Genomic DNA, 144,179 nt, shown 5'->3' with positions numbered 1-144,179 from the left:
TTCCGGAGGAGGGGAAAGCAAAGCAGGGAATTCATGGCTTTCTCCCCAGGATTCTCTAGTCTTGCAAAATTAATTAAATGTTTTTAATTTTATTTTTTTCTTATTCTATTTTTTGAATTTTTTTCTTTCCTATTTTAATGTTTTTTAACTATTTTATCTTATCAATACCTTTTTTTAAATCTTTTTAAATTTTCATTGTTATAGTCATTTTTTATCTTTTCATTGTATTTAACCTTAGTTTTTGTACACATACAGGTCTTTTTTTCTTTAAAATTTTGGGATACAATTTCTTCTAATAGATCAAGATATACCCTAAATCTAGCGCATGGTTTTGTTCTAGTCTCCAGCCTGATCACATTCTTTCCTTTTTTTTTCTTTTCTTTTTTTCAACCAACTTCTTATCAGTTCCTTTTTTAGAATCTTTTTAAATTTCCATCTTTACAGTCATATCCCAACCCTTCATCGTGTTTACTCATATATATATATATATATATATATATATATACACACATTTTTCTTTCTTTAAAATTTTGGGAGATAGTTTCTTCTAACAGACCAAAATACACCCAAAATCAAGTATGTGGCTCTATTCTATTCACCCCTCTTATATATATATTTTTTCCTATTTCTTTTTTTCCCCCCTTTCTTCTCCCCCCAGTTTCAGGTCTCTTCTCATTTGGTTAAAGTATATTTTTCTGGGGTCATTGCTACTCTTTTAGTATTTTGTTCTCTCATTCATCTACTCTTACCTGGATAAAATGACAAGGCAGAAAACTCACCACAAAAAAAAAGAACAAGAGGCAGTACCAAAGGCTAGGGACCTAATCAATACAGACATTGGTAATATGTCAGATCCAGAGTTCAGAATGATGATTCTCAAGGTGCTAGCTGGGCTTGAAAAAGGCATAGAAGATATTAGAGAGACACTGTCTGGAGAAATAAAAGAACTAAAATCTAACCAAGTTGAAATCAAAAAAGCTATTAATGAGGTGCAATCAACAATGGAGGCTCTTACTGCGAGGATAAATGAAGCAGAAGAGAGAATTAGTGACATAGAAGACCAAATGATGGAGAATAAAGAAGCTGAGCAAAAGACAAACAACTACTGGACCACGAGGAGAGAATTCGAGAGATAAGTGATACCGTAAGATGAAACAATATTAGAATAATTGAGATTCCAGAAAAAGAAAAGAAAGGGGGGCAGAAGGTATATTGGAGCAAATTATAGTGGAGAATTTCCCTAATTTGGCAAAGGGAACAACCATCAAAATCCTGGAGGCACAGAGAACCCCCCTCAACATCGATAAAAATAGGTCCACAGACATGCACACAAGACAGGAAGACATACATTCACATGAAGGTGAAATGGTCATTCACACACCATGGAGAGAGGCCCCCCAGGAACCAGCCTGGCCCACACCTTGATCTTGGACTTCAGTCTGCAGAGCCTCGAGATGATAAACCACCTAGTCCACGACAGACTTTTATGGCAACCCTAGCAAACTACACACTGGCACATAGTAGGTCCTCAATAAGATTTGAAGATTAAATAAATAACAGTAGACACTTGGAAAACCCCCAAATGAACAGAAGCTTGCAGACTTCTTATGTCATCCTTTCTCCTTCCTCCAGGAAGAAGTCAGAGCTGACCCGTGTTCTTAAGCAAGGTGCACCCAAAGGCCAAGCATCTTCCTGGTAGGCAGGCCCTCAAACACCAGCTTATCTCCTGATGACCATTCCTTTGGAGGGAAGCCCCATGTGTTCTTTCTGATAGGCACAGATTAGAGAGAAAAGAAACCTGTAACTAGATTTCTCGGGCATGCACAATTTCTGCCCAGAGAGAAGTAGCAGATGGGGCAGAAGGTCATGACAACAACACAGAAATAGACAAAACCCTGATCTGCTATTGCCGGCAGGTGGCTGGACTTCTGTCTGCCCACAGCCTGCAAGAAAGCCCTCTGTGCTTGCCGCCAGAGCACAGCGCTGCTTGGATAACTGGGAGTCCCTGCCTGGAGGCAGGCCTGAGAAATAGAGTGAGCCAGAAACTGTGTGAGCCTTGCCCTTGACAGAGCATCAAGGGCGTTCCAAACCCCTCCACCAGTTTCTACGATCTTGTTCTCATTGTGATTAAAGGAAGCCAACGTATGATTCAGTACATCCTAGGTACAGCCAAGGTCCACCCTGTAATCCGTGACTTTACATTGCGGGAGTCTGCAGACACAGTGCGGCGTCCTGTGACACACATCAAGGGGTCTGGCGACATTGAGGAAGATATAAATGTCTGTTCAAAGGAGATGGGATCCCAGCTGTATCTCCGAGTCGGCAGAGGGGAAGCTCTGGGAGACCCAGCCGTCCACAGAACCCCCCAACCCCAGCCCCGTTCATTCACTGTCCTTGCAATAACCGTCTTTCTTATATAAAGATACACTCACGTTCCTCCAGTGCTGCAAATGTTCCCATGGCCTCCACTGGCTACAGAGCAGAACCCCGACACCTGAGACTCCACATGTCCAGTCTGGTCTCCCCACGCCCCCTTGTCTGAGCTGCTCCCAGTGTCACCTCCCCTTGCACGGTCTCTGTGACCTTGCCTCTTCCCACAGGCCATCTGGGAGAGTCCTACGTCCTTAAAAATCCCTAAAGTTTCAAGTCAATGTGACCCGCCCCCCCAAGAGATGCTTCCATGCTTAAGGTTTTCCTCCCGCTCCCCTATCTTCAGACCCCGCACCCCTTGCCCCAGAGGCCAGGTGGCCATCACCTGACCACAGGTCTGTCTCCCTCGTAAAATCTGCAGGTGCTTTGTCAGGATGGCTCCTGGGGAGCCAACTCTGAGAAGGTGATTAGCACACACAGCTTTCTTGGGATTCACTCGTGGGGATGGCAGGGAGGGAAGGGGGCATTAAGCCAGGGGAGAAGTTGGGGGGGTGCAGCCTGAACAGAGACCTCAGCCAACCCTGGGCAGGGACAAGTCAAGTCAGGGGGAGAAACGGGGACCAGGAAGTAAGCGTGGCCTTGGGGGTTTCTCCGCGGCACAGACCTTCCTGCGGGGCCTTCAGCCAAGAGCTGCCCGTCGCAGTGAGTCCTTCACTACTGGGGGGTGTAGGTGGCACAGCCCTGAGCGCCCCTGAGTGCACGTTCCGATGTCCACCTGTTACCAGCCACGAGAGCATTAAAAATGGCCTCTCACACAGACGAGTTCATTTCCTTGAATTAAATACCCTGCAAGTAAGGGATCTCCTCATCTCTCAGTATCTTTTGGAAAACAGCACGTTCCTCTGCCGCGCTGGGTGCCCCGTGGCTGGCGACGAGCTCTGCAGACCTCTTACCTCCAAATGCCCAGTGCAAGGAACAGCAGGGTTTCCTCGGCCGCCCGCCGCCCCCGGCTCTGGAGCCTGCTGGGCAGGGAAGAACATTCCAATTTCTCCAGATCGCCAGGGGTAAGACGGTGCCAGCCTCGGGCAAAAATCAAGCCGTTCTGCATCTATTTCCAAAGCCACTTCTCTGTGCCTAGGACGCGTGCATGACGGACAAGTGCCAAGAACACATCCGCCAACTTTGCTGGTTTCCTATTGCAAACCGGATGCAGGCTGTATGTTCTCTGAGACAGCCTCACTGCGATCTGCTGGTCAAGCTCGGCCTCCTGCGAAGGTGACACGATGGAGATGTGAGTCAGGAGGACATCCTCAGTCGTCAGTCCCTGCTGAGCATAAACATGCAGACACTGAGCTTGCAAATCTGTAAAGGGCTCTGCGGGGTAAGCAGCGGATGCACGGGGCTGCTGACAGACAGAGGGGACCCTGGCCACTGTCAGTAGTCAACACTCCATCTATCCGCTGTTCCACCTGCCACACTTGGTGTCCAGCACCGTGTGCTTGTCATGGGGCCCAAGAGCAGCCTCCTCGGATCCCCCAGCCCAGCCTCTCCAGCTCTGTTCTCGTGGGACGCAGGGGAGTGCGTGTGCACAGGTGAGCCCAGGGCCGTACAGAGAGAAGAGAAATGCAGCCGAGAGGGCACACAACCGCAAGGAGCCACAGTCCTAGCCTTGCCAGGCAACCCTGCACCCAGCAGACTCTTCTCCAGGGCTCGGAAAAGCCAGGCTGCCCCAAGAGGCTCCCAGGTGTCCCATCTGCCACCTGCCCCACCTGCCGCCTCTCCCTTGGGGAACCTCGGCGAGGGGAGGTTCTGGTGGCCCAGCAGAGACCTCCACCACCACAACCTCCACCACCACACGTCCAGAAGTGTGACCGGTCACTGCTGCAGCCCCCCTCCCCCCGCACACACACACACCAGACTTCCCCGGGCATCACCTCTCCATCCCCACCCCAACACTCTCCAACAACCAGAAGGCGTTGGGGAAAATATTTTTAAAACCATTACCACCCACTAAGCCCTACAAAGCACAGGAGACTTTCATGGAACCCTTGTGACAGCAAACCAACACGGCAAATTCTCAGAGTTCAAGGTGTTGTCAATAAAGCAGACAGTGCCTTAGGTGACGTTTCCAGGTGACGTTTCCAGGTGTTCCATTCGGTCGGCTTGCTCACTCACCAACACCTTGTGGGAGCCGTGCTCGCCTCAACGCTTTCTTCATTGGCACCGAGTCTTCACGCCAGAGTCGGCCGTGAGCCCTGATCACACTTGCTCCTCATCACTGGGCACCGTCCCCGTGCGCACGAACTGAGCTGGTTTCTTCCTTCTCTGCTGTCGAGGGAGGGTCATGGCCACAGCCGGAGGGCAGCCCTCGCTTCGCCCCTCATCTGCTAGGAGGCTGACGGGCTGGGTTGTCTGTCAGGTGTGCGCGAGAAGCTGGGGTCTCAGAGGGAGCGCCAGGACCTCCAGGCCTCCTGGGCTCAGGACCCACTGCCCAGGCATACCCCACCGGCTGAGGCCCCAGGTCCAGGAGCAGCAGACAGGAGCAGGGGCCCTGGCCCCCCCCAGAGAGCGTCTTACGGGCACATTCACTCTGAAGGGAAACAGTTTGCTCTGCCACCTTGCATCCCGTTGGTTCCTTACCGCTGCACGCAGTGACTTTAAAGGTAACTTGAGACTGCGACTCAGAGCAGACCCTGGCGGGCGGTGGGTGCCCTGCCCTTCAGAGGCACCTGCTGGGCTCCTCCGAGCGGGCCAAGCAGGCAGGCGGCGGTGTGGGGCGCCCTCTGGCGTCCTCCTCTGGGATAAGCAGCTGCAAATTGCTTCAAGAGCCAGATGCACCGCAATGGATCACTGACCACCCACGGACCCCGCACCGCAACAGGTGCCGCTTGCCTCCGGAACCCGAACCTAAGGAGTGAGCGAACAAAGGGAGGAACCAGCGCCAAGCTGGCCAACCCAGCATTGGCCCATCCCAGCCCCTTCACACCCCTGCGGCCTTTTCCTCTCCTTGAAACCCTGACAGTTCCATCCCCATCTCTCCTGATTGGGAGACCAAGACACTGAGGGTCCAAGAGGTGGAAAAACACAATGAGGTTCATACAGTTAATAAATGGGACCCAGGATTAACACTCGCCTCCAGATCCTCAGGTCCGGGCTTATAAACACGATTATGAATTAACAGATGGAGGTGAGCACAGGGCAGGGTTCAGGGTTGAACCAAGAGGAGAGTCAGTGGTTTGGAGAACCCTTGCAGGATGCTCACTAGTAAAAGGAAAGGAACACGCCACCTCGTAAGCACCACACAAGGATTAGAGGATGGCATGTACAAGGAAGGCATTCCGTTCAGCGGAGTGACTGTTCAAATGTCTGTCTTCCATACAATGTATGTCTTCCGTACAAATGGCTAGCAGACACGTGAAAAAATGCCCATCATCATTAGCCATCAGGGAGATTCAAATGAAAACCACATTGAGATACCACCTTACAGCAGTTAGAATGGCCAAAATTAACAAGACAGTAAACAACAAGTATTGGAGAGGATGTGGAGAAAGGGGAACCCTCTTACACTGCTGGTGGGAATGCAAGTTGGTGCAGCCACTTTGGAAAACAGTGTGGAGATTCCTTAAGAAATTAAATATAGAGCTTCCCTATGACCCTGCCATTGCACTACTGGGTATTTACCCCAAAGATCCAGATGTAGTGAAAAGAAGGGCCATCTGTACCCCAATGTTCATAGCAGCAATGGTCACGGTCGCCAAACTGTGGAAAGAACCAAGATGCCCTTCAACAGACGAATGGATAAGGAAGATGTGGTCCATATACACTATGGAGTATGATGCCTCCATCAGAAAGGATGAGTACCCAACTTCTGTATCAATGTGGACGGGGCTGGAGGAGATTATGCTGAGTGAAATAAGTCAAGCAGAGAGAGTCAATGATCATACGGTTTCACTTATTTGTGGAGCAAAAGGAATAACATGAAGGACATGGGGAGATGGAGAGGAGAAGTGAGTTCGAGGGAATCGGAGGGGGAGACAAAGCATGAGAGACTGTAGAATCTGAGAAACAAACAGAGGGTTTTGGAGGGGAGGGGAGTGGGGGATGGGTGAGCCTGGTGGTGGGTACTAAGGAGGGCACGGATTGCATGGAGCCCTAGGTGTGGTGCACAAACAGTGAATCTTGGAGCACTGCATCAAAAACTAATGATGTATTTTATGTGACTAACATAACACAATTAAAAAAATGTCCTGCTTTCACTTGCGAAATAGGTGGTTTTATTGTGAAATTATAAGTCACAGATTAACCTACCCAATCAATAAGTCACACAATTCCACAACCCCTTAGACACACCATACACATCTCCTCCAAGAAAAGACCCAAACCACTAGCAAATATTATTTGCAATATTAGCCAGATTTAGCAAATAAAAACACAGAGCATCCAGGTAATTGAATTTCAGATAAACAAGGCATCTCTTTTTTAGCATAAGTATGTCTCATGTCATGTTTGGAAAGTACCATCGATATTGCATGGGACACACTTATGCTAAAAAAATTCTGTATTATTTATCAGAAATGTCCACTTAATTGGACGTCCTGTATTTTATCCAGTAGCCCTACTGGAAAGCCGGTAGGGGCCGTCTTCAGGGCCCACAGAGCAGGTGTGGTGTGCAGGGTAAGTGAGGGAGAGAGATGGGGGTCCCAGAAGGTGGGAGCGGTGCAGAGAGGTAAAAGGAAACATCAAGGAACACAAGCCTTGGGGCCAGCCCAGCTCACAAGTGAGACAGCTACTAAATGAGGCTAAAAATGAGGTCATGTGTTATGCCCAGAAAATTAGTACTACGGTGTCCCTTCTCAGCAATAGTCTTTATATCTACTGTATATTCAGTGGAAGCAGGAAAAAATGACTTTCTATTAATAAATATTTCATACCTCTTCGTATTTAAAATAAGACATTCATTTAGTGCTCCGAATGCAATATAATGCTTCACCCTATGTGGAATTGGTGGTAATGAACCTTTTATGCATCTACTTCTGCATAAATGGGGCTAAAAATGTACCCTTTGTTCATCATGTTGGACATGGGGAAATAGGTGCTGTGTTTCTGGGTCATTCAAATATTGTCTAATATGTGTTACATACAGATCAGTGCCTCAGGCAGCTTCCTGGCAAACCCCTCCCTTAGTCCAGATGTGAGCAGCATCTCGCTCCCGAGAGGTCCACTGTGTCTTTGTTGGGCAAGACGTTGAAGAGCACAAATGCGGCGGACGGCGGGCGCTGGTTTCCAGGGTGTTCACTGACTTGTCTCCGCCCAGTTTCCTTTCCATCACCATCCCTGACTTAAAAATAATCGAGTTTCCAACTTTCACGCATGGAAGAATTATGAGCCTCTCCCCCACTCACCCACAAAATCATCCAAACACCAACGAGAGGCCAGCCTTCCCACCAATCTTGGAGATGAGGGCCAGAATTTTCTTGGAATAGGGAAAAATAACACAACAGAAACAAGAAAAAAAAATTTATCATTAGGGCTTTTCAGGCACAAAAAATAAAAGTGACATTGTTTATTAAGTACCAGCCAGCAACTACCTAGTTCACACCTCAGTTTCCAAGTCTAAACACAGGGCATGACAACGGTAATTCACAGAGTTTGGGGGAGAATCAGAGGAACTGATTCACGGAAAGCATTTAGAACCACGCCTGGTATTGTACTCACGTAAGCTGCCCAGGGTCCTTACCAACAGTTCACACCTGCCAGAGGGGGTCCGAGGGAGGATATCTGTTGGAAGGTTTAGCGGAGTTTTGGTCTCCCCCTCTCTTGCAAGCTGATGAGGCAAAGGCCAAGAACCCTCCACCTCCAAGATCGCCGGTCAGTTGAGGGAGAAACATCACAGGACATTTTCACAATGTGGCCGAGTCTTTGAAATGACGCAGACCCCCGGCCGTTGTGGCCAAAGTCAGTGTCCTGCCATCTTGGTTTGGTCCAGCAGGTGCTGACCTTCGTGAAGATTCAAACACGAGCGCTGTACTTGTTGGCTGGGGCTGTTAACAAACTCAAACTGAGCCGCTTAGAGACAGAAATTCACCATCTCCCTGTTCCAGTGAATGGAAGTCCAAGATCCAGGTGTGGACGGGGCTTCTGAGGGCTGCTGGCAGGGAGGGATGTAGGGGGAAGGGGCGGCTAATCCACAGCATTCCCGGGGGTGTGGAAGTGTCACCCACCTCCATCCTTGGGGGGGTGGTCCCCTGTAGTGCGTGTCCTGCACCAGCTCTCTTCTTATAAGGACACAGTCATGCTGGAACGGGGCCCACCTTGCTCCACGACCTCCCCTTAACTAGCTATCTGCTAATTACGATGACCACTGTCACCAGCTTTTACAAAGTAGAGCACGGACCGTGGCAAACCTCAAGCCATTTAAAGCAGCGGGGAGTCAGGCACAAGCTCACAGAGGGGTCGGTCAGGCTAAATCCTCCGGTGGGAGAAGCCTGGGCACAGAGAGACATCACGGTCAGGAGGAGACATCCTGCAGCTGAGGTAGGATTTGCACAGAAGGGGAAGGCGTAGGGACGCCTGGGTGGCTCAGTTGGTTGAGCGGCTGCCTTTGGCTCGGGTCATGGTCCTGGTGTCCCGGGATCGAGTCCCACATCGGGCTCCATGCTCGGTGGGGAGCCTGCTTCTCCCTCTGCTTCTGCCTGCCACTCTGCCTGTGCTCGCTCTCTCTCTCTCTCTCTCTAACAAACAAATAAAAATAAATTAAAAAAAAAAAAAAAAGAAGGGGAAGGCATCGAAGGACTTTAGGAAGCTAGAGGCCACGGTCAGTTACCAAGGTTTAAATGGCATGCTTCAACAGACTGAGATGAAGAGGGAAATTTTTATAAGTCTGGACTTTAGGGACAAAAAAAACCATAGTGGCTAACAGCCCACAATCCCAAACAGTCCTGATCGATGAAGGACAGTGCATCCAAGGACCACTGCTCACGTCGTCCAGCTCCCAGAACTGCCCCCGTCTCCAGGCTCCTGAGTCCTTTGCTGCTTGTACAAGCTGGTGGCAGCCCCGGCGATCACCAGCCACCACCTAAGAGGCCTGTGCGTCCAGGAGCATCCGGTCGGTGCAGAATCCCTGTCCCCTGGTGCCCCGTCAACACCAGCCACAGGGTGGGAAGGGGGGCAGGGGGAGGGCCGCAGGGGACAGGGGTCCCGCGTGGACGCGAGTCTGCTGATTGACGTTTGCCTGGGACGGAGCGTGAATTCCCTTAGCGGCCTCTGGTAATAAGCTTTTCTTGCAAGGTCTTCATTACTTCCTAACTGTCGGGATTTATTTGCTTCATTTTTCTTGTTAGGAAACATTTAAAAAAATTAATCTCCAATCTTGGGCTGCTGTTAATTTAAAAGCTCCTCCTCATTTGCTAATGGCGTCATTTGTCATTTCAATCATCCCCCAGAACCGCCACAGCCCCCCACATGCACCACGTCCCACTGACACAAAGTCCTTCCTCTGCCGCCTCCCCTTTCTGGTTAAAGACTCGACTTTCCGTCCACCCAGTGACTGCTGTGTCTGTTGTATGTAGGGGACTGGACGGGGTTGCTCAGTGAACAGCAGCTTCCAAAACTGATGGAGTGGGTGGTCCCAAGCTCACGGTGCCCATGACCCACTCCCACCGCCCCTTCGGCGATGCCACCCAGCCCCCCTCATCGCAGCTCACCGACTGCGGTAAGCAGCGGAGGTCCCGGGAACTAGTAAAGCCATCGCCGCCTCGGCCCCTTCCCCAGCCCTGCCCACAGTGAGCTCCCAGCCAGGCGCGTGCCAAGAAATGCTCCGTACTTCAGCATCAGAAACCCACCGATGGGGGCGCCTGGGTGGCTCAGTGGGTTAAGCCTCTGCCTTCAGCTCAGGTCATGATCTCAGGGTCACCGGATCGAGCCCCGCGTCGGGCTCTCTGCTCAGCAGGGAGCCTGCTTCCCTTCCTCTCTCTCTGCCTGCCTCTCTGCCTACTTGTGATCTCTCTCTCTCTCTCTCTCTGTCAAATAAATAAATAAAAGAAACCCACCGATGTTACTGAAAAATCAATTAGAAGGTACTCATATGAGAACAATCATTGGTTTTATTACCCCACAGCCTCAAAGAGAATCCCCTAATGCCAGGACAGCAAATAGATTTCCTCTCTATTGCCGACTCTGAACAGCTGTGCCCATCATGGACTCTTCCAGAAGATCCTGAGGTTGCATTTGGGATGGGAAGGAAAGAGCACGGCGGCAGTTACCAGAACCCCTGGCTAGAGAGAGGAGGCTGGTAGTTCAGGTGTGTCCGGGCACCGCAGAGAGCAGATCGACTAGGACACAGACATGGATGTGATGTTATTTTAAGAAGTTGGCTCACACAGTTGTAGGACTTGGAAAGCGTGAAACGGGGAGGGTTGGCTGGCAGTCTGGAAACCCAGGTAAAAGTCAGTGTTGGAGTCCTGAATCGCAGGACGCAGGCTGGAAGCTGAGGCAGGAGCTGCTACAGCAGTCTTGAAGCAGGTTTCTTCTCGAGGAACCCTCAGTCTTTGCCCTTAATTAAAGCCACCAGCTGATTAGATGTGGCCCACCCACATTATGGAGGGTAATATCCTTCACTTAGATCGTATGGATCTATACAGAGAACTGGCCGGAGGGGAGAGGGGGTGGGAGAGGGGGAGGTACAGGCTCCCAGTTACAGAACAAAGGAGTCATGGCCATGCGTCGAACGTGCTCTCCAGTGCTCACTTCGGCAGCACATATACGAACGTGCTCTCCACACAGGACCACTCCCCAACGCGACATTTTAAAGCTCACGCTTGACCACAGAATTTAGGAGCCTTGAGGAACTTTGTGATGCGACCATAAAGCTCCCTGGGCGCCCAAAAAGCATATAGTGAGCATCTGGTTTGCTCCCCTGCTTCCCGTGGGGTTCCCACACCATCTCTGAAGACCTAGAGTCTCCCTCCCAGCGCCGGAGAGAGGGAAGGAAGAGAGGGGGTTAAAGAAAAAGTGGAGTTAATATCCAATATGTGCTAATAGTTTAACAAGCTGAAATACATTGATTTTACATTAAAAGCCAGGAGTCAGACTAAATAGGTCTTCTCTTGCTTATGGCCTGGACTCGTGGTAACGTATGGATGCAGTAAGACTTAATGGGTTTTGTTGGGACTGCATGGGAAAAAAATAGCAGAGCCCAGTTGCTACCACTAATGAGAATTTCAGAAAGCGCCATTGCGGAAACAGATGACCCACTTCCTCAGTCATTTTCCAATCTTCTCGATCCAGTGGATGCTCCAGGCCTGCCCAGATCCTCCCCAGAGCACCCCTCCCCGAGGCCCACCCAATGAGTCACCCCAGCAGGTAGCCAAAGGCTCTCAGCCCTGGCTGATGGACATGGGGCAGCTGGTCCCTGAGCATCTGCCTTAAGTCTCTAACTCCAGGGGCACCTGCGTGGCTCAGTGGGGTAAGTGTCTGCCTTCGGCTCAGGTCATGATCCCAGGGACCTGGGATGGAGCCCCACGTCAGGCTCCCTGCTCAGCATGGAGTCTGCTTCTCCCTCTGCTGCTCCCCCTGCTGTGCTCTCTTTCTCTCAAATAAATGATGTCTCTTCCCCCACAGAAGCCTCCCCAGCCACAGAGCCCGCATAACCACATGCCGTGCTGACCCCTGGAGCCCCTGACCCGTGTTATCACTTGGGACGTGGCTTGAACGTCTTGCCTTAGAACTGCAGATGTTTAGAATGGTGGCCACAGGTCCCATTCTTAAAGAGTGACACTCCTGTACACAGACATCAGCCAAATGTGAGCACCATCATACCAACAGTGACTCTGCAGAAGACACGCAGTATCCTCACTGATTCTCCAGCGTCCCTGCAAGGTAAGCCACCATGTCCTCTTGTGGTCAAGTAGGAGACCAAGTACCAGGCCTTCGGGTACACGGATCGCAAATGTCCACAGGAGGCTCATCCTTTGGCTTCAACCTACAGAATCCAAACTCTCTTCCACATGACGCCGTGAGGGTCTGACTCCCATCCAAGTCCGAGTGGGCAGGGGAAGGGTCAGCATGAAACTCCCCATGTGGCAGAACCCCAAGGGACCAGAAGGGGGCCACGCATGCCCCTGGCTTCCTCCACCCCTGTTCCGTCCCCCCCCCCAGCCTCCTGGAGGAAGGACATTCGTCATTTCTCACTTCAGTCTTCAGTCTCAAGCTAATCGCTTCAACAGCTCATTTGCATTTTGGGTGAGTTTCTAATTGTAAAATTTACAACTTTGGTCTGTTCAACATTCATTCAGGAGGAGGTAGTGTGGACACCTTAAACGTGCCCACGATTGCACGGCAATTAGACTCAATGAAGCTGGGGGAAAAATAAACAAAAAAATAACTAGTCACCTTGGTGGGTTCCACGGTGTGAGGGGTCAGAATGGTGGGGCACCTCCTTGGGCTCCTCCTTGCCCCCTAGCCCTCTCCTAGTGTCCAGGGCCCCACACATTCCTCCATCACTCTTCCCCAGGCCAGAGAGGAACTCAGCCCCAAAGACACCACCAGCACCCTCAGCCCCTCTGCTCCTCTGGTCAACCACCTTGGAGTCTGGCCCAAGGAAGCACCCTGCCCCATCCCTCCCCACCCTGTCCCATCCCTCTTCACCCCACCCCCCTACCCTGCCCTATTCCTCCCCACCCTGTCCTGTCCCTCTTCACCCTGCCCCCTATCCCTCCCCACTCTGCCCCAGTTCAGCTCTCTTCCCTTCAGCTCCTGTGAGAACTTCTCAACCATTAAATCAGCAGCCTCTCCGAGTTTAACCAGGGATCCTGCTTTGCTAGAATTATCAAAGCATATGAGATTCGGGCTCTCTCTTCCTTCTTCCTCCGCTCTACTCTTCTAGGCCTGTTTCGCAAACTTGGTTGTGCATGCAAAGCACCAAGGACCCTGTTAAACTCAGAGTCTGATTTGGTGGGTCTGGGGCAGCACCTGGGAGGCCACAAGGCTCACCAATTCCTGGGAGACGTTGATGCCTCCAGTCCAAGGAGCGCCCTGTGTGTGGCAAGGACCCAGTCTTCTCTGGACAATCATGTGGAGAGCCAAGTCTTTTAGTCCAGGCCCCACATCCAAGAGTTTTTGGAAAATTGGATCTTTCAATTTCTTTTCCTTCTCATTTTTCAAGATCCCTCCCGGTGCTGCTGGAACCAGCAGAGAATTTAAAAGCTGGAGTGTGTAGAGGAATGATATTCCCCTACTTAGTGCACAGCCGGGTCAGTCCGAACAGGTGCCGTCCACCGGCACTGGCGGGTGCGGGGTGCGGGGGGGAACACCAGCCCCCAGCGTGGACGTGCACAGTAGTGGGCTGACCGGCGTCCTCCAAGAAGCTAGGTTTAAGTCCCAACCGCTGGTCCCTAAGAATGGGACGTCATTTGGAAACAGGGTCTTTGCTGATGAAATTCAGATGGAAGTTAAGGCGAGGTCACCCTGCAGTAGGGTAAGCCCCTCACCCAGAATGACAGGTGTCTGTATAAGAGCAGAGACATGTGAGGACAGACACACAGAGGGAAGACGGCAGGACTGCAGGGATGCAGCCGCCAGCCCAGGGACCCCAAAGAGCATCAGCCTGCACAAGAAGCTGGCAGAGGGCACGTGGCCTGGCCAACACCTGATTTCAGAACTCCAGCCTCCAGAGCTGGGAGAGGACCCACTCCTGCTGATCAAAGCGCCCCCAGCGTGGGTGTTATACGCAACTGATGAATCACTGACCTCCACCTCTGAAACTAATGATGTACTATATGTTAATTGATTTTAAATTAAGGGAAAAAAGAGATCTTGGGGACCATCCTAGAATTGTGCCTACTGCAGAAGGGATAAAAATCTTCAATAAATGTTCAGGGGGAAAAAAAAAAAAGAACAAGAAAAGAAACTATGAGGTTAAAATGAAGGATTCCTTTCGGTATTTCTATGGTCTCATTCCTACTCCCAGTGGGCTGTGTTCACAGGGAGTTCAACGCCAGCCCTGAGCACCATCCAGGTAAGGGCTGGGTTTCCTTAAGATCAAAGAAAAGAGCCCTGGAAACCATCAGTGCACCTGGAGGCTGGCCAGACGGACTCCTCGGGAATGGAGTGAATGTCAGCGCCCCTGAGACCACAGGGCAAGGCGGCCTGGAAGCCCACAGGCCAGGAAGAAGGCTCAGCACCGTTGTCCCTGGAGTCCTCAGCCCACCCTTTTTACAAAGAAATCTATAAAAATTGATCCTTCAACTCAGCTGTGGCCAGAGACCGCTCATTACTGCCCAACACCCACTCCCCTATTCCTTAATAATAAACCACTGATTCTTAGTGAGGCCCATGGCCCTCCAGCTAAATAACTGTTTACCACCACCCCCTGCAGTCGGCTGTTGCCATGTGATCAAGTTCTAGAAAGTGCGGGATGGTGTTTCCATGAGGTATCCTGAAAAGGGAGAAGCCATGCTCTTTCCATCACTTCCCTCACCAGCTGGCGGGAATGCAGGTGTGTCGGCTGGAGCTCCAGCCACCACTTTGGGCTAGGAGAACGGGAGCCTCAATCTAGGGCTGGAAGGTCAGAACATTGCAGGGAGCATGGGTCCCTGAGGTCTTCAGGGAAAGCTTGATGGTAGCCATGGTTAGCTACAGGAAAAAAACAAAAACGAAAAACCAAAAAAAAAAAAAAGTATTAAAACTACCAACAATGCAGTTTTCTGTCACACACAGTCAAAAATAGGTAGATTCTTTCATTTGCAAATAAAATTCCACTCTTACATCAGCCCAATAAATATGTGGAGGGAAAAAAATTTAGGTCGATTAACTAACCTCCCCTATCCCTGGAAAGCTTGTTTATAAATAATTAGATTCATGAAATGGGCATAGTTTCTGACTTGCCTGATAGGAATCATTACTTACCCTCGAGGAGAGGTGACAGAGCTTCTAGAATAAGAATCACTTAAATTACTTCTTGTTGTTTTTTTTCCTGCTCTTACCCTTGGATTTGTCTTATGCTTCAATCCAACAGTAAACGTGAGCCTCTGTCTTCAGCTGCCCTGGGTTCTCTCTGGTCCTGGTTCACAGTCACTCGGTAACATTTTGATTTCTAAAATTGTTCAAAGGATTTGATCCTACAGAACCTACAACTTGATATTGGAACGAGCATTTATCTGTGTGTCCCTCCTGATGAAGGGGACGGCTGGACCAGCTACTTCCTCCCCGACGATCTTTCTTTCTTCCAGTTCTCTTGTCCCTGCACAAAGGATCCTGACGGTCCCTGCGTTCAGCCCGTCCCCATGTGCTTTTCGCCACTGCAGAGACACAAGTCAGACGCACCTACCCAGGACATTAGGCAACATATTCAGCACTAGACTGGGGACAGATGAAGGTTAAAAAAAGAAAAAGAGGAAGGGTGTGAGGAGGCCCAAAGCAAGCTGGGTATTTCCATCGCCTTCCTCAAAGGCAGGCGAATGAGCCACTTACCTGGAGACACCACCCACCGAGGACACCCCCGACCCAGCAAGGCAACCCCGACCCAGCAGGCAGCGGGGGGGAAGCTTCTTCCTGACACACTTCATAACCCAGGGTGACCCTGGAGCCTGGATAATCAATTTATACTTGACCTAAAGGAAAATGAAATTGAGTGGAGAAACTGAGTGGGTCCATCACTGGGCGTGGCTTTGTGCCGGATGCTGTCTCTGTCCCAGGGTTCCAAGCCATCAGCTGGTCCACAAGCTGCACGGTCTGCCGTCCCCATCAATCTCCACCCTGGCTAAGAATTGTGATTCTAACAGACTCTGAACTAGAGAACACACTGGTGGTGACCAGAGGGGAGGTGGGCAGGGGGACGGGGTGGGGGGGAGACACGGGATGGGGTCTAAGAGGGCACGTGCTGTGAGAGCACTGGGTGTTGTATGGACATGTTGACTCACTGTATTGTACGCCTGATTCCAATAATACTGCCTGTTAACTAACTGGAATAAAGATAAAAACTAAAAAAAAAAAAAAAAGTTTGTGATTCTAGGGGCACCTGGGTGGCTCAGTGGTTAAAGCCTCTGCCTTCAGCTCTGGTCATGATCCCAGGATCCTGGGATGGAGTCTCGCATCGGGCTCCCTGCTCAGGGAGAAGCCTGTTTCTCCCTCGGCCTCTTTCCCTCCCCATCTCCCTCTGTGTGCTTGTGTGCACGTGCTCTCTCTCTCTTTCTCTCTCTCTCTCAGATAAATAAATAAATGTTTAAAAAATAAATGAAGATTATGATTCTAGAGCACAGGAACTATGCACTCTATACCTCTCCAGAAGCCACGGGAATTTGTCCATCGTGGACAAACACTAAATATGTTTTAATAAATGAATGATTCCAGAAAGAACAACCCTGCAGGATATTTATCATTTTTACTGGACAACGAAGAAAGTTGTAACGTGCCACCGGGCGAACTGTGACAGAAGCCAGATCACAGCTTCGCGCTGACCTTAAGCCTCACATGTGTGTGCCCAGGTCTGAGCCCAGCCAGGGACAAAATGAAAGGCAGGAGGTGTGTGGAAGTCAAGAGGCCCCTACTTACCAGTCGTGTTTACCTGCAGGAGCTGCTCACAGGGGCGGCAGCTTTATTTAGTTTAAAAATCAAACTAAGCCCCCAGTCTCCACCGTGACCAATGTCCAGAGCACGACTGGCCCCTTGCCCTTGGCAGGGCAGCTCAGGAGCCCATCCCAGCAGAGGGTGCCAGTGTCTGCACGCCTGTGCCACAGGGCTCCTCCCTCGGGCCTCCCCCACTGGCCCCCTCCTGCGTGGCCCAGCAGACCAGGGGACCAGCACACCCAACTCCCACACACCCCGGGGACCAGCGCCCACCTGCCCCCCACACCCCACACTGCCCTGGCCCCAGGCTCACCGACTGGTGCTCAGGGACTCACCCACCTCATTCCAGAAATGCATGAAATCAGACACCCTGAGGGACAAACTTTACAAGCAGGGAAGGGGTGCTGCGGGGTGAGGGGGGAGGTGGGGGGGGGGCAGGAGCAATGCATAAATGCTTCATCCTTCCCGGCCCAGGGGGCAATTCTGAGACAGGGCAAACAGATTCGTGGAATTCGGACCTCACAGTCTAGTCACTAGTGTCTGCGGGGCTTGGGAGGGCGGGGGATCCCCAGGACCACCCTCCATGCTGACAAGTCCCTGGAAGGACTCCCAGCGCGCACTGAAACCTGTCACGTTCAGGGCTATGGTTCAGGACAGTGAACAGAAGCAGCTCAACGTCAGACAAGGGACGAGGCTCCAGGCGGGCCGAGGGCGTTCCAAGCTGCCCCCTCCCAGGGCTGTGGACGGCGGCTACCTCCCCCCCACCCCCGGCCTCCCCATATGGTGACGCACACAGAGTTCTGCCGACCAGGGAAGCTCACCCAAGCCCCGGGGCCCCAGGTCCTCCGGCGCAGGGACGTGGCCACGACCCTCCATCAGGCACCGACCTTCAGTGTGCAGCCACTCTGGAGGTCAAGCTGACACCGTGTGGCCCAGGCCCCAGGCGAACAAAGACGTTCCGCCAGGCAGGACGCTGCAGCGGCCCAGAGATCAGGGCAGAGGCGGGACCCCTCTCCGGGCCGGCAGCGACAGGTAACCGACGCGGGACGGTGGTGCGCGGGGTGGGGCGCGGCGGGACGCGGCCCTGAACGCGCGGTCCCGGAGCGGTGCCCGGAGCACGAGGGAAGGCACGAGGCTCGCAGACAGCCCCACGGCTGCTCTCAACTACTCTTGAAGCGTAAAGCATGATGGATCCACCTAAGAAATTAAAACGTGGTTTTCGGCGTCTAATTGTTTCTCTTCCCCTCTGCTTTGCCAGAAGACTCGGGAGCCCCCGAACACCGCGGCGCAGACACCCCGCGCGTCCTCCCAGGAGCCGCTAGTCCCGTGCCCGCTCCTCCGAGGGGACGCAGCGCTCCAGCAACGGGCGTCGTGAGAACTCGGGGAAATCAGTCCGGGCTGGAAGCAGGAGCCCCCAGGGCGGGTCGGGGGAGTGGATCTGCCTCTCCCTGTTGGCCCTAAGTCGGAGATGGGGGGAAGGCTCGTGGCCACAGAACTCCAGCCCACGACGCGCAGCCATCAGCCCCCGATGGCCGGGTGCGACCAGCAACGGCCGGCTGCCCGGCGTCCCCCACCTCCGACTTGGGGCCAACGGCGAGAGCCAAATCCACTCCCGACTGGCCCCAGAGGGTCCTGCTTCCAGTCAGCCGCCCCGGGCATTCCCGCGCCCACGGCCCCCGCAGGGCACGGCTGACCCCCCCCACCTCCCGCCCTGCGGCTGCCCCGCCCGCGCCTGCGTCCCCGCTGAGCGCGCACGACTTACAATGTCACAATAATTTGCAAATTATTTCTCCCGATCTAGAAGGAGAGCAGTTTTCATTTTAAATCTTCCTCTGCATTTCCGCTGCATTCTCCAGAAGAGACGCCGTCGTGACATTAAAAGGCCGGAGGGCAGGGGCCACGAATCTGAGTTCGAGCGGAAAGCCAGAGAGCTAGAACAAGAGGCAGTACCAAAGGCTAGGGACCTAATCAATACAGACATTGGTAATATGTCAGATCCAGAGTTCAGAATGATGATTCTCAAGGTGCTAGCTGGGCTTGAAAAAGGCATAGAAGATATTAGAGAGACACTGTCTGGAGAAATAAAAGAACTAAAATCTAACCAAGTTGAAATCAAAAAAGCTATTAATGAGGTGCAATCAACAATGGAGGCTCTTACTGCGAGGATAAATGAAGCAGAAGAGAGAATTAGTGACATAGAAGACCAAATGATGGAGAATAAAGAAGCTGAGCAAAAGACAAACAACTACTGGACCACGAGGAGAGAATTCGAGAGATAAGTGATACCGTAAGATGAAACAATATTAGAATAATTGAGATTCCAGAAAAAGAAAAGAAAGGGGGGCAGAAGGTATATTGGAGCAAATTATAGTGGAGAATTTCCCTAATTTGGCAAAGGGAACAACCATCAAAATCCTGGAGGCACAGAGAACCCCCCTCAACATCGATAAAAATAGGTCCACAGACATGCACACAAGACAGGAAGACATACATTCACATGAAGGTGAAATGGTCATTCACACACCATGGAGAGAGGCCCCCCAGGAACCAGCCTGGCCCACACCTTGATCTTGGACTTCAGTCTGCAGAGCCTCGAGATGATAAACCACCTAGTCCACGACAGACTTTTATGGCAACCCTAGCAAACTACACACTGGCACATAGTAGGTCCTCAATAAGATTTGAAGATTAAATAAATAACAGTAGACACTTGGAAAACCCCCAAATGAACAGAAGCTTGCAGACTTCTTATGTCATCCTTTCTCCTTCCTCCAGGAAGAAGTCAGAGCTGACCCGTGTTCTTAAGCAAGGTGCACCCAAAGGCCAAGCATCTTCCTGGTAGGCAGGCCCTCAAACACCAGCTTATCTCCTGATGACCATTCCTTTGGAGGGAAGCCCCATGTGTTCTTTCTGATAGGCACAGATTAGAGAGAAAAGAAACCTGTAACTAGATTTCTCGGGCATGCACAATTTCTGCCCAGAGAGAAGTAGCAGATGGGGCAGAAGGTCATGACAACAACACAGAAATAGACAAAACCCTGATCTGCTATTGCCGGCAGGTGGCTGGACTTCTGTCTGCCCACAGCCTGCAAGAAAGCCCTCTGTGCTTGCCGCCAGAGCACAGCGCTGCTTGGATAACTGGGAGTCCCTGCCTGGAGGCAGGCCTGAGAAATAGAGTGAGCCAGAAACTGTGTGAGCCTTGCCCTTGACAGAGCATCAAGGGCGTTCCAAACCCCTCCACCAGTTTCTACGATCTTGTTCTCATTGTGATTAAAGGAAGCCAACGTATGATTCAGTACATCCTAGGTACAGCCAAGGTCCACCCTGTAATCCGTGACTTTACATTGCGGGAGTCTGCAGACACAGTGCGGCGTCCTGTGACACACATCAAGGGGTCTGGCGACATTGAGGAAGATATAAATGTCTGTTCAAAGGAGATGGGATCCCAGCTGTATCTCCGAGTCGGCAGAGGGGAAGCTCTGGGAGACCCAGCCGTCCACAGAACCCCCCAACCCCAGCCCCGTTCATTCACTGTCCTTGCAATAACCGTCTTTCTTATATAAAGATACACTCACGTTCCTCCAGTGCTGCAAATGTTCCCATGGCCTCCACTGGCTACAGAGCAGAACCCCGACACCTGAGACTCCACATGTCCAGTCTGGTCTCCCCACGCCCCCTTGTCTGAGCTGCTCCCAGTGTCACCTCCCCTTGCACGGTCTCTGTGACCTTGCCTCTTCCCACAGGCCATCTGGGAGAGTCCTACGTCCTTAAAAATCCCTAAAGTTTCAAGTCAATGTGACCCGCCCCCCCAAGAGATGCTTCCATGCTTAAGGTTTTCCTCCCGCTCCCCTATCTTCAGACCCCGCACCCCTTGCCCCAGAGGCCAGGTGGCCATCACCTGACCACAGGTCTGTCTCCCTCGTAAAATCTGCAGGTGCTTTGTCAGGATGGCTCCTGGGGAGCCAACTCTGAGAAGGTGATTAGCACACACAGCTTTCTTGGGATTCACTCGTGGGGATGGCAGGGAGGGAAGGGGGCATTAAGCCAGGGGAGAAGTTGGGGGGGTGCAGCCTGAACAGAGACCTCAGCCAACCCTGGGCAGGGACAAGTCAAGTCAGGGGGAGAAACGGGGACCAGGAAGTAAGCGTGGCCTTGGGGGTTTCTCCGCGGCACAGACCTTCCTGCGGGGCCTTCAGCCAAGAGCTGCCCGTCGCAGTGAGTCCTTCACTACTGGGGGGTGTAGGTGGCACAGCCCTGAGCGCCCCTGAGTGCACGTTCCGATGTCCACCTGTTACCAGCCACGAGAGCATTAAAAATGGCCTCTCACACAGACGAGTTCATTTCCTTGAATTAAATACCCTGCAAGTAAGGGATCTCCTCATCTCTCAGTATCTTTTGGAAAACAGCACGTTCCTCTGCCGCGCTGGGTGCCCCGTGGCTGGCGACGAGCTCTGCAGACCTCTTACCTCCAAATGCCCAGTGCAAGGAACAGCAGGGTTTCCTCGGCCGCCCGCCGCCCCCGGCTCTGGAGCCTGCTGGGCAGGGAAGAACATTCCAATTTCTCCAGATCGCCAGGGGTAAGACGGTGCCAGCCTCGGGCAAAAATCAAGCCGTTCTGCATCTATTTCCAAAGCCACTTCTCTGTGCCTAGGACGCGTGCATGACGGACAAGTGCCAAGAACACATCCGCCAACTTTGCTGGTTTCCTATTGCAAACCGGATGCAGGCTGTATGTTCTCTGAGACAGCCTCACTGCGATCTGCTGGTCAAGCTCGGCCTCCTGCGAAGGTGACACGATGGAGATGTGAGTCAGGAGGACATCCTCAGTCGTCAGTCCCTGCTGAGCATAAACATGCAGACACTGAGCTTGCAAATCTGTAAAGGGCTCTGCGGGGTAAGCAGCGGATGCACGGGGCTGCTGACAGACAGAGGGGACCCTGGCCACTGTCAGTAGTCAACACTCCATCTATCCGCTGTTCCACCTGCCACACTTGGTGTCCAGCACCGTGTGCTTGTCATGGGGCCCAAGAGCAGCCTCCTCGGATCCCCCAGCCCAGCCTCTCCAGCTCTGTTCTCGTGGGACGCAGGGGAGTGCGTGTGCACAGGTGAGCCCAGGGCCGTACAGAGAGAAGAGAAATGCAGCCGAGAGGGCACACAACCGCAAGGAGCCACAGTCCTAGCCTTGCCAGGCAACCCTGCACCCAGCAGACTCTTCTCCAGGGCTCGGAAAAGCCAGGCTGCCCCAAGAGGCTCCCAGGTGTCCCATCTGCCACCTGCCCCACCTGCCGCCTCTCCCTTGGGGAACCTCGGCGAGGGGAGGTTCTGGTGGCCCAGCAGAGACCTCCACCACCACAACCTCCACCACCACACGTCCAGAAGTGTGACCGGTCACTGCTGCAGCCCCCCTCCCCCCGCACACACACACACCAGACTTCCCCGGGCATCACCTCTCCATCCCCACCCCAACACTCTCCAACAACCAGAAGGCGTTGGGGAAAATATTTTTAAAACCATTACCACCCACTAAGCCCTACAAAGCACAGGAGACTTTCATGGAACCCTTGTGACAGCAAACCAACACGGCAAATTCTCAGAGTTCAAGGTGTTGTCAATAAAGCAGACAGTGCCTTAGGTGACGTTTCCAGGTGACGTTTCCAGGTGTTCCATTCGGTCGGCTTGCTCACTCACCAACACCTTGTGGGAGCCGTGCTCGCCTCAACGCTTTCTTCATTGGCACCGAGTCTTCACGCCAGAGTCGGCCGTGAGCCCTGATCACACTTGCTCCTCATCACTGGGCACCGTCCCCGTGCGCACGAACTGAGCTGGTTTCTTCCTTCTCTGCTGTCGAGGGAGGGTCATGGCCACAGCCGGAGGGCAGCCCTCGCTTCGCCCCTCATCTGCTAGGAGGCTGACGGGCTGGGTTGTCTGTCAGGTGTGCGCGAGAAGCTGGGGTCTCAGAGGGAGCGCCAGGACCTCCAGGCCTCCTGGGCTCAGGACCCACTGCCCAGGCATACCCCACCGGCTGAGGCCCCAGGTCCAGGAGCAGCAGACAGGAGCAGGGGCCCTGGCCCCCCCCCAGAGAGCGTCTTACGGGCACATTCACTCTGAAGGGAAACAGTTTGCTCTGCCACCTTGCATCCCGTTGGTTCCTTACCGCTGCACGCAGTGACTTTAAAGGTAACTTGAGACTGCGACTCAGAGCAGACCCTGGCGGGCGGTGGGTGCCCTGCCCTTCAGAGGCACCTGCTGGGCTCCTCCGAGCGGGCCAAGCAGGCAGGCGGCGGTGTGGGGCGCCCTCTGGCGTCCTCCTCTGGGATAAGCAGCTGCAAATTGCTTCAAGAGCCAGATGCACCGCAATGGATCACTGACCACCCACGGACCCCGCACCGCAACAGGTGCCGCTTGCCTCCGGAACCCGAACCTAAGGAGTGAGCGAACAAAGGGAGGAACCAGCGCCAAGCTGGCCAACCCAGCATTGGCCCATCCCAGCCCCTTCACACCCCTGCGGCCTTTTCCTCTCCTTGAAACCCTGACAGTTCCATCCCCATCTCTCCTGATTGGGAGACCAAGACACTGAGGGTCCAAGAGGTGGAAAAACACAATGAGGTTCATACAGTTAATAAATGGGACCCAGGATTAACACTCGCCTCCAGATCCTCAGGTCCGGGCTTATAAACACGATTATGAATTAACAGATGGAGGTGAGCACAGGGCAGGGTTCAGGGTTGAACCAAGAGGAGAGTCAGTGGTTTGGAGAACCCTTGCAGGATGCTCACTAGTAAAAGGAAAGGAACACGCCACCTCGTAAGCACCACACAAGGATTAGAGGATGGCATGTACAAGGAAGGCATTCCGTTCAGCGGAGTGACTGTTCAAATGTCTGTCTTCCATACAATGTATGTCTTCCGTACAAATGGCTAGCAGACACGTGAAAAAATGCCCATCATCATTAGCCATCAGGGAGATTCAAATGAAAACCACATTGAGATACCACCTTACAGCAGTTAGAATGGCCAAAATTAACAAGACAGTAAACAACAAGTATTGGAGAGGATGTGGAGAAAGGGGAACCCTCTTACACTGCTGGTGGGAATGCAAGTTGGTGCAGCCACTTTGGAAAACAGTGTGGAGATTCCTTAAGAAATTAAATATAGAGCTTCCCTATGACCCTGCCATTGCACTACTGGGTATTTACCCCAAAGATCCAGATGTAGTGAAAAGAAGGGCCATCTGTACCCCAATGTTCATAGCAGCAATGGTCACGGTCGCCAAACTGTGGAAAGAACCAAGATGCCCTTCAACAGACGAATGGATAAGGAAGATGTGGTCCATATACACTATGGAGTATGATGCCTCCATCAGAAAGGATGAGTACCCAACTTCTGTATCAATGTGGACGGGGCTGGAGGAGATTATGCTGAGTGAAATAAGTCAAGCAGAGAGAGTCAATGATCATACGGTTTCACTTATTTGTGGAGCAAAAGGAATAACATGAAGGACATGGGGAGATGGAGAGGAGAAGTGAGTTCGAGGGAATCGGAGGGGGAGACAAAGCATGAGAGACTGTAGAATCTGAGAAACAAACAGAGGGTTTTGGAGGGGAGGGGAGTGGGGGATGGGTGAGCCTGGTGGTGGGTACTAAGGAGGGCACGGATTGCATGGAGCCCTAGGTGTGGTGCACAAACAGTGAATCTTGGAGCACTGCATCAAAAACTAATGATGTATTTTATGTGACTAACATAACACAATTAAAAAAATGTCCTGCTTTCACTTGCGAAATAGGTGGTTTTATTGTGAAATTATAAGTCACAGATTAACCTACCCAATCAATAAGTCACACAATTCCACAACCCCTTAGACACACCATACACATCTCCTCCAAGAAAAGACCCAAACCACTAGCAAATATTATTTGCAATATTAGCCAGATTTAGCAAATAAAAACACAGAGCATCCAGGTAATTGAATTTCAGATAAACAAGGCATCTCTTTTTTAGCATAAGTATGTCTCATGTCATGTTTGGAAAGTACCATCGATATTGCATGGGACACACTTATGCTAAAAAAATTCTGTATTATTTATCAGAAATGTCCACTTAATTGGACGTCCTGTATTTTATCCAGTAGCCCTACTGGAAAGCCGGTAGGGGCCGTCTTCAGGGCCCACAGAGCAGGTGTGGTGTGCAGGGTAAGTGAGGGAGAGAGATGGGGGTCCCAGAAGGTGGGAGCGGTGCAGAGAGGTAAAAGGAAACATCAAGGAACACAAGCCTTGGGGCCAGCCCAGCTCACAAGTGAGACAGCTACTAAATGAGGCTAAAAATGAGGTCATGTGTTATGCCCAGAAAATTAGTACTACGGTGTCCCTTCTCAGCAATAGTCTTTATATCTACTGTATATTCAGTGGAAGCAGGAAAAAATGACTTTCTATTAATAAATATTTCATACCTCTTCGTATTTAAAATAAGACATTCATTTAGTGCTCCGAATGCAATATAATGCTTCACCCTATGTGGAATTGGTGGTAATGAACCTTTTATGCATCTACTTCTGCATAAATGGGGCTAAAAATGTACCCTTTGTTCATCATGTTGGACATGGGGAAATAGGTGCTGTGTTTCTGGGTCATTCAAATATTGTCTAATATGTGTTACATACAGATCAGTGCCTCAGGCAGCTTCCTGGCAAACCCCTCCCTTAGTCCAGATGTGAGCAGCATCTCGCTCCCGAGAGGTCCACTGTGTCTTTGTTGGGCAAGACGTTGAAGAGCACAAATGCGGCGGACGGCGGGCGCTGGTTTCCAGGGTGTTCACTGACTTGTCTCCGCCCAGTTTCCTTTCCATCACCATCCCTGACTTAAAAATAATCGAGTTTCCAACTTTCACGCATGGAAGAATTATGAGCCTCTCCCCCACTCACCCACAAAATCATCCAAACACCAACGAGAGGCCAGCCTTCCCACCAATCTTGGAGATGAGGGCCAGAATTTTCTTGGAATAGGGAAAAATAACACAACAGAAACAAGAAAAAAAAATTTATCATTAGGGCTTTTCAGGCACAAAAAATAAAAGTGACATTGTTTATTAAGTACCAGCCAGCAACTACCTAGTTCACACCTCAGTTTCCAAGTCTAAACACAGGGCATGACAACGGTAATTCACAGAGTTTGGGGGAGAATCAGAGGAACTGATTCACGGAAAGCATTTAGAACCACGCCTGGTATTGTACTCACGTAAGCTGCCCAGGGTCCTTACCAACAGTTCACACCTGCCAGAGGGGGTCCGAGGGAGGATATCTGTTGGAAGGTTTAGCGGAGTTTTGGTCTCCCCCTCTCTTGCAAGCTGATGAGGCAAAGGCCAAGAACCCTCCACCTCCAAGATCGCCGGTCAGTTGAGGGAGAAACATCACAGGACATTTTCACAATGTGGCCGAGTCTTTGAAATGACGCAGACCCCCGGCCGTTGTGGCCAAAGTCAGTGTCCTGCCATCTTGGTTTGGTCCAGCAGGTGCTGACCTTCGTGAAGATTCAAACACGAGCGCTGTACTTGTTGGCTGGGGCTGTTAACAAACTCAAACTGAGCCGCTTAGAGACAGAAATTCACCATCTCCCTGTTCCAGTGAATGGAAGTCCAAGATCCAGGTGTGGACGGGGCTTCTGAGGGCTGCTGGCAGGGAGGGATGTAGGGGGAAGGGGCGGCTAATCCACAGCATTCCCGGGGGTGTGGAAGTGTCACCCACCTCCATCCTTGGGGGGGTGGTCCCCTGTAGTGCGTGTCCTGCACCAGCTCTCTTCTTATAAGGACACAGTCATGCTGGAACGGGGCCCACCTTGCTCCACGACCTCCCCTTAACTAGCTATCTGCTAATTACGATGACCACTGTCACCAGCTTTTACAAAGTAGAGCACGGACCGTGGCAAACCTCAAGCCATTTAAAGCAGCGGGGAGTCAGGCACAAGCTCACAGAGGGGTCGGTCAGGCTAAATCCTCCGGTGGGAGAAGCCTGGGCACAGAGAGACATCACGGTCAGGAGGAGACATCCTGCAGCTGAGGTAGGATTTGCACAGAAGGGGAAGGCGTAGGGACGCCTGGGTGGCTCAGTTGGTTGAGCGGCTGCCTTTGGCTCGGGTCATGGTCCTGGTGTCCCGGGATCGAGTCCCACATCGGGCTCCATGCTCGGTGGGGAGCCTGCTTCTCCCTCTGCTTCTGCCTGCCACTCTGCCTGTGCTCGCTCTCTCTCTCTCTCTCTCTAACAAACAAATAAAAATAAATTAAAAAAAAAAAAAAAAGAAGGGGAAGGCATCGAAGGACTTTAGGAAGCTAGAGGCCACGGTCAGTTACCAAGGTTTAAATGGCATGCTTCAACAGACTGAGATGAAGAGGGAAATTTTTATAAGTCTGGACTTTAGGGACAAAAAAAACCATAGTGGCTAACAGCCCACAATCCCAAACAGTCCTGATCGATGAAGGACAGTGCATCCAAGGACCACTGCTCACGTCGTCCAGCTCCCAGAACTGCCCCCGTCTCCAGGCTCCTGAGTCCTTTGCTGCTTGTACAAGCTGGTGGCAGCCCCGGCGATCACCAGCCACCACCTAAGAGGCCTGTGCGTCCAGGAGCATCCGGTCGGTGCAGAATCCCTGTCCCCTGGTGCCCCGTCAACACCAGCCACAGGGTGGGAAGGGGGGCAGGGGGAGGGCCGCAGGGGACAGGGGTCCCGCGTGGACGCGAGTCTGCTGATTGACGTTTGCCTGGGACGGAGCGTGAATTCCCTTAGCGGCCTCTGGTAATAAGCTTTTCTTGCAAGGTCTTCATTACTTCCTAACTGTCGGGATTTATTTGCTTCATTTTTCTTGTTAGGAAACATTTAAAAAAATTAATCTCCAATCTTGGGCTGCTGTTAATTTAAAAGCTCCTCCTCATTTGCTAATGGCGTCATTTGTCATTTCAATCATCCCCCAGAACCGCCACAGCCCCCCACATGCACCACGTCCCACTGACACAAAGTCCTTCCTCTGCCGCCTCCCCTTTCTGGTTAAAGACTCGACTTTCCGTCCACCCAGTGACTGCTGTGTCTGTTGTATGTAGGGGACTGGACGGGGTTGCTCAGTGAACAGCAGCTTCCAAAACTGATGGAGTGGGTGGTCCCAAGCTCACGGTGCCCATGACCCACTCCCACCGCCCCTTCGGCGATGCCACCCAGCCCCCCTCATCGCAGCTCACCGACTGCGGTAAGCAGCGGAGGTCCCGGGAACTAGTAAAGCCATCGCCGCCTCGGCCCCTTCCCCAGCCCTGCCCACAGTGAGCTCCCAGCCAGGCGCGTGCCAAGAAATGCTCCGTACTTCAGCATCAGAAACCCACCGATGGGGGCGCCTGGGTGGCTCAGTGGGTTAAGCCTCTGCCTTCAGCTCAGGTCATGATCTCAGGGTCACCGGATCGAGCCCCGCGTCGGGCTCTCTGCTCAGCAGGGAGCCTGCTTCCCTTCCTCTCTCTCTGCCTGCCTCTCTGCCTACTTGTGATCTCTCTCTCTCTCTCTCTCTGTCAAATAAATAAATAAAAGAAACCCACCGATGTTACTGAAAAATCAATTAGAAGGTACTCATATGAGAACAATCATTGGTTTTATTACCCCACAGCCTCAAAGAGAATCCCCTAATGCCAGGACAGCAAATAGATTTCCTCTCTATTGCCGACTCTGAACAGCTGTGCCCATCATGGACTCTTCCAGAAGATCCTGAGGTTGCATTTGGGATGGGAAGGAAAGAGCACGGCGGCAGTTACCAGAACCCCTGGCTAGAGAGAGGAGGCTGGTAGTTCAGGTGTGTCCGGGCACCGCAGAGAGCAGATCGACTAGGACACAGACATGGATGTGATGTTATTTTAAGAAGTTGGCTCACACAGTTGTAGGACTTGGAAAGCGTGAAACGGGGAGGGTTGGCTGGCAGTCTGGAAACCCAGGTAAAAGTCAGTGTTGGAGTCCTGAATCGCAGGACGCAGGCTGGAAGCTGAGGCAGGAGCTGCTACAGCAGTCTTGAAGCAGGTTTCTTCTCGAGGAACCCTCAGTCTTTGCCCTTAATTAAAGCCACCAGCTGATTAGATGTGGCCCACCCACATTATGGAGGGTAATATCCTTCACTTAGATCGTATGGATCTATACAGAGAACTGGCCGGAGGGGAGAGGGGGTGGGAGAGGGGGAGGTACAGGCTCCCAGTTACAGAACAAAGGAGTCATGGCCATGCGTCGAACGTGCTCTCCAGTGCTCACTTCGGCAGCACATATACGAACGTGCTCTCCACACAGGACCACTCCCCAACGCGACATTTTAAAGCTCACGCTTGACCACAGAATTTAGGAGCCTTGAGGAACTTTGTGATGCGACCATAAAGCTCCCTGGGCGCCCAAAAAGCATATAGTGAGCATCTGGTTTGCTCCCCTGCTTCCCGTGGGGTTCCCACACCATCTCTGAAGACCTAGAGTCTCCCTCCCAGCGCCGGAGAGAGGGAAGGAAGAGAGGGGGTTAAAGAAAAAGTGGAGTTAATATCCAATATGTGCTAATAGTTTAACAAGCTGAAATACATTGATTTTACATTAAAAGCCAGGAGTCAGACTAAATAGGTCTTCTCTTGCTTATGGCCTGGACTCGTGGTAACGTATGGATGCAGTAAGACTTAATGGGTTTTGTTGGGACTGCATGGGAAAAAAATAGCAGAGCCCAGTTGCTACCACTAATGAGAATTTCAGAAAGCGCCATTGCGGAAACAGATGACCCACTTCCTCAGTCATTTTCCAATCTTCTCGATCCAGTGGATGCTCCAGGCCTGCCCAGATCCTCCCCAGAGCACCCCTCCCCGAGGCCCACCCAATGAGTCACCCCAGCAGGTAGCCAAAGGCTCTCAGCCCTGGCTGATGGACATGGGGCAGCTGGTCCCTGAGCATCTGCCTTAAGTCTCTAACTCCAGGGGCACCTGCGTGGCTCAGTGGGGTAAGTGTCTGCCTTCGGCTCAGGTCATGATCCCAGGGACCTGGGATGGAGCCCCACGTCAGGCTCCCTGCTCAGCATGGAGTCTGCTTCTCCCTCTGCTGCTCCCCCTGCTGTGCTCTCTTTCTCTCAAATAAATGATGTCTCTTCCCCCACAGAAGCCTCCCCAGCCACAGAGCCCGCATAACCACATGCCGTGCTGACCCCTGGAGCCCCTGACCCGTGTTATCACTTGGGACGTGGCTTGAACGTCTTGCCTTAGAACTGCAGATGTTTAGAATGGTGGCCACAGGTCCCATTCTTAAAGAGTGACACTCCTGTACACAGACATCAGCCAAATGTGAGCACCATCATACCAACAGTGACTCTGCAGAAGACACGCAGTATCCTCACTGATTCTCCAGCGTCCCTGCAAGGTAAGCCACCATGTCCTCTTGTGGTCAAGTAGGAGACCAAGTACCAGGCCTTCGGGTACACGGATCGCAAATGTCCACAGGAGGCTCATCCTTTGGCTTCAACCTACAGAATCCAAACTCTCTTCCACATGACGCCGTGAGGGTCTGACTCCCATCCAGGTCCGAGTGGGCAGGGGAAGGGTCAGCATGAAACTCCCCATGTGGCAGAACCCCAAGGGACCAGAAGGGGGCCACGCATGCCCCTGGCTTCCTCCACCCCTGTTCCGTCCCCCCCCCCCAGCCTCCTGGAGGAAGGACATTCGTCATTTCTCACTTCAGTCTTCAGTCTCAAGCTAATCGCTTCAACAGCTCATTTGCATTTTGGGTGAGTTTCTAATTGTAAAATTTACAACTTTGGTCTGTTCAACATTCATTCAGGAGGAGGTAGTGTGGACACCTTAAACGTGCCCACGATTGCACGGCAATTAGACTCAATGAAGCTGGGGGAAAAATAAACAAAAAAATAACTAGTCACCTTGGTGGGTTCCACGGTGTGAGGGGTCAGAATGGTGGGGCACCTCCTTGGGCTCCTCCTTGCCCCCTAGCCCTCTCCTAGTGTCCAGGGCCCCACACATTCCTCCATCACTCTTCCCCAGGCCAGAGAGGAACTCAGCCCCAAAGACACCACCAGCACCCTCAGCCCCTCTGCTCCTCTGGTCAACCACCTTGGAGTCTGGCCCAAGGAAGCACCCTGCCCCATCCCTCCCCACCCTGTCCCATCCCTCTTCACCCCACCCCCCTACCCTGCCCTATTCCTCCCCACCCTGTCCTGTCCCTCTTCACCCTGCCCCCTATCCCTCCCCACTCTGCCCCAGTTCAGCTCTCTTCCCTTCAGCTCCTGTGAGAACTTCTCAACCATTAAATCAGCAGCCTCTCCGAGTTTAACCAGGGATCCTGCTTTGCTAGAATTATCAAAGCATATGAGATTCGGGCTCTCTCTTCCTTCTTCCTCCGCTCTACTCTTCTAGGCCTGTTTCGCAAACTTGGTTGTGCATGCAAAGCACCAAGGACCCTGTTAAACTCAGAGTCTGATTTGGTGGGTCTGGGGCAGCACCTGGGAGGCCACAAGGCTCACCAATTCCTGGGAGACGTTGATGCCTCCAGTCCAAGGAGCGCCCTGTGTGTGGCAAGGACCCAGTCTTCTCTGGACAATCATGTGGAGAGCCAAGTCTTTTAGTCCAGGCCCCACATCCAAGAGTTTTTGGAAAATTGGATCTTTCAATTTCTTTTCCTTCTCATTTTTCAAGATCCCTCCCGGTGCTGCTGGAACCAGCAGAGAATTTAAAAGCTGGAGTGTGTAGAGGAATGATATTCCCCTACTTAGTGCACAGCCGGGTCAGTCCGAACAGGTGCCGTCCACCGGCACTGGCGGGTGCGGGGTGCGGGGGGGAACACCAGCCCCCAGCGTGGACGTGCACAGTAGTGGGCTGACCGGCGTCCTCCAAGAAGCTAGGTTTAAGTCCCAACCGCTGGTCCCTAAGAATGGGACGTCATTTGGAAACAGGGTCTTTGCTGATGAAATTCAGATGGAAGTTAAGGCGAGGTCACCCTGCAGTAGGGTAAGCCCCTCACCCAGAATGACAGGTGTCTGTATAAGAGCAGAGACATGTGAGGACAGACACACAGAGGGAAGACGGCAGGACTGCAGGGATGCAGCCGCCAGCCCAGGGACCCCAAAGAGCATCAGCCTGCACAAGAAGCTGGCAGAGGGCACGTGGCCTGGCCAACACCTGATTTCAGAACTCCAGCCTCCAGAGCTGGGAGAGGACCCACTCCTGCTGATCAAAGCGCCCCCAGCGTGGGTGTTATACGCAACTGATGAATCACTGACCTCCACCTCTGAAACTAATGATGTACTATATGTTAATTGATTTTAAATTAAGGGAAAAAAGAGATCTTGGGGACCATCCTAGAATTGTGCCTACTGCAGAAGGGATAAAAATCTTCAATAAATGTTCAGGGGGAAAAAAAAAAAAGAACAAGAAAAGAAACTATGAGGTTAAAATGAAGGATTCCTTTCGGTATTTCTATGGTCTCATTCCTACTCCCAGTGGGCTGTGTTCACAGGGAGTTCAACGCCAGCCCTGAGCACCATCCAGGTAAGGGCTGGGTTTCCTTAAGATCAAAGAAAAGAGCCCTGGAAACCATCAGTGCACCTGGAGGCTGGCCAGACGGACTCCTCGGGAATGGAGTGAATGTCAGCGCCCCTGAGACCACAGGGCAAGGCGGCCTGGAAGCCCACAGGCCAGGAAGAAGGCTCAGCACCGTTGTCCCTGGAGTCCTCAGCCCACCCTTTTTACAAAGAAATCTATAAAAATTGATCCTTCAACTCAGCTGTGGCCAGAGACCGCTCATTACTGCCCAACACCCACTCCCCTATTCCTTAATAATAAACCACTGATTCTTAGTGAGGCCCATGGCCCTCCAGCTAAATAACTGTTTACCACCACCCCCTGCAGTCGGCTGTTGCCATGTGATCAAGTTCTAGAAAGTGCGGGATGGTGTTTCCATGAGGTATCCTGAAAAGGGAGAAGCCATGCTCTTTCCATCACTTCCCTCACCAGCTGGCGGGAATGCAGGTGTGTCGGCTGGAGCTCCAGCCACCACTTTGGGCTAGGAGAACGGGAGCCTCAATCTAGGGCTGGAAGGTCAGAACATTGCAGGGAGCATGGGTCCCTGAGGTCTTCAGGGAAAGCTTGATGGTAGCCATGGTTAGCTACAGGAAAAAAACAAAAACGAAAAACCAAAAAAAAAAAAAAGTATTAAAACTACCAACAATGCAGTTTTCTGTCACACACAGTCAAAAATAGGTAGATTCTTTCATTTGCAAATAAAATTCCACTCTTACATCAGCCCAATAAATATGTGGAGGGAAAAAAATTTAGGTCGATTAACTAACCTCCCCTATCCCTGGAAAGCTTGTTTATAAATAATTAGATTCATGAAATGGGCATAGTTTCTGACTTGCCTGATAGGAATCATTACTTACCCTCGAGGAGAGGTGACAGAGCTTCTAGAATAAGAATCACTTAAATTACTTCTTGTTGTTTTTTTTCCTGCTCTTACCCTTGGATTTGTCTTATGCTTCAATCCAACAGTAAACGTGAGCCTCTGTCTTCAGCTGCCCTGGGTTCTCTCTGGTCCTGGTTCACAGTCACTCGGTAACATTTTGATTTCTAAAATTGTTCAAAGGATTTGATCCTACAGAACCTACAACTTGATATTGGAACGAGCATTTATCTGTGTGTCCCTCCTGATGAAGGGGACGGCTGGACCAGCTACTTCCTCCCCGACGATCTTTCTTTCTTCCAGTTCTCTTGTCCCTGCACAAAGGATCCTGACGGTCCCTGCGTTCAGCCCGTCCCCATGTGCTTTTCGCCACTGCAGAGACACAAGTCAGACGCACCTACCCAGGACATTAGGCAACATATTCAGCACTAGACTGGGGACAGATGAAGGTTAAAAAAAGAAAAAGAGGAAGGGTGTGAGGAGGCCCAAAGCAAGCTGGGTATTTCCATCGCCTTCCTCAAAGGCAGGCGAATGAGCCACTTACCTGGAGACACCACCCACCGAGGACACCCCCGACCCAGCAAGGCAACCCCGACCCAGCAGGCAGCGGGGGGGAAGCTTCTTCCTGACACACTTCATAACCCAGGGTGACCCTGGAGCCTGGATAATCAATTTATACTTGACCTAAAGGAAAATGAAATTGAGTGGAGAAACTGAGTGGGTCCATCACTGGGCGTGGCTTTGTGCCGGATGCTGTCTCTGTCCCAGGGTTCCAAGCCATCAGCTGGTCCACAAGCTGCACGGTCTGCCGTCCCCATCAATCTCCACCCTGGCTAAGAATTGTGATTCTAACAGACTCTGAACTAGAGAACACACTGGTGGTGACCAGAGGGGAGGTGGGCAGGGGGACGGGGTGGGGGGGAGACACGGGATGGGGTCTAAGAGGGCACGTGCTGTGAGAGCACTGGGTGTTGTATGGACATGTTGACTCACTGTATTGTACGCCTGATTCCAATAATACTGCCTGTTAACTAACTGGAATAAAGATAAAAACTAAAAAAAAAAAAAAAAGTTTGTGATTCTAGGGGCACCTGGGTGGCTCAGTGGTTAAAGCCTCTGCCTTCAGCTCTGGTCATGATCCCAGGATCCTGGGATGGAGTCTCGCATCGGGCTCCCTGCTCAGGGAGAAGCCTGTTTCTCCCTCGGCCTCTTTCCCTCCCCATCTCCCTCTGTGTGCTTGTGTGCACGTGCTCTCTCTCTCTTTCTCTCTCTCTCTCAGATAAATAAATAAATGTTTAAAAAATAAATGAAGATTATGATTCTAGAGCACAGGAACTATGCACTCTATACCTCTCCAGAAGCCACGGGAATTTGTCCATCGTGGACAAACACTAAATATGTTTTAATAAATGAATGATTCCAGAAAGAACAACCCTGCAGGATATTTATCATTTTTACTGGACAACGAAGAAAGTTGTAACGTGCCACCGGGCGAACTGTGACAGAAGCCAGATCACAGCTTCGCGCTGACCTTAAGCCTCACATGTGTGTGCCCAGGTCTGAGCCCAGCCAGGGACAAAATGAAAGGCAGGAGGTGTGTGGAAGTCAAGAGGCCCCTACTTACCAGTCGTGTTTACCTGCAGGAGCTGCTCACAGGGGCGGCAGCTTTATTTAGTTTAAAAATCAAACTAAGCCCCCAGTCTCCACCGTGACCAATGTCCAGAGCACGACTGGCCCCTTGCCCTTGGCAGGGCAGCTCAGGAGCCCATCCCAGCAGAGGGTGCCAGTGTCTGCACGCCTGTGCCACAGGGCTCCTCCCTCGGGCCTCCCCCACTGGCCCCCTCCTGCGTGGCCCAGCAGACCAGGGGACCAGCACACCCAACTCCCACACACCCCGGGGACCAGCGCCCACCTGCCCCCCACACCCCACACTGCCCTGGCCCCAGGCTCACCGACTGGTGCTCAGGGACTCACCCACCTCATTCCAGAAATGCATGAAATCAGACACCCTGAGGGACAAACTTTACAAGCAGGGAAGGGGTGCTGCGGGGTGAGGGGGGAGGTGGGGGGGGGGGCAGGAGCAATGCATAAATGCTTCATCCTTCCCGGCCCAGGGGGCAATTCTGAGACAGGGCAAACAGATTCGTGGAATTCGGACCTCACAGTCTAGTCACTAGTGTCTGCGGGGCTTGGGAGGGCGGGGGATCCCCAGGACCACCCTCCATGCTGACAAGTCCCTGGAAGGACTCCCAGCGCGCACTGAAACCTGTCACGTTCAGGGCTATGGTTCAGGACAGTGAACAGAAGCAGCTCAACGTCAGACAAGGGACGAGGCTCCAGGCGGGCCGAGGGCGTTCCAAGCTGCCCCCTCCCAGGGCTGTGGACGGCGGCTACCTCCCCCCCACCCCCGGCCTCCCCATATGGTGACGCACACAGAGTTCTGCCGACCAGGGAAGCTCACCCAAGCCCCGGGGCCCCAGGTCCTCCGGCGCAGGGACGTGGCCACGACCCTCCATCAGGCACCGACCTTCAGTGTGCAGCCACTCTGGAGGTCAAGCTGACACCGTGTGGCCCAGGCCCCAGGCGAACAAAGACGTTCCGCCAGGCAGGACGCTGCAGCGGCCCAGAGATCAGGGCAGAGGCGGGACCCCTCTCCGGGCCGGCAGCGACAGGTAACCGACGCGGGACGGTGGTGCGCGGGGTGGGGCGCGGCGGGACGCGGCCCTGAACGCGCGGTCCCGGAGCGGTGCCCGGAGCACGAGGGAAGGCACGAGGCTCGCAGACAGCCCCACGGCTGCTCTCAACTACTCTTGAAGCGTAAAGCATGATGGATCCACCTAAGAAATTAAAACGTGGTTTTCGGCGTCTAATTGTTTCTCTTCCCCTCTGCTTTGCCAGAAGACTCGGGAGCCCCCGAACACCGCGGCGCAGACACCCCGCGCGTCCTCCCAGGAGCCGCTAGTCCCGTGCCCGCTCCTCCGAGGGGACGCAGCGCTCCAGCAACGGGCGTCGTGAGAACTCGGGGAAATCAGTCCGGGCTGGAAGCAGGAGCCCCCAGGGCGGGTCGGGGGAGTGGATCTGCCTCTCCCTGTTGGCCCTAAGTCGGAGATGGGGGGAAGGCTCGTGGCCACAGAACTCCAGCCCACGACGCGCAGCCATCAGCCCCCGATGGCCGGGTGCGACCAGCAACGGCCGGCTGCCCGGCGTCCCCCACCTCCGACTTGGGGCCAACGGCGAGAGCCAAATCCACTCCCGACTGGCCCCAGAGGGTCCTGCTTCCAGTCAGCCGCCCCGGGCATTCCCGCGCCCACGGCCCCCGCAGGGCACGGCTGACCCCCCCCACCTCCCGCCCTGCGGCTGCCCCGCCCGCGCCTGCGTCCCCGCTGAGCGCGCACGACTTACAATGTCACAATAATTTGCAAATTATTTCTCCCGATCTAGAAGGAGAGCAGTTTTCATTTTAAATCTTCCTCTGCATTTCCGCTGCATTCTCCAGAAGAGACGCCGTCGTGACATTAAAAGGCCGGAGGGCAGGGGCCACGAATCTGAGTTCGAGCGGAAAGCCAGAGAGCTAACCAGAGAGCTAACCAGAGAGCTAACCAGAGAGCTAACCAGAGAGCTAACCAGAGAGCGAACGGAGAGCTGACCCAGCCTCTGAAGTCACCAGTCGAGAACACATCACAGGGCGCCTGGGTGGCTCAGTGGGTTAAGCCTCTGCCTTCGGCTCAGGTTATGATCTCAGGGTCCTGGGATCGAGCCCCGCATCGGGCTCTCTGCTCAGCGGGGAACCTGCTTTCCCCTCCCCCTCTGCCTGCCTCTCAGCCTACCCGTGATCTCTGTCTGTCAAATAAATAAATAAAATCTTAAAAAAAAAAAAAAAAAAGCACAGCGGAGCGGGAGGGCGTCCCCCGCTCAGAGCGCCCTGAGCGCACGCCTCGTGCGCAGGGAACAGGTTCTCGCGCAGGACGGAGGCTCCGCCGAGCAGCACCGCGTCCTTCTTACTCGACTCCTACTCGGGAAAGGGGCTGTCGCGGCGGAGAAACGGGGCCCGGACCCGCCCTGCGCACGGCCGGGGCTGTGGGAACCGCCGGCATCTCCCGGTGCCTCCCCGGCGGCGTCTGTGCGTCCCCGCGGCGGAGTCCGGCCCCCGGCGCGCGGGAGCCGCCACGCTGGACGCCTGAAACCAGAGCGACCCTGCATGCGAGCTACACCGCAATTAACATTAAAACCTAATGAAAAAGGGGCTCCTGGCGGGCTCAGTCGGCAGAGCGTGGTTGATCTCGTGGTTATGAGTTCAAGCCCCTCGTTGGGTACAGAAATTATGTAAAAATTATGTAAAAAAATAAAAATAAAAATTTAAAAAAACTTAAATTTTTAAAAAAGTTACTCAACAATCAACCAGGACATAAGCTCCGTATTTCTAGAAAGTTTATAATGCCACTGACCTTTGCCATTAGGGGACATTTAGGTTGACTGCCCTATTATAACATTCTTACCCCTCATTCAGAGAGCGGCATTTGTTTTATTATTTTTATTAACGTATAATATATAATTAGCCCCAGGGGTACAGGTCCGTGAACCATCAGGCTTACACATTTCCCAGCACTCACCATAGCACACACCCTCCCCAGTGTCCATCACCCGCCATCTTGTCCCTATCCCCCACACCCCAGCAACCCTCAGTTTGTTTTGTGAGATTAAGAATCTCTTATGAAAAAAAAAAAAAAATCTCTTATGGCTTGTCTCCCTCCCAATCCCATCTTCATTTTTTCCCTCCCCTACCCCCCCCCAACCCCCTTGCCCTGGCTCTCAAATTCCTCATATCAGGGAGATCATATAATTGTCTTTCTCTGATTGCCTTATTTCACTCAGCACAATACCCTCTAGTTCCATCCACGTCGTCGCAAATGGCAAGATTTCATTTCTTTTGATGGCTGCATAGTATTCCATTGTATATATATATGTACCACATCTTCTTTACCCATTCATCTGTTGATGGACATCTAGGTTCTTTCCATAGTTTGGCTATTGTGGACATTGCTGCTATAAACATTCGGGTGCACGCGCCCCTTCAGATCACTACATTTGTATCTTTAGGGTAATACGCAGTAGTTGTGATTGCTGGGTCGTAGGGTAACACTATTTTCGACTTTTTGAGGAACCTCCTGCTGTTTTCCAGAGTGGATGCACCAGCTTGAGAGTGGCATTTCTATCATGCTATAGCGTTTCAATTACCTATAAAATTTAATTTACTGTGAACATAAGACCTAATGAATGAATGTTAAAACATACTAATTTAGTTCAAGGAAACGGCTGCATAGTCAGAAACCCAAGTTCATATGCAAGCCCAGCTGAGAGGGACCCGTCGGTGGAACAGCATGTGTTAGTCATTGGCACCGGTACAGCTCACAATTTATTTCTCTAGATAGCTGCTTTTTTTTTTTTAATTTATCTATTTGACACAGAGAGAGGGAGAGAGACAGAGAGACAGCAAGAGAGGAAACACAAACAGGGGGAGTGGGAGAGGGAGAAGCAGGCTCCCCGCTGAGCAAGGAGCTGGATGGGGGGCTTGATCCCAGGATCATGACGAGAGCCGCAGGCAGATACTCAACTGACTGAGCCATCCAGGTGCCCCTAGCTAGCTTATTTCTAATTATTATGAGGAGTCTGTTCTCTGCACTGTGATGTTATCCAAAATGCTTTGATCGCTCTCAAATATCACAGTAGCTTTTTCTGCAAAACAAACAGAGCACCACACTGAGGCTTCCAAAAGACCTTGCTATTTCTAAATACGGCGGGAGAAATTAGCGTTCCATTTCAAGACTGAAAACCGCATCCACCAGCTATGTATTTTATTATCCCTAAACTTCAAAACGTTTGCTCCCTACCTTCATCTAGAGATCACAGGAGCTGGCCATTCTGATTTCTGACTCCCTTTGGACACTCCTAATCGACTCTGCCCGTTGTTGTACAGACTCAGACATAAAGCTTCCAGCTTCTCCTCCCTGGCAGTGCCTCCCAGGCCGTCTGGTCTCACGTGGACTTCTCCGGAGCTGCCCATTTGCGAGCTCAAGCTCCAGAGAAGCATTCCTTCCTGTCCGGCTCGTGTCACCACCCCCAACACCCCACCGTTCCAGGTCCACCCCGGGACTCGGGAAAAGCTACAGCTCTTGGTAGAAACTCCCAGGCATGTCTGCACAAATCTGAGAATCCCCCTGTACTTGCTTAAGTGCTTTATTCTTTTTTTTTTTTTTTTAAAGATTTTATTTATTTATTTGACAGAGAAAGATCACAAGTAGACAGAGAGGCAGGCAGAGAGAGAGAGAGAGAGAGAGAGAGGGAAGCAGGCTCCCTGCCGAGCAGAGAGCCCGATGCGGGACTCGATCCCAGGACCCTGAGATCATGACCTGAGCCGAAGGCAGCGGCTTAACCCACTGAGCCACCCAGGCGCCCTAAGTGCTTTATTCTTAAGAGAAAGGCCAAAATTCTCACCCCAGCCCTGCCTCGGACACCCTTATCTCCTTGCTGCCCTCCATGCCAGGCTATTGGCGCCGTCTTGAAAACTGCCATGGTAACCGCCTCCTGGACGCCTTCTCCCCACGCATCACTAACCTGCTTCCACCCACCCCTGGGAACTCGGCTGACCACCGCTCCTTCAGAGGCCTCCACCCCAGCCCCCGGGTTCCCGTGCCGGCGCCAGCCCTGTGTGCCCGCAGACCGGCACCTGGCCCCCAGGGCCCCGCCGTGGTCGATCACAATCTGACCTTGTAATTAACGTGTCTGTCCCCCAGGAGGAGACATTCCAGTCCGTCTGCACCGCAGCCCTGGCTCGCACACCATGGCTCACAGGCACTTAGAGAAGTAACCTGGGACTCAGGGGACCGACGGTCAGCCGGGTGCACCGCCGGGCTGTGACCTCAGGATCTCAGACGACCTGTTCTGTGCCCCAGGCCCCCGGCTCCGCTGTACTACCGTGAGCCAAAAACACAGCACCCTTGCTGACACCCTCCAGCATTCAGGCACCACTGCCAAGTACGAACCAGAAGCAGGAAGAAAGATTGCTCAAGGCCAAGGAAGGTCTAGTGGGAAACTACTCAAAATGTATCTGCCAGTAAAGTGCTCCTGTGGCCAAGGGTGAATTAAATGGAGCTCTGATCAATTATTACAGCTGATCTGATCCCTGAATATTGAAAATATGGCCACAGCATGTCATTTATATTTTGACATTATAAACCCTTAGGTTTGTAATGATTAATTTCTAAATAAAGTCATAGTTTTTTTATCAATTAAAAAGTTCTGAAATTTTTAGTAGCAAATCCTACTAAATTAATAACACTTATTAAGGTGTGCACACACATAATTAGAAATCATCCACAGCAGCCCAGCCTAAAGACAAAAGGGTAAAAAAAACCTGAGAAGTCAACCAGGGAATAAACCGCTTTCTTCTGAGACTTAACACAGGGTAGTAAGAACGAACATCCCAACATTAGAAAATCCTTCCACGATACCAGTATCAAGCTATAGTTTCTTTTCTCCTTTACAAAAAGATTTCTTTCCATCTGACCATGTGAAGTTGACATAATTGCCAATTAGGGGCCCATACAATTATTTGGCCAATCAATTTATATTTCTACTTAACAAGCCTGACAGCAACTTTTAAAGGAAACATTATGAAATATTCCTCAATTAAGTAAAAAATTATTTAACAGATAAATATTCTTAACGGGGCTCTCGTGTGGATTTCAATAAGCTGAACACTTGATTAACCTCCCAAGCCTGTCTGGCACAACCACAATTTTTACAAATGAGATAGGATGGAGGGACCGTAAAGAAGGAATCAATCACACAACGGTCCGTGCTTCAGTCGCATGAGAGCTCTTAATTCCTATTAGTTAAGTCGGAGAATGAACCGCTGTTACCACCATAAAATACTCTGTCTTCAAGGGGTCTGCGGGGCAGTTTCTTCCACCGGACTCTCGTGGGTCACCGTGTGGATGCTCTGAGATGTGCCATGGCGTCACTTGCCCACCTTCCAGGTACATGGGATGTCTATCAGGGTCACTATGTAGAGCTAGATTTTAATATCATTGCAAGTCTTAAGGTAATGATAGTTAATGTCCCAGATCCTTGGGACGTTACAGTACAACCAGCTCTTGTACAAGCTTCCCTGAACATGGAACACTTCTCAGTATGGAGCTCAGGCAGCCGGAAACACCAGGCAGGGAGTCTCCATGTGAACAGGAATTCGGTTCAGTATTTCCTGGGCACTCACCCTGTGCCAGGTGTCAGGAGGTCCTGGGGGTACAAAAATCAGTCCCCCGATTCCAAGGACCTTAGTCTGGGGCAGGGCACAGGGCATCAGTGGGGCACGGGGGAGAAGCTGGCTCAATGGGGATTTCATCCACAGGGGATGCTGGAGCACTCCCGGGAAAGGGAACCCTGCTGGGGCCGCTCACTCCGGGATGCCGGCACCGTCCTGCGCCGAAATCAGCGGTGATACCAAATCTCAGTGCGTTCAACCACGTTCATCCGCGGAACACATGTCACCCGAACCGAAGTCATCGCGTGCTGGTTGTGGAAGGAGGGCTCACAGCTCGGAGCTCAGCGGGAAGGCAGCAGCCGCACCCCCAGCAAAGGGCGGCCTTTACGTGGATAATAAAAGTGACTCAATCGTATCTGCAATTTAATACTGAGAAAAACCCGGGTGATGTTTAGATCCTACCATTCTATACAGAGAGCTTTTTAAAATATGTTTTCTTACTGAAAGTTCTGAAGGCCATTTAGTTCATGAACCTAAAATTCTCTTCTCCCACCGAAACTATTTTTTAACGCAGTTGTGATGAGCAGGGCTCTCGGGACACAGTAACAGATTAACAATGGCTAGAATTTACTGAATACTTACTATGGGCCCATTATAGCTCTATGTGTTCAGTCGAACAACTCTTGTATCTTACTTGTGAAATACAACAACGTCGATCCGTATGACAAAACATACACTGGCAAAGCATTATGAAAGAAAATGAAAACAATTCCACATCCAAGTCCTAGATGGGTAGCTTCCTAGAACACATTCCTTACCAAGGGATTTGGATTAGAGGGGAAATACTTTGTAGCTACCCACTGCCACTTCCAAACTCTTTTTACATTCCAGAGACTCCTGCCATCGGGCATGACCCCCCACCGTCCCACCTGGTTGCTGTTTTCCTCCTACTCTTACGAGGACGGTTATGAAAGCACACGTTAGAACAGATGGAGTCATGCTCTGCCTCCTAGCCGTGCTCGTGGCATGCGCTGAATTCCTTTCAGCCATAGTTTCCCATCTGGGAAATGGGGATCACAGTAATTCTGATTTACTGTGTTGTTAAGATTAGGTCACGTGCAGTCTGCACTTAGCGAAGTCCCACCACACACAGTGCTCCTGCTTCCACATGTCAGATGAAGGCAGACACGTAGGCCCAGGACACCGGGCAGGAAAGTGACTGGAGAAACTGAAACAGTCCAGTGACCCCGAGAACCAAGTGGTCTGAGACTCTCCAGTGGGAGACCGAGGGTCTGGGGTCACTGATGATTCCTCAGGAATAAGCAGGGACTGCCTACAGCATGGAAAACTCAGATTTCCCCATTATTCTCTGAGTGGAGAACTGACATCATTATTCTCATACCCGCTTCTACACTTAAATAACAAAACTAAACGTTTCTTAAGGCAAATTTTCAGAGAATAAAACCTACTTCGGGCTTAGAACAAATACCATAAGCACCAGTTTAGAAAGTAATGCCAGTATCACACGAAGAATGGAGCAACACTGAATGTCTTAGTTCAGCCAAGTACCTTTCAAGCCAGTGATCTACTCAGCAAACGGCGGAGCAGTTACTAGAAGCCGCTGGCAAGGATTCTGAACTCCCAGGAAGGGCTGCTAGAAATCCGTAAGAGACTCCCGCCCCAGCCCGCCCCCAAAACCCGTCCCACGGCACTTCCTGGACTCCGGGGCGGGACGCAGCGGTCACTGAAGACAGGAAGTCCTCCTCGCTCTGGGAAATTTCCTTCCCCAAGCTTGGTACAGTTGCCAGTTGGGCACAGAGCAGACACCCGAAAGACCAGCACAGCACAACAGGAAATCTTTATAAAGAGTCTAACTGCTTTTATTACAAGGGTGCAAGGCAGCATTTCACCCAACACAACCAAGAGCAAACCAGCGTCTTCTATAAAACAGTTTCCAGAAAGTTCAAACAGGAAAATGGAAGGTACATTATCGGTAATGATTCTCATACAACAGTGTTTAGCGTTGAAACTTCATGTCACTCCAATAAAGTGTAATCATTTTCTAGCAAACGTGGCCAAAAAAAGTCTGCTGTTTGATTTTGTTTGCCTACAGACATATCAGAACATGCCTCACGATGAAAAACGTGTTCTCACGGCACTCCATGACACCAGTATCTACCCGTGCTCAGAATCAGCCAGTTGTACCAAATACCAGAAAATACAAAATGATAGGAAATATAAACATCAATTTGTATTGCAAGTTTATAACATTTTATTTACAAAAATAGGCTAGGAGGAAAAGGGTTTGCAGCCCCATATTCTTTCCTGGGGGGACTATTTTGTGTCATCTTCTGGGTTTTTTTTTCCTAACGATTTTTCAAGTCGCAGGTGAATTCCTCCAGAGTTGGATTCGCCCACTAGAAGCTGGGGAGGCACGGAGGCGAGGGGCGGGTTGGGGAGGGGCGGCGGGGGAAGGGCCGTCGGACAGCGGGCACACGGGTGACGTGCACTGGACTGCCTCATGCACTCGGCGACGCAAGCACGCTTCTCGACATCGACACCAAACGCCACTATTTACAGGAGCTGCGGTCTCGCCCGAGCCCCGACGGCACCTGCTCACCAGCGCGACGTGACCGGGGGACCGTGTCAAGCAGCCGCTAGGACATGACTCCGAAGACGGGGTTGTGGCGGCAGATGCTGGGGCCGTACTCCTCGTAGTCCTTCTTGGTGTGGCACACCTGGAAGAACTCGGGCTGCGGGGCAGTGGTTAGAGGGAATCTCGAGACCCTCCCGAAAGGAGGTCAGAGTCCTACCCCAGGACGCCAGCCGGAGAGTCCTGCCCCTACACCCCACCCCTCAGCCAGGCCCCTGCGGGAAGCTCCGCGCCCCTCCAAGGCCCAAGCTACAGACCGGGACCTTATTTCATTTCTTTAAAATGGACTCGGTCCCCACTTATACCAGCTACATGCACCCCGGAATTAGCATTACACTAGCTACTGGCGAATTTGAGGAGAAAAAGGAGTTGTTACGTGAAATGGTTACAGGAATTAATGACTAAAGCAAGGCGTCTGGGGTGACGTCTGGATTTCACCTGCCATATCACCCATAACCCCTGACCGGCAGGGACTCGCTGCGCAAGGGAAACACCCGGGACAGATCTTAGCTCTCCGGGACCCGAGTGGCAGGCACAGTGCGGGCGCGCACCACCCACCCGGGACCGGACGGATTTGCTCCCGCTCCACAAAGAGCGCAGGCAGGAGACACAGAACGGCCTGGGGAGGACTTACCGTTGAGGCGAGCATGGAGCCCCCAAACCACACGGCGTACCGCTGCATGTGGTGCGTTATCACCTGGACCTCCACGGGCTTGGGCTGGAAAGCAGACGGCGCACGGTCACCCGCCAGGGCACACGATGGGTCACCGCTAAGCTCCCGGCTGACCAGACACGCGCTCCGAGCGCAGACAGTGGGGCCTCCTCCCACCACTGGCACGAGGCGCATCCCTTGTGTCCGAGTCCCTCCGTGGGGATCAGCCATATGTGGCCTCCGGGTGGAAGTGTCTGAGCCACCCCCGTCCCGGCGCAGTGGTGCAGAGGAGGCCCGTGGTCAAGGAGGGGCGGGCGCTCACGAGGCTAAAGGCATTTTAAATAGTAAACAATCCAAGCAATTAACCCAATTAGTGTTTTTTTACAACACAAATTAGCTGTTTTAGCATCGCAGAGCTAGATCAAGTGTCCCAAACTACTGTGAGAAATGACCCTTCGCCAAGAGTGTGATCCGCTGGGCTGAAGGGTGTGTGTTTGCTCCCATTTTCCCCACACCAGAGCCCGGTCCCGCCTGGAAGCTCAGGGAACACACCAGCGCATTCGGAACATGACCTCAGAAGGACACACACACGCTGCTACAGCTAGTTATTTTAGTTTAATGAGAACGTTTGCAAAGGACGTGAAAGACCCTCACTGAGAACGGACCCCTCTCCCTGCATGCTGGTCGTCACACAACAGGTCTCATCTCTTGTAAGACAGAGAAACTGCCGGCAGCCGTGGGTCAGCGTGGGCACCAAGGGGCTGTGGCCAGCCCAGTGGCCGTCAGCCTAAGCTACACTCTTGGAAGGAGTTCAGGCAGCAAATCTCCAAATGTAGTCTCACCGAGCAGCTGAGAAACCAACCTGTTCCTCCTTCAGGCCCCGGCCACTGGTCCACGGGAGAGGGACTGGCCGTGTGTGGGAGGGGGACTGGCTGTGCATGGGGGGCGACTGGCTGTGCACAGGGTGGGGGGGACCAGCTGTGCATGGGGGGGGTGATCGGCCATGCATGGGAGGGGGACCAGCCGTGCATGGGGGTTGGGGACCGGCCGTGCATGGAGGGGGGACTGGCCGTGCATGGGGGGGCGACCAGCCGTGCATGGGGGGGAACCAGCTGTGCATGGGGGGGAAAGCGTCCTGGGAGGGAAGGGGAGCAGCCGTGGGAAGGACCGGGAGCAGCCAGGCTAACGTGCCCATCCCACCCGCCCCCTACCTTGATCCGGCCTCCACTGAGCTCCTCACTGAGTCTCAGCCGGGCATCCACCACGCGTTTCAGATCTCTCTGCAGTCGACGTCCAAAATCCCTGAACATCGTGGAGCCTCCTGAAAGAACGACATTCTACAAGACACAAAGCAGAGGGGTTTCCTTTGATGAAATCACCCACCCGCCCTGGCCTGGTTACCCACCCCACGGCTCCTGTTGACCACACATTCCACCCACGTGGGAAGACGTGTCAAGGCAAAGTCAATGCTATCAAAATTCTGCCTCCTGGTACTTCTCCTGAGCGATAACCAAGCGGACACAGAAATTCTGCCCTACGTGTTCCTCTGACAAAGGGACAGCTCCGCAGGGGCCAGGAGCCCAAACACACTCTGAACCAGCAAACTGACTTGCTAGAATGACCCAAGGCCAAAGCAACAGGAGGTCTGCAGCTGTTGTGCCTTAATAATCACGGCAGGGCGGGGGGGGGGGGGGGGGGGTCCTTTCAATTAATACTTGAACCTTTTTCAAAGGGGGAGGCCAGGGAGGAAGCATGCCCTTGGGGGTTCCGGGGAGAGTCACTGTGCTGCCCACGGGCCTCCACCACACACGTCCTGCTCAGTGGCAAAGAGAAGGGGGAGGAAGGGAGCTTTACTAAATCTCTTACTGGATTCTGACGAGGCAAATGTCGTTCTTTCAGGCTACAGGACATTATTGAGGACAATGAAAGCAAAAGTAGGTATATCCTGACAATATTTTTTTTTACAGAAAACATCACCTGAGAAACGGTAGAGAAGGAAAATAAAGTTCCCATCCCAGAGCCAGGAAGCCCGACTTCAAGGCCCTGTAGCAACACGACACGTGCGGGGCCGGCCCCTGCTCTTCCCGACCCCGGGAGTGGCGGAGCAGGACCCCTCGGGTAAGCTCCCAACAGCCAACCCTCCCCACACGGCACAGAGGGGGAAGTGCACCTTCCTGTCCCTGCTCACCCAGGGCACCGGTGACATGACAGGATGTTACAATACCCCTTTCCATGGGGTGCCTGGGTGGCGCAGTGGGTTAAGCCTCTGCCTCGGCTCAGGTCATGATCTCAGGGTCCGGGGATCGAGCCCCACATCGGGCTCTCTGCTCAGCAGGAAGCCTGCTTCCCCCCCCGCCCCCGCCTGCCTCTCTGCCTGCTTGTGATCTCAGTCTCTCTGTCAAATAAATAAATAAAATATTTAAAAAAAAACAAAAAAACAATACCCCTTTCCAGGCAGCCAGCACAGAGCAACGACGGACTGTTCTTTCTCGTTAACTCCCAGAATAGGCACCCCAGCACCCACGCAGACTTGGGGCGAGACAGGCGAGCTCAGAGCAGGGAGGAAAAGGAGCAGGGGCCAGAAGAGGCCACTGGTGATCCTGCCTCCTACCTGGGATCCACGCCAGTTCCACCCCTGAGTGTCTGCCCAGAGAAATGTCACCCTCATGACCTGCCAGCAGACTGCCCGTCAACCAGAGGCACCCTCCAGTGGCTGGGCTGAAGAGAAGCGCCAGAGGTGGAGGCTTTCGCTGAACCTTAGCTGGGGACGGGCCAAGGGAAGGCGTCAGCAAGCGGCCACCAAACTGAACTGACATTTTCTATCACCTTCAGAAGTCTCGTGTACAACCTACTTCTAAGAGAGGATCTGCGGGCACCCTGGTGGCCCAGTGGGTGAAGCGTCTGACTCCTGATTTCAGCTCAGGTCATGATCTCAGGGTCGTGAGATCAAGCCCCACACCAGGCTCCACGCTCAGCCGTGAGTCTGCTTGAGATTTTCTCTCTCCCTCCCCCTCTGTCACTGTCTCCCCCCAGCCACTTGCACATGTGCTCTCTCTCTCTCTCTCTCAAATAAATAAGTCAATCTTTAAAAAGAGAGAGAGAGAGGGCTCCTGGGTGGCTCAGTGGGTTAAGTCTCTGCCTTCAGCTCAGGTAGATGGAGCCCCGCATCGGGCTCTCTGCTCAGCGGGGAGCCTGCTTCCTCCTCAATCTCTCTCTGCCTGCCTCTCTGCCTACTTGTGATCTCTCTCTGTCAAATAAATAAATAAAATCTTAAAAAGAGAGAGAGGGAGAATCTGAACTTGGCCTTCAAGGCCAGGAATGAGGAGGATTCTGATTTATGGTGGGAGAAACACTATGAGAACCCAGAGCCCTGACCTATGCCACAGGGCTGCCCTCGCCCCTCTCCTTCCACCATCCTACTGAAAGGAAGCAGCACTGCGCACCGCAGACCCCTGAGCAGGGAAGCCCCCCTCGGAGGGCATCCAGGAATGACCATAGCAGACAGAGCATCACTGAAGTCTCTCCACCAGCAGATCTCACACTCGGCCAGTCCTCACTGGTGCACTTGAATGGACGCAGGCCTGACTGCTCTCGGAACAGTGTGGGCTCAGTCCCCGGGAAGCCCAGCCAGTGGCCACTTCCATTTCCTGGGGGGCAAACTTCTACTGACAGCCCCCCCACACACAGAGACCGTCAGGCACCCGTCGTCTGTCTGTCCCTGACAAACTGCGAACCCAGATCTTTCAAGCCGCATCCTATCCCAGGATCAGCGTCGTGAATAATCACTCCCTCGCTCGGTCTCCTTGGGGAGAACTCTCTCAGGAACAAGAGGAGAGGGTCCGGTTCCTGTCGGAGTCAAGGGGGCAACACACGGAACTGGGGGTCACCCTGGGTGCTGACACTCGAGCAGGACACCACCAAGAGGTGAGAGCTGCAGGACCGAGTGCCTGACGGGCCAGATGAAGTCAAACCCACCTCCTCCGAGAGGTGCTGTCACCTGCGGACACAAATTGTGCATCTGTTTGCTGGTAAGAATCACAACTTAAAGGCATTCTTGATGTGCTGGTCATCGTTCCCCTGAACAAGCCTCAATGGCAACTGGTCCTGTTTTCCACATGCTGGTCAGACCAGCCAACTACCTTCTGGAAGGAAAGACCTCAGCTTCTATCAAAGAATCCAGCAGGAGCTGGGGGTCTGGCGGGGGAGGGACAGCACCTGGCTGCGATCTGACAGCCCTAAGTGTGCTTTTATTTCCAGTTTTTCGCTGTTGTTTTTCACTTACTTTGATTTCTCAAACCCCACCACAGACAACTCCTCTGAAATCTTTCCAGGCTAAGATGACCATGGCCTTGCTCCGCGGCCTGAACTCGAAGCAGCCACCTGTCGGGCAGCGCCCCATGGGTTCCTGAGGAAGCCCCCAGATGGCTCATCGCAGTGTGGGGCAGAGGGCCACAGTGGTCATCTCTCAAAGTCACAGCAAGACTCTGAGTCATCCCCCCTTAAATGACTGTCTACAGACGTGGAGCTGCTTCTAGCTGGATAACCAATACCATGAACCAAGAGTCATCCACTGCCCCATCGGCAAACCGCGTGCCGGTTATTGTGAAGGACGCGGTGAAGGGCATCAGTGTTACTATTACAGCAACACAGGCCATGGGAGAGCTACCTGCGCACTTTGCCTCTCGGTACCCACCCGAAGGACCATGAATCTAGGCTCCCCGCCCTCAGCATGGCTCCAGACAGAGCAGTGACAAGTTCACTGCCTCTTGTAGAGATAAGTCGAGAAGTGACCTTCACTCTCAGTGAAAGTCAAAAGCAGAAGCTTGTCCTAGGTCTCAGTGTCAGGAAAAGCTGGGCCTCTCAGGAAAACTCACTGTTTCGATCACGTCTCGGAGGCCCTGTGACTCCCATCACAGATTACGCCGTCCCTCTCTCCTCTGGCGCCCAGTCCTTCCTGAATGGCTGGATAGAACCGTGCTGTGCTCCGCTGTCCTCGTCTTGCCGGAGTCACTCTGCTACTCCTGTTCTCCCTCGCCCAGACCGCTCTTACATGGGATGTATTTTCCCGACTGCCTCAAACTCTGCACACTTAAGGGTGGGCAGGTAGAGAGGGGCAAGTTTGTAGGGGCAGACAAATAGGAAAGCTGAAACACATTAGAACTGGCTTCTGACAAAATAGGGCAAAAGGCTAAACGAGACTGGAGTTTATGCAAGAATGCTTCGTCTCCATTCTGAATTCCTTCCTTCTGTCCTTCCTTCCCTGCACAACAAGCCTCCACGGCCTAGAGTCTGCCTGATCGCCAGACAACCTCCTAGTCCCCTCCACGCACACCTGTTGTCACTGGTGCCAACAAAAAGACCTCTGGAGCCCCTAAGAGCAGAGACTGTCTGCGTGCTGCAAGTTCACTCACAGGCTGGAGGAATATGTCCAAATTCCAGGAATCTAGAAATTCCCAAAGGGGCCTAGAGATCTCAAAAAAGTTAGAAAATATAAAACGAAAAATGAAACTTTAAAACACAACTTTCTATCACTGTGAAGATTGACATTTTAAAATGTTAGTATTTGGAATCTCCTAAAACCATTTTAGAGCCGCTCATTTCAGATTTTTCTCTAAAAAGAAACTGCTTGTTTCCTGCAGAAGAAAGAGACTGCTCTGTGCCTGAATCTTGATTCTCACTTGAGAGGTGCCCAGGAAGGTCAGCGCAAGGGTCCTTGAACTGGTAATTACTGGGCTTGGGAAGGAGAGTCCCTGCACCGGTGGCAGGACTCGACCCAAGTGCCTGCTTACCACCATTAACGAGAGCTACGTACGTGCACCCACCCAACTGGCCCCTGAGAAAGAAAGGAGGCATCTGGGGAGCAGGTGCATCTCAGGAGAATCCATTAGGCAAGGTCACACCCAATGACAGGTAAGAGACAAATAACCCTCTTTTCCATTGCTTTGCTTTTTACTCAGAACTATTTTAGCCTCATTGTGAAATGAGTGTGAGCTTTAAACCACAGGCTGGAGTTCCATCCACACTGTTATTACACTCTGGTCGAGGTCAGCACAGTTAATATGGTCAAAGACAATGAACTCAGACACAATGCAACATAGGGAAACCTGACAAAAACACCAGCATGAATCCTGGCAAGATTCAAGATGGCCCTACCCACCAAGAAGATTCTGGAGAGGTCAGAAAGCTTAGAAAACAATGTCATAAGCTGAGATCGTACTCAGCAAAAATAATAGGAATACGGAACAGGACAGATAGAACAGCAGAACTGAAAAGACTAAATTAGATGTGGTCTGAATCCAGGTTGTAACGAGATTTACTTACGCAGAATACACTGTAAGCAAACGTACATACAAACTTCACTGTGTGAGTAGAGATGAAGAACTGACCATGGCAAGTGAATAAGTCAATTAAGATGCTCAGAGGGACAAGTGGTGAGATAAAACATCAATGGGTCCCCCTTGTGGACAAGATGGCCCTCAATGACCACGGCAAGTGGACGAGATGGCTCTCAATGACCACGGCTAGTGGATAAGATGGCTCTCAATGACCACAGCAAGTAGACAAGATCCCCCTCACTCACCATGGCAAGTGGACAAGATGGCCCTCAATGACCACGGCAAGTGGACGAGATGGCCCTTGATGACCACAGCAAGTGGATAAGATGGCCCTCAATGACCATGGCAAGTGGACAAGATGGTCCTCACTGACCATGGCAAGTGGACAAGATGGCCCTCAATGACCATGGCTAGTGGGTAAGATGGCTCTCAATGACCACAGCAAGTGGACATGACCACAGCTAGTGGACAAGATGGCCCTCACTGAGCATGGCAAGTGGACAAGATGGCTCTCAATGACCACAGCAAGTGGACGAGATGGCTCTGACCATGACAAGTGGACAAGATGGCTCTCATGACCATGGCAAGTGGACAAAATGGCTCCCACTGACCACAGCTAGTGGACAAAAAGGCTCTCACTGACCACGGCAAGTGGACAAGATGGCTCTCACTGACCACGGCAAATGGACGAGATGGCTCTCAATGACCACGGCAAGTGGACAAGATAGATGGCTCTCACGGATCATGGCCTGTGGACAAGATGGCTCTCGTTGACCACAGTAAGTGGACAAGATGGCTCTTACTGTCCGTTGCGAGGAGACAAACTGGCTCTCACTGACCATGGTAAATGGACAGGATGGCTCTCGTTGACCAGATCACGCAAGCATCACTTTACAAAAACCTACTGGCTACACTGATTTCACTCTAAATCCTTTCCCGTTTCTGCCCTAGAACAGATCATCTGTATCTGGCAGATTATAAGGCTTCTTCCATTCATTTTGTTGTGGCAGAAATAGATCAAATATAAAACAGTACTTGGTAAAACACAGCTGGGTTGACATTAAGTCCCTGGAGGGATGCCGGAACTTAATAGTGACCCCGTCTTCTTGACTAAGACATACACAGGGATCTTGTGCATGGGGCTCTTAATTATCTTAAACTACTCACATCAATCAAACTAGGCACTTAAAGATATTGTAAGAAATAGAAAATACCAACAGAAAAATTTCAAATAGGCCAGTTTACCCAACAGAACTCATAGCTGGATTTCAGAGACAGCATTTGCAACATAAGCCAACATCATAAAATACTTTAAAAATTGAGTAGATTACATCTAAAATGGCCATTTATTTTTCAAGTAAATTTCTATTTACATTTCAAACAAGATAAGCACCGTAACCTAGTTTTTTAAAAAATCACCACTAATGGCTATTTTAATACATTTAATCCTACTTTTTTGGAAAAGGCAAATATTAACAAGTTGATGTAATGGATTTTTTTAACCTTTTTATTTGAAAAGAAATGTTTCCATTTGGAAATAAGTAATTTCAAGGTAGCAAAAGTGGTACCACCCTTTATTCAGACTTAGCTGCTGTGAACACCTAACCACACCTGCTCCATCGTTCACAGTCCACACACACACACACACACACACACACACACGCCCTTCTTTAATCATCCGAGAGTAAATCATATGCATCAAGGTCCTTCATTCCTAAACACTTCAGTGTGTCTAAGAACAGGGACATTCTCTTATGTTACCACAGCACAACTGTCAACTTCGCGAACTTACACGAACACAAAACTTTCATCCAACCTGTCATCCCTGTTCCAGTTTTGTCACTTGACCTAATAATAGTCTTTACAGCATTTTTATCCCTCCAGTCCAGGATCTGGTCTGGGTTATTAAAATTATTTGTCATATCTCTGTAATGGATTTTTTTTTTTTTTAGATTTGATTTATTTATTTGACAGACAGAGGTCACAAGTAAGCAGAGAGGCAGGCAGAGAGAGAGGAGGAAGCAGGCTCCCCGCGGAGCAGAGAGCCCGATGCGGGGCTCGATCCCAGGACCTTGGGATCATGACCTGAGCTGAAAGCAGAAGCCCACTGAACCACCCAGGCGCCTGTAATGGATTTTTAAATTAAGAAATAATTCAGCCAAGTACGCACATGAACGCTCACCGTGAACTTCAGAGCTCGAGTCGCCTTCAGAGAAATAACACGTAAGATCCATTTTATCATTCGAGCAATGAAAGTGCCAGCGTATATATGCAGCCAAATGACTTTAGACATAGTGGCCGAGTCACCTCAACAGGGAAGGGAATACGAATGATGCTAGAGTAACTGACAACCACGGGAGGATGTGGGCACCCACTACCATCCTTCACTTACATGGTGTGACTCAACATGGATCAGACGTCAATGTAAAGCTAGAACTAGAGAATCTCTAGAAGAAAATTGTTTTAATCTTCATGACTTTGATGTTGGCAAAAAATTTCTTTGATGGCACACTAAAAAAGTATTAACCATAAAAGATAAAAATGGATAAACTCGACTTCATAAAATGAAAAACTTCTGTTCCTCAGAAGAGACCACTAAGAGGGGTGCCCAGCTGGCTCAGGGAGTGGAGCGTGGGACTCCTGATCTCAGGTCATGAGATCGAGGCCACGCTCGGTAGAGAGTACTTAAGAACAAACAAACAAACAAACAAAAGATACCACTAAGAAAATGAAAAGACGAGCCACAGACTAGGAAAAAATACTTGCAATATACATATCTAACACAGGACCTGTGTCCAGAATAAAGAAAACAACCCTTACGCCTCAATGAAAACAAACCAATAAAAAAACAGGCAGAAAGTTTTGACACTTCACAAAAAGAAGGTGCACAGGTGACCAACAAGCACACGGACAGACGGCGAACAGCGCCTGTGACGGGGACCGCACCCATTAAACCCATTACACAGCAAGTTCAGGTTACGAGAAGAACAGACGGCACAACCGCTCTGGGGAAAGTCTGTGGGTCTTTATCAAGTTAAACACACACAGACACACCACCATGGCACGCCTGGGTATTTGCCCAAGGGGAACTACACACGTATCCACACAGACTCGCACCCAGATGCTCAGAGCAGGTTTTTGTAGTAGCCAAAACCTAGAAACAAGCCAAATTCTGTACCGGTGGAGGAAGCCACCTGGGGGGTCGCATACAGCAGTGCTAACTGGCACAGACAGGATGGCCCTTGCTAGCCTGCAGCTCCGAAGCACGAGCTGAGTACAGGGGACAGAGGACGCCGCGTATGACCCCCTGTGCGTGCAGGCCCAGAAGGTCAGGTCTGACGTGTAGTGACAGAGAGAGGTCCGTGCCCTCCAGCAGCTGGAGCTGAGGGACAGGGGCGGCCAGCAGAGAACAGGGACCTTGTGCGGGCGGTGGTCGCGCTCTCTGCCTGCACTGTGGTGGTGGTGGTTCCGCGGCCATGTGGACTTGTCCAGTCTCCTTCAACAGTCCTTAAAGTGGGTTTGTTTTATTGCAAGTAAATTCTACCTCCAGCGGAATTTTGTGAACAGGGCAATGCAACAGAAGGCTGGGATGAACGAAGGACTCGCCGAAGGGGGGAGTCCCACACCGAGCAGCGCGGCGGGAGGAAGCCCGAGGGACCCGCACTCTCGGGGTCTTCCCTGCCTTACCACACCCTGCCCGCGCGAGGAAGGGAGCACACGGCCGGATCCACGTGCATTAAACACTGGACTCCTCCCAGGTGCTGCTGCTGTGCACAACGGAGAAGCGGGCTCTGCGGCTCGGGCCCTCCTGAGAGGGAGCTCCAGTCCTCACCCCCATTTCAAGCCTCGCTCAGAGCAGAGAAATTCTAACGTGACCCAGTAATCTCGACAGACTTACAGAGGACCAACCCTGATCGCAACCCGCTCGCCCACAAGGAACTGTTCACCCTGCTCTTTAGCCTCTGAACACAGGCCGTCGTCCCGGACCCCCACTCTGATGGCGTCTGCCCCCACAAGCAAGCAGCTTCCTTCACACAGACACACGATGCGGCAGCCCCGGGAGAAGGTCTGCAGGGCCCAGACCGGGTCACGGGTCTGGCTCTCGTGTTTGTCTGCAGCCTGGGCTTCTGAGCACCACAGCCGGCAGGGACACGTCCACGAGGGATCAAAGACCTGTTAACCCAGGCGAGCAACACAGCCAGGAGGCACTGCTGGGCTCCTGTCGGCAAATGCTCCCATCAGAAGCGGCCGCTTCAGACGACATCACTAAGGACATGCCGCCATGTCAGATGAGGTCCTGGGAAAAAGAGATCTTGACCCCAGCTACAAAATACCAAAACCCTAATTGTAAGGAAAGAGTTGGATACTAAAACAGACACAGGACAGAGCATCAGATCCCATTAAAGATCAGGTTTTTGAAGCATGCTGATTACTCAAGAAAATGTTCACAACCATAATGCCAAGTTAATACACAGGACACAAAATAAACGCGTAGCAGACAGAGCCACCCACTCCTGTTTCAAAACCATGAAAAAGAAAGGTGGTCACAGTAATTATACACAATGATCACAGAGGAGTGACCTCGGTTTTACGAAAGATTTTGGGATTTCTCAAATTTTCTAAATGCATTTCAAGTTGGAGATAATCATCTTTGCTCGCCCCCAGAGTCGATGTTTCCTAGACTAAAGCTGCACCCTAAGATGCGGAGCCCTGACTTGCGGAACGGCCGTGAATGCTAACAGCGTGGCGCTCCCCTCGCCCTGCAAGGCCGTTCCACCTGCTTACTGGGGCCACCGGGCGGGCTGGGATTTTCGCTGCCTCGGCAACCACAGCTAACGCCTTCCCTGGCTGCACAAATGTTTGTTTCGTGACGGCCAGCAAAGTCTCCGTGACAGAAGCCCTCACGAACAGAAAGGTCCTGTCTCTACGCCAGGAAAGATGAGGGCAGCACGTGCTACTGTCGACACCACACGCGGCCTCTTGGCCACCCGAAGCCCAAGGCAGAAAGACTTGAAATAAAGTATGTAACGGCAGTACGTTCGTTCAACGGACACCTGACATGGCACGAGAAATGGCAAGAATTCCCATTCCTGGAACTCCTGGAACGCCAAGCAGATTCTGGGCGAGAGACTCTGCTTACTTTTAATCGCGTTTGGCAAACATACACTGCCCCCTGCCCACCGTGCTGGGGAACTTTAACCCGCTTCCCGGGTTCCCCGTGGTGCAAAGTGCTCGTGGGGGAGCGTCCCCCCCAGGCCAGGCTGACAGCCCCGTCAGAAAGTCCTGGGACCCCTCTCCCCCCACACTGCAGTCCTGACAGGCTGTCTCTCTTTAGGAACAAGAGCTTCTCGACTCTCAGGCGGGCCCCAGAGACAGCAAACCCAGCCAAGCCCGAACAAGCCGATCTCTAAAAGGTGGGCCGCTGGACGCAGCCCCGGGCCGCACAGAAAATACAGGTGAACCTCCAGGGCCGACGGTAAACGGCTGCCCGATTTGGGGGATGAAACGACTAATGACAAACGTCTCACAAGAATGTCTGCACACCCCCCTCTGCAGGAGGAAGAGGGGTCACGAGGGAAGGGGGGTGACCCCTCTTGACCCCTCTTCCTCCTGCAGCTGTGTGATCTGTCCCCACCCAACTCCTCCCAGGCCGCTCGAGTGCCTTTCCCGGGAAACCCAACAGCCACTTCTCCGCCCTCATCCCACGAGGCCTCCCTGTGTCACCTGACAGGGCGGAGGACAGCTGTCTTCCCTTGGCTTCCAGAGTTTTCTTTCTTCTTTCTTCAACTACCCGCTCTTAGCTTCTGTGATGGCTGACGTTACGCATCAGCCTGGCCCAGCTGTCACACCCAGGGATCAGATCAACATTGACCTAGATGTCGCTGTGAGGGCATCTGGCAGATGCGGTTAAGTACCGAGGACCCTCGGGGCTGTGGGTGTGCCTCACTCACACAGGAAGGCCTGGCTGAAGAGAAACCTGAGGTTCCCACAGGAGAAGGAATCCCGCCCTGAGGCTGCAGTGCCCGCCCGCCTGGGTCTCCGCCTGCCGGCCTGCCCACGACATCCTGGGCTTGCCGCACCGAAAGCAGACCCACTCTTTAAAAACATGGGGAGCTAGAGCAAGAGCAGACAGACAGGGAGAGAGGAAGGAAGAGGGAACATAAAGAGACAGAGATACAGAGAAGATAGGTAGATACAGAGACATAAAGGGGGGAACGGCCTATTGAGTCTTCTTCAGGAGACCCTGACTGACGGCCTCCGTGGCCTCCTTTCTCTGCACAACTGTTACAATCTGACCTTCCTGTGCGCTGGACCCAAAGTTTTCCCAACTTGTCACCTGCATACTCTCCCTCGGTGACAGTCACATCGACGACCCGACAAAGTCTCAGATATTCCTGACCCTCCAGCCTGTGTATCCAGCGGAGTACCCCAGAAGCTGGAACTGCGCTGACTCCTAAGCAGGCTCCCCTTCTCCGGCCGTCCCTGTCCTAGTAAATGACACCCACCTCCCCGACGTGCAAGTAAGAAACCCGAACCTCTTCCCCGCCTCATCAAAATGCCACCAGACACCCCAGAGCCCCTCTCTCATCTCTCCACCCTCCCATCTCCCTCTGCATCTCCCGCCGCCTCCCCAGCCCGGGCACCCTCCCAACCTGGCCTGCAGCCTTCCTGGCCCCAATCACCTCCTCAGGTGCTGCGCTTCTCAGACTTAAATTGGCTTGTGTCACCTCCCTGCACAGAACCCTCAACACCCTTAGGATGAAAACTAATTCCATGCAAGGTCCCTCCAGGCGGACAGGCCACACCACCCCCGAGCCCCGTTTAGTACCCAGCAGCTCACATCGCCCCTGCTGTGGGCCTGTGCACATCCCAGGCTCCACGCCCATGACTCCCATCCTCCCGTGTTGGGTCTGGAGACGCTGAGTGCCTTCCAGACCCACACACGCCCTGCCGTCCTTCACCCCAGCCCTGTCCTTTCCACCAACCAGCAAACCCTTCCCCTCCTGGCGCTACACGCCCTGCTCTGACCAGGAAGTCACACCAGCCTTCAGGACACAGAGTGGGTCTCAGTAGTCCCATGTGACAGCCATTAGCCACATGTGGCCATTTATGTTTCAAATTAAGGTCAACAAAATTCTAAACGCTATTTCTTAGTTAAACTATTCACATCCCAAGGGCTCTGCAGCCACACCTGGCTCATGGCAACTGGATTAAACCACACACAGACCGTGTCCACCATGACAGAAAAGTGCATCAAGAATGAAAAATGTGGGTCAGACCCTCCTCACTAGGGACTTCCCTCACAGCCGCGTCAGAGTGAGCGTCCCCCTCCGTGCCCTCACAGCTCACTGCCCATCTGTGTCCTCGGGCCCTGCAGTGAGGCCTGGCCTTCTGCAGGTGCTCAGTGCACATCTGCTCGTCATGGTCAACACAGAGGACGCGCCACTGACACCTTCACTGCTCAGGTTACAATGAGCTTCTGAAAGCCCTCGGCTCGGCAAGTCAACGTCCTGTGCTGGGCCTCCCATGGCAGACGTCCCTGCTTCTCCCAAGTGACCCGAGAACCATGCAGTGCCAGACACGTCAGCAGGATGTGCCACGGAGAGTTACAGGGGATACAGGCGTAAAGTCAGGCTGAACCAGCACAGTTCTGGAACCTTCTCTGCCCACTACCCTGCCCCAAATAGAGCACCCTCCCTCCTATCTGTTCACATGTCAGACCTGAATCAGGATTTCATCTGAATAAAAGGCTTATTTAGAAAAGGGGTGGAGGGGCGCCTGGGTGGCTCAGTGGGTTAAAGCCTCTGCCTTCAGCTCAGGTCATGATCCCAGGGTCCTGGGATCGAGCCTTGCATCAGGCTCTCTGCTCCGTGGGGAACCTGCTTCCTCCCCTCTCTCTCTGCCTGCCTCTCTGCCTACTTGTGATCTCTGTCAAATAAAAAAATAAAATCTTAAAAAAAAAAAATCACTACTCACCTTTAAAAAAAAGAAAAAAGAAAAAAGAAAAGGGGTGGAAAAAAATATCTTAACATGTGTATTTTCCTCTCTTAAATACTAAAGATATTTTAACTTACTCAATATTAAAAATGAAAATAAATATAATTTATTTACTCTGCAACATGCTTCTCTGACCTAAAAGGCATTACTGGGGCGCCTGGGTGGCTCAGTGGGTTAAGCCTCTGCCTTTGGCTCAGGTCATGATCTCAGGGTCCTGGGATCGAGCCCCACATCGGGCTCTCTGCTCATTGGGGAGCCTGCTTCCCTCTTCTCTCTGCCTGCCTCTCTGCTTACTTGTGATCTCTCTCTGTCAAATAAATAAATCTTTTAAAAAATCAATAAAAGGCATTACCATAATTAAAATATGTACACCCAATTCAAGCCATCTGTTACAGAAAAATCATTCCTTGAGCTAGATCAAGATGTGTTCACATCTGCTCGACAAACATAATGAATAAGACTTTTTAACAACTCCCAACCCACTGTGTGCTAAAGCACATTTAACAGCATTTTATCTCTGGCCCTGCCCTCCGTCCCAGACTTGTTGCTGATGCGCTCAGTGCCATCTTGGAATCCACCCCAAACAGATTTCTGAAACGCCTGCCCCACTCCCCCACCGTCACCTGTGAAACTCTGTCCTCCCGCTCACCGCCCCCCCCCCCCCCACCTGGGCCAAACCCTCGGGACTCTGCTCAACCACCACCTTCTGCAGCCTTTCAGGACCCCCTCCACTTAAATGCAATCTGCCCCTTCTCTCGATGACCGTAATTTGCATGACTCGCTTTCATGACATTCAGCTTGTAGTGCCTCCACCAGAATTACTGATTATCTGTAGCTTTTGTATAAGCTCTTAAAGACGAGAACCACCTCTCACACACACATCGTCTAATTTAGCAGCAACAGGGTGCTGCAGTTAGTGGGGCACTGGTGTGACAAAGGGAACTCAGGAGCAGAAGACATCTAGCTACATCACAGAGCAACGCCAACCTGGCTTTGCCCTCAGAGCATAAAGTTACGAAACACTGACTAATCCGGGAGCAGACTAGTTGCTGACAGTGTAACATGGTTCTCCATCTAGCTGCGTGTTAGAATCCCCCAGGGAAGCTTTTAATGTCCAGACGTCCAGGCCCAGCCTAGTTCCATCAGAATCTCCGGGGTGAGACCGGGGCTCCACCAGAGGTGTGGCTATAAGCCCCCAGGGCCCAAAATTTCTCCTTTCCAGAAGCACCTGCTCCTTGTAACAACTTGGCCTTCTGGGGAAATCACAGGCCTAACCAAGACCGGGGCCTCACTCGAGTCCCCCTGTCCAGGCCCCACTTCCACAATGTAGCAGCTGAACAGAGAAGGACGCACGTAAACACCTATCCTTCTATCTACAGGCCAGAAAGAAATAAAAATTAGATGGGAATTACTTTCATCTAAAAAGTTATGGGGCGCCCGACATGGAGCGTGTGACTCTTGATCTTGGGGTTTTGAGCTCAAGCCCCACACTGGGTAAAGAGGTTACTTAAGAATAAGTATCTTTTTTTAAAGATAAATAAATAAAAATAAAAATGAAAAGCTGTTCTGCTTCCATAAAGATTCTAAGTGCTTGTCCGCCCACCATCCCTGCTTACCTGTCCACAGGCCTGACCAGGGGTTACTCAAGGGCCAGGAGCGCCTCGGGTGTTTCCAGCAGAGCCTCAATAGCTCACAAAGGGGGCAAGGGGTGCGGTCCCCTCTGTGTCCCTGTCTCCCCACAGTGCACAGAGCCTGGCCCCACGACAAAGCAGAAAAGCCCCATCAACTCCCTCATTAATCCAACCGGGGGCTAGCCACCTGCAAGGCTGCCTTCGCCACACAGAGGCCACCACAGGAACACTGGCAGCGACGCGACGGAGCCAAGACCACCTTGGTACAGACAACTGCGGCCCAGCCAGCACCTTCCCCACCACAGGGAGAGACGACGGCCCTCAGGGTGAGGTGGTCAGGGACAGGCCTTCCCTCGTTGCAGAATCATCCTCCTTCCACGTGTGATGTAATTTTCAGTGTCGTGTGTCAACAGATGTGGGACGAGACCCAGAACCCAGCCACCTGGCTCCGCAGCTACGTGACCTCCCCCGCACTTCGCTCCTCTGATCTGCAAACAGGACCGTTTTCCTCAACAGAAGGGTGTGAGGCCTAAAGGACCACGTCCCTGCCCGCGACAGGCCTCCACGGACACAGCAGGGCCACCTGGAGCCAGCAGCCACCTCACGACAGTACAGTGAGGAACACGTTTCATCTGTTCTCGACACAAATCAGCACCCAATAAACGAGCTGTCGCCATTTACGAAGTGATCTGTTAAAGTCTGTGAATAACGTGATTTGTTCAAGAGAAATCTGTTCAGAGACGGAGACACTCAAGGTTGTTTCTGAACAAGGTCGGGGCATCCGACAGCAATTAACCACACAAAGGAAATCTGAAATTTCCTAACATTTAAAAAATTACGTTTAGAAGCTCAACCACTTTCTCCAACTTCCTGAGCACAGGATTGATAGAAATCTGAGACTTTAAAAATGTGTTGGGATGGGGTACCTGAGGGGTTCAGTTGGTTAAACGCCTGCCTCTTTGCTCCGGCTCGGGTCATGATTTCAGGGTCATGGGATCCAGCCCCGAGTCGGGCTCCACGCTCAGCAGAGCCGGCTTCTTTCTCTCCTTCTGTCCCTCCCCCCACTCAGTCTCTCTAAATAAATCAATTAGGGGCACCTGGGTGGCTCAGCGGGTTAAAGCCTCTGCCTTCGGCTCAGGTCATGATCCCAGGGTCCTGGGATTGAGCCCCGCATCAGGCTCTCTGCTCAGCAGGGAGCCTGCTTCCTCCTCTCTCTCTGCCTGCCTCTCTGCCTACTGGTGATCTCTGTCTGTCAAATCAATTAATTAATTAATTAATTAAACCTTTAAAAATATATATGTTGGGAAATGCAAGTAATTGGGTTAAAGCCCTTGCATTAGGGCTTTAGCCCCGTTGTCAGTCCTAACCCACCCCTGCCTCCGTGTCCCAGCACCCAACCCTCTACGCCAGCTCTGCACTCACCTCCGCCAGCCTGTGGCCCAGGGAGCGGCGTACACAGCCACCAGCGCCGAGGGACGGTCTCCCCACACGTCTCACCAACCTTCACCCCACACCCATCAGGAGGATGACTCTGAGGCCAAGTGACCCGCTAGTATCTCTTCACTCTCACTCCAGGAGTATCACTGGTCTGACCCGCCTGAGGCTGTGGGTGAACCCGGCCCACCCTTCCATCAGGGGACGACCACAGGGAGACAAACTGTTAGCAGGGCCTGTGCACATATAGCTTCTGTGGTGGCTACAGAGTCACCTGGGAGTGTCTAGAAAGCGGACAGAATTAGAGGCTGGACCCCCCCCCCCGCCGAGTGGTGAGGGGGCAGAGAACCCAACTGAAGCAGCTGCTGCAGCAGACTTTCTCAGTCCCAGCCCCCAGAACTCATCTTCCCTCCTCCGCTTCATAAGCCATATCCTCTCCCACCTGTAACCCTTCTGATGACTCTGCTCTGAGCACACTGCTGTTAGCAACTCAGACTCTGCACTGGAAATGGCGTCCTGGTGTGATTACTGGTCAGACGGGAAGGAGCAGGTGCCCCCACAAGGGGAGAGACAGGAGGCCGACTCCTCCAGGGAACCCGGGGCAGAACACGGTGGAAGGAAAGACGCTCTCCTCTTCGAAGCAGCAGAGACTGTCCTCCCCACCCAGCCTTACCAGCTCCCGTCACTGGGGTTAAGGAACCTGTCCCGTGACAAAAGACGTGAAGCGGGACCAAAGATAGCCTGACAGACATCTGCTCCACTTGGCCCAGCACCCCTAGCTTGGCCTCCTCTGCCCATCTCTGGGCTCGGTCCACACAGTCTCCAAAGGCCATCTCTTCTTCGAGAATCCTAGAAATCCACTGAGCGTGAACTACAGTGTCATGAGAAAGACCCCACCCCCAGGAGCAATCCGCAGCCGCTGGTGGGAGCTGTGCACACCTGCTCTCACCTTCGGGGACGAGGAGACACAGCTGGCGTCTAGTGAGGGTTAGGAAGGGGGGAAGGGCACGTGCTACTCTTTCACTCAGTAAGACGTGAGCAGACCCCCCAGTCGGTCGTCAGTTTCCCTCTCTTGCACATTTTACTTGAGAAAAAAGATACGCAACAAATAAAAATAGAATTATAATTTGTTTCCACCCATAAGAAGTTATCTACACAGTGAATTTTTTCCAATAATAAAAATAACATTTGTTAACTATGAAATCTCCAGTAATTTCAGAACACAAAAAGTAGAAAGTAAAAGCTGTCCATTCCGCACCCCCGAAGACACCGCACATTCAAACCCACTTCTATGCACGTGCGAGCTCTATTTTTACATAAAATGACGTGACAGTACGTGTCAGGGGTATAACTTGCTTTCTCACATCTTTCCACTTGAGCTTCCGTGGATTTACCTCACTCTCCTTAAAGACTGCGTAGTGTCCCGCCGTACAGATGCCGCAGGACTGAGCAGCTGTCGTCCCTGAGCCCGATTCTCTCCCTGCCACACGCGCCGCCTGCGTCCGGGGGAGGCAGGCGGGAGCCACGGGCCACGGCTGACAGCGGGACGTGCTCAGGCAGAAGCCACTTTACCGTGAAGCCAGCAGACCTCTACTTTTGCTCCTGCCACGTGGCTGTCAGCAGTGTTTCCGTTATGCTACAGTGACACGGCTAGCTCTTCCCCTTTCGAGGCCCAAAAATACCTCGCAATCATAGAACTCTGGAGAAAATGCTACATGACCATTTTCTGTGACTGCTTCATCTCAGGCTCTAACTTCTTCTGGCTACACCACACGCGGCACCAAGCCCAGACGTGCATGAAACAAGACCAGTGGATCTCACGGAAAGCACAAGGGGAAGTATATTCTTTCAACCAATCAACATGGCTGAGGTCCATTTAAAATATAGCTTGCCAGATAAGAATAGAAAAATCCTAGAGTATTTAAATTCAGTATTTCTAGCTAACTGAGTCATATTTCCAAATTTAAGTCACCCCCAGTCTAAGAAAAATATTTTACCATCACACCACCCTTAACAAAGCCTATCGAACAAGAGTGGAACGGGAATGTCTGTGAATTCTTTAATGCTGAAACGAAATCGAAGTACCTAATCATACCTTATACAGCGGACGGCGCACATCGATGGGGCAGTTCTGTATTACTTCGTCAACGACATCGGAGATGGATTCCATAAAGTCTGGGTTGGCAAACTAAATTTTATAGAAATATAAAAGAAACATTACACATTTCTCTCAATATGACAAAAGAAAACGCTTTTTAAAAAGTAGCTTTGACAGATACAGGATTTATTGTACATTTCAAAACTTCACATTCATATTGGTATAATATGCCAAATGAATCCCACATGACTTGTGTAGTGACGAAGACATATGTCCCCTCAAGAGAGGAGATGGCTGGGTTTAGTGAAGGAAAACTAGCAAACTGAACAATGAGACCAGTCCTGTGTTAGGAATATGCCGTGTATCGTGCTGAGAAGAGACTATAGAAGCACGTGCATGATACCTAAGGAGAAACACCATGAGTACGTAACAAGCATAACACTTACAAATATTCACATCATGAAAGAAATTAGGCAAGACATAACCAAAAACACCCCAAGGACAATGAAAGATCACGGAGGCGGGCTAGCAGACGGGTGGAGGGCTGCCCGATCTGATGATGGTGGTTTATGTTTTTTAAGCAGGCTCCACACCCAGCACAGGACTCTGAGCTCAGAACTCACCACCCTGAGCTCAAGACCTGAGCTGAGATTGAGTCGGACGCTTCACCGACTGAGCCCCCTGTGCCCCAACCTGAAGACGGGGTCTTTAAAATGACAAAACCGAGATGGTGTTGATCAAGCTACCGAGTGACCAATCTTATACTTCATTCTCTAAGTTAAATACGCTAAAGTATAAATAATTCAATTACATCGTAAGCAGATTTTAAAAATCAAGAGAAGCTTTAATGTACACTAGCCTCAAGGAAGAAGAAGGTAACATCCAATTTCTCTAAGCTGTTCACCAGACCCTGTCCGTTTCACGTCTGTTTTAGGTCAGTATCAGCAAAGGCTTGCGTGAATGAGCACGATGCTGTCAGACGACAGTAACTCGGACGTCTGGGCCACTTCTGGACGAAAGGGGCATAGACACACCCAGAAATAGGCCGCAGTTTGTGACCTCGTGAATATAAACGGAATTGGGCAGAAATATATACCACAACACAAATGAAATGCCTTTTACTGAAACCTTAAAATGTTGCCTCACAATTACTCCTCCCGCAGAAGTAGTAATTCTTTGTGACTAATAGTTAAAACGGTGACATCTGTAATTCTTAGACTACGTAACTGATGGAAAGGCTAGTCCTCCTCCAACTGAAGCTTCAACTGCTCTGCAGAACCAATGTCCTGGGTTAAACACCAAGAGCAGGAAGGATGGCCACCGAAGAGGGAGAGACTCTGTGTTACCCCACTTTTAAAAAGAGGCAACTTTCATTTGGTCCCTGAGGCAAACTAGCTTTCCTATCAGTGTGAGACTAACTTTAATCCCATTCCCTTCCACTGCTCTTCCCAACCGCCCAGGGTGCAATCAGTCATTAACTATTTAACAAGCGAGTGTGTGCAGAGACAGACCAGAGCCGGCGGAGGGGCGGGGGGGACCTCAGTCCTCCCGCACTGCTCTCCACGCACACTAGGTGGCAGCGTCGCTCCACGGACGCCTCACTCTGGCACAGTCCAAAGCAGACTCTTACCTCAGGGTGAAAGAAAATCTCGGGCCCCAGGAATCGTTCGTAGCCCACATCTATGACGAACTTCCTCTGGTTGATGGCATTGATACCCGTGTACTGCTTGATCCACTTCCGGGGATCCACGTCGTATTTGGCAAATTCCTTGACTATGTCGGGGCAAATGTAACAGTATTTCTCCTGCAGACGTGAACACAAAGACAGCACCAGGCATTAACTGGGCAGAGTCTGTTCCCTCCAACAGAAGTACCCAGTGACCCCGGCATGAAACACGCCAGAACTCTGGTGTGGACGTGCCGTCAGGCCTCCTGCTCTCCCCCCTCAGAGCAGACGGACTGTGCTTTGATTCTGGAAACGGGAGTTGGCTTTCTCTGCAGCTCAGCTGTAAATCTCAGCCTTACTCTCTCAGATTTTGTTGCCCTATTACCTGAAACAATGTCCAAATGTGTCTACTAAGTGTCCTGTCTTGGCGCACCTGGGTGGCTCAGTCGGTTAAGGGTCTGCCTTCAGCTCAGGTCATGATCCTGGGGTCCTGGGATCCAGCCCCACATCAGGCTCCTGTTTAGTGGGGGGCCTGCTTCTTCCCCTCCCTAGGTGATCTCTCTCGCTCTCTCTCAAATAAATAAAAATCTTCAAGTGTCCTGTCTCATCTTCCCTTACTCCTCTGAGGTCCCCATACAGCACTGGCCCAGGCACTGGACCACCAGACCCTCACACCTACCATGATCAATAATTCAGCTGTGAGGGACGCCTGGGTGGCTCAGTTGGTTAAGCAGCTGCCTTCGGCTCAGGTCATGATCCCAGTGTCCTGGGATCAAGTCCCACATCGGGCTCCTTGCTCAGCAGGGAGCCTGCTTCTCCCTCTGCCTCTGCCTGCCATTCTGTCTGCCTGTGCTTGCTCTCTCTCCCTCTCTCTCTCTCTGACAAATAAATAAATAAAATCTTTAAAAAAAAAAAATTCAGCTGTGAGCCTGCTGTGCAGTGTGACACGGCATGGTCATGGGCTCTGTGACAAGTACGCACTGAGGGCCTAGGCACATGGGCTGTGCAAAGGAAGAAACACACACAGACCCCTGCCCACTGGAACATATGCTCTGGCCGAGAGCTGGACAGTAACTGATGGCCATAACACATAAGAAAACGACAGTGTGCTGCGAGGAGGGAGATGCCGTGAAAAAATAGAAAAGGCAGTGTAGACAGGAGCACTGGGGGTCCCATCGCTGCCGCCATGACGCTCTTCGCCCTGGCGTCAGCAGCCAACCAGGGATGTGCCCGGCATTCCCTCAGCATCTGGTAGCGTGTGACAGGCAATCTGTGGGTGGCCCCTCTGTCCCCACAGCTGACCTCAGCTAGCCGGCGGGTGGCACTGGGGTACCAGCTCCCAAAAGTAAGCTTCCTGTGGGCAAAGGCCCGGTGGGCTCTGTTCATCTGGCACTGTGCAGGGTGCACAGCTGGTGCTCGTTACACATTCCCGAAGGACCTCTGCAGGTGTTTTCCTAATACTAAGTTCTACGTTTTTTAGGATCCCCGAAACCTATTCTAATAGCATCCTTAACACACTCTTGCAGAATTAACAAGACCGACAAGCCAGGGTTGTTACCATCCCGTGTGCCCTGACGCTAGAGGGGGTGAGCCGGGCGACGCGACTTGAAAGCTACCGGGCTGGACACAGGCGGTAAGCAGTCAGAGGCCCAGTCAGCTCCCTGCAGCCTCGCTCATACCGGAAATCCCTCAACAGACTTGGCTGGAGGGTGGTGGTGAGAGTCTTAAATTCTGGACTCTTGCTGCAATGATGCTGTGTGCCTGCTCGTGACCACGGGGGACGGCCACAGGACTACCACGACACTGGGGTACGTCTCAACCACTCTTTCCAGAACCTCCTCCTTCACAGAAAGCAGAGAGGAGACAGCGAACAGCAGGCTACGCCACACAATGGGGCCAGCTCATCCGGGGGGTGCGGGAGGACTCCCGGCGTTCACTGCTGAGCAGGACGTGGTCACAGCCTGAATGGCAGGCCCCAGCTGCCGGGTGACAACTGGGCCCCAGACAGACTGTGAGCAAAGTGGACCCCACTGCAAGGACCAGGACAGCACAGTCAGAAACCTTCACTAAAAATGGAACTCACACTCGCCAGACAGAGCCCTGAGTGTCAGGGACAAGTAGTTCAATCCTGAATCACATTAATCTCAGATGTGGGGTGACGAGAGAACATGGATCAAATATCCAAATTTCTTTCATTGAAGAAAGGCAAGGAAAAAAGGAAAATCTTGGGAAATATTTTAATCTAAAAGAAAGTCTTAGAGTACTTCTGTAAACTCTGCCCCCGGGTTCACCCAGGGCAAACTTTCTAGCCCTGGGAGTACCCAACCCCTGACACTCCCGTCCCCGGGACGCTGGGGCAGCTGGCCATCCTCCCAGCAGGAGCCCTGGCCTACACCAGTGCACCCTGTCCGGAAAACGCCAGTTTTTACCAAGAGCGGCATACAAAACGTGGGTCCTCTCTGATGACTCTCCTTCGATCAGCCCACTACTGGGTGCTCAGATGGGAGCGGGGCTTCGGCTCACCTCCCCTTGGCCAGCCCATGTTCCATGAAACAGGAGATGCTCCTGGTCACATGTCACACGTCACAGTCACACTCGTCTCCAAAAACAGACAAAACCCTTCCCTCTTCAACTATATGACAGTTATCCTTGCACTATTAAAAATCTCTTGCCTTTTGGCTAGAAAAACAATCTGCCCTGATTTTGAAACCTAAAAAAAGAAGTCCCTTCAGAAAGGGTCTGTCAGCTGCCACATACAGAGTAATACAAAGACAACACTGATGGGCCAGGTCACGTGGACAGTTTAAGGACCAGTGAGCCATTTTTCTTCTAATCCTACTGATTTCCATGGTCAAACCTCCTGTGACTTCTCCAGCACGGTACCCAGAACCTAGGAGATGCAGGAGGATGTTGTTTAATGGTCTGAGATCCTAGAACGGCGTCATTCTCAGCCATCGTTCCCAGGGCACAGAAGCTCAGCCGGGCACCAGCAGCTGGTCTGAGGACTGGCCGGCTGCACGGGACGCCTGGCTCTGGACTGGCCGGCTCCACGGGACGCCCAGCTCTGCTGTGCTGGTGCTCGCGCCTCTTTGCAGGAAGGAAGCACAGAGGCAGATGCGGAAGGCACATTCAGTTAATTGAAGGTTCCATCTAATTAGGCTCCAATTAAACGATGCTGTACTACGTGCGCCTGTGCTCAGTACCAGTGATCGAGCTGTTCGCGCTTACAGCGGAGCCTCCACAGCACTGGCGCTCGGAGAAGGCAAAGCTTCCAGGCTTTCAGTCCCTTAGCTCAGGTGGTCAACAGAACAAGACTGACATTCTCCGGAGGGGAGAGGAAGGAGGGAGGGAGCAGGGGTGAGGGCGGCAAGGGGAAGTGTCCAAACACCGTTTCTCTCTCCCCCCAAACCGGCCCATTCCCCGGCCCATTCCCCGTCTGTTTTTACCTTAATGGCTTTTGCGGTCTCCAGTGACTGCTCAGGAGGGATTCCCACCTCCCTCTCCCTTAGCAGCTGCTGAATGAAATACGTAATGTCTCTACCTGCAATCGGGATGTGTTTGATGCAGCTTCCGATGACGTAACCTTCTGCCTGGGGAGGAAGAGGAGGCAGAACGACCGCAGTGAGGGACCCCAGTGGGCAGAGCTCCCGGACGCTGTATGTCCTGCCCCCTCGGAGCCCGCACGTCCTGGACCCCCAGTCCAGGCAAAGCTCAGGACAGGAGGCCTCTGAAAATGACTGCATGCACGAGCCCATTAATATAACCTGAGACTCTGCAAACAACCAAAATGATCACGTCAGAAAAGTGAAGAGAAAAACCAGTGCATTTCCAAAAGGTCGTGCCATCTGTGAGAACAGGAACAAGGGAAAAGCTTTACCTATGAAGTGGGAAACCAACTATGAACCTACTGACGTTCAGGAGTCAACAATCTGGCTAAGTACACGGGGATTAGACTCAGACAACCTGGATGCAAATCCCGGCTCCAAGACAGTCCGCTGAGTGACCACGCACAAGCCTGTCAACGCATGTCAGCCCCAAAACCTTCCTCCACAGTCTGGGCAAACAAAACCCACACGTAGTTTACAACAGAGACTTGGTGAAACGCAGTAAGTCAAGCACATAGCACTGATTTGGGGCACGTACTTGGTACTTGATAAACGGTCCCATTTATGGTACCGAGAGCTGCAAGTGTTAGGACTAATTCTGGTCAGTTGACCCTGTGCAGCTGGAGACCAGTGCTGGTCAGGAGCTGGGCCGCTCTGGCTAGGCGAGCTGTGTGCCTGGTCGGCAAAGCACGTCTGTGGGGCCCGGACAGGAAGCAAGCCAGGAGTTCACACGCCAGCCGCACACAGGCGGCCCCAGCCCCTCACCAGCTATCCTGGGGGCACAAGTTGCCCCAGAAGCCATGGCTCTCCGGGGGCTGGTGGCCAGAGTGGACAGCTTCCTACCACAGTTCCAGCCGAAGACAGGAGACGCTCCAGACTCCACATTCCAGCACCGGCTTCTATGCCACATGCCCACGGGAGGGGGGGGGACAGCGGTGACCGCCGACCTCAACTTATGGGTGGGTTGGAGCCAAGGGTTACCAGCACCAGACACATGGGCAGTTAAGCTGCAAGGACAGGTGCCCAAATTCCTCTCATGTGCTTTCTGATGGACCTGAACTCTAGAAGTAAAAGATTTGGTCTCTCCACAGTGTCTGAGCTATTTGTGAAATATTTTGAGATGGAAATAAAAGATGGTACAAATTATTAAAGTAATAAAGATTAACCCAAGCTCACAAGAATATTAGCTAACACAAACTACTCACAAACTAAATTGTCATACTCTATGCATTACATGCAACATTTTCTAAAATGAAGCTGACCAGCATTAAGTAAGTAATGGCTTAAAAAAAAAAAAAGAACACCCTATGTGTCCAACCACAGGAAAATAAATGAATGGGTTATCCCATACCCACACGATGGGCTATAATGCAACTATTAAATATTTCTTCACAGAATATTTAACCATGAGAAAAAATATTAGGGACAAGCCAATATGCAAAACATAACTTCAAGATCATATTATACAATTAGAATACACACAACGAGACACAGAGTATCCCAGTTTTGCCTAAAACATGCATCCCTGTGCACCTAAGAAAAAGAACAGGGAAGGTTCTCCCAACAGAAGTATGATGTGGTTCTCTGGGCAGGTTTATGGTCATGTTACCTTCTGTTTTACAGAAATTTTGTACAACAAATGTAATTTCAGAAAATCAGAAAATCAGAAAAAAACTGATTAAAAAGCATAGATAAAAGGTCTAAAACCACTTCCTCTGTGGACCTGTACACTCTTGTACACTCTGTGAAATCTGTTTTCTCTACTTCTCATTCGAGACCAGATGGGCCGAGCAGCAGCCCCTCGGCACCCCTGCCCCCGGGGCTTGGCTTTACTGGGCTTGGAGGGCACAACCTCAGAGACAAGCCCAATGCCAGAATCTCCCCGTCAGTGTTACACATCGAGTGGCACGAACACTTCACAACGACCCAGAAGAGGAGTAAGCGTGCTGAGAGGGCCCTGGTGCTCCCAGCCCAGGACCCGCAGGCATCAGCCAGGCCTGCCCGATGCCTCCCTCACCCTCTACAGCAGGGACCCCGGATGTAGCACGGGACAAACCTGGCGTTTCTAATTCCTGACTACAGATGTCTCTTGAAGCCTGAATTAGGAATCACTTCTCTAAGGTTTTAAAAATTAAAACCAAAAAATGACATTGCAGAGCATTCTGCAAGTCAAAATGTACAATCTCTCCTTCTTCGTTCTTGAATCCATTTTTTAAAAAACAAGCACGTAATTCCTTGAATAATTCCTCTAAAGCATAAGGGGCTCAAAGTCGTACACATCCGGTCCCACAACACAGCAGTAACCCTCCAAGGGGTCGTGCCTCAGGCCAACAATCCGTCTCCAAGATGACATCTACCCGGCAGCTCCGCATGCAAGCCGGGAAAAGTCCACGGGCGATGCCACCCCGGGAGGAGCACGCGGAGGCCAGGAGTCCCAACCGCGGCTCACGGCCCGACTGCGGACATCTGCCACTACAGAGTGAAAACCACCAATGCCACGGTGAAGGGACGTCTGTCCCTCCCACATACCTGGGTTTAAAACCTCTTTTTACCTTTTCTAAGTACAGCCATGACTTTTAATGTGAAATTTTAATTACAGAAAGGGTTTTCTCTTTCATTTCTTCCCTTACCTCAAAATTAGGTGAGGCCTACAGAGAGTGAAGCATTGACTATCCTGCTTACCACTGGGATGGCGTGAGTGACCCCATCCCCGCTGTCGATGACGATCCCTGTTAACGTGCGTTCACCGACTTGTCGAGATGTCCAAGACGCAGCCAGGGCCAGCACTGCCTGGATAAAAGACGCAGAAACCGTGAGCACACGGGACCTGTTTCTCGAGTGTTCTGCCTGCATGTTCTCAGGCTCATTGACAAGCTCTTTCTTAGCTACTCCAAGCAAATCTCAACCAGCCCTATCCTCCACCCCCCACCCCCCCCACCCCCACTACCCCCACCCCCACCCCCCGCCAAAGCCCCCACTGCTCCAAAATTCAAATTCCAAATTGCACAATACACAAATTTAGTACAATTAAGCTGGCTGGGTCAAGTTTTCAATACAATAAATCGACGACATTTACAAAGGAAAGCCCGTGAAAGAGGAACTTCACTATGGAGTAAGATTTTCATCTCTAAGCCACTAGTTCTCAGTGTGGTCCATAGATATGGTAAGATCACTTGTGGAGTTTAAAAAAAAAAAAAAAAAACAAAAACAGATTACTAGGCCTCACACCCAGACACTCCGATCCGGTAGGACTAGGGCAGCTGTGCTCAGAAGGGGCAACGCTGCCTCTCAGGAAATCTCTGCAATGTCTAGAACCATTTTGGATTGTCACACTTGGAGAAGAGGAAACCGGTGGTGGTGTTTCTTCCAGTGGGGAGAGGCCAGAAATACCGACCACCTTGCAACACACAGGTCAGCCCCCACCACACAGAACTGTGCATTCTGAACCACTGAGGTTGGAAAACCTTGGTCTGAGACGAAGCCTGAGAATCTGTTCTTACATAAAACCCTTTCCAGGCAGCCTCAATGCACTTGGCTGGGGTTCAGTGTTTCCTAAAGTGTCTCCCTACTCCATGGAATGTAAATAACTTGGGGAAGAGGAGATTTCTGGTTAAATAAATTTGGAAGTGTTGGAATGAACAGATTTCTTCAACGCAGGCATTCTCAGGGCCTTTACTCTGCTACTCACTGTGACTCACCACCAGCAGGCTACGGCGAGTGGGATCTCCCAAATTATTTTCCTATGCAACTCCTCCTCCTTTTCCTTAAAAGGGACTAGTATGATGCAGAAAATATTTTGGGAAACACCTGCCCCATTATTCCCCAAAATTTCAGCCAATTCCTTTACATAGGATGACAGAGAAATGACCACCCAAACCAACAGATACCCCCACGCTGGGAGCAAGGAGCTTCAGAGGAAGTTGTCGGTTCAGGGAACCACAGGAGCCTGAAATCCCTAAGGGGGACCCTCTCAAGCTATTTATTTTCTTTTTTAACAGACTCTACAGTATCTTTCCTCTATTATGATCAGGAGTGAAAGAACCAAAAAAAAAAAAAAAAAAAAAACCCAAACAAACAAAAAAACCCCACACCTACTTCCTGATCTTGTCATCCGAAGAGAAATAGGACAGATTTTAATGCACGTAGAAACAGCCAAATAAATCCTGTATCAATAGTGTAAACATAAAAACAAACACAGAACATGTTCTCTACAATGTTTGAGTTCAAACCCAAGTGGGGTCGGGTGTGCGCTAAGGGAGCGGGAAAGGGAAGGACACAACGCACGGTCTTCCCACAGACAGCCTCTGCAATCGCCGTTCCGTCCACTAGTGGACAGCTAAGCTCTGTTGGGAATTGTAAAAATAACTGTTTTTACCTGAACCGCAATGTAGAGTCCTGGTACGTTAAATGATTCAAACATAATTTCTGCAAGATATTCTCTGTTTTCTGGCGTATTCAGTGGAGGTTCTGTCTGTAAGAAAACACCGACTACATTTAGCCTTTGCCCAAGTTTCCTGTAATTACATCACAGCCATAAAAAAATTACCCTGAAAGCATATTCATTAGGATGCTGTACCATTCCCTAATTTTACAGCTAGAGTACCTTTACAGTGATTAATTAAAGAAATCTGGCGTGGGTCTTAAAAGCTTGAAGATGGCAAAGACCTCCCAAAACATTTCTGCTTTTATTAACCACAGCAAAACAGGCCCAAGTTACAGAGAAGGCCGTAACACCCAGAATACCTGGGACTGGAAAGACCCGCTGCCAGGAAAAACCCAACCGAGACGCTGAATGGACACCAAAAGGGAACACCAGGGACTCGGATCCCCGGCGAAGAGCAGAGCTCTCCCCAGAGGAGCAGAAGCGTCAGCCCCGGCTCGGACCCAGAGCGTCCATTTGAGCAGAAGGGCTGGAGGGGCCTCCCAAGCCCCGGGCCCCCCCTGCCCTCCGAGTGCAGGACGAAGGTCAGGAAACCTCTTTGCTGCCAGGAAAGCGCAGGCGCAAGGCAGCCTCGCCTAGACTCCGCCCGGCCCCGCCCGGCCCCGCCCGGCCCCGCCCAGACTGAGGTCACGCACACAGCAAGTGGAGGAAGAACTACTGGGAGTTCGGAGGGGAGGAAAGAGCGCGCGGAAACCAGCCAGATGCCATATGGAAACACTCAAAGAAGACAAGAGGGGAAAGAGAGAAAATATGAAAAACAAACAGCAGACAAAACGCACATGCCCAGGAAGATATAAAAACAAAGCAGATACAAATCAAGACCAAGAACAGCTCGAAAAATTCAAATATCCATTTAAAATAATCGTTATCAAATAGGAAGATGATAGAAAGATAAAAAGAATAAATAAACCTGCTTTTTGTCATTCAGCAATATGTTGTGAACATTTTTCCATGTCAATAAATACGGACATACATCACATATTTAACGCTGCAAAAAGAAAAAAAAAGAATAAATAAAAATTCTTTGGGCATTTTGGCAAAAAAAAAAAAAGTCCACATTACCCTTCATTATAGACCGAACTGTGTCCTGAAGTTCTTATGCTGAAGCCCAACCCCCAAAGTGACTGTATCTGGAGATGGTGCCTCTAAGGCGGTGGTCACAGTTAAATGAGGGCCCAAGAGTGGGGCCTTAATCCACTAGCACTGATGCCTTTTTGAGAAAGGAAAGAGACACCCGAGAGCTCTCTCCATCTCCACACGCCAACAGAGGAAAGGCCACATGAGCACACAGCGAGAAGGTGGCCACCTGCCAGCCAGGAAGAGAGCCCTCACCACGGATGACCCTGACAGCGCCGGGATCTCGCACCTAAAGCCTCGAACACTGTGAGAACAAAAATGCCTGTTGTGTAAGACGCCCAGCCTTTGGTACTTTGTCACGGCAGTCCGCCCACACTCTGATACCTGTCAAGCGGGGAAAGTACAGCCGCCCTGGGCAGACACAGAGCTTTAAACACTGGGACCCAGGGGGCCATACATACAGTCCTCTGAGCAGGAAGGTGTGACCCAAGAATTCTACGTCTGGTCACACTGCTGATCAAGCCTGTTACAAAAATGAAATTATCTTTAAATGTACAAGAACTTGGAGAAGGCCTTAGGGAATTACCTCTACTAGAAGATAAAGTTCAGCCAAACAAGAAGAACGCACCAAGTACAGCCAAAGACTTACAGGAGCAATTAATCCACGCAGGAGGTAGAAGGAAAGACAGCTCTTTCCTGGGACGTACAGAACGGCACGCAAATGTTGTAAATTAAAACAGCAGAAATAGTATCAAGCGGAGAGAATATAAAGACAGTGATATCCTCTTGTCATGGAATCAAACACAGTGTTTTAGACTGATCAGGCACGGGAGGCACTGGCACACACAATGTTATAAATGTCGATAGTGGAACGTGATCGGTAACAACACCTCCAGAGCGGGAGGTAGAAGAACGGAAGAGGAGGTAAGAAAACGTGGAAATGCACCAACGTGCTCACGAACCACAGTAATTCAGCCCTAAACAAATACCAGGTAAATATATACAGCTAGAGTTGTACGGAAATACTATATATGTATAGTTACACTAAAAAATGTTTTAAAAATACCAAATTATTAGGAAGAATACACACTCGCTACAAAGCAAAGAGAAAACCAAGCCGAGTTGCTTTTAACATTTTATTTCTTTAGTTGAGAGAGAGAGACAGAGACAGTGACAGAGATAGCAAGAGACAGCACGAGCAGGGAGAAGAGGGAGAAGCAGGCTCCCTGCCGGGGTCCATTCCAGGGCCCTGGGACCGTGACCTGGGCCGAAGGCAGACGCTTAACCAACTGAGCTACCCAGGCGCCCCACCAAGCCAGAGTTTTAAGAAAAATTAACACATAAATAGGATACACTAAACAGAGAAAGCTTAACATAGTGTAAAAGAGCTCATCAAAGAGCAAACACGTTGGTCTCGCAGCAGCAGCAGCGACCCGTGGAGTTCACATGACGGTTCTGAAGTCCTCGCCGCGGGGCTAGACCCCAGCCTTCGCTTTCACTGTCTGCAGAGCGACCCCCTGTCTCTGCGGGAACCAGAGGTGGGAGATGGACGGGGTGTAAGTAAACCGCACGGCGGCGCCTGGCACGCGGAATGGGCTCCATGGAAGTGAGTTATTTTTACTAAAAGCTTCCGCAAACCCAAGTGAGAAACTCAGCTACTGAAAAGAAAAGTCTGTCTGTAGGACCGTGAGCAACATCCAGTCACATCCCGTAGGCAAGAGAGCCACCAAACCAAGATGCTCCAGAAGGGCGAATGGCCACAGCGCTCGAGGGGATGAGAAACCCCCGTGCCGTGGTGAAGGCCACGAGGACGGAAGTCACGCCGTGTCCACGGACCAGAACGCGCCGCAGCCGTCAGGAGGAGAGAGCGGGCTCTGAGCCGCTGGGGCACCAGCCCCAGGAAAGACAGAGGCGTCTCCGAGTCATACACATGCTCAACGCATCTTCGGGGTCCGTGATTTGTAATGAAAACCTTCTAGAATACGGAGTGTGGGGAGAGATGGGGAGCTGCTCCACGGGCAAACGCGGACAAGGACAGGACAGGAGCCCCACCTCGCAGCGAAGAGGACCGGGAACATGAGCGAACGAGACATTTACAAACCACTGGGAGGGTGAATTTCACATCACACGTCTGTCACCACATTTTTATTTTCTTAAATAAAAAGAAAACAAGGTGTACAAGAGGTATACTTGGTTACTGTCCGGATTAAAACAAGAGTTTACACACAATCCATCTGCCTGCTCACAGTTCCCTCTGGAAAGAGAAACAATGAGCTGGTTAAACTGAGGAGGGCAGTTTCCTCTTGGAGGAGGGTCTGGGGACCAGAACAGAGGGGAGAAGGCAACAGACTTCCAGCACCTTCTGACTTCTGCGCTGCATGCGTGTCACCTCGTCAAACCAGCTTAGCGACCCGCCAGCTGCCCCCTTCGGTTTCGACTCTAGCACTGCAAGTGAACAAAGCTCAAATGTAGTGTCACAAGAAAGTTTTATCACCATAATTAGAAGCAATATATTCCCTGGATGGGACAGAGAAGGCAATCTTGAAACACAGGAGAGAAATAATGAAGTCATCCACAAAAGCAGGTTGTAATTAGGGACCTAAAAAATCACTCAACAACATCTGACTTATGTTAACGTGTCCCCCGCACCCGTTAGACCCGTGAAGTGCCCAGCACACACTTCACACTGCAAACGGTACTGTTTATTGCGACAGATTTCCTTTCTTTACCGCACAGGATCGGCGGCTGCAGAGTCCAGTGTATCGGCTACAGGGCCTCCCTCTTCCGGAACCTCCCATCAGTCTGAAGAATGGGCCTAGGAACTACCTACCCACTTCAAGGTTGTCGTGGAATGAGATAAAGGAGTTAACACACGCAAATACTTGGGAGGCGGGGAGCCTGGGCACAGGGCATGTAGTCAAGAAATTCAGCTGTGATTATCCATACATGCTATTCAGACCAGCAGAAATAACATACATTAACTAAAGAAATCTACAGTTTTCTCACCTTGAACAGGAATCCCAGCACTTCAATAATAAGTTTATTTTTAAAAGGGGGGGGCATTGGGGCACCTGGGCGGCTCAGTGAGTTAAAGCTTCTGCCTTCGGCTCAGGTCATGGTCTCAGGGTCCTGGGATCGAGCCCCACATCAGGCTCTCTGCTCAGCGGGGAGCCTGTTTCCCCCCCTCTCTCTGCCTGCCTCTCTGCCTACTTGTGATCTCTCTCTGTCAAAATATATTTTAAAAAAAAAATTTAAAAAGGGGGGGGCACTTAAACTGCATAGAAGGGGAACAGTATCAGGAGAGAAAGGTTGAGAAGGTCTGGAGAGCACGGGCATAGGTCACACAGATTAGGGGGTGTTTCCTGCCCACGCAAAAGGAGTTCCCTACATGACCTGCGGCAAAAGGTGAGCCTCCAGGAAGACACCACCAGCAGGGAGTAGATTAACCCTGGCTCCCCAGATCTTCCCTGGGTTCAAGTTGTGTCAAATCACGTTCCAAATAACCCCAAATGGATGAAGACAGGGTATAAACATCAAAGGGAAATAGATTTACTACATGAAAATTTAAAGTTATAGATGCTCAAAAAACATAGCCCACAAAAGGAAAAAAATCAACTGAGAAAAACACACTCTGATGCCGACAAAAGCTTCCTGTTCTGCGCAAGAGCTCACAGAATAAACACAACACAGGACGTGCACACAACGGGATCTTACTCAGCCCTAAAAAGGAAGGACGTCCTGACACCTGCTACAGCATGGATGACCCCGGACGTCATGCTAAGAGATACACGCCAGTCACAGAAGGACAAATCCCATGTGAAGCCCCGTGCAGAAGGGCTCTGGAGTGGTCAGATTCACAGACACAGGAAGTAAAAGGATGGGTGCCGAGGCTGGGGGAGGGCACAGGGACACATGTTTAATGGGGACAGCGTTTCAGCTTGGGAAGATGAAAAGTTCTGGACGTGACAGTGCTGATGGCTGCAAAACAGGGTGAATGTACTTCCTGCCCCCAAATCATACAATCAAAAATAGCTAAGATGATCAATTTTATAGTGTGTACATTTTATCACAAAAAACTTGGGAGATCATAGCAATAAGAGAAGCAACAAAACACTAAAATGCACAAGAGCGGAGCACACGAACCAGCAATTCACAGGAGGAAATACAGCCAGTACACCTGTGAGAAAATGAGCACGGTCCAAGTTCTCAAAAATGCAAATTAGTGCGCCTGGGTGGCTCAGTGGGTTAAGCCTCTGCCTTCGGCTCAGGTCATGATCCCAGAGTCCTGGGATCGAGTCCCGCATCGGGCTCTCTGCTCGGCTGGGAGCATGCTTCCTCCTCTCTCTCTCTCTCTCTCTCTCTCTCTCTCTGCCTACTTGTGATCTCTGTCAAATAAATAAATAAAATCTTTAAAAAAATGCAAATTAAAAACAAGTTGAATTTTTACTTCATCAAATAATCAAAAAAGGTATCAACCAATGCTGACAGGAGTACAGACAGAGTGGCCTCTGTATGCTGCGGACAGAGCCTGAGATGGTAAGCTAAAGACAAGTGCGGTGGTTTTTATTTGTTTATCTGACAGAGAGAGAACACAAAGGGAGAGGGAGAAGCAGACTCCCCTCTGAGCAGGAAGCCAGACACAGGGCTTGATCCCAGGACCCCGGGATCATGACCTGAGCTGAAGGCAGACGCCCAACTGACTGAGCCACCCAGGTACCCCAAGACTTGATATTAACACTTCTGGACCCCGATATCAAACACTGGTAAGTTCTTTTTAGAGGAAAAATGCTCTAAATGTAGAAAGAGAAACTGTATGTGCAGACGTTTTGTTTCTAATAAAATCAAGAAATTGGAAACACAGTACACATCTAAAGAGACTAGAACAGCTCAACAGACAGGAAGCGTCCACTGGACAACTGAGTGCAGGGCCGTTAGGACAGGAGCGACGGACACCACGCAAGAAGGGCCGGGGGAGGGCGGGGGACACGGTACTCAGTGTGCATCACTGAAACACATGAGAAGACAGCAGATGTTACTTAGTCCGCTTACTGTGACAGGACTGAGCAGAGTCCCAGAGACAGTCTCCGAATGTTCTGTCATACTCACAGTTCTGGAACTGGAAAAAAGCCTTCCCCAGAGGGGCAAAGCCCTGGGTCACAGCCTGTGGGCGAAGGGCCACAGAAACGCCAAAGACAACACCCTGTCTCCCGAGTCCACACCCGGAGAGACTCACCAGGAGCAGGAGAGCCAAAGCACAGGAGCAGCAGCACACCCCGACTGGGCCCTTCCCTCACCCGCGGGCTCCTTAGAGCCCATGGCACTCTCCACACAGCTAGGATCCAGCCAGCGTTCTGCAAACAGCTCAATTCTTGTTTTGCCACTGTCCTCACACATGCGGTCACATCATATGCAGTATCCACTCTCCCTTCTGCCATAGTGACACAGCACCCATCACTCACAGGAGGTGGGAGCAAGCCCTGAGGAAAAGCATTTCCCACACTTCCTTGCGGACAGAGATGACCAAGTAAGTTCAGGCCAATAAGAAGCAAAAGCTGATAGATTATGGCTCCTAGGAAAGCTCCTTATAAGGTTAGGACTTGCGGAGGAGACTTCTCTTCTCTCCTGGAATGCAGATGTGATGACTGGAGCTGCAGCAGCCAACTTGTGGTCATGAGGCATCCTCAGAGTAGAAGCCATACGCTAAAGATACTAGAGCCCAGAGAGCTCCAATGACACCAGAGAACTGTCATTAACAGCACTGGCCTCCCTACTATTTCTATCGAAGAAAAATAAAACCCCTAGCTTGTTTAATTGACTGTTTTCTACACTTTTATTACTTGCTGACAAACAATTCACCGCCTGTGAAGAAGTTACACTAAAATCTATATATTTCCACTTAAGGGAACGTTTATAGTATAATTAGGTTCTCCTGATTTCTGAATCAAATTCAGCATTATTAAGGGCAATATCTTCAAAGGTTCTGAGCAACATAATCAAAAATCCATTTCTTCCTCAATCCTCCATTCCTTCTATGCTTCCTACCAGTAGCTGTTCCTTTAGGAGATTGAATTTATTTCTTTTTCTAAATATGGAACCCTTCACAAATTTGCATGTCATCCTTCTACAGGGGCCATGCTTATCTTCTCCATATCGTTCCCACAATTACTGTCTGTGCTGCCAAAGCGAACACACATCGATTTAAATAAAACTTTCCCAAACCATTATGTATAAGAAGACCTAAGGTGAAGTATCGAGTTTTTATTTTTTTAAATACTGAAGCATATGATTAAAATATCCCAGGAATGCAAGCAGCATAAACATTTTTGTTCGTAACAACGGTAAAATATCATCTGGTATTGATTCAGAAATGAATAATTAATCAGTACCATAAAAACCAATCCATATTTCTGGATAAAGACAGCAAAATGAACACATGTACCTAATATTGGTCTACTCCCATATGCCCCTATAAAAGCAATAAAGAAACCTTTTTAAAAATATAAATCCTCAAGGAAGGAGAGGGGGAGAGGAGAGGACAATATACCAGAATATGGAAAGCACATGGCCAGTGGGAACTAACAGAGGGAACCTGAGGACGTGACACTCTGCCCTTGCCCTGGCTGGTGGCTATGGGACCGCACAGAGACAGTCTACATCTTTCGCAGTCGGGACATACCACGTGCGATCGTTAGTTTTACGTGTCAACTTGGCTGGTCTAAGGGATGCCCAGAGAGCGGGTTACACGTGATTTCTGGGTGTGTTGTGAGGCTGCTTCTGGAGGAGATTAGCATCCAGTAGACTGAGTAAAGAGATCTGCTCTCACCAGTGTGCGTGGGACCAGAACAGAACAAAAAGGCAGAGGATGGGAGATTCTCCCCTCGCCCCCTCCCTCAAGTGGGGACGGCCACCTGCCCTGCTCTTGGACGCCGGAGCTCCACATCCTCAGGCCTTCTAGGACAGCATGTGCTACTCGCTTATTCTCACTTGATTCATTGTCAAAAAATCTGCAAATCTCTTCGGAAGTTATAACTCAATTTCTACTCGAAAGCACTGCCATTCCTTAAAATACATGATTCTATTTTGAACTCTGAGCAACTCAGTATTGAAGAAAAGAGTACAATTCCGGTTTGCTGTCTGCCCAATCCACATGACCAATACGATGGGAGTCTCTGAAACTTCTCGAAAAATACGAGCTGTGCAGAGAGTCTCCTCGCCTGCATGTCTGGGTGACTGCTCACAGGAGTCAGAAGGAACAATCCTGTGAGCCTCCGAGGGCCTACGGTTTAGGCATCTGAGACTCTCGAACACCAATGAGCTCTTACTGATGGAACAGTTCAGTCCTTGTCTTTAATTAACTTCTAGGACTTGGCCATAAATCTGTATACTTGCTTTACTCCCCTTTAACTGTTCCATTAACTGATGATTAAGGGTATAAACCTGAAAGAAATTTACCATTCTCACCACTTCCTCAAGCCCCTCCTGCAATAAACAGACATGCAGAATTCAAAGCATAATGTGCATCACATAATATTGTCTTATCTTTAATAAACTTGACTTTTTTCCTCAACAATCATTACAGAGACTCATTTTGGGCCAACGGACTTCAGCTTTTCCATATCCGAACACGTCTGATTCCTTCCTGGCAAGTGGTTTTGCCTCACCGGCCCATATATGCCAGCTAAACTGGAAAAAAATTTCTTTCAGGAGAAACTTCCTGGGTGGCGATGTCCTGGGGGCCTCCTGCATGTGGTGTGAAGGGGAGAACTCCTGACCCAGCGAGCTGCGGCAGACAGAAGGAAGCAGCTGGCCACAGCGCCTGCTCCTAAAATCCTATCCAACAGGTAGTTACGTGATGGGCTAGAGGAGGAAAAATGCCACGTGTGGCAGTTGGGAACTTGTTTTGGCTCTCAAGGCGAAGCCGTGCAGACACACGCGGTCAGTCTCCTGGCTTCTGCAGATCCGCAGCGTAGACACTTCCCAGTGGCCTGTAAAACACAGGACCCATCCTTGGCTGTTCCCGGTTGCGAAGATACGACCAGAAGGAGGATCAGAGCACTTTCGAGGACTTGCTTTAATAGACATTAAATATATAGATTCCCCTAACTACCATACTAGCCTTAGAGTTAGCACATTTTAAGCCAGGTAATTCTAAAGAACACTCCATATTTAACATTAGGAAGAATTATATAATTGGATCTGGGACCATTTGACAATATACTTGGGTGGAAACAATCCAAAGCTAAATTATGTACGTTTTAATATGCAGCTTATGTTACATGCAATTGCTCTCTCTAAAGCAAGTGTTGTGAACATGTAATTAATTTTAACTTAAAAAGAACATTTCAGGGAAGGAAACACATAACGTTGAGTAGAACAACTAGAAAAGATTCCATAACTAAGAGACATTTCTCCTCATTTCTTTGTAATGTTTTATTTTATCTGAACAAGATCAATTAAATACGATAATCAGGGCCCATAACTCAGCTCAATTTTATTTTATAACGAGATTCAAACCCTGGGGCGTCTGGCTGGCTCAGATGGAAGAGCAGGAGACGATCTCAGGGTTCATGAGTTCAAGCCCCATGTTGGGTATAGAGATTACTTAAACAATAAGCTAAAAAAAAGAAAAAAATTTAAACCCTGGCAAAATAATATTTTGACTCAGTTTCCTCTGCTATAAAGAAAAATCACAGTCATCAAGTTACCTCAGGGGGCTATCAATGTACATAGTCCATTTCCTACCCCAGGGCATTCCTCCCTCTGCCTTCCTTACAAATCGAGGCCTATTTGGTACTTCAGGCACTCGCATTCCTGGGGCGGGTGAACAGCGATGGTCCCCTGCCCAGCCCCAGGGAAGAAATGTGATTAATCTACACCCATCGGGGTAATTCCATCCCCCTTGCTGGAGAGCGGGGACAGATGGGACACGTCTGCTGGGAAGGCTCCCAGGAAAGGGACTCTTCATTCTTACAAAGCACTTCTACCTCTGAGGTGGTAAGGCCGGGGGGGGGGGGGGGGGGGGGGGGGGGGGGGGGGGGGGGGGCAATGGGCGGCCACCCTGGGGCCAGCAGGGAACCAGCACAGGAGGCCACGCTAGAGCCCGAGATGAGCAGCCCAGGAACCGCCCAGCTCTGGCCTTCCTGTTCTGAGAGAAAATGAGCCCCTTTGATTTGAGACATTTTTGTGGAGCCTCCTGTTACTTGCCCAAAAAGCATCCCGATTCATACAAATAGATTTAACAAGAATTAAAAACTCTCCAGAGAAGAATATCTTGATTTTAAAGTCTAAGTAATCTGGAAAAAAAAACCCACAATCCACGTTAACTGGGAATTTTGAGGGACGCAGCACCCCGGGCGGCAGGCACTCACCATCAGGAAGTAGTGATCTTCAGGCTCGGCTCGAAGATACTTAAAAATCACTTGTTCCATGAACCTTTCCATAAGATCCCAGTCTTCGATTATCCCATGTCTTATCGGCCACTGCGGCAAGAGAAACCGAAACACGCCCAGCTTCAGTTCACGACAGTGACCCGAAGAGCCCCACGAGGCCAGCCCAGGGCAGACCGGGTGGGTGGGGGCACGGCCCCCTGCACGGGCCTGGCGCTGATTCGGGCCCAGAAACAACATGCACCCCCCCCACCCCCCAGAGAGGCTCCCACTGCGTTCACGTGACCCGCACCCACGGCTAAGCACAAAGAACCACCTCAACAACGGGCAAAGGACGGAAAAGCGCAGACGAGCCCCAGTTCCATTCAGTCTAGAGCATTTTTTTTTCCTAGAACAAATGTCTACTTAATTTTCGTCCTTTTTTTTAGTAATCAATCTGTAACTGCCCATCCCTGACAGGCTAATCAATCAATTGCACAGCAGCAGACCCTGCTCCCGCGGGTAACCCAGCGAGGCTGTGGCAGTTCTGCCTTCCAGTTTTGTGAATTCACTTGATTTTCCACATCAAAAATACCCCACTCAAGAACAAAAAAACCTTCTTTTTAAACATAAGAATAAAAATAGACCCATAACTCCTAAGTACAATTTCCAGATAATCTCATTTTGTGTTACTCATTCCACTGCTCCGCTCTTGGCTACACACTGAAGCAGCAAATTCCTCTCGGGAGCTCACCTTCGTGGCATACGTGGGCTTATCTATGGCCTCGTCCCCTATGAAAAAGTCCAGGTCATCGACTCCCCTCAACACCCTCCTTTGGGCTTGGTCAACTACCTTTGCTGACTCTCTGATGGCAATACCTTAAAAAGGAAAAAAAAAAAAAAAAAGCACGAAGATTTACATCACGATTCACATTTATTTGAATGACCAAGAAAGGCTACTATAATCCCCATATATGTACAAGTACATTTTCAATGTTAGGGCTTTGAGACGTTCACAAAAAGGCACCATCGATGAGTACCCAAAACACAGAAACAAGTTTTCTGTCGCAGCATTCTTTCCAGAAGGGCACAAAGGAACTTCACGGATCTGCTGCTCATCAGACAAAAACTACATCACTAAATCTCTCAGTTTCATCTAGAAAAATCCCTTGAGATAGTAAATGAAATGCCCATGGAGTACAGTATATATCAATAGGTTCCAAATTTTAAAATACAATATAGAAGTAGACAAAGTTACTAATACAATACAAAAGAGAAAACTAAAAAATACCTATACACTCTCAAGTCATCTTACTAAAACTCTGCATCAGATTTAAAACATGTGTTTTTAATCTTATTATAGAAAAACAACTGACTTCATTAAAAGGAAAAATAAGGAAATTGCTGGCTAAATCCATCATGAAAAGTACAATAATCAAATAGGTATTTTATGTAAAAAAAATCAATGGCTTCATGATCTATTATTTTAAAAAGAGGTTAACCTTGTTATTTGGGAGTATACTTAGAAGTAAATAAACAGGACTTCACTCCAAAATCTAACATCTAATGAAATGTGGAAGCTTCCCAAAGATTCAATTTCCCATTTAAACTCCTAAGTCTCGGGCGCCTGGGTGGCTCAGATGGTTGTCAACCTTTAGCTCAGGTCATGATTCTGCGGTCCTGGGATCGAGTCCCGCATCACTCCCTGCTCCTCGAGGAGGCTGCTTCTCCCTCTGCCTCTCTCTCTCTCTCTCTGTTTCTCATGAATAAATAACTAAAATCTTTAAATAAATAAATAAATTATTTTTATAATAATTTATTATTATTATTAGGGTGACCTAAGCCTTGGTCACCCTCTGAGCTCCCGTTGATTCATCTTCATAAATTTACTCCAAAACAAATTAGTAAACATATAAAATTATTTTTAAAGCAGATTATCTGAAATCCCCAATTTATTACAAATGAAGAATGGCAACAAAGCTACACAAGTGAATTTGAATCCTTTTTTTCAGAAAGGCATCTCTTGCAGTCACAGGGGGAAGAGGTGAAAAGGGAAAGGTCCAGGACAGAAACCACTCTGCCCACCTCCTTTCCTCACTCCAACTCACTGCCACGTTTAGACTCAAAGCTTTCAAGTTACAAAACGTGGCACAAATCCAAGCAACAGGATTTCTGCGGGTCTGAACAAGCAGGTGTGGTGAGGACACGCCGGGGACAGAGCCTAGGAGCGTGTCCAAGTCGGAGGCGGTGAGCACGTCCAGAGCCCTGAGGCTGATAACAGGGCAGAAAGGTCTGGTGGGCCCTAACTGGCTGAGACGATCTGTAGAAACAAGTAAAACCACCTCTGAAGACTGACCACGCCACACACAGACAGACTCCCACCAGATCACCTGACGCGCACGTCATGGACAGGAAGGGCCCCTGGCAAGATGGCTTGCAGGAGACCACACGGTCCTCACAGTGCGTGCCACAGTGACAGAGTCTACCCTCTGGGCAAGATCAAACTTAATTATGCATGAATTTAGAATTAAACTGCCAAGTTAAAATAAAAAATTGTGAAGAGACAAGGGCAAAAAGGTTCTGCAACTCACGACATCATTCAAGATTACCAAGAATTTGGGGGCAACATATCATGCAAAAGAAAAATTACCATCTTGCACAGAGAAAAATGCCAAACTTACTGAGGTGACATTTCCACACTCAAAAATCTTAACGAAAACAAAGTAAATCTTAGCCCTCCCAAAAAGGTAATCAAAATACTCAGGCCCCAAATCATAGCAGATCTATGTTTTTGTGGCCATCAGAAATAAGAAAAAAAAAATTTTTAAACCATAAAGTATACTTCTTTTAACTATTATTAACCATTATTATAATAAGAAGCAACTGAATCCATGAAACAGATTAAAGGTATATAAAGCTTATAGTCAAAATCTTTTGTTTGTGCCTGTGAAGAGTTTTAAGATGTGGTCCACACAGTCCTTCGGAACATGACAAAGAAATGTGTCTGAGAGTCGCTATCCAAGACTGTCTGTGAGTATCCACAGATCATATGACATAGCCCCGAGTAAGGATCCGTGTCGCCCGACCACGATCTCCAGGCCCCCACAACATACAGTCTCAGACCCTGACTTGGGTGTAAGAGAAGACCCAGACAAGGAAAGGACAATGAATATAACTGGCAATGGTGTCCACACTGACACACTCCAACTGCTTCCAGGGAGGAGGCATCCCCACACCACGGTGCATCATGAAGCCATGAAAAAGAATAAAGCAGGTCTTCACATACAAATCTAAAAGGATCACTAAGACATAGCGTCATGAGAAAAAACACGAGGTGGGGGGCACCTGGGTGGCTCAGTGAGTTAAAGCCTCTGTCTTCGGCTCAGGTCATGATCCCAGGGTCCTGGGATCGAGCCCCACATCGGGCTCTCTGCTCAGCGGGGAGCCTGCTTCCTCCTCTCTCTCTCTCTGCTTCCCTCTCTGCCTACTTGTGATATCTGCCTGTCAAATAAATAAGTAAAATCTTGAAAAAAAAAACAAAAACACGAGGTGTTAAAGAGTGGACGTGGCAAAATGCCATCAGGGGTTTGAAAATAGATGCTGCGTGTGTTTGCTGGTATGTGCAGGATACCTCAGGAAGGACTTATAAGAAACCAGAAATGACAGCTGTCCTCTAAGAGGGGAAGTAAATGGGAGATGTTACTTTTCACCATGTATCTCCTTATACCATTTAATTTCCATGGCATATGAATATATTATCTACAAAACTAATTAAACTTGGAATTTCCTATTGCTCTTACTGAGTACAGCCAAGACCCCTGGACCTTCCAGACTAAAGAAACGGGCCAAAAGCTGAAGAGCAGGCAGACTGGCTGGAACCGCAGGAGCCCAGGAACAACACACCAGTGAGTTTCTGGGTCTTCTTTTCATCTCCTATGGCCCAGATTGGGTGCTAGAGAAGCTCACAACCCAGAAACACCAATGAGCTCAAAACAAAAAAGGTATCTCCAAAAAAAAAAACGCCTGCTATCTCCAGCCAAAGAGGATAAAAGGGGCAGTCTGAAAAGATAATGAAAAAACAAAACAAACAAAAACAAAACAAACAGAAGAAACTTCTAAACAATACCTGTTTGACTCCAGTCAAACAGCATGGGAAACCCCCCCACCAACCACCACCACCACCACAGTGCAGATGCCCTTCCTTCCACCCCACCCAGCAGAATCAATCCATCCGTCTGCTTCCAACGCTGGGATTTCGTCAGAGGAGGCCTTGTAGAAAATCAGGACTTCCACCATCACCAGCAGTAACAAGGTGCCCCTGTCCCTCCCAGCCAGGATATCACCTGCTGAGACCTAGTATGAAGGCTGAACTCCCACCCTCAATGAGCAGGAACACCCAACCAAGTGTCAACAAAGGCCAAGAGGAGACACTGAATTTCAACCCCAAACCGGCATTAACAAGGGGCATTCCCCCTTTCCTTGCTGGAGCAATATCAGAAGTAACCTGCCAAAACATCAGATTTAAACAAGATCCAGAATCTCAGAATACAGTATCTAAAATGTCCAGGTTTCAATAAAAATAATCTCTCACCATAGCAAGAACCAGAAACAACTCAAATGAAATGAGAAAAGACAACCAACAGGTGCCAACACCAAGAAGACATGGATAACAGAAATATTAAACAAGACTTTAGGAGCCAGCTTACAATACCTCAGTGAGCAATTACAAAACACCTGAAACAATGGAAGATACAAGAAAGTCTCAGCAAAGAAACACAAAGTGAAAGCAAAGATAGAATACATACAAAACCACATGGAATTTTGGAACTAAGAAACATCATACCTGTAATAAAAACCTCAGTGGATGAATTCAGCAGAAAAGGACAGAGGAAAGAATCACTGATCTCGAAGATATAACAATAGCAATTACCCAATCTGAACAACAAAGAAAAGACTACAAAGCAAATGAACTGGGCTTCAGGGACACATAGGATATATAATAAAAGCACTAACATGCCTGCATTCCAAGTCCCAGAAGGAGAGCAGAGAGGAGGTGGGGCTGGAAAAGTATTCAAAGAAATAATGGCTAAAAATCTGCCAAATTTGACTAAAAAAGAAATAAGCCTACAGATTCAACCCTGAACAAACCCCAAACAGAATAAACCCAAAGAAATCCATGCCAAGACATGTTACAGCCAAAATTCTAAAAAATGAAGACCAAAGAAAAAATTCTGAAAGCCTCCAACAAATTTTCATCAGAAATTAGGGCACCCAGAAAGAAATGGTATATTTTTCAAGAACTAAGAGAACTGTCCACTCAGAATTCTTTCAGAAAAAAATCCCTCAAAAAAGCAGAGCAGGGGCGCCTGGGTGGCTCAGTGAGTTAAAGCCTCTGCCTTCGGCTCGGGTCATGATCTCAGGGTCCTGGGATCGAGCCCCACATCAGGCTCTCCGCTCAGCTGGGAGCCTGCTTCCCCCTCTCTCTCCCTCCCCTCTGCCTCTCTGCCTCCTTGTGATCTCTCTCTCTGTGTGTCAAATAAATAAATAAAATCTTTAAAAAAAAATTTTTTTTTTTTAAAAAGCAGAGCAAATCAAGACCTTCTCAGACAAACAAAACCTAATAGGATTTTGTCACCAGCATACCTACTCTAAAAGAATGGCTCGAGAAAGTTCTCTACACAGGGAGGAAATGATAAAAGGAATCGTGGAACATCAGGAGGGAAGAAAAATGGAAAGAGCAAAAATAAACATAATTACTTTCCTTCTCTTGAGTTTTTCTAAATTATGTTTGGCAGTTAAAGCAAAAATTGTAACACTGATGTCCTTCTCAATGTATGTTATACTAGAAATGCAGGAAGGTAAAGAGACCTTGCACTCAGACTGGTAAGGTGTTGCCATCAATAGAATAAGAAAAGTTAGGTATAGATGATGTAATAGCTACACCAACCACTTAAAAAGTTACACAGAGATGCACTCAAAAAAAAAAAAAAAACAACAACAACAACAGCAACAACATATAAATCAAAAAGAATTATAAAAATGTTTAATCCCCAAACTTAGGTGAAACAAAAAAAAACAGAACAAACAGGAAAAGGACTAATCAATAATTACAATAAATATAAGTGGTCTAACTACATCAATTAAAAGACAGATACTGGCCGAGTATATTTAAAAAACCCAACTTCATTCTATGCTGTCTATAAAAAACTCTCTTCGAATGTAAAGATATATGTAGGTTAAAAGCAGAAGGACAGAAAAAGATATCCACACAAATGTTAATCAAAAAAAGCATGAGTGGCTATACTGTGATCAGATAAAGTAAATTTTATAGCAAAGAAAGAGAATATAGAGAACATTAAAAAAAGAAAGGGTCAGTCCATCAAGAAGACATGGCAATCTTAAATGTGCATTTAACAAAGACAGAAATGTAAAATATACGAGACAAAACCTGACGGGATAAACAGACGAACCCACAATTATAGTTCTGGACCTCAATATCTCTCTCTGAACAACTGATAGAACAAGGACAGAAGAACTCAACAATACCATCAACCTACAGGAACTAAGCAACATATACAAGAACACTTCACCCAATGAGAACAGAATATACACTGTTTACAAGTGCCTGTCAAACCAAAATAAACCTTATACTGGACCATAAAAGAAACCTTAATAATTTTTCAAGAATTAAAGACATACAGGGATGCCTGGGTGGCTCAGTTGTTTGAGTGTCTGCCTTCAATTCAGGTCATGACCCCAGAGCCCTGGAGTCAAGCCCCATGTCAGGCTCCCTGCTCAGTGGGGAGTCTGCTTCTACCTCTCCATCTGCCTACCATTCCCCCTGCCTGTTTTCTCTCTCTCTCTCTCTCTCTCTGCCAAATAAATAAATTAAGTCTTTTTTTTTTTAATTTTTAAAAATTAAATCATACGGAGTATGGTTTCTGACTATAATGGAATAAACTCAAAAATCAGTAACAAAAACATAAAAAGAAAATCCCCCAAACAACTAGAAATTAAACCACATAGTTCTAAATGAGTCAAAGAGAAAATCTCAGGGAAACCAAAAACTACATGAAAGACATGGAAATGAAAATATAAAATATCAAAATGTGTTTTTGATATTTTGATATTGCCACAGCAAAAGCAGTGCTAAATGGGAAAATTTAAACACTAAATGCCTACAACAGAAAAGAGAAAAAGTCTCAAATCAATCATCTAAGTTTGCACCTTAAGAACCCAGAAAAAGAAGAGCAAAATAAATCCAAAACAAGAAAAAGGAAAGATACATGGATAAGAGCAAAAATCAATAAAATTTAAAATAGAAAAACAGAGAAAACCCAATGAATCCAAAAGTTTGTGTATCAAAAGTTAAGTCTTTTGCTCTGCAGAAGACCTTGGGAAGAAGACAGAAAGAGAAACTACACAATGGGAGAAATTATTTGCAAACCATATATCCAACAAAGGACTCCTATCTGGTACTTATAGAGATCTCTCAAAACCCCACAGTAAAATCATAAGCAATCCAATTAGAAAATGGGCAAAAGACATGAAGAGACATTTAATGGAAGAGGATACTCAGAAAATAAGTACATGGAAAGATGTTCGACACCACTGGTCATTAGGGAAATGAAGATTAGGACCATGATGAGATCTCACCACATACTTATGAGAACAGCTGAAATAAAAAATTGTGACAAAACCAAAGGCTGGCAAGGATGCAGTGAAGCTGGCTCTCTCACACACAGCTGGTGGAAATGAAAAATGATACAGCCACTCTGGGAAAAACACTGGCAGTTTCTTAATAATACTAAACATAAATTTGCCATACAATGCACCAACTGCACTGCACGGTATCTATCTAGAGAAATGAAAATTTATGTCCACACAAAAACCTGTACACGATTTTTTTGCACACAACTTTCAGAGCAGCTTTATTTGTAATAGTTAAAAAGTAGAAATAACCAAGATGTCCCTCAGTAGATGAATGTTTAAATAAACTGTGGTATATCCATGCCCCAGAATACTACTCAGATAAGAAAAGACACAATCTATCGATACATGGATCTCAAGGCACTATGCCAAGTGAAAAAGCCAATCTCAAAAGGACATATACCATATGATTCTAGCTACAAAACATTCTCAAAGGGGTGCCTGGGTGGCTCAATGGGTTAAGCCTCTGCCTTCAGCTCAGGCCATGATCCCAGGGTCCTGGGATCGAGCCCCGCATCAGGCTCTCTGCTCAGCAGGGAGCCTGCTTCCCCCCCCTCCCCGCCCGCCTGCCTCTCTGCCTGATCTCTGTCTGTTAAATAAATAAATAAAATCTTTTTTAAAAAATCTCAAAAAAACAAAATCTCGGAGATAGAAACATTAGTAGATGCCAAAGGTTAGGAATGGTGGAGGGGAAGGGAGGTAAGCATAATTATAAAGAGACAGACCAGGAGAGGTTGTTGTGGTGGTGTGACAGCTGCGTAGCTTGACTGCAGGATGATTACAGGAATCTACAAATGGGATAAATGAACAGAAATCCACACACATTGTGCTCGTGTCCAGCTCCTGGACTTAATGCTGTGTTGTAATCACATAAGCTATAGTCTACGATGAAACACAGAGAAGGGGACACAAGACCTCTCCACACTATAGTTTACACTGCTTGTGAATCTATAATTATTTCAAATTATTCAAAATAACATATTTGAAGACAAATAAAATATAGTTTGCAAATCATTTAAACAAATTAAAAAACAAAACCCCTCAGTTACCTGTAAGTTAACAAAACTTACAAGATTAAACTTAATAAAGAAAAATATAAAAGTTCTGCAGGTAAAAAAGAAAAAAATTACATGGGTACAGAATAAGAGAAACTGGAAGAGAGGCACCTGGGTGGCTCAGTCATTAAGCTTCTGCCTTTAGCTCAGGTCATGATCCCAAGGTCCTGGGATCAAGCCCCACAACGGGCTTCATACTAGGCGGGAAGCCTGCTTCTTCCTCTCCCATTACCCCTGCTTGTGTTCCCTCTCTCGCTGTCTCTGTCAAAAAATAAATAAAATCTTTAAAAATAAATGAGAGTATCCAGAAGAGACAGATTATTTTCCTAATGCCAAAAAGTCATCTGAGGGTAATCTAAGGAAGATTATCAGAAGAGTGTATCTAAGGCGAGCACATCTACTTGGATATAAATTCTGTATCTCAGAAACACTTGCCACAGTAGTTACCAGACAATAGTAATGTTTTAATTAATGTATCTAGTACATTTCCCAAAAGAATGTCACATATTTGACTAAGCCTTCAAGGAATAATAATTCTAATCTTATATAAACTGTTCCAAAGAACAGAAAAGAAAGCTGAAAAACTCATTTTTTAAAGCCACTCTAATTTTGATTTTCAAAACCAGACAAAAAGAGTACAAGAAAGGAAAATTACAGACCAATCTCACTTTTGAACATTGATGCAAAAATCCAAATAAATATTGCCAAATACAATTCAGCAGGTAGTTGGTATTTCACAAAAGTTGGGCTTATCTCATGAATGAAATAAATGACAGTTCAGTATTCGAAAATATATTAATATAATTCATCAAATTAGGAACTCAACTGTCTAAAACCATATAATCATCTCAACAGATAGACAAAAGGCCTTACATGTTAATATCCAACCACAATTTAAAAAAAAAAATCCTCTTAGTAAACTAGGAATAGAAAGGGCTAGAAAGGGCACTGCATTAACTTGAAAAAAGCATTTCCACAAAAACCAAGAGTAATCACTAGTGGAACACTAATATCACTGTCTTTAAAGTCAGAAAGACAGGGGCGCCTGGGCGGCTCAGTTGGTTAAACATCCAACTCTTGATTTCAGCTCAGGTCATGATCTCAGGGTCCTGAGATCCAGCCCCATATTGGACTTTGGATTCAGCTCAGCAGGAAGTCTGCTTAAGATTCTCTCTCCCTCTCCCTCTGCCTCTTCCACCCACCCTGCACTCACACATGTGCACGTGCTCTCTTTCTCCCTTAAAAGAATAAAACTTTTTAAAAAGGGCTTAAAACTTTTTAAAAATAAAATCAGAAAGACAGAAACACCCAGCTCTAGTCACTGTGGCAAGGAAGAAGTTCTAGCCAGTACAAAAGACCAAGAAAAAAAATACGAAATATTGGGATTGAAAGAGACAAAATAACCAGTATTTGCAGTTAACGGTCTGCATAGAAAACTTACAAGACTCTGCAAGCTAACAGAAGAAATAAGAGAAGTAAGATTGTTAGACTAAAAAACAAAAAAACTCAATAGCATTCCTATATGCTAGCAATTACTAAACAGAAAATGTAATTTTAGAAAATTCACAGCAGCAACAAACACATAAAGATATTTGAAGTTAAATCTAGCAAAAGGTGTATGAGCTTGGGGCACCAAGGTGGCTCAGTTAAATGGCCGATTCTTGGTTCCAGCTCAGGTCATGACCTCAGGGACCTGGCATCAGGCCTCCTCGTCAGGGTGTATGCTCAGCAGGGGGTCTGCTTGGGATTCTCTTTCCCTCTCCCTCTGACCCTCTCCCTGTTCTTGCACATTTTTTCTCTCTAAAATAAATAAATCTTTTTTTCCAAAAAGGTGTATGAGTTTTATGAAGACTATTAGGAAACATTACTGAAAATATGAGTCATCAATAAACAATAAAAAATATACACCATATTCATTGACAGAAATACTCAATTCATGAAGATGTCAAATTTTTCCCAAATTAATCTATAAATTGGATGTGTCTCTAACCAAATCCCATTACAATTTTTCATGAAGCTTAAACTGCTTTTAGAATCTATAATAAAAGGGGCGCCTGGGTGGCTCAGTGGGTTAAAGCCTCTGCCTTCAGCTCAGGTCGTGATTCCAGGGTCCTGGGATGGAGCCCTGCATCAGGCTCTCTGCTCAGCAGGGAGCCTGCTTCCCCTCTCTCTGCCTGCCTCTCTGCCTACTTGTGATCTCTCTCTGTCAAATAAATAAATAAAATCTTAAAAAAAAAATCTATAATAAAGAGTAAGGGCCTAAGAGTGCTGGGTAGCTCAGTGGGTTGAGCATCTGTCTTCAGCTCAGATCATGATCCTGGAGTCCTGGGATCGAGTCCCACATTGAGCTTCCTGCTCAGCAGAGGATCTGCTTCTCTGCCTCTCCCCTGGCCCACTCGCAATTTCTCTCTCTCACTCATTCTCTCTCTCTCAATTAAATAAATAAAGTCTTTAAAAAAAAAAAAAAGAGTAAGGGCCTAAGAATAGCCAAGGTTATTCTGAAAAAGAAAAAGGAGGAAAAACCACACCTACCAGAAATCGAGACACTTGCTAAATTAACAGTATTTTGACAGCTTGAAAATGGAGCAGAGATAAATAAATGCATACATGAAACAAAATAAAAACACTAGAAATATTCCCAAGCATATATAGTACCTCGATATGATTGAAAAGGCATGACAAATTAAAATGCACTCTTTAATAAATGCCCCTGGGACAAGTGTCCTTCCTTTTGGAAAGTAAGTAACTACCTCACAGCATATTCAAAAAGAAAACTCAAATTTTTTTCAGAAGAATTTAGAAAGTCTTTATGACTTTGGAACAGAAATGTATTTTTCAAGATGGAAAAAAATTATATATGGAAAATAATGAAATTTTAACCATATCAAAATTTTTAATTTCTCCATTTAAAAAATCATTTAAACAGATATCATAAAATAGGAGACAATATTTGCAAAAAATTAATATTCAGAGTATATAAAACTCCATAAAAAAGACTAAAAAATGCAGGCGCCCGGGTGGCTCAGTGGGTTAAGCCTCTGCCTTCGGCTCAGGTCATGATCCCAGGGTCCTGGCATTGAGTCCCACATCGGGCTCTCTGCTCGGCAGGGAGCCTGCTTCCTCCTTTCTCTCTCTCTCTCTCTCTCTCTCTCTCTCTCTCTGCCTACTTGTGATTTCTCTCTGTCAAATAAATAAATAAAATCTTAAAAAAAAAATGACTAATAAATGCAATAGAAAAACGGGCAAAGAGGGGCACCTGGGTGGCTCAGTGGGTTAAGCCTCTGCCTTCGGCTCAGGTCATGATCTCAGGGTCCCAGGGTCCTGGGATCGAGCCCCGCATCGGGCTCTCTGCTCAGCGGGGAGCCTGCTTCCCCACTCTCTCTGCCTGCCTCTCTGCCTACTTGTAATCTCTGTCTGTTAAATAAATAAATAAAATCTTTAAAAAAAAAAAAAGAAAGAAAGAAAGAAAAGTGGGCAAAGATATGGGCAGGCAATGAAAGGTGCTCAACCGTACTAGTCATCAGAGAAAAGCACACTCATTAGACCGGCAGAGATTTAAGTCTACCAACATCACCTGCTGTCAAGGCTGTGCGGATACAGAAACCCTCCGCCCCGGTGATGACTGTTTACACCAGCACAGGCGCGCCAAAGAGCCACCTGGCAACAGCTGCAAGGCTGAAGAGGTACACACCTGCACCATGTGTGTGCTACTTTTTCTTGGGAAGCTAGCACGTGTGGGTGAAGAGAGGCTTACAGCACCATTCTGCGTATTAGAGAAAACTGGAAAATGCCCAAATGAAAAGAAGAACTGTTGAAATTCAAATGCTAGAACTCTGACCAAGAACTTCTTATATCAACATCGATAAATCTTAAAAACACATTATTGAGGGATTTTTTTTTAAAGGACAATGCAGAAGTAATTCATAGTACGGTCTCATTTGCAAATATGTAAATGACAGACCAATGCAACACACAGCTGAGGAGCTCTGTACCTAGAAGGTCAGGGTAGAACACACTGGCCACAGGAAGTACCAGGCAGGGGAGGGAGTGCTAGGGAAGGTGGCGGGCTGGAGGAAAAGGGAGAGGGCTGCACCCACTCCGATGCGTGTGTTTACTACATAAGTACCAGATGAAATCATGTCAGCATTTGTTCATGCCAGGTGGTGGGCACATGGGTCTATGCCATATTATCTTCTAAAAATTATTGGCTGAAATAAAAATTCATTTAAAAAAAAAAACAAAAACAGGGGCACCTGGGTGGCTCAGTGGGTTAAAGCTTCTGCCTTCGGCTCAGGTCATGATCTCAGGGTCCTGGGATCGAGCCCGCATCGGGCTCTCTGCTCAGCAGGGAGCCTGCTTCCTCCTCTCTCTGCCTCTCTGCCTACTTGTGATCTCTGTCAAATAAATAAATAAAGAATCTTAAAAAAAAAAAAAAATCTCTGGGCTCAGTCTGTATCTCCAGTCTAGACCTTCCCTTGAGCATGACGCCTATCACCCGATGCCCACAGGACTTTTACACCCCAACTCTGCAAACGCAGAATATCTGAAATGTACTTACTTTCTCCTGACCCCTCCCTGCACCTCCCACGTCCTCGTCCAGAGATGTGATCACCACACATACGCTCACTCCTCTGCTGGAAACTTTTCAGTGACTCTCATATACTCCGACAAATTAAAGACAAAAGAAAGGTAGGGAAAACCTTTGCTCAATCAGGAAAATCCCACGCACACAAGCACAAACAAACTGGATACCCGGGGAGCTGATCTGGTAGAGCTGGTAGGTATGGGACTCAGGGCTGGGCACCTCGCCAGTCCAGGGAGCAGGCCTGAGGGAGCCCCTCAAGAAACAATCTGAAAATTCCTGGATGCAAAATAAAACTAAAATTCCTTAAGAGAACCAAGTCTCTCATGGTCTGGCCCTCCTGCACATTTCCAACCGCGCTCCCCACCGCTCTGCTCAGGGATGGGATCTCCTACGCCATCAGAGCCCATCCGTTCTCCACACACCCAGTGTGCCTCGCCCCTGTGTCCACTGCCCCTATGCCCACCAGCATCCGCGAGCCTGAGCACACGTCCACACAAATGCCACCTTTTCTCAGCGGGTGCCACTTTAGCCCGGGTCTTGAACTTCACCTTGTGAATGGAGCCTCTCTAGCCAGAAAAATGATTCCACTCCCAGAACCAAGATGAGCAGTGAAGCAAACAGCCCGAGGGAACCGAGGCCTCTACCTATCCCAACAGCCCTGCTTCTGCCCAAACATCTTCCCACCTCGCCTCCTGGGACTTCTCCATCTCTTGCAGCAAACTCAGCCAACAATGTAACTGTTCTTTTACTCCCACCTCTTTAACATTTCTATGCTCTTTCTAGCTTCTGCTACTGTGAAGGTTCTGACAGCACCCATCTGAGAGCCGCCTCGCTGTCTGACAGCGAAAGAAATCCTGCTAATAAGTGACTTCAGTTCTCCACCCTGTTAATGATGGCAGGTTAAATGGGCCAGCCCGCTGAACACTGCTGGCAGTTTTAAATGGCAACGCGTTAAAGCAAAAGGTGCAAGGTCAGCCTTTTAGAGCTGTAACTTAACAAGGTTAAAATCCAATCTGCTCTGAGAAGTCAGAAAGTCCAATTTATCAGTCCAGCGTGGAACAATCAAGTTCTGGGGCACTCGTGATGATAAAATTCACAAAAGATTCCTCTGGCCTACAAAGTGCCAATTGTAATGGACTTCACTGTGTCCCTTCAAAATTCCTACATTGGACCCCGTGCCTCCAGTGTGAGTGCATTTGGAGATAGGGACTAGAAGGAGGTAATAAAAGTTAAATGAGGTCATAAGGTGGAGCCTTAATCTAACTGAACTGTTGCCTTCTAAGAAGAGGAAGAGACAACAGGGACTGAGCACAGGGAAAAGGCCAAGTGAGGACAGGGTGAGAAGGTGCCATCTGCAGACCAAGGAGGGCGGCCACTCCAGACTCCAGTACTGACCGCACCTTGGTCTTGGACTCCATTCTGGGATCAAATACATTTCTGTTGTTTAAGACATTCAGCCTGCGGTACTTTGTAATGGCAGCCCTAGCAAACTGTGACACCAGATTATGAATTTTAACTAAAGATACAGCAGACAAATCACGCCTCTCATTGAAGGCACCCCACCACAGTAATTCAAACCTAGAAGTCAAATTCCTGATCAACTTCATCCAGACGGCCAGGAAATAGAATGAGGTGACTCAACTGTGCTCAAGGAACCTGAGGACACACATATGCACCCAAAAGGGCTTCTGTCTTCCCTTGAATAAATGCTAAGCTCCTTGTCCCCAGCTCTCCTAAGCTTTCCCTGTTCCATACTGCTCACAAGAGCCAGTTATTACAAAAACGTCTCTGGCCTCCGACAACTCAGAATTTCTAAGATCACAACTCATCTTACAAGAGCTACATTTAGGAGGCAGTGTTTTTCCCTTTACTCTGGAAGGACAGACATTACTCTGGTAAACCGTCTCCAAATAACAACTCAGAATTTGAATTCTTCCAGAGGAGAATTCTCCCCTATAAACAACTGACCTGACCTTGGACGCTGCTGTGGGGAACAAAGAGTGGGGAGAATACACTCTTGCCAAAATGTGAGAACATTTCTTCTTTGAAGTTGATCACCCTCCACGACTAAAAGTTAAACAAAAGCAGACACTCTGAACACAATGAAACAGTCATCGGGCCTCTCATTTCAAAATAAATAAATAAATAAATAAATAAGGTCTTTCAGTAGAGTGAATAGTGCAGCACGATGGATATTTAGTCCACGGAGCTGCCAAATTAATGAAACTATACTCATTTAAGATACGAATTAACCTTAAAGGACCAGATATGCTTCTTCAAAGAAGCTCCAACATTCTTGATTGAAGGAAAAGCCCCCGCCAACCAGCCATGGGGAAACGCCAGTGACAGTGACGAGGGGCTCATCAGGAGACAAGCAGAGGGTCGGAAGGCTGGGATTTCTCAGGCCGCAGCGACAGTGCACAGCAATGGTCAGCCACTAGGTGTGTCAATATTAACGACCCTCCCCAGTCCCCAGAACAGCTTTCTGAAAGCAGATGACAGGTCAAATAACACGCCTTGAAAAACAGACTGTTGAGAACCCCAATCCTTTAGAAACGCGAGGGTGGGCTGTACTTACATGAAGGAATAATGAACTGGGGCTCAGTGTTGCCTGCGTAGCCAAGCTTGGTGTACCTAAAAGCACAAAGTCATCAACACAGGTTTAGACAATAATACTCTCCCTTGGATCCCACTAGCGTCTTCTATTACAAGCTCTCCAAGTCCAAAAATAGCAAGCCTCAGAGCGGCCACTCGAATTAAATAAATAAATAAATAAAAAGCTTCTGATGACTGAGAAGCAAACCCTAGTTTCAGATAAGCAAGCTGCTGTTAGAACAGAACACGTTGTGCTCGTTTCTACCGGGGACAAGCTTGCACACGTGCAATCACACATAAACCACATTTCTGCATCCCCACCAACGTACAAGTGCCCTTACACTCTTTCGCTTTTTACAAAAACCCCGTAGAGAAAGTAAATATTATCCCTATTTAGCAGATGAGAACACTGAGGCGCTGGGGAGCTAATTCAGCTGCCCAAAGCCAAGCTGCTGGTGAAGCCGGGGGGGGGGGGGGTAAAAATCCAATCTAAATATACAGGCTAAATCCCAGAGCTGGCTCTCAAAGAAGTGTACTTACTTCTCAAACTTCATGAACTTTTGGGGGGGGGGTAAAAATGATTATATAATTTTCTTAAAATGTCATGGCATATGTCTAGAAACAGCTACTGCCACCTCCTGAGAATATCTGACAGGAGCATCTCTTTATCATCTCATTTCAGAAGGAGCCCATTTTCTGTCAAGATCCTCTGTGTGATGGATTCCAAAAGTCTTAACTAAAACAAATGCCAAAATACTACTATCTGTTCCAAAAGCATTTGCTAATCCCTTAAATTTAAAAAAAAAAAAAAAAAAAAAAAAAGTGGTGGGGGGGACCACCACTGAGAACCATCTGCTGGAAATAAAAAATTGAAAACCAAAAAGACTCATCAGCTCTTCCTTTCTTATTAGGCCTACGGTAACGAACAGTAAAGTCTGGACAAGTGAGCCAATGTTCTGCAGTAATGCTCATAATGAAGAAAAACACTCCCCAACAGTGTTGAAAGTAACTTTATTAATTCATTCCTTTTTATAAATTATTTTAAGACGCTCGATACTAAAATTTTTTTATGTAGTAGTACATTCCAAATTCTAATAAATTAATTTTATGATTTTTCAATGTATTTTACCATATGCTAATTTTACTATTTCTGAAGACACAGTGAATGAATAAGCTTTGGTGAGCCAAAAACGGCAAGTGAGCTCCATTTAAATCACGCCTTACTGCTCAGTCTCCAGGGATCTGACGTCTTGGTGCCACAAGGACCCGGGCGAGGCTGGGCTGTGAAAGCCACCAGGCCCCACAAGAAGATTCCAAGACCCACCTGAGGGCCCCCCCCAAGTTCCACAAATAACCAGACACACGAACAAAGTGGACCCCACGCCAGGGCTCACCAGACCCAGAGGAAGGTTTCAAAGCCAGCCCAGAGCCGGGGACTTTCCAGAAGGCAGACAACATATCCTGAACGTCTAAAAATTCCCAATTCAACCACCATTCTGGAAGTGTATTCCAGACAATCAATACAAATGAACTGAATTTCTGACCCAAGGCTCAAGAAGCCTGGGAAGCAGGTCAGAAATCACTAAAATCCTCAAATTTAAGACTGTGTTATTTAAAAGGCCACATCACCCAACCCCCCCCCCAAAAATACGCATCTCGAGCTTCAAGAATCTCTGCCTGTCCACACCGATGGATTTCAAGCCGCGCGACCGCGCGACGGCGGAACATAGTCCTTCTTCCTGACTGAAGCCCCGCCCGGGCACCATGCCTGGGGCAGGCACTCCAGCAAGATGTGCCCAGGGAGTTCTTAGCCGTATAAGGAAAGGTCGTTGCTGTCCACCTGCTGGGCAAAGGAGCAGTGTTGGAAAGGGGGATGCTAAAAGTCAGAAATGCAAGGTGATGGGGCACAAAAAGCCAAACCCACCATCTAGCATAATCTTTCATTTATAGGTAAGAAAGCACTTGCCTCTGTGATGAGATTATTTTCAAAAAAAGAAAGACCTGAAACAAATACAGTAAAATATTAACACTTATTAAGATTGGGTGCTAATTAAGTATCATTTCTATCTACTATTCTGTGTTATTTCTGAAAGTGCAGCATGTGTTATGCTGGTTATGACCACGCACTCTGGCATGAGACTGCTCGGGTTCAAGTCCCAGTTCTGTTATTCGCCAAATGTGTGGCTTTGGGCAAGTTACTATACCTATCTGTACCTCAGTTTCTCCATCTGTAAAATGGGGATAATAACGCAATCTATTTCCTAGGGTGCGTTTTATATATAAACAGGGAAACAGAGAAAGCACTAGAACATGCTATTTATAGGTTTTATTTTTTCACTATTGTTATTTTTCTGTACATTTGAAATACTTCCTAATTTAAAATTTCAAAAATCTCAGAAAACACACACATAGTATGGTCTGTGGCTGTGTTCAGTCTTTCTGCTGTATGTGACTCTATATGCCAGAGACAAACAACTTGCGCGGTGGGAGAAATAAAATGCAAATGGTAAACCCTGCAGATATCAGCTCTCCTTCCGCAACTGTGTCCTAAACCCTGCGATCATGAACTACAGCCCAGAGCAGCAAAATGTGACTGCAGAAATGGGCTGGGGCATGCTTAGATCCAAAATTCAACTGAATACTGACGATGCCCCCACCACGGGCCACTCTCCAGCAGCTGCTGGCACGCTGGGGTCCCGCAAGCACAGCACTCTCTTGGACAGACAGCCTTCTAGGGTGGCCTTCTGTCACCCAGTCACACAGGTAACGGAGCATCAATAACATTAAGCAAACAACAATTTTCATCACTGAGGCAAACTAATATTAAGATATATGAATGTTTTGGGGCACCTGGGTGGCTCAGTGGGTTAAACCTCTGTCTTCAGCTCAGGCCACAATCCCAGGGTCCTGGGATCGAGCCCCAAATCGGGCTCTCTGCTCGGCAGGGAGCCTGCTTCCCTTTCTCTCCCTGCCTGCCTCTCTGCCTACTTGTGATCTCTGTCAATTAAATAAATAAAATGTTTGATTTTTTTTAAAAAAAGACTCACGAATGTTTTTATGTATAAACAAATTTCAATGAGCTCCCCTACCCAAACTGAAACAATTAAAAACAGTAGCAAAGGGGCGCCTGGGAGTCTCAGTGGGTTAAGCCTCTGCCTTCAGCTCAGGTCATGATCCCAGGGTCCTGGGATCGAGCCCCCGCATCCGGCTCTCTGCTCAGGAGGGAGCCTGCCTCCACCTCTCTCTCTGCCTGCCTCTCTGCCTACTTGTGATCTCTGTCTGTCAAATAAATAAATAAAATCTTAAAAAAAAAAAAACAGTAGCAAAAGTACAAATTACTCAGATTACTTAAGGTAACTTAATATCTTTAGATTTTTCTGCTACTCCTTACATAGCATCAAATACACTTGAGGTTTCATTCTTTGAATAATCACAATGTAATGAATGTTTAACAAGATTTATTTTAATAAAATCTCCATCAACCGAGGCTCATACCAAACTTCAATGAGAACATATTAAATGTAACACTGTAAACGTGGCCTAACAAGCACTCACCCTATAAGCCTCTCCCAGGACGACAATCTGGTGCTAGCCTGGCAGCCCCCTTAGAGGCAATTTTACAACTACATAAAGAGCAGAACCAAAAAAAATCAACACATAAAACACAACTACTAAATAAGGACTGTGTTCAAGACACCATTTATGAAAACAAAGAAGCATTTTTTTTCTCTCCCAGTCAGTTTCCCAGCTAGCAGCATGGAGCAGGGGTACCACGAGGGTTCTAAGACAGGAGGGAGAAAAGCACGGCCCCGGTCCTCAAAATACTGCTCCACATGTTTACCTATTAGAAACGGGATTTCAAATTGATTTTTTTAACTGCAACATGGCCTACTTTCTCTGACAGGCAGGTTTAAGATCACCTGGGTAGGCTTCCAGAAAATCTGCACCAAACCTTCTGAACAGATCACCACGGAACCATCTAAAATACATACTCTCAGTACCCGTCCCAGAACCACTGGCGGGCATCCCCAGATTCCTGTATCTTTAGCATTTCCCGTCCCAACCCCATGGTTCTGACCGTATGCGTAGAAATCACTAGATAACACGAATCACAAATGACTAAATGAAACGAGTAACACTGGGAAGGAGGAGACAAAATGTATTTGTAAATGAGAATTGCAGACCCGGACTTCCTAAGGAAACCAAGTAGAAAAGTAAAGGAAATGAGGAATTCAGTGAGAGGGCCAGTTACTAAATACACAGACAAAAACCTGACGAGAAGTGAGAGTCCACACTGGGTGAAAAGATCCGGATCACAATGGCAACAACGCGGGGTCACACTGCCGTCAAGACTGTGCTACACTGACACACAGAGCGATGCAGAGATGGAGAGAAGCGCGTGCGAGGAACTCTCCATACACAAGCCGGCAAATAAACTGAGCCAGGCCTTACGCTTACACAGGAAGAGCACTGTTTTTTTAAGAAACGTCAAATGGCATTAAATTCACCTACAAATTGATTCCAAGACCATTCAGCCTCTGGGCCAGTACTGAAGAAGGTGGTGGGGAGTTACACATGGGCGGCAGTGAAAGGCCGGGGAGTCATTATACACGGAAGTTTCACATTCTCTATCAGAATTTTAAATGCGTATCCCCTATTGTCCACACAGCACATTTCTGGGAATCTACCCCACAGAAGCACTTTAGGACGTAGGCAAAGAAAAGAACAAAAAATGTTCACTGCAGCATTATAATAGCAAAACAACAACAAGAAACTGGAAACACCCAAATGCATCAACACAGGACATACTAAATAAATCATAATAATTCCATAAAATGCTCTACAGCCATCAAAAATGGAGATTTACGTTACTGCCATACACAGATAGGCAACATGCACTTTTTGAAACAGCACATGTTTGTGATGTGAGGGAGTTTAATGGGACTTGCAACACTGGGTCCAAAACACAGCACTATGACTTGGGCAAGTAAATTAATCCCTTTGTACGTCAGCTTCTTCATCTGTAAAAGGTAAATAACAATAATCCCTACCTAATGTTAAATAGTATGATTTCCAGGAAATATTTCCTAATTCAAAAAGTAAAAGGATCCATTATTTATTTGATCATTCTGAGGGGCTCCTGGGCAGCCCAGTTGGTTGAGTACCTGACTCTTGATTTCAACTCAGATCATGATTTCAGGGTTGTGAGATTGATTCCCTGCAGCAGCCCACACTCCAGGCAGAGTCTGCTCGAATTTCTCTCCCTCTGTCCCTCCTGCACACACACGCACATCTCTAATAAATAATCTTTTTTTAAAATCTTATTTGAGGCATTTGATCTATCTTTATTTTTCTTCATAATACCCTTAGAAAATTTTCTACTAGAGCTTTAGTACCTTACCAATTTGTGCAAATCCTTATGTACCAAGGATATGAATCCTTGCTCCTATATACATCACCAATTTTTCCCAGTTATACATTTCCTGGCATACAACCATTTGACAGTTAAGATGATCATATCCACCAATTACCTTCCTAAATAACTTCCTGTGTCATTTCAACTTTGAAAGTCCCTCGCTGTATTAAAATTTTGTATTATTTCTCTTCCAGGTCTATGTATATCTTTTCATCCAAATGGGAAGAGCTATGTCAATCAAATTTTCCCAGGAGTGTGCATAAGGAATCAAGACCAACAATTCTGATGTTAAAAGCCCTTAATTTTTTGTTTGTTTGAATGCTCTCTTCCAAAAGGATAGCCAGCATAGTAAAGGTAGGCATCATTCTCAAGAAAACGTAAACTACGCCACATTCTCAAATTCAAGGCTACTTCCATGCGTCCCCTGGCTTGAGACCCCTTCTCCCACAGCAACAGAATGAGGAGCTGTATAAGGCAATACCCATAGTTACCACTCGGCCTCGTACACAAGTCTGTCCTCATGGTCCAGACTTCAAAACACCATAAAAAGGTATCCATGAAGAAGTCTCACTCCCCATCCTGCCCCGTGCACCCCATTTCTGCCTTCCACCGCTTCCTATTCTTACGTGTCCTTCCAAAAGTCTCCTCCTGTAAATACAATATATCCTCATTTGCCCCCAAACATTTTAAACAGCCCTGGTGCAAAGATTCTTTCACTCTTCTGGCAAACGCCACTATTTTTCCACAGCAGTAACACACAGACTTCTCAATTCTGCCGTCAAGAGAATTAATCTGACTACTGTCAACTCAACATATTTATATATAGTTAAAATTCCTCCTACAACCATGTGTCTAGAGCAGAAGGTGACAACTTAAGCTCAATTAATCTATGTTTAAAAGTGGAAATGTCACATCCTAGAACAGTGTTTTTCAAACTGTACCCTGTAGGGAGGTTCTTTCCACTGAGACCCCTTATGAGGTCCAGTCTTATACCCCAAACTTCAGCCAAAACAGCTCTACTCCTTCCTGAGGTTTTCAGTTTAAGAAAAAAAAAAATAAAAGTGACTGCAACGGCCTCAGACTATGGTTCTGATAAAACTAAAACTATCCCCAGATCTCAGTTACTGTTTCTAAATAATACACACCCTCTCTGCACTGTATACTGTAAACTAATAACACGATCGAGTGCTTCAAACATTCCTTGGGCTACTGAATAGAAAAGGGTAGTCTCTGTTTCCAGGATAAAGAGTTTAATACATAACTTCAAATTTACTCGTTATTTTCTCTAAATCCAATACCTTTTTTTTTTCTTTGTCTATGTGATCTGTGAATTTGCCATTACTGAATATACTTCTCCATTTGTCCTTCTATAAGCAGCATTTTTTTATCTGTGTTTGGTAAATATAAGACCATGAGGTATGGTCTTTTTGTGGATTTTGATCACTATAAAATGAACTCTAAATTCCAGGTTAAAATAGTGGACTAAATATATAATGTAATTATTTTACTCTGTCCCAAAGCCCCACTAAAATCAAAGCAAAATGGTTTTTTTTAATCCGTGTTAAACCACAACCGTAGGAAGAAAAGAAGAGGCGCCAATAACAAATGTTTGGTTCAGAGGAGCTGAGGATCAGGGTAACTGGCTTTGGGAGAAGAAAACAGGCAGAGGCCAAAGCTGAGAACCAGCCCAGCACACACTCCTGCGTCCTTAAAGGCTCCAGAAATAGATAGCTGCAGAGGAGCCTGTGGAAGTAAGACCAAAGGGCCCAAACCAGGCAGCCCGGGTGAGATTCCCCGCCCACACGCTGGAGGCCACAGCTCCTCCCTGACCCCAGCATCTCCAGAATCTGACTCGTTGGAGGTGGTAAAGCAAAAGGTCTCTGGCCCCGGAGTCACTGGGCGCTGGTGAAGCCAGAACCATCCCGACACCAAAGGCCTTCCGGCCTGCATCCACAATAAACACGGATGCTCAGACACCCTCTCCCACATCCTCCTCTCTCTTCCTGTCCTCTCGCAGAACACCAGCACCCAGGCCCGGCCCACCAAACAGAGGATCCCAAGTAGAATCTCTGGGGAAATGAGCAGTTCAAAAGAAAAGATGATAGACCCTAAATCCCAGGAGACTCCCCAAAAAACAACCTGCCTGTATCACCCTTTGAGAAGCTCAAAATCAATAAGCAAATCTACACTCTGAGAGTCCAATGCATATTTTATTTTTTTGACTTCTCATCATGAGCAGGCAGCAAGGAATTACCAACATCTGAAGAAAGCCTCTATCACCAAATAGGGATGAGAGCATGCAAATCAAAAACCAACTCAGAAGAAACAAAACCTACTTGGGGAGAAACCTGCACAACCACCAAGAAAACCATGATCCTCAATACCCTATGAGAAAACAGCACATCCAAGAAACAAAATGAGAGGCTATTAGTAAAAGAACATTTAGAAAACACAAAGAATTTTGGAAATTGAAAATAAGAGCAGAATGGAAAACACTGAAGAGAAGGGTAAGAAGACAAGGCAAGGTGTATCCTAGAAGCAAGGAACCAGGACTGGATGATGGAAAACGAGAAAGACAAGAAAATCAGAGAGTCAGCCCAAGAATTCTACACAGAAACCACAGGAGTTTCAGACAGTGCATGCACGTGAGCACAGGACAGACAGATAGAAAGACGCACACACAGTGGAGGAAGAAATAATCTAAAAGTATTACCCAGAACTCAAAGATGCTCATTTTCAGACTGCAGGAACTCACAAAATGCCCAGCACAGAGGAAAACAAACCTACCATTGTGAAATTTCAGAAACCAATGACCAAGTGAAAATCCTAAAATCTCCCAAAAAGGAGAATGGGGGAGTCAAAGTCATAAAGTCTTCAGACTTCTCAGCAGCAAAACCAGAAGCAAGAAAACAAAGAATCAGCGTCTTAAAAATTCTGAAGGTAAATTATTTCCAACACCGAATACTACACCCTAACAATCAACCAAGTGAGGGATTAGAGAAAAAACATTTCAGAAAAGCAAGACATTTTAAAAATTCACCTCCCACACTTCCTTTCTGAGAAAGCTACTGGAGGATGCCCTCCACCAAAACAAAGGAGAAAACCAAAAAAGAAGACAAAGAACAGACACACAGGAGAGAGGTTCATGAACCCCTAGACTGATGGCAGGAGACACCAGGATGACAAACGTGCACAAGTCAGATGGGCGGAAATGAGACTCAGGACCCAGGCACAGCAAAGACACTCACCACAAACCCATGCACTGCTAGGTCACTGTCCCTGCCCCCCAAAGCTGGGAGGACTACAAGCAGGGAGGAAAGCAGACAGCAGGAAGGAATGGACTCAGAAAACACACTCAATCCAGGAGAAAGGCAAAGGAAAGGCCTAGAAGGTTATAAGGACAGTCCCAGGCTATGTGGCAGGCCTGGGAGGCAACCATCCCAGAGAGGAGGACAGAGGTCTGCAAAGGGGAGGTCTCCAAAAACAAACTCTGGTAGGATCTGTAATGTGATTAGCCTTGTGGAAAACTGTACTGAGAAGCTGGCTACTTAAAAATATGGAAAATAATTAGCAGTGGATACAAAGAAAACAAAAAAGGCAATCATTAACTTCCATAAAAACAAAATGTAAGAGACAAAAATACTTGTAGTATACTTTCATAAATGAGGACATATACTTGCATAGGCATAACAGTATAAATGCTGATCACAAATTAAGTGGAAAATGTAACAATATCTCTCTATTGGGAGAACAGGGAAGGAGAAACAGGACAAAGGCAGAATCTAACAACAGTAAATTAACAGATAATGTGAAAAATTGGTAATCAAAAAATAGATCCATGTGCCTATTACTTAGAAACATGGACATCCATAAATGCTGGAAGACACAGATTAAAAGCTGAAAGTAGCTGTTTCTGGGCAAAGACAGAAGAACAGCAGGCAGGACAGCACCCCACATGTTTGCACACTGGCCTCTGAGCACTATTTGACTCTTTTAATTAGTGTGCATATTATTATCAAAAAATCAAAATTTTTATCAAAACTTGTAACATCACATTTAAATCATACTCTTGCGTTCTGTTGGTCTGCCTTTGTTCGGTACGTTTTTGACCATCCTTTTACTTTCTGACAAAGCAGATCTCAGACTTTCAGGAGACTAGAAACAGGACGCCGGCACCATGGGACAGCAACAGCTGGGAGAGGCACTCCGTGAGGCAGCAGTGCCTTTCACAAAGCAGCGGGAAATAAAGACAAAAGACTCAACACCACACGCTCAGTCCAACACGGAGTAAGTAGAGGAAAAGAACAGGAAGACCAAAACACTGTCATGAGAAATGCGGCTCGTGTCGAACTCTGAACCCACTGACAGAGAACAGATCTTCACATACAGGCAGGACCTGCGCAAAACGGGCCACATCTAAGACGCCATGAAGCCCAAAGAAGAGAAATAAAGCTAACAGCACTCTCTGAGCAATACTGCAACAACGCTAGAAATTAAAAACAAAAACAAACAGACCCTTATACCTGAAAATTTTAAAACATGCTAGTATAGAAATACTAGTTATGGGGGAAACTCAAAAGAAAAATACAGAAATTTCTTTAAAATTATAATGAAGCGGCGCCTGGGTGGCTCAGTGGGTTAAAGCCTCTGCCTTCGGCTCAGGTCATGATCCCAGGGTCCTGGGATCGAGCCCCACATCAGGCTCTCTGCTCGGCAGGGAGCCCGCTTCCTCCTCTCTCTCTGCCTGCCTCTCTGCCTACTTGTGATCGCTCTGTCAAATAAATAAATAAAATCTTTAAAATTATAATGAAAAAAATGTATCTAAATCTAAGGGATACATACAGCTTAGGATATAACAACCAAAATCCTGTAGTATTCATTCCCTTCGATTAAAGGAAAAAATAAAAATGAATTTAACATCTAATTTAAAAACAAAAAGACAAGAACAAAGGAAAACCAGAAAAAAAAATAAAGATAAAAGCAACATAAATGAGTCAAAAAAACAGAAAAATAACAAAACTAGTACGTAAACCCCAAAGCTCACTCTTTGAAAAAAGATGCACAAGTCACTAGGTAAACCAAGAAGAAGGATGAAAACAAAACACAATAAATTTGAGTGACAAAGGGAAAATAACCATAAATGCAGAGGACATTTTTTTTAAAGCATGAGGCTATTATATACATACAATTGAAAAATCTAGATGAAATGAAAAATTTTTAGATAAATACAGCACAAAAAAACTTGATTCCACTAGAGATGGAATGTCCAACAGGCTTATAAGAAACAGGATGAGAAGCAGTCTCCCCACACACAAGTATTAAGTCCAGACAGTTTCATGGGGTAATTCTACCAAGACCTTAACACTCAGGTAATCCCACTACAACAGACCATTCCAGAGCACAGAAAGAGAAGGGCCACTTCTCAATTTCTTTGTGAAGAGAGTGTTAGACTCTCTTCAAACTATAAGTCGCTCACACTTACACTGACCACATTGGGCTCCCTGCTCAGCACAGAGCCTGCTTCTCCCTCTCCCTCTGCCTGCTGCTCTGCCTACTTGTGCTGTCAAACAAATACATAAAATCTTTTTTTTTTAAAGATTTTATGTATTTATTTGACAGAGATCACAAGTAGGCAAAGAGGCAGGCAGAGAGAGAGGAGGAAGCAGGCTCCCTGCTAAGCAGAGAGCCCGACGCGGGGCTTGATCCCAGACCTTGACATCATGACCCAAGCCGAAGGCAGAGGCTTAACCCACTGAGCCACCCAGGCGCCCCCATAAAATCTTTATTTAAAAATTCAACTTTGGGGCGCCTGGGTGGCTCAGTGGTTAAAGCCTCTGCCTTCAGCTCGGGTCATGATCTCAGGGTCCTGGGATCGAGTCCCGCATCGGGCTCTCTGCTCAGTGGGGAGCCTGCCTCCTCCTCCTCTCTCTCTCTGCCTGCCTCTCTGCCTACTCGTGATCTGTCTGTCAAATAAAAAAAAAAAAATCTTAAAAAAAAAAAATTCAACTTTGCTAACATACAGTGTATCATTAGTTTCAGAGGTAGAATTCATTGATTCATCAGTAGCATGTAACACCCAGTGCTCGTTCCATCACGTGCCTTCCTTCATGCCGTCACCCAGTTACCCCATCCCCCCCCACCTCCCCTCCAGCAGCCCTCAGTTTGTTTCCTAGAGTTAAGAGTCTCTCATGGTTTGTCTGCCTCTCTGAGTTAATTTTATTTTTCCTTCCCTTCGCCTATGCTCATCTGTTTTGTTTCTTAAATTCCACATGAGCGAAATCATATGGTTGTCTTTCTCTGACTTATTTCACTTAGCATAATACCCTCTAATTCTATCCACATAGTTACAAATGGCAAGAGTTCATTCTTTTTTGATGGCTGAGTAATATCCCATTGTAGATATACATCACATCTCCTTTTTCCTTTCATCTGTTGATGGACATCTCGGCTCTCTCCATAGTTTGGCTATTGTGGACACTGCTGCTATAAACATTGGGGTGCACGTGTCCCTTCAGATCACTATTTTTGTATCCTTTGTATTAAATATCTAGTAGTGCAATTGCTGGGTCATAGGGTGGCTCTATTTTTAACTTTTTGAGGAACCTCCATGCTGTTTTCCAGAGTGGCTGCACCAGCTTCATTCCCACCAACAGTGCAGGAGGCTCCCCTTTCTCCACATCCTCGCCAACACCTGTTATTTTCTGACTCAATTTTTAGCCGTTCTGACTGGTGTGAGGTGGTACCTCATTGTGGGTTTGGTCTGTATTTCCCTGATGCTGAGTGATGTGGAGCATTTTTTCAGTAAGCCCATAAGTTTGTCGTCTTTGGAGAAATGTCTGTTCATGTCCTCTAACCATTTCCTGACTGGATTTTCGTTTTTTGGGTGTTGAATTTGGTAAGTTCTTTGTAGATTTTTATCCAATCTGTTATTTGTGAGTATCTTCTCCCATTCCATAGGTCAGCATCTTATTTTAGAAACACCAGAAGCTGCCCCCACTAAAGTAAGAACAAAAGAATAATGCCCACCTACTCCATTCCTATTTAACATTATTTTGGAGGTAATGGTCATTGCAGTGTGTCCAAGAAAAAAAGGCAAATAGAGTCCCTACCAATAGAAAAGAAGGGGTAAACCCTGTCTAATTGCCAAAGATTTTGTATCTGGAAAACCCTAAAGATCAAGGGAAAAAATTTATACAACCTAAGAGTAAAAAAATTTATACAACCTAAATAAATACAACCTATTTTGCAAAGTAGCAGTTTACAATATTGGCACAAAAAAAACTAAGAGCCTTGGGGCACCTGGGTGGCTCAGTGGGTTGAAGCCTCTGCCTTCGGGTCAGGTCAGGATCCCAGGGTCCTGGGATCGAGCCCCACATCGGGCTCTCTGCTCAGTGGGGAGCCTGCTTCCCTTCCTCTCTCTCTGCCTGCCTCTCTGCCTACTTGTGATCTCTGTCTGTCAAACAAATAAAAATAAATCTTAAAAAAAAAAAAAACTAAGAGCCTTAATGTATTGAAGATAAACAGAAAACATAAAGAAAAAGAAGACACCATTTATGAGAGCAAAACAGAAATCAAATACTGAGGTGTAAACTTAACAAGAAATCTACCTGGGCGAAACACAGTGTTCCTAAAAGACACAAAACAGACTTGATCTAATGGAAAGAGATGCCCTGTTCTTCCATGGGGGAACTCACCATCACAAAGATGATGGTCCTCATTAAATTAACTTACAAATTTATTAGAATCCAAATCAAAATGCCATCAGGCATTCTCCCTGTGTAACTAGAGAAGCTGACTGCAAGTTCATTTGGAGGAACAAGAAGCAAAGACTTAGCAGAAAGCCCGAAAAACAGAAAGGGATGTGCAGGTGAGGCCAGCCCCATCAGGTATGAAATCATTCTAGAGCCACAGTAATTAAAACTCTGTGGTGGTGGTGGCTTATGCATAAATAGATTAAGGCAACTCGAAACAAGGTCTAGAAATAAACATAACTGCACAGACAAATTTAGTACATGATAAAGACAGAATCTCCAAGCACGGGGTTTTGTTTTTTGGGTGTTTTTTTTTCCCCCATAAATGATGCTGCAACAAATGGGATAGCCAGAAGGAAAAAAGACAGTAGTAGTTCCAACTGGGTCCTTTCCTCATACCATATCCCAGGATACATTCCAAATGGATTAAAGATTTAAATGGGAGGGGGGTGGGAGGGAAGGAATGAAACCATTAGAAAAAACCACCATATAACCTGCAAATGGGGTGGTGGGGGGACTTTCTTAACTCTAACTCAAAATCTAGAAACAATAAGGAAAAAAATAAATAAATTTGATTACTTTAAAAAACCTTTGAGGGCACCTGGGTGGCTGAGTCATTAAGCATCTGCCGTCGACTCGGGTCAGGATCCCGGGGTCCTGGCATCGAGTCCTACATCGGGCTCCCTGCTCAGGGGGAAGCCTGCTTCTCCTCTCCCACTCCCCCTGCTTGTGTTCCCTCTCCCGCTGTGTCTCTGTCAATTAAATTAAAAAGAAAAAAATTAGCAAAATATCTCAGTTCTTTAACAGGAAACATGCATTTGTGACTTCCACCCTAAAGAGCTAACACCCCAAAGTGTAGAAAAGAGTTCACCGGCCCAAGACTGCTCTCTAGAAACCCTGCTTGTAGGCTTGGCCACTCGGCAGGCATCTGGGAACTCTGGGCTCAGGAGGGTTCTCGCCGTTCCCTCAATGGCATTCACTGTACCTCAACCACACTAATAGTAGTTTACGCTAAACACCTATCTGCCTTCCCTCTGGGCCTCTGTAATTTGGTATGTGTAAGGCAGGAGTGCCGTGGCCAGCCCCGACAACACTGGCCACCGAGTCTTTACCGAGCTTCCTTGATGTGCTGTCAGACCTGGGGGCTGCTGGAGCACGTCTGCGTAGCTCCGGGGAGAGAGGACTCCGGAAGCTTGCTCCTGGTTTCCTCCTGACTCTGCTTCATGTGCCTTTTCCCTTGGCTGATTCTGCTCTGTACTCTTTCACTACAGTCCTGGAATTGCTCCTAGCAGATCGCTGAAGCCAGGAGCAGTCTGTGGGACCTCCAATACACCCTAATATTTCCAAAATCAAAGAAACACAAGACCAAAAACACACAGAAAAATGGGCTAGAGAAACGACGAGACACAATACAGAAATGTAAATGTCTCTTAACCAAATGAAAAGATGCCCTTATTCCCACATAAGAAATGCAAATTAAAACTGTATTATCATTTCTTACCCTCTAGATTGGTAAAAATAAAAAAAATTGACAATATATTCTGTTAGTGAGTCTGTAAGAAGACACAGGCAGTTTCATACATTGCTGGTGAGGATACACACTTCTGAGTGGGATTTCACACCGACTAGCAAAATTACATATGCAGTTACTCTCTGACCCAGAAACTGCACTTCTAGAAATCTATCCGAGATACCCAGCAAAAAATACAGAAAGATGCATGCACAGGCAATACGATCATCTATTGGTAATAGCAACAGGCTCAAAAAAAAAAAAAAAAAAAAAAAAAAAAAGGAAAATGTATAAAAAAATCAATAAAAAAAACAAAAGAAAAAAAAAAAAAAAAAAAAAAAAAAGATAGGGACATGTCTAAAGAACTCCAGAAAACAGTTTGAATGGCTTTTATTGGTCAAATCTTAAACAATTTAAGCATCAAAACAAATAATGCCAACAACAGATAATAACCCATTGAATATCGTAAGAATGACCTTTTGAATAAAATAACCCACACAAATGATAAGTAGATGAGAACGATGGGAAGTGTGCCCTTATAGTAAAACATTCACTAATAAATGTAGATATAACACTGAGTATTAGTAATCACAATCAGGTCATCATCACTACAATTATCAATGAGGCAAAAATCAACAACAGATACGAAGACTAATGGGTGAAAGTTTAAGGAAGAACAGGTATTTACATAATCTCAAAATTTCTCTCCGTAAATGACACTAATTACACAGGGAAAAACTAACGATGCAATGGGGGAATCTAGGGGACATCTGCCTATCCAAATAACCCAGTGAACTTAAGGAGGCATATCACTAGTTTAAGCCATCCGACTAGAGGGATCTCATGTACAGTGCAGCGACTATAGTCAGTAACACTGTATTATAAACCTGAAAGTTGCTAAGAGACTAGAACTTAAACATTCTCATCATGGAAAAGAAATGGCAACTATGTGATGTGAGGGAGGTGTGAGCTAAAGCTATGGAGGTAATCATTTTGCAATACATAAATAGATCAGATCAGAATGCCGTACACCTTGAATTCATACAATGTCACATGTCGGTTAGACACAGGAATGCTGGGGCTGGGAGATTCTGGTGGGATGCACTGAAAAGGACTAGTGTTGCTTCTGCAATATTCTTGACAAAAATGCATACCCCGAATCTGTCATGGGGAAACACCAGACAAGGTGACACCGAGGGACAATATACATAGCAACTGGCTCCCAAAAATCTCAATGTCCTGAAAACCAGAACAAGGCTAAGGACCTGGTCCCACTGGATGAGACTTGAAAGACAGGTGCAGTGCTGGACGAGGAGAGGAAGAAGACTCTTCTTCTTCCTTCCTCCCACGGGACGGCTCGTGGGAATCCGGACAGCACATCTGAGAGCACTACTGCATCAAAGTTAGGCTTTTTTACTTTAGATCATTGGTCTCTGATTATACAGAAGTCCCTCTTCTTAGTATGCACTGAATTATTTTGGTATAAAAGGGCACAATATCTGCAACTCACTCTCAAACAGTGCAGAAAAATAGTATGTATAGGTTATACAGAGAATGATAAAGCAAATGTTAATAGTTGGTGAAAATGGATGAAAAATATACAGTAGAGGGAGGGGTGCCTGCTAGCTCGTCAGTTAAGCATCTGGCTCTCGATTTCAGCTGACGTCATGATCTCAGGCTTGTGAGATCAGTGCCACGCCGGGCTCCACAATGGGTGTGGAGTCTGCTTAAGATTCTTGCTCTGGGGGCACCTGGGTGGCTCAGTGGGTTAGGCCGTTGCCTTCGGCTCAGGTCATGATCTCAGGGTCCTGGGATCGAGTCCCCAATCGGGCTCTCTGCTCAGCAGGGAGCCTGCTTCCCTCTCTCTCTCTCTCTCTCTCTCTGCCTGCCTCTCTGTCTACTTGTGATCTCTCTCTGTCAAATAAATAAATAAAATCTTTAAAAAAAAAAAAAAAGATTCTTGCTCTGAAAAAAAAAAAAAAAAGATTCTTGCTCTGCCCTCCCTCTACACCTGCTCCTCTCTCTCTCTCTCCCTCCCTCCCCCACAAAATTAAAAAAAAATATGGGGGGTAATGTTTTTTGGTACTCTTCTTGCAGCTTTTCAGTTGATCTGAAATTTTTTCAAAGTAAGTTTTAAAATGCAAGAAAAGGGGCACCTGGCTGGCTCAGTCAGTGCAGCGTGCAACTCTTGATCTCGGGATTGTGGGTTCAAGCCCTGTACTGGGTATAGAGATTACTTAAAAAAAAAAAAAAAGTGGGGGCGCACCTGGGTGGCTCAGTGGGTTAGGCCCCTGTCTTCAGCTCAGGTCATGATCTCAGGGTCTTGGGATCAAGCCTCGAATCCAGCTGTCTGCTCAGCAGGGAGCCTGCTTCCTTCTCTCTCTCTGCCTGCCTCTCTGCCTACTTGTGATCTCTCTGTCAAATAAATAAAATCTTTAAAAAAAAAGGGGGGGGCAGGAGAAGTGAGACTAGAATTTGTGGAATATTCTTCGAAAACAAGGCAGTGCTGTAATCCCTTTATGTAAAATAAGCTTTATCTTTGGATGAAAGAGGTACCTGGGTCGGCATTACCCATCCCCCCATACACACTGGTGCTGAGCTGGTCTCAGGAATTATTAGAGGAGGATGCACGGCTACCAGGATGATTTTATTTACCATAAAAGGTAGTATTTGGTACACTGTCTACTAAATCACTACTGTTCATTATGTGTAGTTCCACATGAATTTTTCTTTTAGAATTTAGTACTAGGAAAAAGCTTTTTCACCCGAGAAGGGTATTTCTCTTCCTTCTTGATGACAAGAATTGCAGTAACTGACAATGACTAATAACTTTGTCAGACAGGCAGACTAAGGTCAAATGTGGGGCCCAACCACAGTGACCACTGGTCTACAGTTTAGGATGACTACCTAGGTCTTTTTCCTTTGTCCTTATTTTTATTGGGCATTTTACCCTTTTTTTGGGTCCTATTTTGACGTAAAAGTCAAGAACAATTTCCACTCTCTGGGAAATATAAGAACTACTGATATATATGCTCAGGTAAATTTAAGCCCTCCGAGGCTGTTCCTTCTGACCGTATTCTGCACCCTGGGAATCCAGGGTCAATCACAGTCGCTTCCAGGACAGAATATGTCCGTGTGAAACCTAGAGGGACGATTCCCTGCCACTGTCTACAACAGACTGCCAAAGCCTACAACAGACAAAAGACAACTGCATTGATCTGGGGTCATAAAACGATGATATACTGAAGTTACATCTCCAAGTTGCATTTACCACTTACCTCAAAAGGTCAGAACAGCACCACGGCTTAGACATTTATAGCAAGAACGATGAGTAAGGCCCCAGCTTACTAATATTAAAGGCAGGACAAACTCTGGGGGCATTACTTTAATGCTATTGCCAAGAAATGCTCTAGATTTCCATAGGTTTACAAGACCAAAAATACAAAAGCCAAAATTTCACATGCACAGGTGGAAAAACTACATTGACCTGCTGCCTTCACTCCTGACACAAGAAGACCTCAGGGGGCAAGGGATGAACACCCACACCGTGGGAGAAGGGAATGCATCAGGATCCAACAATGGGGGGCGGTTCATAGCAATGTTGACTTGGGCTTGTGTTCTGGGTAGCAAAGCAACTTCTAAAATAAAGGGCCGCGAAACTTCTGATACAATACTTATTTCAGAAAGAATCAGCACAAGCCAAGCGGCCGCTCTTTCCAGCCTGGAACCAAGGCCAGTGGCTTCAGCAGCAAAAGGAAAGCCCGATCCGTAGGAGATGGACTGTCACAAATTGAAGACGACACCCCCGCAAGGTTGCCAAGGAAACCAAACCCAGTGCATTTTTCTACAGAAAAGAATCAAGGCTAAGGTGAACGTGCCGTGGAAGATTTTCTGACAAAAACACGTAACATCCCGTGTCGGGAAATCTGGAAGAGACTCGATTCAGTCCCCCAGGCGGCGGCACGCAGCCCCTCGTCGATGCGGCGAGCTGCGCGCCCGAACTTGCGGACCTCGGGCCGGGGACGCGCTGCCCCGCCCGACCAGGCTCGGGCCACGAAGTGCAGGAGACTCTCCGAGGTCCCTTATGCGCGTTGTAACAACATCGGAAGAAACACCCTCGACCAAAACGTAAAGAGGAGGAAAGGGAAAAAACAAACTCTGCCACACAGAGGCTTCCCCAAATCCAGACTTTGTTTTTCAAAATGGAGCCTTTTCCACGTTTGTTTTCCAGCGAGACGGCGAGGGACGCGCACCGGGGCGAGCGCCCGGCCCGCGCGAGCCACCGGTGCTCGGAGAGAGCGGAGCGGCCGCCCCGAGGGTGTGCGGCTGGCGGAGCGACGTGAACCCGTCCCCGGCCAGCGGTCCGGGATCACGACAACAAGTGACATGCACCGGGGGGGGGGGCACAGGTAGGGGCGCGGCCGCGCAGGTGCGAGGCAAGGAGCGTCAGCAGGGGTGCAGCGGGAAGCGAGGCGCGCGCGCGGCGGCCGCGATCAGCGCCCTTCAAGGTGAGCGGCCGCCGCTCGTGGCCCCGGGGTCGGGGCCAGGAGGCGGGGGCGGGGCGCACAGGTGGCGGCCGGGAGCCGGGCCGGGGCCCGCGGCGGCGCGTCGTGCGGCCGCCAGGTGAGCCGGGGCGGGCCGCGGAGCAGGTGCTCGGCGCCGGGGCAGGGGCGGGCCGCGCGGGAGCGGGGCGGGCGCCGGCGGCTCTTACCCGGTGCCGCAGTCCACCACGCAGGGAGGCAGGGAGCCCGCCATGCTCGGCGCGCGTGCCGCTTGGCCCACGCGGGCGGCCGGGGAGGCGCCGCCGCCGTCCGCTCGCCGCGCCGCCCGCTCCCGGGAGCCTCCGCAGCGCCGCCGCCGGGGGCCCGGATGCTCGGCGGCCGCCCACGTGACGCTGAGCCGCCGGCCAATCAGGCCGAGGGCACGCCCCACCCCGCCCAGCCGCCCGCCCGCCATCTTTACTACTGGCGGCGAGGCCGCCTCGCGTGGACGTCCAATGCCTCTGCTGGAGAGGTTGGGGGCTATTTTTAACTGACTTACCGTGAACATGACCTCGTTTCCGGGGCCTGGCTCCTTCTCATGCTTTAAATCCCGGCTGGAATGTCACCTTCTCAGGAAGTTGTCCCGAATCATCCTAACTAGGTCCCCTCCCTGCACCTCACTCTATCTCAAGAACTATTGCTCTCCTCGACAGTGCCTGGAGCACATTTTTAATGCTAGTTTATCTGTGCTTCCCCCGGCGCCGCCCCACTGGACTGTGGGCTCCACCAGGGTGAGGCTGGTGTCTGTCTCACCGTGGGCGACCTGGTGCTCAGCACATTATTTGGTGCATGCAAGGGAAGCACCTAAGTGTTTGTTGAGTGAATGAGTAATCTTCACCTTAAAGATAAAACAATTACCGTCAGAACTGATGGAGTCCGTGACCTTAGATGGAGGTAACACCACAGCAAGACCATCATGGGAAGATGTTGTCAAGTATCAAACATGAGATGATTCTCCCAGAGTGCTTAGGGAAACCAGGGACCAGGGGTGCCTGGCTGGCTCAGTCAGTAGAGCATGTGGCTTATGATCTCTGGGCTCTGAGTTCAAGGCCCACATGGGGTGGAAATAACTAAATAAATAAGCTTCTTTTAGAAGGAGTTAGCGGCGGAAGGGGAGGCAAAGCAGACAAGCACCTACCCACTATATTATGAAGGCATGAAAGCCCCACTTGCCTCCAGCTCTCTGCCCTATCATAAATTCTTCACATTAATTTTTAGGAGCTTTCTGGAGACTTAGTTCCATGTAGTTTAACTAATACTTAAAGCAATGTGTTTTTTCCTAGAAGAAGTAGTAGATGAGTGAGTCTTTCTAGGTAACCCATGATCACTCCTTTTTTCCCCACTAAAGTGAACTGGAGAGAGGAGTAGAAGATGAGAGGGAAATGACAGGTCGGGAGGGTGGAGAAATCCCAGAATAGGACCCAAGGCCAAGGACAAACAGTGACCTGCCCGCTTTGTGTGTTGCCAAGGGCCTGCCAGCTCCTGCTCTTTCAGGATCCTAGTCAGAATGTTGTAGGTAAACGCTGGATTGCAAACGGTGACATAGCCTTATCTCTTATTTTCTTTCGCTTAGTACATGTTTATCAAGTCCCTTCTGTGAGGTAGGCTTTGTATTATATTGGACATGAAACAGGAATCAGAGGACTCACAGTTTTTGCCTCCAAACCTTAGAGTCTAGTGAGGGATAGAGACAGTAAATGGGCAACCACAACCCAGTGTGGTGAATGCTAAGATGGGGAAAGTCCAGGGTGCCCAGAAAGCCATTAACAGGGCACCCAACCCAAACCTGGGAGTCAATGAAGTGTTCTCAAAGCAATGGTATCTAAGCTGACACCCAGAGGGTGGGGTGGAGAGTAGCTGCGTGGTGGAGAATATGGGGTGGGAGAGTATTTCTGGGGTGAGATATATGTACAAAGCCCAGCAGGCCCTCAAGGCTCATATATGGCCCAGTTTGCTTTGACAGCAAAGATGCCTCAGTGGAACTGGGACTAGCTAGTAATGAAGTATATGCGCAGGACGCCTGGGTGGCTCAGTGGGTTAAGCCTCTGCCTTCGGCTCAGGTCATGATCTTGGGGTCCTGGAATTGAGCCCCACTGTCCGACTCCCTGCTCAGCAGGGAGCCTACTTCTCCCTTGGCCTCTGCCCCCCCTGCTTGTGCTCCCTCCCTCCCTCTCTCTCTCTCTCAAATAATACGCCACCTCTGTGAAGCTTTCCCTCCACTCTTCACTCTCTCCTCAGTGCTCCCAGAGAGACTTGTGCCCCCTTCCACGTCTGCCTTATTTGATGGCATTGTTATGGTGACACTCCTGTCATTCCCATACACAGGAGCTCGCTGATAGTAGAAGCATGTCTTTTATATATTTCTGTCTCCAGTTCACTAAATACTACCTAACAGCCTGAAGCCACTTTCAATGAATGATTTTTTTTAAGATTTTATTTATTTATTTGACAGAGAGAGACCACAAGCAGGCAGAGAGGCAGGCAGAGAGAGAGAAGGAAGCAGGCTCCCTGCCAAGCAGAGAGCCCGATGTGGGACTCGATCCCAGGACTCTGAGATCATGGCCTGAGCCGAAGGCAGAGCCGAAGGCCACTGAGCCACCCACGTGCCCTCAATGAATGATTATTGAATAAATAAAAGCCATCAGGAAATTTTTAAAGCTCTCAATTACGCATGACATTTGCTTTTATTTACTTTTTTGTTGTCATCAAAAGCAAAGGCGAGCAAACACTAGGCATAACTTCTACATTCATGTTTTTGCCATGTTTTCTATATATTACAACATGTGCTTCTGTGTCATTCTTCTTAGATTATAAACTATACATCAGAGACTGAGGGCATGGCTTTTGACAGTGTTAGGACAAAACACTCACAGAGAAATGAACCTCGTTCTAAAAGGAGCGCTTCGAGTACGACCTCTAGGAATTATATTGCCAAAGATGTTAGTTCCAAGATACTTTACAGAATTCTACTCATTCGATTTGTAGTTGGCTTTCCTAAGCGGAAAGAGACGTCTTTTTATTGCGCTTCTCCCCAGCGTGATTCCTACTCCACCTTCTCCCAACAGGCAGAAATGTGGAAGCCTGAACACTTCCAGAAAGGTCAACGTCTCTTCCAGGGCCCATGTTGTGATCTTCCCCAACTGCTATCCTGACAACTGAATAACTCAGGACGACTTTTTTCTTTTTAAGTTTTGTTTATTGATTTGAGAGAGAGAGAGCACGAGCAGAAGGGGTAGAGGGAAAGGGAGAAAGAATCCCAAGCAGACTCCACACTGAGTGCAGAGCCCATGGCAGGGCTCGATCTCAGGACCCTGAGATCACAACCTGACAGAGCCACCCAGCCACCCCAGGACCACTTTCAAAGGAACGTTTAACAAATACCTTTTGATGCTGGGAATGATGCATATGTATGTACACGAAAACAACTTCAAAATGAAACAATCAAGGCTTAGAGATTGCCCATCTCATGCAGTTTAATCAGTGAGCACCCAACAAAGTGACCTTCGTTTCCTGTGTTTAACTAGTTGTGCTGGGCCAAGAAGGAAAAAGAACACAAAAACCAAAGGCTGTCTTCAAAAACTGCTCACCCAGCAGCTCTGTGAATCTTAAATCGTGGAGCTGTAAGCAGAAACGATCTGTGTGTTCCCCGTTGCCATGAGATTGCAAACAGAGAAGAGTACCAAAAACTCAGTACCCACTGCTTTGAAAGTAGCTGGCATTCTCCTTTAAGAGGAAGGGCCTGTCACGCCACTCAATGGACTTCCCGGAGGTCTTGGCAACCGCTGGAGAAAATGATCCAAACCAGAGCTGATTGGCCAGAGTGTGTTAAGTGTGTCAGAGAGTTGATAACAGACCCAAACCAAAGGATGGGTAAGGAAATCACCGAGATCGTGAACATATTCAGACCAACTCCAACTCCGGTGTGTTCCTGCCTCCACCCATGGCACTTGCTCAGGCAGGAAGCCCTTCTCTGCCGCCCTCCTCCCAAATCGTTCAGCAGCCAAGTCCGGCTAATTCAGGCCTCCCACTTTGCCTGCGTCTGCAGCCCTGCTCTCTACCCCACCGTCGCTCTGGCTGAACTATTCAGTGGTCTCCCACTAGCTGCCCTGTCTCCATGCTTTGCCTGTCCAAGACATCTTTTGGGGAAGTTATACTGTTATAAGAGGCGTCATGGCAAAATACAGGGGGTTTGTACATCATGCCAACAGCCTCTTTCCCCATAGTCTTTGATGAATCACTATGAATTACTATGGAAATTTTACCCAAACCCTGATGGTGGCCTTCAAGGTCCTCCATGATCCTCTCCTGAGTTACTTTCCTAATCTCATCTCACATTATGCTCTTGACACATGAGGGCAGCCCACCAGACCACACTCCAAACGCTCTATATTGTCAAGTCAGTCTAGAACATTCTTTGTCACCTACCCATCATCTTCATCCTTCAAGATTCCATTCAAAGTTCACTCATCCTTCCATTTCAATTCAAAACCACTTCCTTCATTTCTCAAACAAAATAGGGTGAGTGTTTCTTTATACCTCTAATCAGATCAATCACTAGTTCTGTGTTTATCAGTCAGAATCTAGAAACAAATCTATAGATGGGCATATTAATAAGGCCGACTGTTCTACCAAATAGTATTATAATTTTATTTGTAATGAAGTCCTATCCAACTCTGATGGAGAACTGAATTACAATAATGTCTTGGTTTACAAAGCATTTTCAGTACATTGTCACATTTACTCTCCATCACATCCCATGAGGTAGGTATTATAAATACCTCTTTTAATCAAAAAAGAAAACTGGGACTCAAACTTTACAAATTAGGATATTAAAACTTCATTGTCATTCGGGGCCCCTTCTTTAGGCCCTCTTGAGAAAACGGGGAAATGCTAGCATGTCATACCCCCAGCATCTAGTGCTAAAATGTCATACCCCAGCATCTGGAAGCACGGAGATAATGTGCGTACAGAGCTGGGAGGGATCCCAACAGCGGCCCTTCAGACCAACCTGGTCCTTTGATCATTGCAAAGACACTTTGAAAATTTTGAGCTTCACCTTGAACGTTTTCTATTTCCAGTAACAACTGCCCATGAACTTCCATTAGGCAACCACTATATGTCCTAGAGACTGAGCAGCATCCAAGAAAAATCTAATTCTTTTACCAATAGGAATGAAACCGCTGAGTAGTGTAATTGGACGCCAGGCACTCTGGACAGAGCGTACTGCCAATAGCGAAGTCCAAATGTCTCTTGCCAGGGTGCCGTCTCAGAAGCAGTAGGTTCTGGAGGAATTGGCTGCCCAGGAGCCTCTCCTTTCCTTGCCGATGTCCATCTAGAACGTTCTTTTAAAAGCAACACAACAGGAACTCTTACGTTGTTAGAATGAACAAAGCAAGACTGTGCCACTTCAAAATAGCTTCACCAGATGTTGACTTGGTCCTTTGGGGCTGGAGAAGTGGTGCAGGGAAACAGAGAGAGCAGCGTGAATGATGGGGAGCACCTGAACAGTGGCGGGGGGAGGAGCAGGGAGCGAGAACCCAGGCCAGCTAAGTCTGAGTCTTTTCATCCAGCGGAAACTCTGGTTGCAACAATGTATGTCTGGACCATGTCTTAGATCACTATTTCTTGTGTTCCCTTTACTGACCAAAGTGCAAGATGAATTCTAAGCAAGAACAATTTGTAGAAGAGTCACTGTGTTCCCAATAAATGTAGCCGATAACAAATAGCTATTGGTTAACGTAAAAATCATACTGTATTCTTAATCCAGACATTTTTAGTTATATTAATAATGATTAAAATGTATAAAATTAATTTTCTTTATTAGAGTATGGAAAGAGCCCAAATTTTGAAGTCTTTGTGGATGTGTTCAAATGCCATCTCAGAAACTTAAATGTGTTTCTGCGTGAGTTATTCACAATCTCTGAGCTTTACTGTCCTTATGGGTCTTCTGAGCTGCATGGTGAGTTTATAAAAAATGCCGGGTTAGGGCACCTGGGTGGCTCAGTGGGTTAAGCTGCTGCCTTTGGCTCAGGTCATGATCCCAGTGTCCTGGGATCGAGTCCCACATCGGGCTCCTTGCTCAGCGGGGAGCCTGCTTCTCTCTCTGCCTCTCCCTGCCACTTCGCCTACTTGTGCACTCTCTCTCTCTCTCTGACAAATAAATAAAATTAAAAAAAAAAAAAAGAAAAATTAAAAAAAAAATGCCGGGTTAGAAAGTGTTCACTGTCCTCATTTTTTGGCTCCCAGCAGCTGCTTTTCCCTCTAATTAGTAATTCTCATATTCTTGGATTTTTTAGCCACAATCTCTGACTTCTGTTCTGGCTATTTGGATGATAACCAAGGTATTAAAAAGAGTTAAAATAGACTGATCCTCACTGTTACTTAAGATTTGAGGCATTTTTCCACTCATGGACATGAGCTATGTCAAATCATTCATCCCCTTTCACCAGCTCTCCTGATGCCCAGGCCCCCTTAATTCTCACAATGCTAAAACTTGTCTAATTCAGAGTTAAATAGTTTATATTGGTAAAAGTCATAGCTTTGAACTCAAATGGCCTGAGTTTGAATTTCAGCACTGACTTTATGAATTTGTGCTCCTGGGCAAGTTCTTTAACCTCTCTGTGCCTCAATTTCCATCTTGGTAAAATTTAGGCAATAATATTACCTGCTTCATGAGGACTGGTGCAAAGAATAAAGAGATAATCTATGTAAAATACTTACAGTGGTGCCGGATACCCAGCAGGCATTCAATAAATGACAGTTATCATCATTATAATGTTATAATTACTGTTGCTACAGGGGAATCAAGTGTTCTAGGTTGACCTCATTAGTACTTAGGGGGTTTTTTGGTTTTTGAGACAGAGAACATGTGCTCATGTGTGCACACAAGCAGGGAGACTGGTGTGCAGAGGGAGGGGGAGAGAGAGAATCTGAAGCAGGCTCCATGCCCAGCACAGACGGTGACACGGGGCTCAATCTCACAACGCTGAGATCATGACCTGAACTGAAATCGTGGCAGACACTTAACCAACTGAGCCACCCAGATGCTCCAGTAGTTACTTAGTTTTTAACCCAACCAGATAACGAAAAACAACCACTGGAAAATTTTCCAGTCATTGCAAGCTGAATACCTCATCTGCCTTGAAGAAGAAAGCAAATTCTAGGGCGCCTGGGTGGCTCAGTCATTAAGCGTCTGCATTCAGCTCAGGTCATGATCCCTGGGTCCTGGGATGGAGTTCTGTATTGGGCTCCCTGCTCAGCAGGGAGTCTCTTTCTCCCTTTCCCTCTGCCTCTCTCCCTCGCTCATTCTCTCTCTCTCTCTCTCTCTCTCAAATAAATAAATAAAATCTTAAAAAAATAATTACTTTGTATGTAACTGGATGAAAGCCTCCAATCAAAAGATATAGGGTAACAGAACGGATTAAAAAAAAAACAAGACCCATCTATATGTTGCCTGTAAGAGATTCATTTTAGACCTAAAGACACCTGCAGATTGAAAGAAAGGGGACGGAGAAACACTAATCATGCAAAAACATGCCAAAAGAAAACCAGAGTAGTCATACTTACATCAGACAAAATGGACTTGACTCTTCTTATTAGTAGACCCTAAGTCCAACATGAGCCTTGAACTCAAGACCCGATGCTCAAGAGGGGCGTGCTCTACTTCTGAGCCAGCCAGGCACCCCAGATAAAATAGACTTTAGAACAAAGACTGTAACAAGAGTTGTGTCTTTTCTGTTCCCAACTGCAGGTCTGGCTCCCAGAAGAAAACAGTTCTTGAGAGCAGTAGCTCAGACTGATCTCGTGATCTTCCCGACACTCTCCTTATTGGGCAAAGAGGAGGTTGCTAATGTTTTCTCTACCCCACAGTTTGTGTATAAAGATGACTATTTATGCCGTCACGATACAGGGTTCTCTACCTCTCAGGAGTCACTGTAAGTACAGTTTCACACCTATGAGGTGGCTGGATATTTGAGATCCTGGTTCCCACCAACCTGCCGACCACGGGAGCTGGTCACCTGTGGTTTAGGAACTGTGAACCCTGTTGCCTCAGTGCAGGCCGCCGCCTCACAGCCAAACCCAGCCCTGTTCAGAACGCAGTTAACTGGAAGAATTACAGCCAGTCATATTCTCGCCGGCCAGTTTCGGAAAATGTCATCTTTAGCAAAGGATCAGAACTTTCTCCTCTTCCTCCATACCCCTCCTCACGTACTTCCTCCTCCCAGCCAGTCTCCTGACCCAGCTTTGGTGCAGAGAAATCAGAAGACAGGGTCCTTCCCTCTCCAAAATGATTTAAAAAAAGAAAAAAACCTGGAAGGAGGACCCAAGGTCCCTTTGAGATGTGATTCTGCAAATAATCGAGAGATCAGGATACTGCAAGAAAGCAGACAAGAGGCCTTTTGTGGGGATTGTCAGCCTCAGATGACTTCAGCTACCTTCTTCTCCCCTCTTGTTTTACAGCCTCTCTCTTGCCTGCCCCTTCCCTTCTGCGCCTGGGTCACCGGGCAAGAGCACAGCACATGGCAGGGCTGCCTTTGTTGGCTTCTGAACACACACACTAGAAGGGCCCCATGCCTGAGAAGGGCCCCGTGCCTGGTTTAATGCTCCACTGAAGCGGCCTTCTGGAAATTCTTCATAATCTTTTTAACTAAGGCCTGGCATTTCCATTCTGCACTGGCTGCCGCCCATGCCGGGTCTTATAGCGGTGACCTTCCAGGACCGTCATCCTGATTTACATCCCTAGCTGACAAAGGAGACAAGAACAGGCCGCTGGACACAGGGATCCTACCTTGCCCATCTCTGAATCAGTCCCCAGCACCAGCAGGGGGCTGGCACACACTGCAGATCTACAACTCTTTGTGGAGGGGAGGGGAGAAAGGGAAGAGGAGAGGGAGGACTGGGAGGGAGGGGAAGGGAAGGATGGAGAGAAGGGAAGGCCTATAGGATTCACTTAAGCACCAATTTTTTTTTTTTTAAGATTTTATTTGTTTAGTTAGTTTAGAGAGAGAGAAGGAGCAGAGCCGGGGAGGGGAGGAGGAGGGAGGGGGAAAGAATCTCAAGAAGTCTGCCCTGAATCCAGGGCTCAATCCCACATCATGATCTGAGCCAAAACCAAGAGTTGGACACTTAACCGACTGAGCCACTCAGGCGCCCCTCACTCAAGCCCCATGTCAACTGAACAGTCGCCCAAAAGAAATTAACTTCTCTTCCCCTGAGTCCCTTCTGTTGTGTGAAGCAAGGAAGGAGAATGGGTCTTCTGCCTGAGAATCAGAACCAAACCTGACAATCCTGACTCCAACTTGGGTGATACAGAGTGAATGTCCCCTTAACAAGCCAATGGGAATGGCCAGTATTTGGCCATGTAATGGACTTCCATAGCTACCGGTCTGATGGCAGCCACACACCCCACGCAGGTCACCCCCATGGACCGTACACACTCTGCTGAGCAGAACCTGTTCCCACAACGCAGCGTTCTGAGCTCCTGCTTCAAATGCCCTTCCCCGGCTTCCCCAGTTTCCGCCTTCAAGACTCACTTGCAGAAGCTTCCCGACCTGGTATTCTCGATTCCTGAGTAGGAGTTAAACACAAAGTGAATCGCTTTTGAGACTAAATGGACAAAACACAGCAGGCATGTGAGAGAATGAGGGGCCCCACCCTGGGGAGTTTGGAGAAGGCAAGGAGCTGCCCCCCAGGCATTAAAATGGGCCACGTGGAGAGGAGGGAGGATTGTATCCTGAGGCAGGAGGTGAGAGCTCTGGATGTCAACATTTGTGCCACGTTGGAAGTGTAGGGGAAGAGAGAGAAACAGTTCCTCCAACCTCTTAGGTTAGTGACTGGGACATGCGAATTAAAGGGACAGAAGACAGATTCACAGGAGAAAGGTCTGTTTCATATACACACAGGGAGCCTCCTCCCCAAAAAAGTGAGAACCCTAAAAAGCAGTGAGGCCTGGGCATCCATATACTGCATTAACAGAGGGCAATGTATGGGAGAAAGTGGCTAGAAAAATGAACAAGGTGTGGGCCTCTAGTGGCAGTAGATTATGGGAAGGTAAATATATGGGAGAAATCAACAGAAAACAAGGGTTATTTAGTAAGGTTTGTTTATGCAGACCTGCCTCACTGCTGACTTTCTGCCTCCTGGCACAGGGATGTTCCTTTCCCCCTGGCTCAGGAGAAGGGCAGGAGGTGGGGTGGGGGGGACCTGCGTTGAAGGAAATGTACATCCTGCTTTCAGGCAGAAAGGAAGAGGGCAGAGTTCCTCCTGCATCTGCTGCTTAATTGCCTTCAGCTCAAAATAATCCTATGCCAAAGTGGCATCTTTTGGGGTGGCATATTCTGGTCCAAACTTCAGAGATAGGAAACAAGATGTCCCCAAGATGCAATTGCCCTCTGCCAGAATAAAAGATTTTCAGCACATTTTATACACATAATTATTAAGGCCCTTTTAGATGCTGGCTGTTGGCTAAGGGATTGGGGTCTACAGATGATGACTTCCAAGGCTGGGTGGAGAAGGAGACGCGTACAAGTCCGCCTGTGAACGTGGCTAGGACGGAGTGGGGTCATTTTAGGGAGCACCGAGGAGAGAACAATTAATTCTGATTAGGAGAACTAGGACAAGCTCCATTGAGAGGCAAACATTTAAAAATAAAATAATGAAAAGTGGGAAAAGAAGAACAGCATTTACAGAGGGCAGAGGACTTCAGGAAATGGCTCAGGGTTCAGTGCGAGCTAGCACGTATTCTATCTGTTATATCCAGGACATGTGTACTTTATTCTAGACAATAAATATCCAGAAGTGTTTCAGGAGGGAGGTGTGTGTGTGTGCACACATCAGTGCGTGCCTGGAGGAGGTGGGTAAGGGAGGAAATCATTTAGAAAACCACGGAGGTGGATCTTCGTGGGACTTGGGATAAGTAAGACATTTCCATGGTAGAAACAAAAGGTCTTAGGGACCGGTTGGGATAAAAAAAGGGGGGGGGAGAAGAAGATGAAATAATTGCTATTTTTGGCTCAGATGACTCTCTGCATGGCGAAGCTTTGACATGGGCCAGAAGAAGGATCAGCGGGAGCATTTTGAGGCACTTCTGGGGTATCCAGGGAAAGATGTTCCAGAGGCAGCTGGAAAGGTCAGCCAGCAGCTAAACAGAGAGGACAGGCACCGTTCAGGGCTCCAGTACGCAAAAAGATTGGGACAGATTCTCTGTTATGTTTGGAAGGGGCGGGGGCATGGCGGGGTCATCCATGCCTGTCTCTGTCTGTGCCCCGGGGATAGAGGCACGTCAGTCCTGTCCACTGCGCCACCGCCCGCTCCTTGCCATCCACCACCTCACTCTTTGAGCTGCCCTATCTCTGGCCCGCATCCCAGGTTCAATGATTCAGCCCCATAAATGTATTTGGGTCCCCGTAAATGTATTTGTACCAGATTGTGCATCCCACTTTTTGTCTTGGACAATACGAGTACCTTAGCCATCAGTTGCCCATAAACCACACATTCTGTCACTGGCTCGGATATACTCCTTGTGTCCCACAGATAATGGACAATCCCCGTCACTGACAGTGACATTGACCAAGCGCGGAACCCACCCGGGGTCCCAGGGTCTGTCGGAGTCCCTCCACCTTGCAGCTCTCTGAAGCACTGCTGGGGCTCTTGGAGAAACTGCTTTAAGGAACGGGAGAAGGAGAGAGGGGTGATGGGCATCGAAATAACGTTGTAGGAAGGGCATTCTTAATGTCCCAGTGCTATGATCCTGGGCTCACGCTATGTCACCGCCTGAAATTCTAGATTCCATTTCTTTAAAAATGGGAACAACTTTGGGAAGGGGAAGGGACTCGGGGCATCAGCATATCATCATAAAGTAGCGGTTGCTTTTCTGAGCCCGCTGAGGAAATGGGAATATTGGATGCAGGGCGCAGAGGGCAAAGGGGACGGGGAGAAGATGGCTGTTTATTTTTTTTAAGGTCTGGACAACTGCCAAACACCTGAATATTTTATTACCGCTGCGGGAAGGGAATCATAGTGAAGGAAAACCTGTCGTAGGACGGGGGCTGAAGGTAGTTCGTGGGCTCTTGCACTCAGCATCCTGAGAAGGGCCCTGGGGTGCAGTGGGTGGGAGCCTGCCCCCTTCCCATGCCGCAGAGCCCCCCGCCTCTGCGAGGCACACCCGGGTCCCTGCCCCGTCAGTAACACGAGGAAGTATTTACCGGGAATCGAATCAAATGCCCGATGTTCTTCATGTGGGCAAGTATGTTCGGATTCAATCAACTGAATGTAAAATGAGCTTTTGGAGCTTGATCCCTGTGTGAGTTGGAAACTGTCTCATAATAAAAATAGCGACCATTTTTTTTTTTTTAAACACAAATCAGTGCACTGAAGGCTTTGCCTGGGTTATTCCATTCCATCCCCACTGCAGCACTGAGACTGGTGCACTGGGGTTCACGCTCACTTTGTAGACCGAGAAGCAGTGGTGGGTCCCGGGTTCCAATGTCCAAACAGCGCGCTCCCCGGGATGGAGAAGATATTGTCAATCCACAGGGCGATTCTGGGCCGGGCGAGCGGTGATTAAGGAGAGGGTCACGGGTTCAAGTTCTGGCTCTGCCGCTTTTCCTCCCAGTCCGCCTGGGCAAGCTTCTCATTGCCTCTGAAATGTAACACCTTCCCCCAGAACACAGGGAAATAATGTCGACTGTACAAAAAAGGCGGGAAGTTAAGGAGATAGGCATGCTGGCACTTTGTGAGTGTTCAGTAAATCACAATAACCCCTCTGTGTCCCACCCCTCCTCCCGAGACGGAAGGCTAAACTCCGAGATGCAGACCAAGGACTCCGCCAGAGCTGTAGGGTCAGATAACGCCTTCTTGTGCTCTCAGTTCTCAGCAGGCTGGTCAGGAGACGTCACCTGTGCTTCCCCACAAGCAGCCTGCAAGCGGCAGACCCCCGGAAGCCTGTAGACCCAGCCGACGGCGGTAGCCCTCTTCACAGTAAGTCGCTGTATTCACAGCCTCTCCTGGGATTACCCACAGTTGGCGAAAGGCAAACACGGTCCAAGTTCCCAAGCCAAACTGGTTGGGTCGAGGGATCCGTTGCTAGGCGGAAAAACAGCCACTCCGTTTATGCGGCTTTGCTATTTTGTCTACGGGCTAGAACATACTGGGCAAAACTACAAGACAATGAAATTTCTAGAAACTGGTGTTAGGTCTTACAAAGAAGGGAGATTTCTGCCGTCACCCACACCAGTGTGACGAAGCTGGGTTCCAGGCTCTGCTCTGCCCCTGGCAAACTTTTTAGCTGTAAAACTCGACCTGAATGGAGGTGAGACTGTTTTTTCATCGTTTTCCTACTTAGTGTGAAAACTCGCATGTTTCACTGCAGAAATACCAGCGTGAGTGATTACCCCACTGCTGTTTCTGGTAAGACTTGATACGTGCACCATTTCCATGTCCAAACGGTGCAGAATTCGGAAACACGGCTACAACCACCGGGTCTGGATAAAGGACAGTAGAAAAGTATTAGATCTTTTCTCTTTGCTCTGTCTGAAATAAAGAATTAAGAAGACGTTCCATTTATCAACGGCACTGAATTTTCAGAGTCAGTTAACATGGGCTATCTTTTTATTTTGTAGAATTAAGGGTTGTGGGGGGTTTTTTTGTTTTTTTGTTTTTGAGAAGGATCACCTCTTCCAGCCCCTTCACTTTACAAACAAGGAAGCCAAGACCTAGGGAGGCTATGTGCCTTGCTTAAGGCCCCATATTTTGAAGCTGTTAAAGGACGTTCCATCCATCCCTGGTGGGGGATGAGGAATTTGTCCACTCGCCCTCACTCGTGGGACCCAGCGTACTGCATTACAGTTTGGGGCTTAGCAGCCTGCCGAGCGGCCCCCTCTCAGGGTGACCCTTACTGCTGTCATGCTGGGTTACAAGCCTGAGGCTTGGTGATGGACCCTTTACAACCTGTAGAGTATTTGACACCTCGGTTTCCTGAAGCATCGATCTCCCAACTGGAGTATATGTCAGTCAAACCATGAGATTACAGGGAAAATTCCTATCGTACCTATTTTTTTATATAAACAGAGACAAAATACAATTTTGCTCATATCTAAGAGCTTGGTGGACACAGGTCAGTGCCTTGGCTGCTCTGTGTCCCTGATGGAAAGCGAAGAAGGGTAGGCACTCCAGGGGCTGACCACGGCCCCCATGAAGTCCCCTGCTTACATGCATGGGTCATGGATAACACTATCCTAAAGTGTGTGATCATCACAGAAGTTTTTTAATGAGATGCAGATTGACCCTGAAAATATGTTCTATGGCACATAAGTCCAGGGGTTATTTTCTTTGCAGAGAGCTTCAAAGAATCTTTGAGTTGAAAGACAAGCCATTCATTTCTCCATTTCTGTAAAAAATATCTTTTTCAGAAAAGCAGGCAAGTTTCAGTAATGAAAACAAGCACAGAAGGAAACCAAATTTGATACCAGACTTTGAATAATTATCGTAGTGTTAAATAAAGATCTTGTGCAATAGTGAGGCATAATCGATCACAAAGTAAAATGCTTTTTGTTCCATTAATAGATGAAATTAAATGAGAATTATTTAAAAATATTATTTCATTCTTTCATATTTTTGTTTTTTGTGTGTGTTGTACAATAGCATTAACACAGTAGCATACATATGCAACAATATATGTGTATAAATATAGGACATACACACACACAAAAATATGCGATGCAAGTTCAAAAAAAATTTTTTTAATTTAAATTCAAGTTAGTTAACATATAGTGCAGTATTAATTTCAGGAGTAGAATTTAATGATTCATCACTACGTACATATAAAACCCAGTGCTCATCCCAACAAGCACCATCCTTAATGCCCATCACCATTTAACACAGCCCCCCACCCACCTCCCTCTAACAACCCTCAGTTTGTTCTCTGTAGTCAAGAGTCTCTTACGGTTTGCCTCTCTCTCTGTTTTTATCTAACTTTTTCCTTCCTTCCCCTATGTTCATCTGTTTTGTTTCTTAAATTCCACATATGAGTGAAATCGTGTGACATTGTCTTTCTCCAACTGACTCATTTCACTTGGCATAACACCCTCTAGTTCCATCCATGTTGTTGCAAATGGCAAGCTCCCATTCCTTTTGATGGCCGCATAGTATTCCATTGTAGATATACACCACATCTTCTTAATCCATTCATCCGCCAATGGGCACTTGGGCTCTTTCCATGATTGGGCTATTGTTGCTAATGCTGCTATAAACATTCAGGTGCACATGCCACTTCTGATGAGCATTTTGTATCCTTCGGATAAATAACCAGTAGCGCAATTGCTAGGTCATAGGGTAGTTCTATTTTTTGCTTTTTGAGGAACCTCCATGCTGTTCTCCAGAGTGGCCGCACCAGTTTGCATTCCCAGCAACAGTGCACGAGGGTTCCCCTTTCTCTGCATCCTGGCCAACACTTGCTGTTTCTTGACATTTGAGATTTTTGCAAGTGGCTCTCTGAACCTTTTCGGAGTTGGAATTCAGGGGACGGGATGAAACCTATAATTGTACTTTTTCTCCTCATTTCCTAAACTCAGGTGCTGCATTTGTCTGTCGGCACCAACTCTTCCCACTTTGGATTCCTGGTAACCGATGTCCTTCAGGGTCTCACATCCTACTCTGGCATGGCGTTAATCCAGAGCTGTCACCAGACACTCAACAGCAAGTGCATGCATCTCTGATGGAATGAAAAATAACCTGGAGAAAACGTGGACAAAGATACGCAAGAAGTGTCCTAGCCTCTTTTCTCGAAGGAAACCTTCCCATAGTCTCTGGTTTTGTTACTGCCTGTAAATAGTAAATGAGGAATCATGGGTCTTTGCTCAAACATTCCCTTCTACTCAATATGTTCATGTGTATAAGCTTCCGGTTTGCTTTCCGTTATCAACATGAAATGGGGGAGAAACGTGTATTTTAACTGACCATTTATTATAACCGCCTATTCTCAGAAATGTTAGAAATCAGCAAGGTCAATTTTCGGGTACTTTTATTGTCTATTCTCAGCTCACCTTCAAATGGAAGTTCTAATGGTTTATTTTTTTGTTTTTAAGATTTACCTCTTTGTCAGAGAGAAAGAGAGTGAGCACAAGCAGGAGGGAGCGGCAGACAAGGGCGGCAGGCAGAGGGAGAAGCAGGCTCCCCTCTGACCAAGGAGCCCCACGCGGCTCCATCCCAGGACCCTGGCATCATGACCTGAGCCGAAAGCGGATGCTTAACTGACTGAGACACCCAGGCACCTCCCTCATGGTTTTAAACTCTCATCCCACTGCCTCTTGAGAGGAAGAGAAGCAAGAAGCCTGAATTAGCCTCAAAATCAAGACATGTAACTAGCAAGGGACCATTTACTCTTCTTACTTTATGATACTATATTTGGAACAATAGCATGTCCCCAAAGGTATTTAATATATATTTTTAAAATTTATAGCTACTACTGTGCTATTCAAAATATGAAACTTCAATGCTCCATCAAAATCAAATATTGCATATCTTTTACTTCATGATATCTAGCAATCAAAACAGTCACTCCATTGGAGAAGAAAATTAAAATCCACTGACAAGCCTTGTTCTCATAATTGTGCTTTATAATTGATTGATTGATGGCTGTCAGCCACTGATATCGTTCTACTGTCGGTCAATGTCTTAGATGGATAAATGGAAAATTAGAACATTGAATTCGTTAATATGATTACTTACAAGGATATAAGTAAAATTCAACCTAAATAGTACAATATTTCCTTAATCACAAGGCACACCCTCTATTTACAACAGCTTTTTGTGGGGTGGGGGGAATGCTTTAAATAGTTTAGAAAATTTAATGAGTGGGGAAAAAAAAAAAAAAAAAACCTTAGGACGGAAGAAAAATTTATCGAGCATCTATTCCTGCAAAATGCCGGGCATCTATTCTAGAGCCGCGTCCTTGAGTGTACACAGTAGTGAAGCCAGAACCCCAGAGAGCGTCGCCCTGGATAAGCCCCGGGTGAACTTTCACCCCTGTGTGCCTTTGAGAGGACATGCCACTCACCTTTGGATGCTATTTTCAAGTTTTGGATAATTTTTTATTTTTTTAAAGATTTATTTGTTTGAGAGAAAGTCTGCAAGCTTGTGCATGTGGTGGGGGAGGGGCCGAGGGAGAGGGATGATCTCACAGCAGCCTCTGTGCTCCACATGGGGCCCTACACAGAGCTGATCTCAGGACCCTGAGATCACGACCTGACCCGAAACCAAGAGTCAGACAATCGACTGAGCCCCCCAGGTACCCCAGATAATCTCTTAAAAAGTCCCCTCCCCACTAACAAATAATACTGCAGGTTATTTTTTCTATTACTTATTTTGGTGGCAAGCAAAGGCTGGTCTCCTTACTGTAGTCTGGTTATTACAGTTACAGCAGAGGGTCATATCAAGTCGGCAGGGGCAACTCCCCAAAGATCTGAGGTGGAAAGTAATTATTCTGCTGTTTAAGTTGACTTTAAAATTACTTGGAAGATTGTCTCCATCTCAGTGGTACGAAGCTTAAGGAGCACACCATTCCGGATGGGAAAAGTTTCCAAAGCGTGATAGTTTTGTCCTTCCCGCCTCCATGTCAGCCACTTGTTTCGAGAATCTGAGTTTCCCAAATTGCCACGGTCTCACTCCCCAACTTCTCTCCTCTCCTGTTTGGGAGTCGCAAGGGCACCTCCAGTTTCAGCACATAAGAAGAGATAAATTACGATGTTCTCCAACAAACTCAATCTTCTCCCTGTGGGAAAAACTCAGAACAATTCTTTTTTTTTTTAAAGTAGTCTCCATGCCCCATGTGGAGCTTGAACTCACAACCCCGAGATCAAGAGAGGCATGCTCTACCAACTGAGCCAGCCAGGCGCTCCCTGTACAAATTATTTTAAAACACTTTGTGGTCCACACCAATACCAAATTGTTGATCTTGCTGGGTTTCCAAATCAACCTTAGAAAGAGTTTTTACAGGCGAGTCAAACACACGATTGATCTATTCAAGTGGGTAATGGGCCAGGATGGGCAGGGTGAAGTCAGAGAAATGACCCAGCAGCTGTGCGTGGTTGGAAGGCTGTTCTCACCACCTGACAGCAGCTCCATAGCCTGGAGAAGGAGCTGGAAGCCTCTGGGGGTACCACAGAGTGCTCTGATGGGGTCTAAGAGAGCAGAGGCTGTCTTTTCCCTTAAAGGCAGCTGGACTCTGGCTGCTGCCCAGAGATAGTCTTTCCCCAGGTGCATGCATGAGTTCACAGTTCTTAACCTTTTTTTTTTTTTAAAGATTTTATTTACTTATTTGACAGACAAGTAGGCAGAGAGGCAGGCAGAGACAGAGAGAGGAGGAAGCAGGCTCCCCGCTGAGCAGAGAGCCTGATGTGGGGCTCGATCCCAGAACCCTGGGACCACGACCTGAGCCGAAGGCAGAGGCTTTAACCCACTGAGCCACCCAGGCGCCCCGAACAGTTCTTAACCTTTAAAACATCCCCACTGTTTAAATTCTAGCTGTTCTCTATGGTAATATTTTTTAAAAGTCCAGATTTGAGGGATAGCGGGCTGGCTCATTCGGTACAGCGTGCAATGCTGGATCTTGGGGTCTTGAGTTCAAACCCCACGTTGGGTGTAGAAATTAGTTAAAAATCTAAAAAAAAAAAAAAAGAGGAAAACTAGAAGCTGGCAGTAATAAGAGGAGGGTGTGAATTTGAACCTACTGATGCCCATTAATTTTGTAAAACTACTGTATGTATCTCTTGAGACTTGATGTCCATGAATAGACATTTTTCTCTCCCTTTCCTTTCCTTCCCTCATCTGTCTTCTTTTTCTTTTTTTTAAGATTTTATTTGTTTATTTGAGAGAGAGACAGTGAGAGAGAGCATGAGAGAGGAGAAGCAGACTCCCCGTGGAGCTGGGAGCCTGATGTGGGACTCGATTGTACTCCGGGATCACGACATGAGCGGAAGACAGGAAGACCAACCAACTGAGCCACCCACGGACCCCTCATCTGTCCTCTTATCTCTTCTATTTCTGAGGTCACCTGTCCCCCAATAAAAGCGTTAAGGCGCTACTTACTGATAATTGGAAAGACTTCTTAGTACCCACTTCTTTCTTAAGCAGACCGCAAGACTGAAATTCTTTGGCCACTTACTAGCTAACTGACCCCGATGAACACCTTCATCCCTGCTGGCGACAAGGGGGGCTAATAATGGCTTCCCGAGCTACCTGAAAGGACCGTTGGAAGGTCAGGTGAGATCATAAACATGCAGGTGCTCTGATGAATGGAGAAGAGTGATACAAATGTCAGGTGTTATTATTAATAATTCATGAACTGAGACACTGACTTACACTCCCCAACCAGTAAATTAGTTCTTGGACTTTTTTTAATTCCATTTACTCTTAGGAGACCATAGTTTTTACCAAAACTCAAAGTGTAGGGGTGGCTCATTCTCAACAAGTTGTTTCCATGTAAAACACTGTAAATTAAAGACTTAATATGTCAACAGAAACAATGAACTCAAAGCGAAAGCCTATTGTACAACATCCAAATAAAAAGGGTTGGAACAGCAGGCCTTTAAGAATGTTCTCGGTTGAAGCTTTTGGGAAGGTGCTGATTGCCGTGGGGAATCAACAGTCATTTAGCGGGATTACATGACATCAGTCTGAGTCATGCTAGTATGTAAAACTAGTATGAGGTCATTTTAAGCTAATCAAATGGGTGGCTGGAGAGAAGTGCCATTCACCATTTATTACCTCAACCAGAAACAAAAGGCCTGGATTTAGTTAATGGAAACCAAGGGCCTAATGAATCAGACAAAACAAGGAGGGTGGTGGTAATTGTGTCATTAAGGCCTTAATGCTGAGAATCTGTCTACTTCTTATATTGGCCCTAAGGCAACTTTTCCAAAGGTGATTCTATGGTCATTAAAAAAGCTTTCTGCTTTCAACTCATAGAGCTTTTCTCATTGAAAGTCACTGAAAAGTGGTTTCTGGGTTACTGAGAGTTTGTTCTGGGTCACTGGGAATGTTCGTTATTGGTCGGCAAAGATATTGGTAATGCCCATCAAGTTCTCTTCCACTGGCAGATGTCTAATCAACCCGTTGATGGGGCTAAAAAAAAAAAACAAAACCTAAACTAAAGCTGATTATATTGGATGGCTTCTGGAAACCAGTCTCATGTTCTTACTGTGCCATCACGTCAGACGAATATACAAATATTACAATTCCAAAGAAGGGGCCATAAAAGGAGCCTTAAGGCCCAGGGGTGGGGGGGAGGGGAAGACGAAAGCAATGACATCTTTTCCATCCGATTGGTGGGCTCTGGAGCTCCTCTGTAGAAAGATGACTCTTCAGCCATTCATGGGGTGGACGGAGGAGCGGAGAGAGGGCGGGAGTGGATGCTGGAAGTGGTGGGAATCTGAGAGGTCGTGTGTTAGAGCCAGCAGAGCAGGGACGGGCGAAAGAGACCCGCACCACAAAGGGACTGAAAGAGAGTGTTGGCTCTCAGTCTGAGTATGCGGGAAAGAAGGGAGACATGTGCCCCAAAGATGGAGTGAGGGGAAGGGCCTGTGTGTGGGGAGGAAGATGACTTGGGTTTGGAATGTGTTACCCTGAAGCCTCGTGGATTCCTGTGGGGAAAGACCAGAATGGACCTGGGGCTGGGGCAGTCCGCCCTCTACAGCGGACATGTCCCCAAGCAACAGGAGTGAAGAGGCCATGATCCAGCAAGGGACACTGCGACGGCCCCAGATCGGGTGGCCGGTTCCAGGATGGAGAGATGGGGGAAGGCAGGCTGGGATGGGGTGCGGCTCGGTGTGGAACAGCAGGTCTCCTACGTGAGTGTGAGCGCATCACCTAGCTTCTCTGAAAGCTCCAATTTTCTCAAGTGGAAAGTGAAGAAATAAACTCCGTACCTCCAGGACGAGGGGGTGCGTGGGTACAGAGCCTCCTAAGGGAGCCCGGCATGCAGCCGGTGTTCAGTGTGGGGGCCTACGGTAGGTGGGTAGGACCACAGGCAGGGAGGGAGACAGTCACGGAGGCAAACAGAAACCTGCCAGACGTGGAAAGGGAGAGAAGAAATGACAAGGAGCACGAGGAAACCTGTGATCGACAGAAGATAGGGCAGGCAGCTCCTTAGCCCGGAGAGCAGTCAGTCCCGGGTGCTTTGGTACCTGGTACCTGGCTTTGCTGGTGGTAGGTAACTGTTTGAAGATACAGTTGGGGAGGGACACCTGGGGGGCTCAGTGAAGGGTCCCACTCCTGGTTTCCGCTCAGGTCATGATCTTGGGGTCTCGGGATCAAGCCCAGGCAGGCTCCGTGCTCAGCGGGGCGTCTATGTGAGAGTCTTTCTCTCTCCCTCCCTCCTTCCTTCCCCCCATCCCACTCTCATACACGTTCTCTGTCTCTCAAATAAATCAATAAATAAAATATTTTTTAAAAATACAGCTGGGGAGCAAGAATGAACATGGTCACTAGACAGGATACAGTAAGTGGATAAAACAAAGCATGATTACACCTGAGCCCTGCCCCCTGGGGGGTGTGGGCTGTCCAGTGGTAACCACAGCAGACAGTCCTCCAAAGAAGACACACCCTCCTGGTCTCCGGTGCTGGAGCACCGCATGGCGCCAAGAGCACCGAACTGGGAACCAGACCAAGGCAGCCAATTCTATTAAGGGCAAAACCAGCTACCTAATTTGCAGGCCCCAGTGCAACACGAAAACACAGGGCCCTGGTTCAAAAAGTATTAAGAATGTCAAGCAAGGGTCAGCAGCGTGGCACCAAGCGTGGGCCCATCGTCAGGGTGGAGCCCCGTGGGCCGTGTCGGGCGCCAGTGTGGCCGGCTTGAACTTGCAAACTCTGTAGCTCAGCTCACAGCTCAGGCAACGTCTTAGAATGAAAAGGAAAAAATTCTCTTCTCTCCCAGCTAGAACCCTTTCGGTGCACACTGGTGAGTGAGAGCCTGGTTTGCATCCCTTGCTGGGGATCCATTTTCAGATTAAGCTTTTATGTCATCACGTTCGCGTTGGGCAGTGGATCCACGCTCGCTCCTGCTGGGAAGCCTCCCTCTCCCGACCGTGGCCGCGAGTCCACGCGTCACGCAGCGTCTGAAGTCGACACTAGGAGGCACTGTTGTCTAGGTGTCTGTTTGAAGGTCGGCGCTGCAAGAATTTTTTTTTCCTCTTAGTTCCACATGCTAAGGGACTTAGAAGCTGTATCTTAACTGAAGGGACATTCTTAATTGTCTACTTCACAGCAGTTGAACTATATCAGATTCATGGGGGGAGCCACAAAAGAAAAATGCAGAGGTCCTTTTGACTGCAGGGTGCCCGTGTTAACGGTTTTACATAAACCACTCAGCCTACAACCACAGGGTCAGAATCCAAAAGAGACTCTCCTAAGTAAGAACTGAAGAAAGGCTTAGATGGTTTTTGGGAGGTAAACTTGCAGTGCAATGATGCCCACGGCACTGTCTTGGACCAGAGGGAATTTTCTATTGGATCCCTATGGCCTGAGGCTTACCAGCTTTCCTTTGTTAGCAAAATGAAGGAGAAGCGAGAGGGAAGAAGCTAGCAATGGTCTTGGCTTTCAAGGCTCTTCACGGGAGCTTACAGCAGGCCTTGTGGGCGACTCCACTCTCCCCAGGGCCTCAGACCCCTCTGCTCCTACTGCCAGGAAAAGCCCACAACCCAAGCCCTCTGGAAATGGTCACTGAGTTCCTAGGATGGGCTTAGATATGTTATTTTCTATCTTAAAGGAGGTCGTTCATAAGCACACATAACTATGTGATCGTGTATTAAAGGAAGTGGTGTGAACAGTATGGTCCCCGGCAAAGGATTTCCAGGTGGAACAGGGAGAGGTCCCTTCGGTCAGGGATAGTCTGGCTTCCCAAGGGTGGCACTTGAAAGAGGCCTTTCTCAGAGGAAATGGAGCAGAGGGAGAGAAGCACAACTTGGGTTCAAGGTGCAGCGGGTCGTCAATCTCTACAAGATAGTCTAGAGAGATGGACTGGTTAGCAAACGGGGAGTTTGACAGGTTACAGAACCCACCAAGATTTTTAGAAAAGAGCTGAAAAGCGTCTTGTGGGAGGATCCATGGAAGAGAATGAATGAACTAGGAGCAAAGCAGCACTTAAAAAAAAAAAAAGTATCCCCAAAATACAGCTGAGTCAGGCGATACTCGGGCTGTTTGCCTGGGAATTCCCACTCCCTCACTTGGAGCTGTGTGACCTTGGGCGAGCTGGTTAGCCCTCCTGAGCCTGTTGGTCGTGTGTAACACAGGGTTAGTTCAAGCAGGAACCTCATAGGGTCCACATATAGATGACACAGATCACTTATAGAAGGCGCTGTACAGGGGTAGCGCTGCACATGAGTCAGTGATGGAGGAAATCCGAGCTCAGCCAGATCCAAAACTAACCAGAGGCAAATCCGAACAAACCAGAGTCGTCTGAATCCGGTCCAGAGCTCTTCTTTCTTACACATACACCTTAAAGTCCTTCCATCCTGAAATACCTCCTGCAATCTTATATTTTGACCTTTGTGTTAAAGCACAAATTCTTCTGGGGCGCCTGGGTGGCTCAGTGGGTTAAGCGGCTGCCCTCAGCTCAGGTCATGATCCCAGGGTCCTGGGACTGAGTGCCCCAGCAGGCTGCCTGCTCACCAGGGAGCCTGCTTCTCCCTCTATCTCTCGCTCTCCCTCTGCTGCTCCCCCTGCTTGTGCTCTCTCTCTCTTACTCTCTCTCCAATAAATAAATAAATAAATAAATCTATCTATCTTAAAAAAAAGGCACAAATTCTTTCATAAATATAGTAGCCTCAGGGGCACCTGGGTGGCTCAGCGGGTTAAAGCCTCTGCCTTCAGCTTGGGTATGATCTCAGGGTCCTGGGATCGAGCCCCACATCAGGCTCTCTGCTCTGCAGGGAGCCTGCTTCCTCTTCTCTCTCTCTGCCTGCCTCTCTGCCTACTTGTGATCTCTCTGTCAAATAAATAAATAGAATCTTAATAAATAAATAAATAAATAAAGTAGCCTCAGTAGTAGCTCCATTTTCAGGACTCCCAGGAAGAAAGCCTAATTCTATGATCATAGTTAACTGATTTCTATTAGCTGGGAATGTCAATGCCTTTCAGCCGAATCCACTGTTTTCATTACAATAAGTAAATTTGATAGTATCTATAAACATGCTATACAATAAAATGTATTTAAGTTTTTTCCACTTTAGGAGACATAATCTATACATTTTTATTATTTTTTTGAAGTTTGATTTATTTATTTTAGGGGGAAAGGGAGAGGCAGAGGGAGAGAATCTCAAGGAGACTTCTCCATGAGCAGGGAGCACAATGTGGGGCTCCATCCCAGGACCCTGAGATCATGACCTGAGCCAAAACCAGGAGTCGGTTGTTTTACTGACTGAACTACCCAGACACCC

The 144,179-nt window shown here is 48.3% G+C and overlaps 1 protein-coding gene across 4 annotated transcripts; it reads right to left on the bottom strand.

The window, feature by feature from the left end:
* Nucleotides 1–43,486: 43,486 nt before the first annotated feature.
* Nucleotides 43,487–120,019, bottom strand: LOC111154416 (ARP3 actin related protein 3 homolog B). 4 transcript variants are annotated; one of them, XM_022513996.1, is made up of 12 exons: nt 119,919–120,019; nt 100,514–100,569; nt 85,340–85,464; nt 84,589–84,699; nt 74,078–74,173; nt 72,385–72,492; nt 69,544–69,687; nt 66,062–66,235; nt 64,429–64,521; nt 46,147–46,272; nt 44,918–45,001; nt 43,487–44,383 (listed from the first exon to the last, which is right to left on the bottom strand). In XM_022513996.1, the coding sequence occupies exons 1-12, from the start codon at nt 119,960–119,962 to the stop codon at nt 44,288–44,290; spliced, it is 1,257 nt and encodes a 418-aa protein (XP_022369704.1). In that variant the 5' UTR covers nt 119,963–120,019; the 3' UTR covers nt 43,487–44,287. The 4 variants fall into 4 exon arrangements, with proteins under 4 accessions (XP_022369704.1, XP_022369703.1, XP_022369707.1 ...); XM_022513995.1 differs by lacking the exon at nt 43,487–44,383 and having other exon boundaries at nt 44,390–45,001; XM_022513999.1 differs by lacking the exons at nt 43,487–44,383; nt 100,514–100,569; nt 119,919–120,019 and adding an exon at nt 97,604–97,619 and having other exon boundaries at nt 44,390–45,001.
* Nucleotides 120,020–144,179: the final 24,160 nt, after the last annotated feature.

This window comes from Enhydra lutris, unplaced genomic scaffold (assembly GCF_002288905.1).
Source record: "Enhydra lutris kenyoni isolate GAN:26980312 unplaced genomic scaffold, ASM228890v2 scaffoldscaffold37, whole genome shotgun sequence".
Taxonomy (NCBI): domain Eukaryota; kingdom Metazoa; phylum Chordata; class Mammalia; order Carnivora; family Mustelidae; genus Enhydra; species Enhydra lutris.
This window is presented reverse-complemented; position numbering and strand designations above follow the sequence as displayed.

Coding starts and splice junctions, on each gene's coding strand:
- LOC111154416 (XM_022513995.1), bottom strand. CDS start 119,962: ATGGCGGGCTCCCTGCCTCCCTGCGTGGTGGACTGCGGCACCGG. Junction 69,688..72,384: donor TCACTCACGCCATCCCAGTG/GTAAGCAGGATA, acceptor CTTCCTCCCCAG/GCAGAAGGTTACGTCATCGG. Junction 64,522..66,061: donor AGATTTTCTTTCACCCTGAG/GTAAGAGTCTGC, acceptor TATAAAATTTAG/TTTGCCAACCCAGACTTTAT.